The sequence below is a fragment of the Lacerta agilis genome, chromosome 11 (assembly GCF_009819535.1).
Source record: "Lacerta agilis isolate rLacAgi1 chromosome 11, rLacAgi1.pri, whole genome shotgun sequence".
NCBI lineage: Eukaryota > Metazoa > Chordata > Lepidosauria > Squamata > Lacertidae > Lacerta > Lacerta agilis.
Window position 1 is genome coordinate 15,422,944 of NC_046322.1, and position 144,179 is coordinate 15,567,122.

General features: G+C 41.2%; 3 protein-coding genes and 1 non-coding gene across 8 annotated transcripts; 1 reads left to right on the forward strand and 3 right to left on the reverse strand.

Moving 5' to 3' along the window:
* Positions 1-7,988: 7,988 nt before the first annotated feature.
* MTMR12 (myotubularin related protein 12) lies at positions 7,989-42,395 on the reverse strand. The gene is given in 16 exon segments (XM_033163666.1): positions 7,989-8,995; positions 9,924-10,085; positions 11,120-11,287; positions 11,752-11,924; positions 16,693-16,763; positions 17,925-18,003; positions 18,648-18,772; positions 20,319-20,425; positions 21,074-21,149; positions 22,548-22,671; positions 24,319-24,412; positions 27,177-27,307; positions 27,675-27,747; positions 29,168-29,307; positions 31,660-31,714; positions 42,106-42,395. Coding segments are annotated over 16 exon segments (2,388 nt in total). The 5' UTR covers positions 42,346-42,395; the 3' UTR covers positions 7,989-8,425.
* A 4,913-nt stretch (positions 42,396-47,308) lies between these two features.
* Positions 47,309-84,020, reverse strand: ZFR (zinc finger RNA binding protein). 4 transcript variants are annotated; one of them, XM_033163998.1, is made up of 20 exons: positions 83,882-84,020; positions 83,651-83,735; positions 76,477-76,759; positions 74,254-74,398; positions 72,906-73,124; positions 72,016-72,263; positions 70,758-70,949; positions 69,548-69,830; positions 68,638-68,834; positions 65,544-65,663; positions 64,996-65,141; positions 64,461-64,623; positions 63,219-63,424; positions 62,454-62,604; positions 60,173-60,314; positions 55,551-55,648; positions 54,626-54,721; positions 50,226-50,337; positions 49,966-50,063; positions 47,309-48,734 (listed from the first exon to the last, which is right to left on the reverse strand). In XM_033163998.1, exons 1-20 carry the CDS (start codon positions 83,916-83,918, stop codon positions 48,555-48,557), a joined length of 3,201 nt encoding a protein of 1,066 aa, XP_033019889.1. In that variant the 5' UTR covers positions 83,919-84,020; the 3' UTR covers positions 47,309-48,554. The 4 variants fall into 4 exon arrangements, with proteins under 4 accessions (XP_033019889.1, XP_033019890.1, XP_033019891.1 ...); XM_033163999.1 differs by lacking the exon at positions 83,651-83,735; XM_033164000.1 differs by lacking the exon at positions 76,477-76,759.
* LOC117055359 lies at positions 79,283-79,419 on the reverse strand. The gene has a single exon (XR_004427615.1). It is a non-coding gene; the product is annotated as a small nucleolar RNA SNORA66 (small nucleolar RNA).
* Positions 84,021-87,917: 3,897 nt separating the features above from the next.
* On the forward strand, positions 87,918-98,686 carry SUB1 (SUB1 regulator of transcription). Of its 2 annotated transcripts, none has more exons than XM_033164202.1 (5): positions 87,918-88,025; positions 91,366-91,438; positions 93,911-94,030; positions 96,766-96,874; positions 98,436-98,686. In XM_033164202.1, the coding sequence occupies exons 2-5, from the start codon at positions 91,367-91,369 to the stop codon at positions 98,513-98,515; spliced, it is 381 nt and encodes a 126-aa protein (XP_033020093.1). In that variant the 5' UTR covers positions 87,918-88,025; position 91,366; the 3' UTR covers positions 98,516-98,686. The 2 variants fall into 2 exon arrangements, with proteins under 2 accessions (XP_033020093.1, XP_033020092.1); XM_033164201.1 differs by lacking the exon at positions 87,918-88,025 and adding an exon at positions 88,198-88,249.
* Positions 98,687-144,179: the final 45,493 nt, after the last annotated feature.

The following is a 144,179-nucleotide window of genomic DNA, read 5'->3' on the forward strand; positions in this document are numbered from 1 at the left end:
TTTATTCAAAAAGGTTCCTAGAGCAGCTCATAATCTAAAAACCACAACAAACAAGGAAAATAGGTATTGGCTGAGGAAGGAAAAAAGCAAGCTCAGGTTCTTAAAATTAGTAGTTCTTAAAATTACAGTGTGTTGCCAGATATAAACCCATTATTTTATGTACATATTCATGGACCTTCTAATCTGGCGGCCATTACTGGTGATGATTGCACACCACAGATGTTACTGCAATTGAGTCTTGCTTAATTGGGAAAATTACCCTAAAACTTAAATCAATAATTATCTTGATAATCTTTCTCATGTAGAGGAACCAACAATGTTCACACAAACTGATGTGATTGAAATATTTACACAACATGATAATCCATTGCTGCTAATAGGAATGAGCCTAACAGCAGCATGACATGGTTTTTTGGGTGTGTGCATGTGTGATGTCTGTGTCAGAAACAAAACAATCAACATACCAAGATGGACATAAAAGCAAAATTTAAGTGTGGCCATTAGTATTAACAGGGCACATCCATCATCACATACACCGTCATCACAATGCGTGTTTATGACATACTCAGTGTTCATAGTCCAGACATACAGTCTAATTTCCACTTCTTAAACATATTAGCCAAGCCAATGTTTCCCTTCAAAACAACATTTGAGAGTGGGGAATTCGGAGGGGGGCTGGGGGGGGCTCGCAGTTTATGAAAGGAAAGGAACTCGGCATTATTTTGGCTGAACCATGACAGGAATAAAAGGGCTAAGCTTCCCTGCTGTCCTGATGAAAATTGGGGAAAGGAGATTTGCCTGCTATCAATTTTTACAAAACAAATGCAGTTTGTAACACATGTTTAGCATCCATCACAGTTCAGCTATTAGATGGGATGCCCAACACTTACACAGTCTCCCCCACCTAACATTTTTTTTTTTTTTGAGCATGTGATCCTGAAAACTGTTTACTTGGGAGAAGACACTGAACTCAGCAGGACTGAGTTAAAAAGCATTGTCCTGCCACCCTCCCAGGATACTGAAAACAGGATAAAACCCCTCCAACACTAGATCACACTGACAGGTGCAAGAAAATGCAATATGCAATTCTTGCTGCTTTCAGCTGGAAGGTTTACATGCAGTTTCACATTGGTGATGCGTGCGAAACAGTAATACACTATGATTGCAGTGTGACCTGTTGGGATACAGAACCCAATATTTAATCCCATTTAGAGGGGAGAATTTGCCCTCTAATAGGCTTCAATTCAGTCATACCTATCCATTGGGTAGAGAAGGACAATGTATTTACCCAACATTCCCTTTGAAAAGCAAATCTGAATTTTAAAACCTAGCAGAATTTAATTCAGATTAACATAATCAGATTAACATAATTACCAGCAGTTCCTGGACAAACAGAATTTGCACACTCTTTTATCTACATACTGCATAGATCAAAGTGATTCTCAACTTCAAACACAATTTATCCTTTGAAGTTAGCCAGTGAAGTATGTGCTTATAATATGGATATACCGGTACCTGTTAAGAGATAACTGGTTTCTGCATTGCTGTCTTCCCCCTTCCCCACTGCACCACTGGAACAGAACTTTTAGGGGTCCTGCTTCAACCTCTGCATTCATTTACAGGTAGGTAGCCGTGTTGGTCTGCCATACTCAAAACAAAATATAAAATGAAAAAATCCTTCCAGTAGCACCTTAGAGACCAGCTAAGTTTGTTCTTGGTATGAGCTTTCGTGTGCATGCACACTTCTTCAGATACACTGAAACAGAAGTCACCAGACCCTTATACTGGTATATAGTGAGAGAGTGAAGAGGGGTATTACTCAGAAGGGTGGTGAGAATCACCCATTCCCACCACCCTTCTGAGTAATACCCCTCCTCACTCTCTCACTATATATAAGGGTCTGGTGACTTCTGTTTCAGTGTATCTGAAGAAGTGTGCATGCACACGAAAGCTCATACCAAGAACAAACTTAGTTGGTTTCTAATGTGCCACTGGAAGGATTTTTTGATTTTATATTTTGTTTTGACTCTGCATTCATGAAGGTCTTGGTCTCTCTTTTTCTCTCACCCACACATCTATGAAAATATCCAATATCACAGACAGCAAAACCTAGCACATGAAAGTTTAAAAAGCACCTCCACAAAATTACAACTTGCTGCATAGTTCCCAGGGTATGGTCTGAAAGCACACGAGATGCTACATTGCTGGTGTGGGTCTGGTTATTTATTGCATTTCTATCCAACCTTTTCTCCAAGCTCAATATGGTGTACATTACAAGCTTCTCCCTTTATCCATTTTATTCTCACAACCACACACTGGTGGAGGAAGAGGAGTGTGCGGGGAGCGCACTGTAGCTGCCCCCCCCGCACTAGGTGCCACGGCCCCATAGACGGCACAACCATGCCCCTGGGATGCGTGCCAGCCCCGCCCCCACCTGCTCTCCGGTGCCAGAGCATGAAGCTAAGCCACAGCAATCACCCTGTGTAGTAGGTCAGGGTGTGCGTGTGCAGCAATGTCAGGCCAATGTGGGAGCATGATCTGAAAACTCCCCTTTTAGTTGCCAAATGCATGCACTAAATCATGGGTCGGCAAACTAAGGCACATGGGCCGAATCAGGCCCAACTGTCTTCTAGATCCAGCCCTAGGACAGTCTGGGAATCGCCGTGTAGATCACCAGTGCGCACGTTCTTTCCCTCTCCCTCACATGGTAGCACTTCTCTCCTCAGGGATGGAGCAATCTTGTCCCACGCCGGGCGCCATCAACAGCGGGAGTCGGCTCACCTGCCTGCCCACCACAGCAGGACGGCGCTGTGAAGGGTGTGTGTGACGGCGGCTGTGGCGCCGCCCTTTGCCCAGGTAAAGCAAAGCATCTGCAGGCCTCTTTGCAGGTGGGCAAAAATCGTTCATTTCCCCCCAAAATATATATATAGTCCGGCCCCCCACAAGGTCTGAGGGACAGTTGACCAGCACCCTGCTTAAAAAGTTTGCTGACCCCTGCCCTAAATGCAAGAGATGGGAATAAATATGTAATAAAATAGCTTTGCAAGTAAATCAATAAATTGACTAGGTTTTTAGGCAGTATCCTGGCCTTAAGAGTTCATGCACCCTGGGGTGCTAGGGCACACTTTCCCATTGTGACAGTTGCTGGGAAGTAGCATTGTCAGTAACATCTTCAAAATAAAAAGTTAAAAAGGAGCTTGAGAAGGGAATCTAGCAAGCAATACCAGCGCCATCCCATATGATCTCTCTCCTAAAGAAGGCTGTGTGCTTCCATTGTTATTTGTTGGAAGTACATCAATTATGGGTACACAAAGAGTCTTCTGCAGCCCAGCCAAACAAATCGGTATATTTTCATCACCCTTTTCCATTCCATGAAGGCATTCATGAGATAAGGAAATTCTCAAACAGCATTTCAAACTTTCCCCCATGCACTCCTTTAAAACTGCCCAGGGTCATGGCAGACCACTCAATGATTTTTTTCTGCCTGTTATAGCAACTGTAATGCACTGGCGGCTTGTACATGCTGTTGGTTTTTAATTATATTTCTGTTCCTTTTATTTCCTTTGTTGTATTTTATTGCATTACAGTTTGCATGCCATAGAACTAACATTGGAAGTGTCCTTCACATGGACCACCTCAATGAAGCTTGCAGGCCATTAGTGGTCTGTGGACCACAATTTGGGAACCCCTGCTCTAGCAAATGAACCCTAAAAAGAATGGCATTTTTTTGTACAGCTTATTGCATGGTAAAATCTCTGGAAAGAAGCACCATTTGCTACTTTTCCATAGCAACTGAGATTTGCTTAAAATTCTCCCATCTTTGCGGATATATAATTCTTAAGTTATGAGGTGGCTAATTTTGTATTGGCTTTGTGCCTTCAAGTACACTGGGGAGAAGGTATCCAACAGAATGTGGCTACAAAAAGGCACTGGGTGAGAAAATCCTAGCAAATGCTGACTACAGGCAGGCAGTGTGTCCAAGCCAAGACAAAGCTTCCTGCCCTTAAAATAAGGTCTGCCTTCTGAAGAGCTACTGTTAAAAAGGTTTGCAAGCCTTCAAGTATCCCCCCCTCCCTGCAAATCTTTAAGAGGAAAAGCCACTTCAGGCATGAAACACAACAAGAACAGGAAGCAGAAACACAGCTGGCTTGTGCTTCCTGTTCCCTTTTCCATCTCTATTGCATTTGAGCTTTGTTTCCCCATGCATATGACATGGGAGTAGGCTGTGCAACTCCTTAGGACATAAGCGGAAAACTGCCCTCAAATGGGGCAAGGGAGCAGGAATCACAAGACCAAACATCTTCCAAAGTCCTATCAGTCCAAGAAACCCAAGTACATGTGCCTGCTAATTATACTTCGGCTTGTTGCTGTTGCCAAAAATATTTATTTATTTATACCCCACCTTTCCCCTGTGACAGGACTCAAGGCCGCTTACATATGAAAATGGGAACCACCAAAAACATAGGTAGTTGTTTAGGTTTAGTTTCCTGCCATGTGACAGACTCAGAAGAGGTTACAATAAATATAGTACTGTATATATATATATATTCCAAGCTAAGCTAATCCACCTCAGCTTTTACAAAATCAGCTCTTAATATAACAGGAGTCTAGTGAATTAGGTCTTATAACACTGAGTACTTAAAGTGACCTTTATTTCCAAATCCACATTTCTATTGATATGAGTTGGGGGTGCCTGATTTCCCCTATATTCCTAGATTTAGTAAATGTTAGAATTTAATGAATCTTTGGAGTTAAATGAAGTTAGACTCTTAATACCTGGACCCAGCTTCCTGTGTTCATGAGATCCCCACAGCAGAAAACAAAGACAGGGAGATGATATAAGCAAAGCAGAGACTTGTGTGACAGCCAGCAAATGGGAAGAGCCCTGCCCTGAGCCAGTTACAGACAAAGTAGAGTTTAGAATTTCAGTGGTGGTGCTGTGACCTAGAGAGAAAAAGTGGCTGTCTGTTGAATGCAGCAAGCTACAAAGTCAAAGCCATGGCTGGACAATTGAAAAGTCCTGTTGCTTGGGAGCAAACACCTCAACAGAAAAACCTCACAACACACACTTTTTCATCAGAAAGGGAGGGTACTAGCAGCCCCATTGCTGAGCAGGGGCTGCAGGAGCTTCCCCCCCCCCCCGATGTAAAGAGGTGGGGGACATGCTTCCAGTGGGCCCCCCCCCCACGAGTCTTCCTTCAAATGGTACATCCAGATTGCTGCAAAGGTGCTGGGATGGTCCCCACTCACTTCTGCAGCTTCCAAGTTAGGAGGCTTTGGTCTCATTTTTGCTCATGATCCTGTTGGTGTGGCTAGTAGGACAGTGGCACAAGACACATTGTAAATATTCTGGAGCAAGCTAAAAAAAAAACCCAACTTATTTGTCTAGTCATTTGGTACTTAAAAAGATTTGAAGCAGATGTTTGCTAAGCTGATTACTGTGGCTGTGTTGAAAAGTTCTTTTCAATTGTTGTGGCTTTTAAACATGGTTTCATAGTACTGTGTGCATTAGCTGCTCTGTGCTCCGTTCAGAGGAAAGGTAGAGTACAAAAATGAAATAATAAATCATGGTTGCCTGGCGGCAGGGCCACATGTGACTGTATAGAGTAACTGTTGAGGCCTGTAGATCAGGGGACCTGGCCTGCCAGCATAGATCAAATTGTGGTCCAACATCTGGAAGGCTACAGGCTCCCCATCCCTGCTGTACATGGCAGTGGGTTACATCAGTGTTTTTCAACCTTTTTTGGGCAAGGGCACACTTGTTTTATGAAAAAAATCACGAGGCACACCACCATTAAAAAATGTTAAAAAATGTAACTCTGTGCCTATATTGACTATATATAAAGTAATTCTCTTGAATAGGAATCAAATAAACCCAATTTTTCCCACGGCACACCAGGCAACATCTCACGGCACACTAGTGTGCCGCGGAACAGTGGTTGAAAAACACTGGGTTACATGCATTCAAAGGTATGACTACGTAGAAGGCAAGTTTTGTATGGATCTGCACTTCTGCTGTTAATCAGGAATCCTGAGACCAATGGTAAGGTTACTGCTTCCATTAGTACCGCAAAACACTAGAGCCAGGGTTTCCCCAACTTGTGTCTCTAGCTGTTTCTGAACTACAAGTCCCATCATCTGTAGTTATCAGGACCACTGGGTGAGGGTGATGGGAATTGTAGTCCAAAAACTGCTGGAGACCCAAGTTGGGGAAACCCTGGACTAGACTATGCAAACAGCTTAATCGTTGAGACTGAGAAAGACACTTTTCAAGTTAAAATAGTAAAAGTACACTTTATTAAACAAATACATTTGTCCAAATAGTCCATTAAAGTAAACAGGAAGAGGTTTTTTTCCCTTTAGTACTGTTAACGCTAAGCTTGTATTCAGTGTAAAACTGGGAGGTATAAAACAGAATACCAGAAAATTCAGTATAGTGAATTAAATATGTTTCCATCCACACTGGTGTGTTCTGATCATATCATATCAATACCATACTCGTTCCTATTAGAGTGGAGCAGTTCCATAAGCCATTATAAAAATCCCTCCATATCCATGAGAGTTTCCTATATACACAATACTTGACAGCTTAAATATAAATACATTTCCACGACCAATATATTACAACTGTTTAGCTGTCAAAGGAAATGCTTTTTAAAAAAACAACCTTTCCATCGTTAGTGTTTTTCACCCAAAGTGAACTCAAAATTGTAATCAAGTAGCTATAAAATGTACAGCCTGTACTAATTGGAGAGAAACTCCTGTATAAATGCTAAATAAATTTGAAGAAACAAAAGTGTGCAATGCTAGCTTTCGGAAGGCTCATATACAAATAGAATTATTGTGTTTTAAGAATACTGAAAGCTCAAGGAGCTTACAGTAGCAAAATGCATAAGGCAACATAGATTCTGGGGTTTCCATTTGGCATTCATCTATACTGGGGTAGCTCTAAGTGGCTCTCTAGATGTTGTCTACAACTCCCATCATCCACAGCTCAGGCTGATGAGATTTGGAGTCCAATGACATCTGGAGAGCCACAGGCTAGCTACCCTGATTTATACCAATTCATTATCCACTCTTTTGGAAGTCTAATCTTAGCTCCCAATACAACTTAAAAAACAAGCAGGTATAGCACACTGGGATATACTCCAAGGCAATGCTTTAAAATTGTACCTAGAATCTCATTGGGCCAGTACAATAACCACTTGTGCACTGTCATATCCATGAAGCTCCAGCCCTCCAAGGAGGAAGGGTTATTAAGAGCCAATTCTATTTTGTGGGCTACTTCTGGATTTATGTGTGTATATTAAGACCCTCTTGACTTCTCAAAGCCTCTATTTCAGATTTGAATTAACTGCTTGATACAGGCAGACAAAACTTAATAAGCAGTTTTCATATGGCTTTTATAACTGAGGTACTGTTGTGACAACATCCAGCAATTCAACTGCAATGCATAAACTTTACATTCATAGCTAGCTTTAATGTCACATTTATATAAAATAGTAGTACTGGATGGCAAATCCAGTTTCAAAGCTGAATATAGCTCTTTAGTTGCCTTTCCTAAAGTAAGGACTTGAGATTCAGTGCAAGCTACTGGTGCTAGTGAGGAAGATCAACATGAGCACCCTATGCAATCTGGAAGAAAAAGTCTGGCTTATTGCCATCTTTTTAAGTTCTACCCCATCCTGTACTTGGTAGTGTGTGTTCCAGACGTCACGCACCAGGATAATAACATGATGGAAACAAAAGACTGGCACAAGAGATTGTTATCTTAAGTTACTGAAAACTAAGACACTTATTAAGATACAACAATGAACTATTATTCTGCAGATCATGGATGATCAGAACAAGTAGGATGAATGAGAGAAACACCTAGTATTTCTCTAGTTGGGAGTTTTAAAAAGGCAGGTATGAACCTGTCAAGTTCATTAAAAACAACAAAAACAAACCATGGCACCTGATTCTTCTTAGAAATGCAGGGGGGTGTCTTTCAAACAACACACATTTTTCTATGCTTTAAAAGATGTGCCTGGAAGACACTCTTACCTGGCTAGGACATTTTTAAATTCTGGTGGATATTTCTGAAGCCGCCACCCCTTTATGTTCCAACAAGAAGTTTATTATGATTTTGAGAGTGCTCTAACACCTAACTTTCCATGATTGAGCAACTAATTTGTATTTTACTTTATTTTTCAACTGGGCCCTATGCAACACAGCTATGTATCTCCCATGCTTATGGAAAGAACTAATTAAAATGCTTGATCAAAACTCATGTAGAAAATATTGCGGGTGCTCAAGTGAGGAAATCTTCATATGCTAAAAGCTTCATCGGGCAGAAGGGAAAGCCACTGCCAGGAAACCAATTTTATGTTTGGAGAGAAGTGTGCCAGTACTTTCATTTCTGTTCGTGAGCATAAGCCTCACATCAAACATCCCCTAAATCAACATACTCATCATCTCTCCTAGCCAAGTCCTCACCTTCCAAAACTTTCCAGGTGCTCGTAGGTAAAACTGGCTTGAGGGAATGTCTTTGAAGCCCAGCAAATGGAAATAAAGAAGACAGGCGAGCAGGATTTCTCTGGAAGGGTGACACTGCTGCAGCACCCTCCTCTGAGAGAATCTGGCTGCGTTCATCCATTTTCTTCTGCAAACCTTGCACATCCTCCATCACATCCAAGATTTTCGTTGCAGTGGCAACTGTCCCACCACTAGGCAACTGAGCTTCAGGGATCCATCGCAGATATCTCTGCGCCCACACTTTGATTTCTGGTCCTTCTAAGCGTGGCAGCAGGATTCCATGGAGATCAGCAGGTTTGGAGTGCCAACTCTCATAAAATTCTCTGGAGGTATTATGCAGTTCATCAGATGATGTTATTAGCCTGCTGATCCTTTTGCCAAGGAGGTTTTTAATTAACTGGTCCGTTTCTTCCTTAAAAAACCCTCTTTTGGGAGACGGTTTCGTTTGTGTCAACGGTAAGGAAAGCTGCCGTTGATGCTTTTTGTAAAAAAAAAAAAAAAGACAAATGTAGGCAATAGTTTAGTTTAAGACAGATTTAAGTTACATTTTAACAGCTATCATAGCCTACATCTTACCAGTGTTTTGGTAAAAAAAAATAGCTAAGCAGCTATTATAATACAACACATTACTCAGTCAAGTAAGAAAGTTGCTGAGAATATCAACCATCTCTTCTCAACTGAGTGTTTTGAGAGAGGAGTGAAATTAGAATTAAATTTAGTCAACCAACAAAAACATTTAATGGGTCATTAAGTCAAGACACTGCCACTCCTCAGAAAACAGGATAATTGGCCACATCTTTGAAAGTTTTTACAAGTTATTGAACAACTGCCTAAATCTGCTCAGCAAAACAGTTGCAGATTTCAGATGCATACCAGTCAGGCAACTCACTAAGCCCCCTGTTGCGGTTCAAAAAAGGATTACACCCTTTCCCATCAAATTGTGAAATAATTCACCTAGCATGCTTAAGACTGCAAATCCTTTAGTGGTTCTCAAATGAAAAATTATTTGAGGGCACATACAAAATATACTGATGTACACTTTTTAATTAAATAACTGTTTGCATTTTAAGTTTTTTGTTATGGGTTAATTTCAAAGTTAATTCCAGACCAGAAAATGACATGTGATGCAGTAATCATATGTTAACACTATTTTACTTAGCTTTATATGGTTAACTCATAGCAATCAATTAAGGCAGCAAATCATGGCAATGACTGAAGTATCTGACGCTGAAAATAATGCAGCAAGTTACGCTGTAAACCTTGCTTTTGATATTGGCACTGAGAAAACTATTTGCAGAAATCCACAGGTTCTACCTTAACTGAACAGTGGGTAACAAGTCATCAGCCACTATTTACGCAAGGCAGAAAAATGATAGAGTTTTGAGGATAAGAGTTGGACACCTTACCTTGAATCGTGTAGGTTTTTTCTGACTCTTATCTTGTTTTGGCTTCTCAGCATAAAGAGGATTATTCAGCAAGGCTTGTGCCTCAGGTTCAAACTGCACAGACCAGTCCCAAACTTGAAGATAACTAAGTTTGGTGCCTTTTGTATTAAGGCTTCCTCCATACTATTCAAAGAAAAACAGATGAGAATTAGAATCTCGATGAATATATTTCTAATAAGCATCAGTTCACACTAGCTCTTTACTGCAAGTAACATCTTTACTTCAGCAAGTTTAGCTCCCTCAACCTCCTCTCTGGTCTGCATAGACTTAGCAGGATTTGAACACATTTCTCAACATGGCATTGTATAACTTCACTTGCACCAAGCATATCTATACACCTATTCTAGCCGCACAGAACATCCACTTGATCCAGGGCATGTCTGAAGGCATATGAGATAGTTATGGGTTATGTAAAGTTAAACTGCTCTGGTCAGTCTGGATGGGAGGCTACCTGGGAATCCCATGCTACCTCAAATACTGTGAGGAGGGAAAGGGTGGATACATACAAAATAAATAATTTCTTCAGCCATTACTTTTTAAAGGCTTCAGTGGTAATATTGCACTCCTCAGGTATAACCTTCCTCCAAAGAAGGACCCAGTTAGATCGTAATTCTTTTGAAACCGTGACAGAGGAACAACTTTCAAGGTATCTTGTTCACATCCATCCTTGAGAAGTGACACTCAGGATTCCTACAGCTCATGAAAGCACTGAAGGAGAGAATTGAGGGGGGGGGGTCCTCCTCTCGGTAAGATAGAAGGTAGTATGCTTCAATCATACTGACGTCTGTGCAATACAAGACAGATACTACACCGTGTCTGTACAGACTCCAAAAATTTAGTTCTCTTTTTTATATGAAGAGTAACCTTCATGGCTGCAAAGAGTTGAAAGTATGTGAGCAATGTCTGGCAAGGTATCAGAAGCCAGAGAAGGGGTGAAAAGGTTTCCAGCAGAAAGAGGCAGTGATTCAACATGCTGCACAACTTTAAATACCATTGTTAGAATGTGTTATACACAGAAACAAACACACTAGCATTTGTACGTTATAAAAACAAGGCTTTTATTGACACTTGATTGTACTGTTGTCATAAATCCAAAGAGAATTCAGCTGCACTGAGACAACCCATCTGTAATTTCCCACAGCCCCCAGTGTTCATACCGTGGTAGTGTCTCTTTGATGCGGAGAATTGAAGAAGAAGGTGCTAAATATTGGAATGTACAGACTATCCGACAAGACAGTTAGGTAAGTCTCTGTAAATTCAAAGGCTAGTGAATACTGTTGAACCAACTGCCATACACAATCCAAGAACAACAAGAAAACTGGTGCCTAAAAGGAAAAAAAAAACCAAGACATTATGCGATAGATTACGTGGAGTATTTGATGCATTTTGTTCACTGAGACTGAACCTACCCAAGGGGGTATTCCATTTGATACCTTTTCCTCATTGACCTTTGTCAACTTAAGTATGGTTGGTGGGGATGAGGAGGAGTATTTTTTTTTAAATTGTGGGTCTTTGCTTGGCCCAGTCTCATACCCATTTCTGAAGGGTTTCTAAAGGCCATCTTACATAGGCAGGCTCCTTATTTAGGGCTCTTAAGGCACAGAGTTCCACTATACTGTACTATCATTTTGCTAAAGTCCAAATTAAGTTACTTCAAAAACATACTAAGTTGTTACAGTTGAATAGCTGAATGCAGTATTTCCATTATGGTTCTCAGCCTTCCCCCTTTAATACCATCCTAGAGGATATGGTTTTGCTCAAAGACTTCAAGAATTTCATTTTGTCATACCTCCTCTCTATCAGTTTGCCACAGATGGTTACACCGATCCAGGAAAGCATGTCCTCCCATGATCCATTCTTTCTGAATAAGACTCTGAAATCCCAGCTTAGTTCTGCAGTGTGCATCCATCATAACTTGAACCAGGCAGGAGATTACACAACACAGGTCAGAAGCATTCTCTTCTGAAGAGTAAAAAGAAATGGAAGCATTTGAGACATGACAAATCCATTTATAAACACTTGAAGGAACTATATAAATTGCATAAATTAACAGTTCCTACTTAAAACTTGGTGCCTACAATAAAGGATTGGCCACTTCAGGATTCTTGACAAACGGGGTGTACTGAAACCCCCCAACTCTGCACCTTTCTATTAAGAGACCTTTTACAACAAACTGACCAAGAATAGCATAGCGTAGCATAGTGTGACTAGATGTAGTAGTAGTGACCAAAGTACAGGCGCCCCACACACATATGTGAAAATCATGTAAGTGGGGAGCACTCTGTGTCCTGTCTGCTGTTCTCTTCTCCAATCCAAATAAAAAGTACGGTACCCAAAATATCCACAACTGGTACTGAAACTCTGGGGATGACTGGAGGCTGGAAGACATGCGGAAAAGTGGTGCTGCACTACCCCACACATCAGCTGTTAGGCGAGGAGGCTGAGCAGCGTAAACAAAGCCCCGCTGGATCTCCAATCTCTTTTCCACCTTCACTGAAGTCCAATTATGGCTCCGGGAAGGGTCTCCTTACAAGCCACATGGACTCTCCAGCTCTCTCCATCCATTTCCCGGTATGAATTAAATTATTTATTCCCCATCACTGCCCATATACATGGTTGCACACGAGTTGATCGTGCATAAGTGGAAGGATGCCTATATTGCTTTCTCAGAAACACAATACTTTGGCTATTTTTACTTCATAGTCCTTTGGGTGAAATTTCATATTCACTAGTAGAACAAATTTCAGATGTTTCCCTTTCATTCTTGACTATGTCAACCAGGGATATAGATTCCCAAAGTAGTGCACAGAAACTATATCACAGTGGTCAAGGCAAACCCCAGCACCACAAATCACAGTAAGATTTCATAACACAAAGCTGAAGAACCTTGTACAATGTACTAAATTCTGCATGTGGAAAGAACACGACTCTGTGCAGGATGCATGATTGAAGAAGCAAGTTTGGAAAGATTGCATAATGTTTTCACCAAAGAGAAAGCTACTTAAAAGTAGCCAGTTTTGAGCTTGCTGAGTGCAGGAGTGGGTGAATCAGTCCATTTCTGGCCTTTGTCAGTTTTCCATGTGCCTGTTTGTGCAATAATCCAATTTTTAAGTGTGCCAAATATATATTTAAATACATATTTTATCTCAATGCATGCATTTCTAAACATGTTTTATCCCAAAGTGGGCATTTTACTGCAATCTTTAAGCCAATAACTTGCAAAATTCAGAGAAGAGTGATAATTATGTCGATGCACTTAATTGCTGGGGAGTTGGTTTGCTTAAAAATGCAGACAGGATGAATGTTCCCAGCTCTAGCTGAATAGCACAATTACCAATTAGCCATAGTGCTAAATGCCAGCCTCCCTAATCTACCCATCTGTAGGCTAGCCAACAGTACTCTACTCACAGGTGGAGAAAAATGGGACAGCAGAAAACAGGGTCTTCACTGAAAGAAGGAAAATAAGGAGATGAGACAGAAGGAAGATTCAGGTGTCCAGCCAAAATAAATAAAAGTAATATGCTAAAGTGATTTCCAACTAAGCCCACATTTCAGGATGTAAGGAGGTTACTTAGTAAAAAGTCAAAGTAAAGACTCCATAGGCATGCATACATCTATCCAAGATTTACAGACCCAACTTCTGCAAGGGTGCTTATTCTGTTTCCTCTAAAACTAGTTACACCAATGATTTTCAACCAGTGTACCATGGCACCCTAGGGTGTCTTGAATGATTGTCAGGGGTGCTGTGGGCAACACTGGCCTCTGTCCCTCTTTCCTTTCCTCCGTCCTCTGGTGCCCTCTAGCATCTCTGCCTCCCAAAGGCTTGTGTCGCTGTTTGTTGCAGCAGCCCTGGCTACAAGCTTCCCAGGTGAATGGTGCCTTTGGGAGGCAACTCTCTTTGGGGCAGGGAGGGCAGCTCAGAGACCAGGAGCAAGAGCAGTAGCAGGAGCTGCCCAGAGGACTTCCATGGAGAGGGAAGAGGAGAGAAGGATGAAGAAACACTTCACTAGGGAGGGTGTTTGAATAAGGGTGAGAGACTGCCAATTCTGTAGGCAAGGAATGACATAAATGGGCTCCTGAGCCCCACAGGAGAAAGAGTGTAGTTGGTCAAGGAAGCCATGGACTCAAAAAGGTTGAAAACCTCTGAGTTACACTATCAGGAAATGAAGCAGCAACCCATTGAAAGAGTCCTGTGACCACTTACAGAGAGGACTTGTCCCATTTCTTCAGGGAATGACATAAACCTCAAATTCTGGGTACAAAAATCTAGGGAAGAACTGATAAAATATGAGGAAACTAAGGCAAATAGTGTTTCCCCATAAAACATAATTTCACTCAACATGGTTTGTAGAGCTAGAGCAAACTTGGATCCCTAAGAAGCACCATTTTACTTATCCAGGGGCTGCAGGTGGGCTTTCAGTGGAAAGGACTGGTCAGTAACAGTGAGGAAGCACTGCTCACCTGCCTCCCAAATACTGAGCATCACTGCTGGTTCCTGAAATGGAGAGGAGAAAAAAGCTCAGCACAGTTGAGGAGGCAATCCAATACTCCTGCCACCACACTGTGCTGAGTTCCTTCACCTTGCAGCTCTCCCTCTCAGGAACTGGCAGCAACACTATGTTCAGGAGGCAGTGCAGCAATGTTGCTCTGCCTGCACAGCTCTCGCCACCTGCCATGAGGCTGAAAACTGCACTCTGTAGAACAATGGGACCCTGATCTCACAAACTATACTACATGGAAAACCACCTTTGAAACTGAAAAGTAAAAATTCCTACAGGGATTTATGCATGCAAGCTCTTTAGTACAGTTCAAGGAGTGCTTAATTCTGTTTTATATGTTACACTTTAATGTAAATGAGCTGGTGAGAAATAGTAAGACCTACAGCTCAATCCTACGCATGTTTAGTCAAAACATAAATCTTACTGAGTTGAATGGTAACTCCAACACAAATGATTATAGCATTGCACTAAGGCATTTAGTGAATCAAAGCTTGCTCTTTGAAATCTTGGCTGCTTAATAAATGAGACCCATTCTAGCAAGACTCTAGGAAAGGAGTTGGCAAAGACCATGAATGGTAGATACGTGCTAGTGAAAAACACTTCTGCATGTGTGACCTTAGGCACTCAAATTTTCAGACTTTTCTACCTAGTGCAGCCCCTCCCACACCCCTTAAAATGCACCTTTGGGGGTTATGGCGCAAAAGATATAGGGGTATCAGTGAGAATCTACCACCTTGCCTCACAATGCAAAAGCACTTTTCAATAGCCTAAGCCATCTCTGAAAACAACCAATGACCTCTTGGTCACTTACCAGTTTCTATCACACCATGGAAGCATACATTTCCTCCCTACCATTAATTCTTCCCTTTTGTCTAAACTAGACGAGATGTACTGACACAGACATTATGCACAGTCAATATTAATAGGAGTTAGGGTTGTGGTTTGAATTATTCGTCACGAGACCTATGAATTGGCAGATTGTTCCACCTGGTTGCAGCAAAGGGGAGGAAAGGCAGCAGGCCGTCTACAATCCCTTGGCTTTGAGTAACTGCCAAAGCCCTTCCTTACACAGAACCATCTCCTTCAGTAGCCATCCCATCTGGCCAGACATTTAATGCAACTAAGAAATACTGCCAGAGTTTGTTCTCCATTTTTATCCCATCTCTTTTGTATCAAGTATATTGTAAGCCAGCAGGCACGGACTGTTTTCTTAACCTTGCACAATATCCAGAAATCCTAGGAGTTTAATATATACTCTAACCGTCAAAACGACTGAACCAACTTCTAGAAATATTACCAAACATATACGGTAAGCAAACTTGTAATGCACTGTGTTGTAAAGCTTTATGCAAAGAGTATCATCCCAAGTGTGAAATGCACTCTTCTCCCACAAGGTTCTGCAAAATCAGCATTTGCATTGTGAAAGTTATTTTGCATGCTCATTTGACAGCCCATGCTGTGTATGGCAAATTAATGCCCAAGCACCTACAGCACAGCTTCAGGAGAAGACCTGCAAATAAATCTGGGTGTCATCCAAAGCTAAGGTCTTTGTTTTATTAATTTCAGCAAGAAACCATCTACCACTGAAGTTAGTGGTCCTTCAGTTCTCTGCAGTATGCTTGGAGCACAATCAAGCCAAAGCAGAGTAAGGCTCAAAAGCCCTCACAATCTTCTGAATACGTTTAACATATGAAGTGTATTTAGCTGTAGACCTTAAATTATTCAACTCTTCCTCTTTGAATAATCCCCCTGCCAGCCAAGGCTATGTGTCAAGTGTCAACTAGAGAAGGGATTGTAACAGCAGCATAGCTACTGTCCAACCCTACAACTTGTAATAAATCCAGGGAAACTCTAAATATAGAATGCAGTTAATGAAACTCAACTCCTTTCTTCACATATATTTTAGAACTATGGTCATACCTCATGTTGCGAACGCTGTGGGTTACGGTTTTTTGGGTTGCGCTCACGCCGAACCCGGAAGTACCAGAACGGGTTACTTCGGGTTTCGGCGTTCGCACATGCGCAGAAACACTAAATTGTGCTTCGCCCATGCACAGAAGCACCGTATCGCAACCTGCGTGTGCACAAAAGTGGTGCTGTGGGTTGCAAACGTGCCTCCCGCACGGATCACGTTCGCAAACCAAGCGTCCATTGTACTCTACAATTCAGACACTTAGAAGCAGAGCAGCTATGTGGAAGGCACACTGGAAAGAAAAATGTACACAACTTACCTATAAGGAGAACATTTGTATTCTCTGCTTCTAGCAAATCAATAATCTCTACTGCTTTTCCCAGACATCTCCTAGAACATGAATACAATGCTTTAGCACAACTGACAAGCATCTCCCACTTCTGCACCCATTTTGGCTGATTCCAAACACTATAAACAGGCCCTATAGCTGATTTTTCTCACCACAATGGAACAAAATTAAACTTTATAAAAAATAAATGACATTTTTCTATTTTGCTAACATCCTTCTAAAATGGGCCACAGACTTACATACCAGACTGGTATATCAGTACCCCTTATTTCATACACTAAACCAGTAACCTCATGTCTCCCATTGAATAGGCCTGACTTAAATCAATCCTCTTTTATAGCTTAGTGAAACAAGCTGTGTTCACAACAAAAGCTATTTTTAACATTGATACAGTTAGTATTTTAGCCAAACACTCCTGTATTATTTAGATTTTGGCAATATATGTGTAAATTCTATCCAGATACGCTTTCCAAAAATAACAATTCTTTATATTTGATGTAGTTTTATTAGATGTTACTAACATGATTTTGTTTGCTAATAGTAAACATATTACTAACTATTAAAGAAGATGCAATGCATTTGGTGCATATGAGTTATCAAACCTTTTCATTAAGTTGGCTATTTTGTGGAATGTAGTCTTGTTTTTCTTTGATAATGGAGGGAAAAAATTCTAACCTGTCTCCTTCAAAGGAAACATTGGGTATAAATCCTTCCTTTGAGCACCCCTCACTCTTTCATATGGGAAGCTCACATCTCTTTGCTGCCCAATTCTAGCCTTGCTGATTCAGACGATAATGATTTAATTAGAGTTTCTCAGCTCTGCCTCAATAATATTTTAGATTTGAAATGCTAGTATTTTACAAGGAAATGTGTTTGTTATGTGCCTAAAGACTCATCCTTGAAAACTAAAATTATGTGTTCTAATATGAAAGGGGACCAACTTTGACCCTGAATGCTGCTGTAGAGGGAATTGAGATGGAAAAATTAACTGTCAGACTCATCATCTGCTACATGAGTGGAACAAAATTGTCACATTAACTTAAATGGAAGGCCTTCATTATGATATGAAGTCCATAAAGCCATGGTGTTATTGTTTGATCTTATACAGGTGATTTGCTAATTCAGATTAAGTTTGGCATTGCTAGCTTATTACGGCATTAACTTTTTAAGATGCACTACAGTTGAAGCAGGGTTTCACCAACCTTACGATTTCTAGCCAATTTGTACTCTCCAATAATGAAAACCATTTTACATCAGTATCCCAGAAGTCTGCACTGTTATCTGTAAAAAGAGAAATTGTTTTTAGTTATTTCTAGTGGCAACTCAAGTACTTTACATCAATAGAACAGATGATTTCAAAAGGCACAATGATATTTGAGATATGTATTGACTGTTACGTTTGCACCCACTGGAAAAAACATGAAGCAGAGCAGTAAGTCATCAGTAAGAGAGCAGCTCAAACGAATAGGTAGTAGAGCACTGGAACCAAATGTCCGACACTGACAGCAAGTGGAAAGTTATCACAGAAACTCCTTGAACTCAAAGGGATAGGATTGAACAAGGCAAGAACAGAATGAAAAAACACATGGTGGTCAGTAGTATCAGAAGCAGAGATAGGTCTACAAGTAGTGAAGTTAGACGTGGCTCTCTTTTGTAAAGTGCTATTTTGCTATGGTTCTTAGTGCTGTAGAACTGTTGATCCCTGGCTTTAGACATACATCATGAGTTCACACATTTGCAAACAGCTAACTCCTCTCAGCACTTCCTTCATGTATCAGAAAAGAACATACAAGTTTAGTTACAAATTTCAAATGGGGACTTCTTCAGCCAGTGTGGTGGTTACTGGAGAAAAAGCATATTTTTTTGCTTTAGCAAGTCTAGATAGAATATTCTCCTATAGTGCCCTCAATATAGTTTCCACTTACCTATTAGAAACAGCTGTTTAAATCTGGTATATGCAATTTGGATCTCTTGCAGAGATGGAAGACTACTTGACAGGACATCAACTTTCATGGCTTCATAAGGAGGGTTATCAAGTGTCTTATACATTCTGAAGAACACATTAAAACTTATGATTAAAATGGGCTTAATAGTGACTATTTTAAAATTAAAAAGCAAGGAAGTTTACAATCCAATTTCTTACATGTCAATATGCATGTCAATTTCCTAGGGTTCAGAGTTTAAGATCAGCTATGGCAGGGGTCACCAAACTTACCTGGCCTTGGGTCAGTTCCACCAGCGCCGATCACAAGGCAGGCCGGAGGGCGGGGGAGTGGGTGCCCACACGCTATTTCCGGCGCACTTTTAGGTCGACAGAGTGCCAGAAATAGCTTGTGTGCATGCGCAGTTGCGCACGGGCCTCCGCAGACCTGGAAGTGCACCGGAAATGAGGCTTGCGCATGCGCACACCCTATTTCCAGCACTCCGTCGACCCAAAAGTGGGCAGCCGCACCGCGCCGGTAAGAGCAGGCGGCGGCAGCGGGGGGTGGGGGTGGATAACTGAGTCCCTCAGGCCGCATCCGGCCCATGGGCCTTAGTTTGGGGAAGCCTGAGCTATGGCATGAGTGGCAAAGAAAGTCAGCAAGAACACAGTTTTTATGCAATTACTTTGGTAAAAAACAACAACACGGTCTTCTGGATTGGGTTTTTTCACTCTAGAACTGGAGTTAAGAACCTGTGGCCCTCAATAAGATGTTGTGCTACAACTTCCCATCTCCCCTGACCATCAGCCGTGCTGGCTGGGGCTGATGGGTGGTTGTACTCCAACAGCACCTGGAGGGCCACAAGTTACCTATTTCAGTTCTAGATAGGAGGAACAATGCTAGATTTACTTGAGCTCTTGGAGCCTTTGCTGTATCTCCCAGTTTTACTGTTAAAACTGTACCTCTAATTTTTATAATAGCACTGGTGTTTTGTATGTTTATGATCTTCCTCCTCCAAAAGCTCCAGGGATGCTTACAGAACCAATGGTGAAGACAAAGTGATACAGGCTTTATTTAGACCAGGGGTGAGCAACCTTTTTCAGCCGTGGGCCGGTCCACCGCCTCTCAGACCATGTGGTGGGCCGGACTATATTTTGAAAATAATAATGAATTCCTATGCCCCACAAATAACCCAGAGATGCATTTTAAATAAAAGCACACATTCTACTCTTGTTAAAACACGCTGATTCCAGAACCGTCTGCGGGCCAGTTTGAGAAGGCGATTGGGCCGCACCTGTTCCACGGGCCTTAGGTTGCCTACCCCTGATTTAGATCTGCTCTTCCAGACAAGCCCTATAGCTGCTGGCAGTCAGATGCTCCCTGCTCTTTGGGAATTTCATCACTGTGCTTTAGGTTAGCAACTGTTTTTTTGTCCAGGATGCATAGAAGAATGTATAAACAACAACATTAACAGTCATCTATGGCAAGCAATCACTTGTATTGCGAAAGTCAGTCAACATTAGGGGAAAAAACCTGCAGTTCACATCACCCGTGTTAATAGCACAATGAACATACTCATAGCCAAATGTTTGTAACATGCATATAAAGTAGGAGTGAAATAAAGCCTGATGAGAAAATCCTCACTGACACTTAAAAATGGAAGAAGCTACTGACCCCTCTAAGAAGATTTTCTGTGTTTGTAGAGCGTTGTCATCTTGATCTTTGGGCAGAGTATACATCTTGAGGAGAGCAGCAGCATTGTGGCAAGACCAACACCAAATCTGCAACACACATTTATTCTCATCAGTAAGTATTACCCAAGGGGCATTCATTTGTTATAAAGTAATTGCATCATACAACAGCATGTCAAGAATGAATATTAGATCACTACAGCATTTCTGTATTACATTTAGTTTTCTTAAGGACTGCCAATAATAAACTGCAATCATTTTTAAACATCATGAGTTAGTTAGATGATCATATGATAACCTCTAGCTCACGTACTTTCTGCCTACTCATTTTCATGTTTGTACAAGACATCGGTTCAATCAGTCTCCAAGTCTGGCTTGAGGGAAGCCACTTTTTTTACATTACTCAAATAGGAGTGTGCAAAGCCTGAGGCTCCACTTCCAGTTCTCCAAACCATGGAAGATTCTCTGACTTCACTCACAGAATGTACAGAAATTTCATTCTGAATTCTGTGATGCCAACATTTATCCTTATTTGTATAGATAGAATTTAAGATCACACAAATTACATGTCCCAAAGTTCAGGAGTACAAAACTGCCTCCTTTCTTTAAACTGTACTCATTTGATATATTACTCAGATTCTTCAGCTGTGCCACAACAAGTCCTAAACACACCCTGTGTAAAGTTCACTTCACTCCCATACATGTCTTCCATTAATTCTTGAATACAAATATACTCACTGGAATTCCTCTTCCTTGATATTGCAAAAGGTCATCTTCAGAGACAGCCATGGGAACAACGAAGTATGCTGGCAACCTGAAACCATTAATTATAAGTCAACAGCAATTTGCACTTATAATGTGGAACACTACAGGAACTGTACCGTTTTTTAAAAGTTCTCAAAATAGGAACCAGAGGCAAACAATATTTGGAGGGCACCATGTTGCACACTTCACTATAGAGTTTATATCCAGAGACAAGCTATATAATGGCTCTCCTCTTTCCTCCAGGTGATAACCCCCTGTATGTATGTCATCCTTTAAAACAACATGCTCCAGCTTGCCTCCTAGGTTTCTAGCATTAGAATATAAACGTTTATACACCTTCTCTCCCCAAATGTCATCTGCACTTACTTACGGAACTTTGGTCTATATAAATTACTATCACCTCTCCCTGCACTTCCAATGCCTACTGCAACCCCTCTCCCTATCGGACAAACATTCTCATCCCTGAGATTTAGGCTGAACCTGACACTCCTCAACTCCCTTTTGACTTTCCCTCATGAATCAGTTTGCAATCTATTCTGCAACTTTTTTTTAATTTTAGGTACCAACCAGTCTGGTTCCATTCTGACTCAAGTGGATTATCAGCTCTTTTGTGCACGTCTATCTTGTCCAAAACGTCCCTCAGTCCAAACACTTCCTACAAACACTATTGCCTAATCCACACATTGAGGGCACTTAGCTGTGTCTGTCTTGCTAGCCCTGTGTATAGAATAAGTAGTTAAAAAAAAAAGCTATCTTGCAGGTTCTAGCTTTCAAGCTTCTACTTATGAACCTGACTTTTGCTTCTAGGACTGCATAACTACATTGCTAACTATTCGCCCAAAGCATGATGGATAACAGCAACAACCGGGGGAAAGGAAGACATAACATCTTACAAAGACAGGAAGAAACACCAGACAGAATAACTGCTACACACAGGAAGAACAAGGATATAGTTTGAGTTTCTCACTTGTAGTTTTATAAATCATTTAACGTGTCAACACAAATACAAGTTATTAATATTCCAATTGTTGTATATGGGTTATTATGACCAGAATGTAATGGGGTAAGATTTTGGAATGCAGAAATAAAGCAAATAATCAAGCCGTCAATTCTAGCAATGTGGGGGGCCACCTTACCTAAATTATATAATTCAGCATTGAACTACTGGTATTAATAATTGTATTATAAATTGGTATTGTTATAATGAGGCGATTATTGGATTGTAATTGAAAACTAATAAAAATTACCATTAAAAAGGAAATGCTATATTTATGGGAACCTGTTTGAATCATTGTTAACAACTGCAAACACCTTAAGAGAATAAATTCCCAAAGACTGCTATTCAAATTAACCTGTTCACAGCTTTAGAGAACAGAAATAAAAGAAATCAGTTTACCAGTACATTTGTTAATTTGTTCGATAGCAATAGTATGTTACCTATACTTACTTTTTAGAAACATTGTACTCTTCATTGGCACTCACTGCTTTGAATTTCAGGTTTCCTTTGGTCCGTTCCAGTTCCTGACGCCAGTCTTTAATACAATCAAACATCACTGTTTGATTCTTTTTTCCTGTAAAAATATAATTTGTTAGTTCTAACCAATCTAACATAAGAACATACATTTGGGGTGTTTTTTAGCAAGAAACTAGAAAGTTTAGCTACAGGACTGGTGAATTTAGTTTTATGATTTCAATGTAGAAATTAGCATTTCAACAAAGCTATTGATTCGACCTAGACTACACCCGTAACCCAAAGCGAGAAACTTTCACACAAACTTGGCAGTTTAAAGTGAAATTGCTGTTTCTACATGCTCAACCCTTTTCCCTCTTTGAATTGCTTTCTCTATCCTCAAACTGCTTTTTGAACTCAGGTCAGCTTCAGGAATAGCTTGGAGTGCCACAAAAGAAGCATCCTAAAAAGGAAACTAGCCAAAAATTCTGGTGCAAATGTGCCCCTTTTGCGACATGGTCTGTAAAAGCATCACAACCATCAGTACTCCCTCAATAACCTAACATTTTCAGAAATGCAAGTTTAAAAAGGAAGGATTTTAAGCACATACAAAATATGCTATTTCTGTTCTTATCCTGAAGCAAAGTTCTTAACCTGAAGCGTTATTTCTGGGTTAGTGGAGTATGTAACCTGAAGTGTATGTAACCTGAGGTACCACTGTATCATGGAATCCACTCTGGTTAGGAAGAAAACTGGCACCAGAGCTACATCTTAAGAAATACAGAATGTTTTAAGAAATACAGAATATTTTAAAGGTAAATAAAGGTAGGTATGGAGTATGTTTTCAATTCCAATATATTCATTCTTCAGTCTTGGAAAAACTGTGGACAAAGACTTAACATAGTGCCAAGAATAATGTTTTGGTATAGTTTTCACTTGCGTTGCAGTTACATACAACTTAGGGAGTGCTTACTGTGCACTGGTACAGAGTAGTGTATGGATGACCTAGTACTTTCCTGGATTTTACCTCAAGGTGTTTGGATATGAAATTGAAGAAGATCTTTGTTGCCATTTATCATTATCCCCTGGTTAGTCTCACTCAATACAGTGAAGTTACACTGCTACTACCATTTAATTAAAATTAACTCTCTCTCTCTCTCTCTCTCTCTCTCTCTCTCTCTCTCTTTCTCCATTTATATCATTTCAGCAGCTAGAAGTAGCAGAAAAGTTTTTCCCAGTTATTATCAGGCTAAACACAGCTGCTTTTGGTTTTAGTTTTATTTACCAGATAAGGAATCCAAGCATAAAGAAATGAAGCCTTCCGATTTCCTTCTCATAAGTTCGAAATACTTTGACAAAAATTCAGACATGCAGCCTTCCTACCAAATCCTTTTTGCAGCAAGAGAGAGAATTCAGCACAAAGTGTTGAAGAGACTTACACAGATATCTACTGAAGTTCCTCTCTTTGATTCCATACAGATGGGCATTTTATCACATCTCATGATTAATAGTAAAATCACTTACTACTTAGATGACCAAGCTACTGCCATTGAAATGAATGGGAAATGAAACCACCAAACACCTAAACAAGTTGGGGGTGGTTTTATCTCCATTAACTTCTCAAATTTATTAAAGGAAATAATTTGACATTTGCCAGTACCATTAATTCCACTTCTGCAGGAGTAGTTATACCACCTGAAGAACAAACTTGCTTCAACAGATAATCCCCAATTATACTGAGAATCAAACCAAGTAGATATATGCTTACCTGCATTACTTGGTGCAGCTGATGCATAAGAGAACAGAAATAAGCGTTTAAATAGCTTAGGAGTCTGTGTTTGATGAACTATGCCACATACGATCTAAAAGGATCAACAAATCAACACATTTATAAACCAGAACAAGGATTAGCCAGAAAGGAAGTTTCTTACCAAGAAGTTCCATCCTTGTTTGGGACAAATGAGGCATCCAGAAAGGAATAGTGTGTTTAAGTTACCCTGATCCTAGGAAGGGAGAACAGACTGGCTGGTTTGTCAGATCAAGACGAGGGCAGAACATGCTGAAGCAACCATCTGACACCTTTGGAAGGTGAAGAAATGAGAGTGAAGGATACCAAGAGGGAATCTGAGTATCAGAATGACTGCATATGTTTTATGTATTTTCTTAGGGTCTAGCTTATGCCTAGTCCTGAGCTGATGAAAGCACAAATTAACCTTCAAGATGAAAGTTGGTCTGTGCCCAGGAAGACCCTAATCTTATGGAAAATGTTTAGATAGCTTTTTTACTGACAAGGCTCCCAGTTTGGAGAACCTGCAGACTTAATATATCACAGCTAGATTAACCATCTCTTTAGGCTTAAAATTAATACTTAAGGTTACAATGCTGAGCTCTAAGTGGTTGAAAAGAGACTCTGTTGGGTGAAGGCAAAAAACAAACAAACTGGGGATAAGCCTAAAGAACGGGATATAGCAAAAAGGACTAGGGACCCTCCAGCCCACAAACCAGATTTGACCAAGACTCCCCATTTCGCTCACCAGACCATTTCCCCCAAACCACATTAATCTGCCCTACACCTGATGTCATATGAAACATTAGGTGTGGTGCAGCTAGAGACGTGTCCAGTACAACGGCATAAAAGCAAAACATTAACAACCCCACGCATCAGCTGGTGACAGGAAACTTCAATCCTCCTTGGCTTGACTATGCATGCAAATTCCCAGTGGGCAACTTGCTAGCACAGCTAATACCTGCAGAAAGCAGGATAGAATTTAGGGTGGTTAATCCTGCTTAGTTACTACCTCCCCCTACCTCCATGGGCCAACATTGACAGTTGAGTGGAACCACCCACTTGTCAATCACCCTATGTCATTATGACAATGACTGACAGGAGGGTGTGAGAAATTTTTAAAAGGGCAAGTCACATGTTCTTCACATTCCTGCGTAACGAGAGGTCTGAACCCATTCCTTTCAAGATGTATCCTTCATTCCAAAGAGAGAAAAGTTGTGAGAAGTTAAATGTTCAAACTCCCACACATTTTTAAGCTATATTAAGGTCACTTTTTAAACTTAAAGGCAGTGCAGTCTACACCCTTATACTATTGCAATGTTCTCCATACACCCATGAGTATGGACAACTCCCTGCAGGGGACCAACTCCATAAACAATGTACCAAATATAGAACTATATGATGTGACATAGGCCGAGGCTATATTATCTTGGATGGGTGGACAAATGAAGCCAATATCAATTTGTGTGCCATTACTAAGGGTATTCACTTCTGCAATGTTCAGCACTAGATGTAAAAAGGACGTAAGTAATTCTAGCTTCTGCACTCAATGTATAAACAGAGCCACAGCCAAACTATGGCCTCACCTCTGAAGAGGTGCTACATGCATGAACACTAACTCCTCTTCATTCTATTTCCTGGTTTGCCGGAAGGCCATCCAAAAAAAGCAAGCTATGTTCACCATGAACCAGGAGCTGGGGGAAAGAAATGGAGCAAGCATGCAGCTCTTTATCCCGTCATCTGAACAATGGCTAGGCTGTGATGTCAAAGCAGTTCAGACAAAGTGAAGGAAAGAAGCTTCACTATTATGTAGACTGCACTTTTAATGCTACTGGGAACTGTACATATTATAGATACAACCAGTCACCTGAGGGCTTTTGTGTGATTACAGAACATGCAAACACTGCATGCCGTTTTCTTGTGATTTCTAAATCCCCAGTGGCAATTCTGAAGTATTAAGTTTTTAAGTTTTACGGAGTGAATAATTTGGGATGCTCCCGCTTTCTCTAAATGTGTCAATTTTTCATTCAAATACATAAAAGAAGCTTACTGCTGCCATTAGAAGCAAGACTGCCCGTATGTCCACACAGAGTATCTGTCAGTGTGTGATGAATGTATCATTGCTGGATTGGTATAAAAGCACTAGCTGAATATTCCTTTTACTGTTTTTCTTTATATTTACATATTTCTTTTAATAGTATTTTAATATTTCTATTCATTTCTGGCTGCAAAGGATAAAATCTTTGAGCAATTCCAGCCACTGGGTTGGTTCATACATCACATTAAACTGTAGTTAAAATACAGGTGGGTAGCCGTGTTGGTCTGCCATAGTCAAAACAAAATAAATTCTTTCTAGTAGCACCTTAGAGACCAACTATGTTTGTTCTTAGTTGGTCTCTAAGGTGCTACTAGAAAGAATTTTTTATTTTGTAGTTAAAATAGTTGAACATGAAAACTTCTCTCTGTGCTCCTTTCCCCAATTCTCCTGTGCCACTGGAAAACAAGCCAGAATCTGGCTTGCTCCAACATCTGAACCCAGATTCATGCTTTTCTTTATTACAAACCATCTACAAGCAGTAAACAAAGAACAAACCTTGGGTACTTGCTCATTGTTTGAAAACCACAAACTCAGCTTTCAAATGTCACAACTCTGACTTGCTTCCAGGTTTCATGAAAGCAACAGGAGAGAAATTTTCAGAAGGGTGTATTAAGATGCTGCACATCCACATTATAACTTTAAGCTTTTCTGTCGGGCATTTACAGTCACTATTCATGAAAGTTTTGTCATAGCTACTCCCAAATGCTTTTGTTCTAAAAAAGGGAATTGAGGCTACAGTTACCCGTTTTACTTCTTCCTCCTTGGTGTATCGCAAGCAGAAGTGAAACACTCTGAGATCTTTGCAGTAGATTATCATCGTCTCTGGGTATTTTCTCAGTTGACCATTCAGGGGTTTCTTTCTCTCATCATAAACTTTAAGGGAGGAAAATAGTTTTAACATTTCTCTATGCAGTGAGTTAGAACAGGGAACAAGGAAATCTACCCCTTCTCTATTGTGAACAATTCTAGCAATAATTCTAGATTAGTGACCATAACAGGAGCTGAAAAGAAACACATTCATCCTGATATAAGGAATGGAAAACTATCTTGCTAACAAGCCTATTTGAAGGTTAAATATGTTGGAACACATGCCTCATAGCACGTGATCTTGACATATTATATAAGACTTACAAATTAAAACTCAAACAAGTGGCAACAAAACTGAACTTTAGATTAGGATCACCAAGTGAAATAAGTTGTTTAGTTGACACCAAATAGTCACAAGAAGTTGTCAGCCTACCTCCATAAAGCTGGTCCACACACTGAAGAGTGATGTCATTTTCCCCAATGATTTTATTATTAAATTGATGTTCCTGAAAAAAGAAAAATGTTTGTGTGTTCCTTAACAAGTCTTTTCATTTACTCTGTATTGTAAGTATAAGGTATGTTCATAATAACAGGACTGGAAGACTAGGGTTCACTCTCAACCATGAAGCTCAGTGTGTGACCTTGGGGCAGTCACTATCACTCAGTCTAATCAACTCACTTGTGGCTACGAGTCTTGAAGTTTCTTTTCCTATTTCAAAGCCTCAGTCTTCCGAGAGTGCCAACAAACCTCCATTACTCTCCACTGATGCTTAAAAATGCCTAATTTTAATGTCACATCCCTGTCAATGTACTATCTAATCTTACCTAAAAACAAATCACTTTACTACAGAGACTGCTTTGACATTGCTACAGATTTGAAGCTGTGGATAATTGATTGTTCACCAGCAACTTGTCCATCCTAAAGAACTAGATACACATTTAATATTTGAAAACAATTGTTAAGCCTCATTTTTACCTCCAGTATTCTAAAAGCTACATGTTTAGGGAAACCTCTACCTTAAGACTCCAACCTAAATGGGCCAGAGTGGTGTTTCGCGAAATATTCAAATATAGCATGCAGAGCCAGGCAGCCAGCCATCCCTGGTCACTGTTGGATGAAGCAAATATCTAACTCCTGTCTCATTTCAGGTCTCTCTAATTCTGAGGTATAGCTTTGGGCCTCTCTGGAGAACAATCTTTGCTAGGAGAAAGACAGGGAGTATTGCTCTTGATCCTCTTGGACATCTCAGTGGCTTTCAACATCAGCCACTACAGTATCCTCTTGGACTTTCTTGCAAGATTCAGGACACTATTTGTAATAGCTCTGTTTACTGGAAGGTAGGCTTGAGAAGGTGGTACTGGAAGACTATTCCTTCTCAAGCAAGTTATTCTGTAGGATTCCTTGGGATTCAATATTCTCCACCCCACTGGTATTTGGCATTTACATTAAACTGCTGGGAGAGGTGCCAGGTGATATCAGAGTAAGTCAACATATTCCAATTACAGCATGCTCCATTCCTCGTTTTCCAGTGAACAAGGTCAAGTCCATGAACCTGTGCCTACAATCAGTGACTGAATGAGAGTGAGAATGCTTAAACTGTTTTATATGGATTATGATTTTTTTATTTTTTAGGTGAGGGAGCAGCTCAACAGACTCATTCCGGATCTGATCACCCTTATTAGGTCAGATTGTCTTGGGGCACTGCTAAAATCAACTATTCCTGGATTCTCAGGTTGCAGTTGTAGCCCAGAGTGTCCTTATCATTTCAACTAGTACATCACTACTGGAAACTAGAGATCTGCTATTATCATTCTTGCTTCAGCAGTTTCTAGACTGGACTCTAAATGCACTCTATAGCAGTCTGCCGCCATAAAGTGAAGAGGATACACTCACTAGATAGCTTAAGGTTAACTGAGATTCCTTACATCATCCTCCAAAGCAGATTCTCATCCAAGGAATGAAATCTTGAAATTCGTGCATATAAGTTTCCCATAGGTGCCACGGTTTGATCCATCATCTTGTGTGTACTCAAAACCATATTGGCCCTCGCAAAGCAGCAGTTCACCTGATGGAAATAAACATGTTAGCACAGTGTAGTGAACTACTCAGGTTCTTTAATACAAAGCTTCTCTAACAAATTACAAATGAAGTTGTCACATGTAACTTCACTGCAGGAAAGAGAACTTGAAGAATTACAGATGCGAAATATTTAAATCAACGACTGCTGTAGTATTATTGGTCTAAATTACAGAGCTCCTACTGTTCATTAAATCCACTTTCAATATTCTAAGTATGCTCTGTATTACATGACTAGGAAATGCAGGTTACCTGCACTGCAGAAACAGAAGGATGCTAAAGCCCATTAACACCTGGAGCCTATAAAGCAAACTTGTTCTACATATAGCCATTTCCCACTACCTTCCCATACTCATTTACCTGTAGCCCTCCAGATGAGGAACCTGTGGCCCTGACCACAGGGTGCTGGGAGTTGTAGTCTAACTTCTGGAGGACCACAAGTTACCCATATCTACCCTTAGCTGAATGGCCAGGCAGAGTCTTCAACTTCCTTCACATTTGGGACCCACCTTCAACCCCACTAAACTTTTTACCCACAAGGGTGGCCAGATGCCAGAAAACAGGGTTCCTACACCTAATAGCTCCATAGAGGGGAATATTGGCAGATGCAACTCACCATACAGGAACAAGACAGTAGTCTTCATTCTATACATCTTTGAGAGATAAAGTTGCTATTCCTTCTCCCCCACCCTTGTTTACTTTCTCCTACAATATCAAAGTAGCAATTGTGCTCAGATGCTGCAATCATTTCCTATAGCAGCCATGTGGGGGTTCTTTTGGACATTGCAGTAATGTGGTGACCATGTGCAATAACCTTCCAGCACACACAAGGCCTCCTCCTTCTCCACCTTTTTCTCTCTTCTGAAGTAGGAAGGGAATAATCACAACCTTGAGAAGTACTCAGAGATGGGGAAGTGAGAAGGGTGTCACACTCTTGCTTGTTGAACTATGAACTTCTCCAGGCTGAGAGCTGGACCACACCTGCCTACCTCAGCCTTGAAAAGCAGAGAGGAGTGAAAGTGCACAGTGTGCTGCTCCTTCCCACGTTCTTTCTCAGTTCTATGAGCATTAGCCACTCAGGTGCTTGCTTCAGTCCACTTCAAGCAGGGAGAAGGAAAAGCACCTTGTAAAAACACTGAAGATGACAAAAAAGTGGGAGTAGCAGCCAGACCCAATGCAAGGAGGTGGTGGGGAGGAGAGTGAAGCAACCCAAGAGAGAAAAATGAAAAGGTAGGTCACATCTGCATTTTCTCTGATTGTGTGCACCTCTTCAGCAGAGTTTCTGCTCGCTCTCGCTCTCTCTGGGTTTGTATCTTGCCAAAATAAATAAATAAATAAATTCCTTCCAGTAGCACCTTAGAGACCAACTAAGTTTGTTCTTGGTATGAGCTTTCGTGTGTATGCACACTTCTTCAGATTTTTTAATTTTTAATTTTGTTTTGACTATGGCAGACCAACACAGCTACCTACCTGTATCTTGCCAAAGAGACTTTGCCTTATATGAAACAAGAATGTTTGGTACTGCAGGACTTTTCTTTGATCTGTCTAGACAGAGGATGGCAATATGAGAGCTGTTTCTCTCGTACATGTTTGTTATGTTCTTTTGTTTAATCAGTAGAAATAAATTAGGTATGCTACAAAACCTCCACAGCTTTGTTTCTGTTACTCTGCTGCATTTGAGGTGCTCACATGAGCAAATGTGAGTCCACAGCACCAGGACCTATTCCTTGGAAATGCTGTGTTGCTGTTCCTGCATTGCTGTGATCGGAAGGTCGGAGAAGGTGCTCCCGTCACCCAGCCCATGCTGGCGCAGCTGAAGACACAGGCTGAACATGGGTGTATGGGAAATGGCCATGTCTACCATGGCAGTCATTTTATGACAACGCCCAAGGCACTTTCTCACAATTCCAAATATGTCCATGGGTCCAAAAACAGTGGCAACCTCTGTTGTAGACTACCAACCATTCTGCAAAGCTTCCAGACTGTTCTTTATTGGCAACAGTTTGCATTGGCACAGGAGTTTTCTCAGCCACAAAGCTTTAAACTTTCCCAGCCATGACATCATTCATCAAAGGCTCACAGCTCCTCTTAGAAGCAAAGTAAACACTGATCCAGTCTTCCTCATCCCTTAAGAAGGGAAGGTTTTTGAGAGAGACAGTACTGCTGTGAACTTAATAGTTACTGTCAACTTTCACCATCTGGTATAGAAATTGTGGAGGCATTCTACAAAAGAATTAAAATGCAGTCGGACAAATCTTGACGCGTGTCCTTTATCTCAGGTCTTCTAGGCAGGTTATGTCTATAACATTGTTAAGATTCTACAGTATTGTCTATATGTTACCTGGCAACAAATTTGGCTGTACTTCCTTTCCTGTGGCTTCCCTCACATATACCTCCTAGAAGAAAAGACATTGCATTAGTCCAAATCAGAAGTAAAAAAGCTCTGTTTCAAATGCTTTCCAACATATATTGCTTTAGGAGGGTTCAAAGTACCATACTGTTTGGCAAATAAAGTTATACTGTAACTAGAGATTGGCCAAGCAAGCAGCTAGTCCAGCAAAGGGTTCACAGATTTTCTTTACATACATTTTCTTTACACACAAACACAAGAAAGCAACTGTATAAGTTGCTATTATAAGATAACAAAAAAACTATTATTCTCTTGTTGATTGCAATGTCACTTAAACTATGCAGGAATTTGAGTTCCTATTTTGCCAGACAAAAGTAGCTGTTTAATTTTTGTTGGGATATTCTAACTAAAACTGAAACTCTAGCTGAAAGACAACTTCAATGTCTGCCCCCATTTGGTTCCAAGGCTGTAGAATTCAATGCAACACACTGTCCTCCTGCCCTTGTCCTAAGTTACACAAGCTACTCAAAAAGGAATACCATTACCACATTGCCTCTTCCCAACTCCTGGCCACACCTACCATCTACAAGAATGTTGTACTTTGAGGGCTCAAATACATTGCTATTCATAATTAACAGTATCTTTACTTTTCTGGTTCAAACAGCAAAATACATTGTGTTATTTTTATATCAATATACCGTATACATGTAACTGTTATTTTAGGATCTGTGTCAGCTAGCCAGCATTCTCTCTTTTCCTAATGGCTTAAAAAACAACTTAGCACTTTAATTAGTCTGCCCTTTACTTCTCCAGGTACCTATCTGTGCTTTCTCCTCCACTGGGGAAAAATCAGCTATGATTGCTTCCTTTCACATTAGTTACATCAGTGTTTTTCACTAGTGTGCCGCGAGATGTTGCCTGGTGTGCCGTGGGAAAAATTGAAAAGTAATTATAAAATACTTTCTTTGTGTTTATTTGATTCCTATTCAAGAGAATTACTTTATATATAGTCAATATAGGCACAGAGTTAAATTTTTTAACATTTTCTAATGGTGGTGTGCCTCGTGATTTTTTTCATGAAACAAGTGTGCCTTTGCCCAAAAGAGGTTGAAAAACACTGAGTTACATCATGGAGCACTATTCCCAGCTGCTGCTTCACTAGTAACAAATAAGCCAGGAGTGTCCAGATCTTGTTCCACAACCTGTTTCAGCTAGGAGAATATCACAATCCATGTTTGTTGCATAAACAAACTAGCGCCAAGATAAAAAATTGACCGTTAACACTCAACAGTGTTCTTTACTTCCTAGCAAGTAAGGCAAATGTCAAGAACATAGCAGCTCCAGTATTTATTAATTTTTTAACATAGCTTTTATTCATTTTCATATTTGAACTGTTTGACATGGTTGCATTGAAATATATCTTTGTTTATATTAGTGCTTATGGCATGCAATGATTACATAAATTTACTGAAAAATAACACTCACACACAACTTTGTTAATATATTCAGAAATGTTCATCTAAGTATACATATACCAAAATTAGTACAGTTATGACAGATATGAAATGTATAGTAGCACTTACTGCTTCGATTGCTGACCATAAGTGAATGTATTTTGTATCAACAACAATTAGAAATTATAGGAAGCAGGAGAAGGAAAAAATTAAAATATGATATTGTGTGTGTTATCAATAAAGTCACATCAGACTGCATAAAATTTCACACAATCTTAAGAGTTGGAAGGGACCCCAACCCCCAGCAATGCAAGAATCTCAGCTAAAGCATCCATGACAGATGGCCATCCAACTTCCGTTTATAACCTGTTTAAAAACCTCCAAGGTTTGGCATCTTGCTACTTTTTAATTTGTGTCAGTTTTTTCAATAATGCCATTTGCCAAATTGCATTGTAGCATTGGCCCAGTTGATTGTAATGATTTCCATGTCCTGGCAATAGTTTTTCTTGCAGCAGTTAATAGATGTGCTATACAAATATTATGACTAAATACCGGAAGCTTTTCCTAGCTATTGGAATTTATAATATTTTCGAGAAAGTTGCCTGAAGTTGTTGGGGAGTATTAAAGAAGATTACTTTCTTTTTTAATAGCTCCATCAATAAGGACAACTGCATTACCAATTGCTTCCTTAAAGGAAGCAAATAATCTAATAAATAATCTAAAATTTCAGAGGGTTTTAAATTAGTTCAGCTAATATACTGCCTCAGTATTAGTTGCTTAGGCAAAAGGAGGGGAAAACAACGAGCTAAGGCCACTGACTTAATGACCTACTTGAGCCTCTCCCAAAAGTACTATGCTGGATTCTCTATCGGAAACATGATGCATGATAACATTGGTCCAAGCTGGACTCATGTCCTTATTGCTAGTGGCAATCCATTAAAGTGTGACCCATTTCTAGTATCTTACCTAAAAGAAAAGGTAAATATTGATTTTTCACTAGCAATTCACCTTGTTTTACTAAGATGAAAACTATCTTGATACTGAAAAAAAGCCAACATTAACATCAGTCTACTGTTGAACCTAAAACAGTAGACTGATGTGGAAAATCTTATTTCCTTCTTGGCCAAATGCAACACTTAACTACTTCACAGAAAATTAGCTTGGACAAGATAAAAAAAAGTAGGGAAGGGCAAGGAACTAGGATGTAACAACCCTTAAATATGATTTCTCATTTACCTTCTGAAATCATGGGGCTATTACTCTGAATGTTACCTATATACAGTAGTTAATATATTTTAATATTTTGGAAACTGTTTTCCTTATTATTTTGTTTAATGGTTCTGCAGTATTCAAAGCTTCTTGTCAAATTCCAAGTCTCACACTGACCAAGGACATCTGCATCATGTGCACTAAGCAGCAAGTTGGCACAATACCAATAAACATTAAATGAACAGAATAGCCACTGAAACAGCACTCCCCACCTGAATATTTTGGCTGCCAAAATCTCACTCAAACGTTACAGTAATCCCAGCTAAACTCTGGGAGCAAAAAGTTGTGTAGGGTCAGCTAGAGTATTGTTTCATCTGTTTGAAGAGCTGCAGCTGTACCAGAAAAGTATAGCTAGAAGTTTACTAGTGTCAATTTACGCATGTCATGTTAAAAGCATATACTGTATAAGCTAGTAAGATTAGAGGCAAGGACTTGAGTAATGTAACCGAACAGCCTAAGCTCAAGAACGGGGCAAAAATATTTTAGACACTCTTCAGGTATGAAATGTAGCATGAAAATTAAACATGCAATTTGAAAACACTTAAATCTTTTAACATATTCTCAATCCCTGAACTAAAAGGTGCATTGGTAAAAGCTTCAAAGAAAAACAGGATGCAGGTTGCTAAGACTGAAATGATTCAGAGTTGGACAGCTTAAACAATAAGTTGCACAATATTGAGATGTGCAGCTGCATAAAGAGCGAGTGTGCAGTCTCTAGATGTTCGTAAGTCAGCTTTGCACACTGTGGAGTTATTCATCCCAATAGTCAGGAGCTGATTAAAAAAGCCAGGCAACAAAAAGACAATAACTCTGAATGCATATTCTATTAGGCAACAGAATATTTGATCAGATAACTGTAATCCATTTTTGGAAGTGCATAAATTCTTTAAATATATAAATATACACCTGGATTCCAAGTTCCCTTTTCTGAAAACAGCTGCTATTCCAAGTGCATTTAACAATTGACTAGCAAATCCAATTTACCCATCTTCTGGGCTGTACCAAACAGACAACAAATAGAGGCAGAAAGAAATGTATTGCAGATTTAAAGGTTCACCATTTACCAATCCTTACAAAGATATACTGCAGGGTTGTTGTAAAGCACTCTCCCCTATCCAAAGCTTCTTCAAACCCGTAATATAAAAAACTTTATATGCTTTGAAATTTATAGTAGTAGGATTTTATTTTAAAGGGTTTCATTCTAATTAAGAAGAAAGAGAAGGAACAGAGCTCTTTGTGGCTACCTCTTGCAGAGTTATTTTGGTTGGGGTGAACTCACTGGTAACAAATCCCAAAGCTACTTTAAAATCTTGGATTTTTCCATTATTTTTATGGGCAGCTCTCACCTCTGCCCCTGGATACATTTTAAAATAGCTTCAGTATGAAGCAGGAAGTGGCCTATGCAGACAGATTTTTTCTTGATACTTCATAGTTAGAGTCTCTTCCTTCTTTTCCATGCACTAATTTGTATCCCCCTCCAACCTGGTTTTCTGTGTCCCCTTCCCTCCTGCCCCTCAAGAGCCTTCGCATTCTGTACTCATAGAATTTGCATATTCCTTATTAGGATGTTTGGAGCATTCATATCCTTTAAGAGTTTTTGCTGAGGATGCTTAGTTCTTCGGCAAACCTTGGAGTTGCCTGGAGTCTATAATTCCTGGGGGAGGGGGTGCTACTGCTTTGTCTACATAAATATAGACATTCTCCTTGGAGATCATAAATAGAATACAAGACAAACCATGACAGGCAGTACATGGAGAAAGAAGAAGAAGAAGAAGAAGAAGAGAAGAAGAAGAAGAAGAAGAAGAAAATCCTTGACATTATCCAAGCTGCAAAGCAGCAGGAAATCAGCCAAATATAGATGCAGCAAAGACTAAACTATGCATAGCAGTGAACTGTTTATTGTGGGAAAATGTGAGAGTTTACAGTTAATAGTATCTACTCCAGGGGATGTGCAATTCCCTAAACTTAGTTTATCTTTCATAGATGAAAAAACACTCCTTCACAAGTAGCTGAGATTCAACACACAACACTAAGTTCAAAACCACTGTACTTTTATCATAAGCTTAACTGGTCTTTCTGCAACTAGAATTATAAAACACCAGAAATGCAAAACTGATGAAACATATCCTTTCACCCACCATTTCACTTGGTTAATGCCAACCAGGTGTTTAGTTAATAATGGAAACTATCTTGAATATATAACCTGGCTATCAGTAATCCCTGGTAATGTCATTGTTTTTAACTATGATTAATGTTGTGGGGGGAGCAAACTGAAGCTGTACAGAGTGGAATCGTGTGATCCCATCACACATCCATGTTTCCTTAGCCGTAGTAATGAGACAGGCCAAGTTTATATCCATACTATCCAATGAGTTATCCCTACCAAGACAATGAAATAAAGAAGCTTAAACCCAATTTTAAGCACTGAAAACTGAAACTTAAGACAGGTTGAGAACACAGTTAAGAGAAGCAATGCAAATTTCCTTTGAAAGGTTGTACAGACATTTCACAAAACAAGTTACACTGTATTTGGCTTAGAACAAGGAGCTCTGGGTTGAGTAGTCTGCTCAACCATAAAGCTCACTGGATGGCCTTGGGCTAGGATCGCTCTCTCAGCCTAAAAAATGGTATCAATATTGTAGAGAAAATAAAATGAGAGCAGGAGGTATGTGCCTTCATGGAAGTAGTATGTAATCTTAAAATGTACCCAAGGTCAATGGAGCTGCCATATTGCTTGCAGTGCTCCACAGTTAACTCCATTAGAAACTAACACAAAATGTGTCCTGACAAGAGTTGTCTGACAACATACTGGTACTTATCCCAGGGATTTCCCCCAAGCACCACCTTGCTCCCATTTAATGAATGCAACTTAACCTTGGAATTTTTCCTGCAGTACATACAAAACTGAAAATCAAAGTTTTTCCCCAAGGTAACTTTGAGCTCATCTGAGGCTTAGGATACTTTTGTGCAAATTATCTCTGAAGGACCTGACCCCCAAAAAAGACAATATACTAGATAATAGGCAACTTTATCCTAATTTGTTTCCTATTTAGTCTTTGTTCCAGTATAAATTAACATGGAGATAACTTTAACCAACAAATCAAACACCAAATGTTAGTAGTGCTGCACAATGATAATTGTATTTTTATAACAATTTGGGATATACAAATCATTTTTAATGTCATTCAGTTAACGCCAAAGCAGAATGAAACTATAAACAAGTAGAACCAGTATGGAACCGGCCTGAAGGGCAAGTTCAAGTATCTGCTTTCATTACTTTGGCAAGTAAAGAAAGCATTGTTTCTGCTTTCTTCCCCCTGTCAAACTTGAAGCATGGCACCATTTCTTTTAAAAGTAGCTTCTTACAAGATCTTCCATAACTGTAGACTCTGCAATCATGCTGTTCAGAAGTCATGCTTCTTTACCGATGAAGCAAAGTTATTTCTGTTGAATAATTTACACCCTAATTTTCAATGTATTCTGGCAAGAAACAAGGGATATTTTCCTGACCATTACTGTATTCAGCTTCACCACACTTGGTACACAACAACACCATATGGAACTTTACATACCTGTTACAAGTCATTCTTAGCTGTTAAATTGGAATACAAGATAACTGGCACCTGCTTAATGTGGGAAGATTATCAGCCAAACCTAACAAATGAGAAGGGGCTAATACCACAGAGCTGTAGGCAATACTTAGACCATAGAAATACAATGGTAGAGAGGGCTCTGTAGAGAGGAAGGGGGTACCGGTATTTCCTCTCTCTTCTCTCTATTCCTTTGACCAGCATTGGATGCAGTCATGCCTCAGCTTGCTCCAGCTTTAGGTACATGCCTGAGGCTGGTTATACTGTAAATATAATTATTTTGCCTGCATACTTTTTTCCGTTGCCTTTGCATGATTACAAATCTTATTCTTACACTTACTTTACAAGTTGTTGTCTGATTCTTTTTTAAGTGGGGTAATAAAGGGAGAACCAGCTTCATGGCTAGACTTACTCAAAACAAGGTTTTACAGCCCAATTCCCACATGCTTCAATTTCGCTGCTAAGGATGGGACTTTTAAAAACTCTTCAACCCATACATATGGGGGCCTGGAGGGATAAATTGTAATGAATATATCCTCCCCTACCTATTAAAACCCACCTCACGCTTAACACTCTCTCACCCAGAAAATGTGCAAATGTTTTCCTATGCATAGAGTCAAACCAGTTGGCTCACTGCCTGCCTAATCAGGAAGCAGCAATATGCACAAAACTCCCAATTCTCCCTTCACAAAGGTAATCTAGAAGATGTACAAGTCTCAGGCTTGCAGTTACCACACATTGCACCTAAATTTGTATCATATCCTTGCCATGAGTCTTTGAGCAAACACATACAGCCTCTGTCTGAGATGGAAAATCCTACAGTGCACTTACATCAGCAGGCATTATCTGAAACTATCTATTCCCCTATTACTCTTTGATTTCATATGCTTTAGTTAATAGTTTGCTGCAGGATATGTATGAACAGGAGATGTGGGGGATGTGAAGCAGCACCTCTTCCATCACAGCATTCCCACAAGACAAACTGCCCTCCAATACCCAAGCCAAAGACAACCACCTCTTCTCAATCCACTAAACTCCCTCAGCCCACCTGTCTGCCTCATGATAAGCTCCTCAGGCATTTAAAAGAAAGCAGGAATGCCGTACTTCAACACTCCACACTCACACCATTCTTCATTGGCTCTGTCATACACTTCCAAATATCAGCTTTTGGGGGTAATGGGCACATTTGGGAACCTGAGAAATCCTCAAGGGCATTGCAACAACAGGAAGAGCATCTCCCTTCAATAATGGGGGTGGGACTGGGACTTCTTTTGAATTTTAAAGCCTAATTGCAACAGGGGAAGAACATTGTAGCCAACAGAAGGCTTTTTTAAAGCCAAGTTGTAGCATAGGTGACATTTTTGGCAGAAGGAACACACCTCCCTACCCCCAAAAAAGCCCCCTTTGCCACAATTAGGCTTGAAAAATGCCTACAAAGCTTCTTTCAAGCCTAATTGTAACCAGGCAATTCTCAGAGGGGGTCCACAGAATTACACCTGCCTTACAGAAGTGTGCATGCACACGAAAGCTCACACCAAGAACAAACTTAGTTGGTCTCTAAGGTGCTACTGGAAGGAATTTTTTTATTTATTTTGTTTTGACTATGGCAGACCAACAAGGCTACCTACCTGTAACTGCCTTACACCTAGTGATGTGAGGTGAGGTGAAAATATTCAGAAATCCTATCCCTCTAACCACACCTACTTAGCACCACCTCCTTCCATCTCTGACCAAGCTACTGTTTAAAAGGGGAAGGGGGGTTGCATGTGGGTTTTTTGTCCCACATGCAATCATACTTTAGTACAGAATGCAGTTACGCAGATAGATTTGATTTGTAATGGCAGAGGTCACCACAGGCAGAGAGCAGATTTAACTCCCATCAGAGGTGCACACCTTTTCTATATATTCCCCTTACAGTAATCAATGGCTGCTATTAACTCTTATGCAAAAAGAAAATAGATATTTTTACAATGATGGCAAAGCCTGGCCGACTTCCTCTCGACAGCGGAAATAGAAAGCCCACTGAGTGCTTTGCATTATACAAGGCTTCCTTCCCCAACTTTTGTCACAGCAACAGGTGCTTTACTGTAACTACAAATCAATATACCGGGACAACACGCATATAGAGATCCTTTCCTCACAATGCTACTTTAGCCTGCACCAAACTCAAATTTAAGGAGCTTGGAGGGAGCAAGGCAGGAAACATTCATTAAGGAACAAATGCAAGACTATCCCATGCAGGCTTTAGTCACACCACTTCACAAAAGTTATACTGTTCTGACATACTTTGGCAGCATTCAGAAAATACAAACTTAAAATTGACCTTCTTTCATTTCAAGTATATAAAGGCTGATATCTTTTAAAACTAAACATTACAGGGACTCTATAGCCTCTATGTATCAGCAAAGCAAAATTCTTTGGACAGTAAGGCAACAACCCTTTAAGCAGCCTTACCTGGAAGTAGGTTCCAGTGACCTCAGTGGAGCTTGGTACTCAGGGCCATCTTAAGTAAATCCGGCGCCCTGCCGGGCAGCGCCAGACACAGCAGGCAACCAAAGGGCGCAGAGGGGCAGGTGAGGACGCTGCCAGCTGTGCTCCGCCTCCGCCTGCTTGGCTGAAGCGGCGGCGCGGTGCTGCTGTCCAGGGAGCCCTGGCTGCAGCGCCAACAGGAGGCTCGCTGACGGCCTCCCTGCATCCGCAGCCCGAGAAGAGATGGGCGAGAGCAGCACTACCGGCGGGGCTGGAGGGCGCAGGCACCCTCCTCAAGCCGTGGCGCCTTGCGCCAGTAGCCTCAATGGCTAAGACGTCCCTGTTGGTACTGAGTAAACACCTAGCTAGGGAGGGCCTTACTTTGACCACAGTAGGAAAGCTGGTATCAGGCTAATGGTTAAATGTGAAGCTTCAACAGGGGCACTTCACCAACCCAGTGTATTTTTTAACCCATTATTATTCGATGAATACACTTGTTTTTGTTGGAAACACACCAACATGAGTATAGACATGACCAGCTACATCAAGATGTAATTATGTCACTGTTTCAATGCTTTTGGTTTTGTGCAGTGCTTGGAAAAAAATATATATATATCAAAACCTCCAGTAACTTGATTAACATTATCAAAAACTAAATTTATCCTCATTCTTCTCTTTCCCTGTTTTCTCCTCCTCCCACGGCTGTTAACCTTCTCCCCCCACTCCTCATAAAATAAGCTCTTAAGCTCCTGCGGCAGGGACTTTCACTGTATGAAGCACCGCACCGCTGACGCCAGACAAGCGACAAATTGTCCTCCTTGCACACTTGGTGACTACCCCACCCTTCCCCCCTCAACGCAAAACAGTGGGGGGGGGGTGAGAGAGTGAAAGCGCACACTGACCGAACTTCACAGCAGGCACACTAACCTACAACAGGAAAAAGCAATATATTGTTAACCTAAAAGCAAAAAATCTTGCGGCCTCACGAAAACAAGGTTTACCATGGTTACACTTCTGCGGAAACCACGTCCTCCTTGCTAATAACGCCACGGTCGCGGGTTCGATCCCCCAATGGGCCACGTGCCTATTCCTGCGTTGCAGGGGGTTGGGCTAAATGACCCTTGGGGGGGGAGGGGAACCCGTCCAACGCTATCGTTCTACGGCTGTTTGTTGTTTTTTTAACTTCACTTGTGAGGAGGAGAAGATACTCCCCAAATAAAGCGGGGACCACCGACCCAACTTCGCAGCGCACGGAGGAAGCACTCTTCTCTAAGAGACCTGAAGATTAATCTACTATAGTTTCGAGACCCAAGTTTGAGAAACAAACGCTGGTCTAAGCTTTTGTGGAATAAATAAGGAGGCCTATTGAAAATAATAATAACGGAAAATAAGCATTAAAAATAGTAATAGTGTTATTAAAAGTGCACTTTGTCAGGAGCAGACACCCCCAAGGTGTGTGTAGGTGTGTGTGTGTGTGTGTGTGTGTGTGTAGGTAGATAGCCGGCCCACCTCGCCCCCTTCTCCCCCCGAGTCCCAACTCCCTCCTCCTCGTCCCGCGCGCCGCCAGCCAGCAGCCAGCCCCACCCGCGCGCGCGCGCGCCCTCCCTTCCTGTTCAGACCAACCGCCTCGCTGGTCCCCTCAGTACCCGACCTACCTCCGGGCTGATATAGGAGACGAAGGAGGGTTTGGCCGGCCTGGCCCCCGCGCCGCCCCCCGCGCCCAACATGTCTGGCCCCCGCGAACTCCCGGCGGCGCTGCCAGGGCTCCGGCCGGTGCCGGCGGGCGGGGGCGGCGTCTGCGGCGGCGTCGGCAGCTCCTCCCAGGAGGACACCGCGTTGTCGTCGTCGTCCTCCAGCGCCGCCCTGCTTCGCCTCACGTAGTTAATCCCTCCCATCGCAGCGAGCGGCAGGAGCCCACAGTCCCGGCGGCGCACGTGAGCCTCTCTCCCCCTCACCCCGCCCTATTAATGCACGGGCGCCTCCCAGCCATCTGCGCCGCCATTGGGCCGGCAGGAGGTCGATCCCAGGCAGAGGTCCCGCCTACCCGCCCGCCCTTTCTCTCTCGCTTTGCAGGGAATGGTCGTTCCCGTAAAAAGGGGTGGGGAAAGGTGTCATGGGACCAATCACAACATTTATTAGGTAAATAAAAAAATCCGAGGGCTGAACGACAGATACGTTACCCAATCAGCAAATGACTCACGGAACAGGTTAAAAGGAGAGGTGATTTCCTCGTCCCGTCCCCTTGCCTGGAACTCTGAGCGTTTGGCTGTATTAACTGTGGTGCTGTCGCACCAGAATCTAGTTTTTCATAATGCAAATTTAAGTTGCATGGTTGATAAAGTTATGTCCAACGGTATAAAATTTTCAGGAACCCCCCCCCCCCCAAAAAAAAATCAGATGCAACGTGTTAGTTTTAAATTGTAATGGGAAATGATTGGATCCTTCTGCCTTGGTCAGACCACACTGGAGTACTGTGACCAGTTCTGGACGCTACAAATTATGAAGGATATTGACAAGAAAAACGTGTGCAGAAGAAGGCAGCCAAATGATCGAGGGTCTGGAAACCAAGCCTTATGAGCAATGTTTGAAGGAGTCTGGGCATGCTTAGCTTGGAAAAGTGGAGACTGAGAGGAGATATGATAGCCATCTTCAAATATCTGAAGAGCTATCCACAGAGGATGGGGCAAACTTCAGTTGAGATTTCTGCATCGCAAAGGGGTTGGATAGATGACCCCTCGCGGAGATTCCAATTTCCCCTTTTCAGGCTGGCCAAACAATGTCTATGGGAAACCCACTAATCATAATGTGAGTGCAAAAGCATTCTCTCCACTTGTGAACCCCAGCAGGGGAGGGTAGAACAGCCTTATGTTGCCCTTCAGGGTGCAATAAGGATGCAAATCAAAGCAATAAGAACAAAACCCCACACACAAACCAACACCTACGTTTTATTTAATATCTGTACTGCTCTTCCCTACAAGTATTGCAATAACTAATAAACACTTTACAATAATAATAAATCAGTTTAAAAAAGCACAGCAGAAATTTTAGACTAGGTTTATAAATGCTGAGGAAATAATCATGTTCCCACCACCCCACCCCACCCCACTAGCTGCTGTAAAGTGCCAGTTGAAAAAGTGATGTAAAGCACTCAGAAGGGCCTCTAAGATTGTAAGGCTGTATGTGGGCAGGTTGATAATGGCAGGTGCTCTCATTCAACGACCCAGGTTGTAAGGCTGCAACTGCCATCAGCTGAGCTTCCAGCTAGTATGGCCAATGATTATGGGAAGTTGTAGTTCAACAATACCTCAAAGGTCAAGTTTCTCCATCCCTAATCTAGGGGGTTAATGGTAAATCAATTCTGCTTGGAATAAGAGTCTTCTAGCCCAGGTGAGATGTGTTTCCAACAGCTAGGTCCCAATTAATAGCTCAGCAGCTGATTAATTTGAATTAATTGCCCCCAGCTGTTTAGAAGTTGTTTGGGAGACTTTCAGCTGTTTGCAAGAGGATAGGATGTGTAAGATGTTTTCACTTTTAATTAGAAATACAAAGATTGAATGACACCCTGTTGGCAAAGAGCCTTTGTAAAACAAATTATCAATTTATGCAAAAGAACAAGTTTGCTACTACAACCTTCTCTCTCTTTCTTTTTCTCTCTCCTTACTTCTCTTCTTCCCCAACCTTATGCAGTCTATAACAGTGTCTCTCATTGATGGCCAGATGATGGGAATTGTTGTTCAACAACATCTGGAGGAACAAAGGTTTTCCAAACTTGCTTTATATACTTACTGTAGCAGGGATTTTGTATGCTAGACATTGGAAGAGTAAAAAAGAAACCAACCAAGAAAGAGCCAATTAGGAAGTTATGGGAACAGGAAGGAATAATTAAAGTAAGAGCAATCATGGGGGGAAACAGAAGACATATAACAAAAGTTTTAAATAATTTGGTCCCTTGAGTGATTTCATGATGCCCAATATATTAAGGAAAAGCTACGTGTTTCAGGTAGTTTATTAAATGGTATTATCAAACATGATACTGCCTGTCTCTGCTGGGTTTTTTATGTTGTTCTGGCAGTACAAACAGTGGTACAGGATTTGTTGGGAGGTGACAATTGTGTTGGATACTATCTGACCCTAAATAGCACTAGGAAGAATAACAGAACCATAAATCTTAAACTGCGTCATGAGTACCAAGAGCTCAGTCCCGGAATGTGTGCAGTAATACACCCGATTGTATGCAAATGTCTTTTTCCCCAACAGGGTAAAGCTTTTACATCACAGAACATGACCACCTGATAAGACATGCACCATAGTGCCTCTTATCAAGCAGTAAATAATAGCATTGTAGTATTATCAGATGTGCAGCCTTGTTTCCTGACAAAGCAGCCATATGTCTGAAATTGACTTATACATTAAACTGGCAAGTAAGGCAATCAAAGTTTTACTCAGGTAGGATTACTTAAAACAGATGAGGTCTTCGTTACTGGAGAAATTTATCCAGCAATTTAAAAATATTTATTAGCTTGAAAATTTTGTTCTCATTCTATTGGAATTTGGAAACAGTTGTACTTAAGAATAGGCTACAATCCTGTACCCTACCAGGTGAACCCTGTAATGTGGGCGAGTATACCAGAGAGCATCTCCTCTAGAATGTTATACAGGGCACAGAATAGTCTCCATTTGGCAGGAAGATGCAAGTACCGGTAGTTAACACCTTGATAGTCACCACCCCAACCTCCAAAGGTTTCAGTCTCCCCACATGGATCAGAAATAATTTCAACGATCACTGTCAGACTGTCCTTTGTCCCACCAAAGTCCCTCAGCTGACCATCTATTCCGCAACACGAGACCAGAAGTGTTTATAAGCAGATGCAACAGTATAGGTTCTTTGCATTTTCTTGAAGCAACGTTTGGCCTCTTCTGTCTGTTTCGTCTCTTTCATCATGAACTAGGCTGTTGCGGTCTTAGGTGCGTTTCCTCAGTTGACGCCCCCCCATGCCTAAAATGACTTGGTTCATGCTATTGGAGGGGAGTTGACAGAGTAAAAACAAGCTACATTGGGCTCAGGGGACAGCCAAGGTAGGCTGGGTGCTTTCAGTCTCCCCTCATATTTGCCTCGGATTCCCAAAAATGCTCCCATCTGGGGATAGAGGGAGCCCAAGCTGGTGTGGTGACAACCTACTTAAGTGTCTCTGGCACAACTGGCCTAACCAGACTGATAGTCATGGGAAGGAATACAAGGCCCATTAAGCACAATGGGACTTCCCCCCAAATGGTCACGTAGAAGATTGTACTGTTAATTATTGCTCAGGTTATCAATGCTCTTTTAAATGATGGGCCAATGTTTAGCATACTCTGTTAAAAATAAACAGAACTTTGGCCTAAAATCCAAATGCTGTGCATAAAAAACACTACAACCTGCATGTATTATTATAGTGCACAAATGTTGGGGGGGGGGAATCATTTAAAAATGTTCCTCCACTGTCACAATGCTGAAGCAGCAGCACAGGATAATGTGAAGGCCTGTAAGAGAAATGCGACGACATGGAAATATGTGACCAGTTTTTTTGGGGGGGGGGGAGGAGAGTAGCAACATGCTATGTGGCCTAAGAAAGCAAAATTCCCCATGACTGGAAAAGGTGTGCTTTTCTAAAAACATCCCAGTCCCCTTACACTCAGATCACAACCAGCAGCATTTGAAGTCTCTATGCTACCAAAACTGACTATGTCCAGGTAGTCTCACAACAATCTTAGAATCATAGAATCAGAGTTGGAAGAGACCACAAGGGCAATCCAGTCCAACCCCCTGCCAAGCAGGAAACACCATCAAAGCATTCCTGACAGATGGCTGTCAAGCCTCCGCTTAAAGACCCCCAAAGAGGTCTTTTGCTAGCCAATATGATGCATCAAATCTTAAATGAGAATAAAATTTAATAATTTAGGTATAGTCATAATGGTTCAAAAGATTCAGCTTTGATACTTCCCCCTTTGTACAATATACAGTGATACCCCGGGTTACGAACGCGATCCGTTCCGGGTCGCGTTCGTAACGCGGGGGTGCATATCACGAATGCACAAAAATCCCCGGAAGTAGCGCAATTTGACCGCTTCTGTGCATCCGGGGGTCACGCACGCTCCGGAAACACTTCTGGGTTGCAGGCATTCGCAACTCGAACGTCCGCAACACAGGGTGTATGTAACCCGGGGTACTACTGTACTGCACTTACGTGTCTGTTAATGAACGTTAAGAATTTAGAACAAATACAGCATGAAGGATTTGCAACTATCAAAAACTAAAGAGCGCCAGAATATGGCACTTAACCATTTACAGTTCAGTTAACCATTTACAATTTCCTATTTCTCAAGAAGTTTTAGGAACACCGAGCAACATACCGGTAAATATCACATGGGCTTCTACTTAGTGCAACCTCCCCTACTGTCTGGTCTGGAGGGTCCCCCACACCTACAGAATCATATTTTGTAAGTTGGAAGGGACCTCAAGGGCCATCTAGTTCAACCCCCTGCAATGCAGGAATCTCAACGAAAGCAACCATTACAGACGGCCATCCAACCTCTGCTAAAAAACCTCCAAAGAAGGCAAGTCTACCACCTCACGAGGGAGTCTGTTCCACTGTTGAATACCGGTAGCGCCTACTGCCAAAGTTCTTCCTGATGTTTAGTCAGAATCTCCTTTCTTGTAACTGGTTTGGATGGATGAATCTGGAGCAGATTTACGGGGGAGGAAGGGAGGAAATCTTTTCTATTGGCGCATGGACACTGCTGGTTGCCAGTGTTAAATCTATGTGCTGAAAACTAGCATAATCCACTCAGAAAGACAAAGAAAAGTGTATGTTCCCAGTGTATAATGAACGTTAAGTCATTTAATAGATTTTAGTTTTATTTGCAGATTCCACTGTAGTGTTGTAACAAATCACATCTGTGTACCAGAGCATACATCAACAGCCAGATGTAGACCTGAATTACAGCACTGCTATAATATTTAGTTGTTTGAAGGAGACATAAGCATACACTATGGCCACAAATAATTTTCTGCTATTTTCTTTTACAACCTTCAAATTTCCAGAAATATTTGTATCTACGTTCAGGTTGTTGACTTAAAATGAAAGTTACTGAATAATTTGGTAAGGAAATAGCAAAAGGAGCAATCTCACAGGCACTGATATAGCAAACAATTAGTTTAATTCAGAGCTACCATACTGATAAGCTCTCTAAAAACAAGTAGCCAACTCTTTCCCAAAGGGAAAAATGCCCTCTTAATGTTTTCAGCAAAATTTCAGAAATTTATTTTTTGGCCTTGCTATATCAAAGTCAATCATACAAAGACCTAGGCATGAAACCTAAATTGATACTTTTTTAAAGCCCTTCTATTAAAAACAAAGTCATGCAATTTTAAAAATCAATTATGCAGTTGCTAAAATTGCAGCAAATCCAAACTGTGTATGTTCAGCATTTATACTGCTAATGCATAACTAACAACAAACCTGATTAGAGTAACACAAATCTGTCTTAAGTACACCATTATATCACTAAAGAGACAAATGCCATGGATTTGGCAGAAACATTTAATTGAAAGCACTTAAATAGCAGGATAAATTTGTGTTAACGCTTCACATTTAGGAGAAATAATATTGCAGACCCACTTTACAAAAAGTGTTCTTCTATAAAATATTAAGTGAAGGACTGTATTTACCATTTTCTAATTCAAAGCAACTTACAGCTTGTGTCAATGGTAACTTAAAATTCTAAATAAAAGAGCAAAATACACAAAGCAACTGAAGCACAAAACACTGTATTAAATACAGTGGAATTTAAGTATACACTGTACTACTTAACGTAAAGAAGAGAAAACAAGAATCATACATTAGAAGTTAGAAACTAAACAATGAGGGGTCCGCTAGAAGTCAGAATAGTTTCCATTTGTGATCTCTTTCTACCATAATTAGTCTGTACATCCTAAAAAAATGGTGTGAATGCCACACAAAAAGTAATTTTTCTAACTTTTTTGGATGTATTTAACAGACATTGAGAAAAAAATCTGAGAACAAATGGCCTCTGTTAACTGCAAACACAGTTTTCTTTTCTTTTTTTAAAAGTTATCATAATCTTTCTTGTCTTTCTTCCCTTCAGCTTCAAAGCCATCAACTCCATCACTGTCCCTTCTCCTTTTACGATTGTTGTGAATATTGAAGCGCTGGTTCATCTGGGGCAAGGGATCCATTCCTAAAACTTTGTGTATTTGACGGAATGCAAGGAGTCTCAATGCAAACTGTGGAGGAGGAAAAAGGTTATCAGAATTATTTAAACTTCTAAAAATAGATGCATGTTCATTTTAGCAAGACACTTTCAAGACAATATATATGAGTATTTAAAACTCTTCTATATATACCATACAGCTTTACCAATTTTTAGTTAATGATATAGCTTCTGAAAGTTCTTTGAAAACAAAATGCTGTATTTCCTCTGCCTTCAGAAGTGAAACTATCTAGAAGAGTGATGGGAACTTCTGCCCCATGGGCCAAACATGGCCTATCAAACCATTTTCATCCACCTGCCCCACAGGTGGCTCACATGTGACATTGGTTGTTGGGCAGGTAAAAACATGGCTGCATACTGCAGCTGGAAAGGACTGAAGCACAGAGTTCAATCCTGCTTGGTTTGTGTGTGTAAAGCAGATCAGGTGTGCTGGTGCACTGAAATTCTACAGGAAGCAGGAATGTATTTGTTGTGCATGAGCTGATGCATAGGGAGTTCAATCCTGCTTGATAACTATCTCCCCCAACCAACCACCTGTCAATGTTGGTCTGCAGGGTACGGAGAGATAGATCTGTCCACTGGCCAAAAAGGTTCCCCAACCCTGGTCTATAACATGGGTTGGGCTCTTTCCATATGTCACCCTGAATTGGAACTCCCTGACTAGCCACTATCAATATTGATCCTGATTTTTATCATTTGTGCATTTGGTATTATTTTTTGACATAGCATTTCCTTTTTCTTCACATCCTTTAAGATGAAAAGCAGTAATTTGTAAACTTGGTAAAAGACCCTAGTAACTCTTCCTCCGCTCAAACAGGTGCATCAACAGGGATTAGGGAGGTGGGCTGTGCTGGTTATTGGGTGGGAGTAGAATTTTTGTTTCTGTTACTGTGCTGCCAGCCTTGTTATTACTGCTATGGTGGAGGGACACACACACACACACACACACACAGAGAGAGAGAGAGAGAGAGAGAGAGAGAGAGAGAGAGAGAAATGTTAATATGATTCCCCCTCCCCCTTTTCTATTTCATGATGTATTTTTGTATATGTTCTTCAATGTAAGTTGCCTGGAGACCTTTTAAGTGCCTAGTACGTTCAATACAAAATTAAAATTGAAAATTGAAATTAAAACTACAGCATATAGGAAGCAAATTAATTTTTCAGATCAGGTCCTTTTTTCTTTTTTGAAGTTTGTGTATCAGATATTCACTATATTTAACTATTTAATGAGAACTTTTAATTACCTGTGCACTTGAAGTAATGTCTTCTCGTTGCTGATCTGTCATTAAAGCAAGTGTATCAAAAGGATCTTTTTCACAGGGATCCAAAAGGCCAGGACCACCTATAAACAAAAAAGTAAACTTTATTTTCTTTTTTATTATTATTAATTTCATGAGGATAGTATTATTTCATTCTTCCTATACTGTAACAAAATAATGTGTAAAGTAGACAAACCAATCAGTTTTACACAGGATTTCAAGTGTGGACTATGACTGCTACTTGCCTTTAAGGATAATTCCTGAAGATATACACTCAAACACTCTTCTTAAGGCATCTCCCGGGCTTTGTGGTCCAGTAGCGCTGCTAATTGCCTTCTCTACTAATAATTCCATTGCCTAAATAAAACAAAGAGATGTAACGATAAGCCACTATCCACACTTTAATTTAAAACATGAAATGTAGAATGCCATCAGCTGGTAAGTAGCACATGATAACTTTATGAGCAATGGCTGTGTGTTAACACAGTCTTAAAACTCTGCAGCTCAGAAAATATAAGCAAGTTTAAACCAATACGGCAACTGTTGACACCTGCAGAAAGTCTTTTAATAAAAGAGAGTTCCCTATATCAATTCATGCTGCCATGTTTCTCTCAGTGGAGGCCACGATAGAGTCTAGTGTTGTTGTTTTTTCATTAAAAATGTGCTTAACCTATAAATGAACCAAGGAAATGAATGCAGGCTGGAATCAGATGCAATCTTGGCATGAAAATGGGGTCCTGCTGCATAAAACACTGAAGAGTTGTGCCACAAAAATATGAAGAAGGCTTGGATGGTGAGTTGCCCCTCTGCAGATTTTCACTAATTTCCCCTTTCCCATGTATTATCCAATGCCCCATGCCATTCCAGAAAGCCCCCTGATCCTCCATAACAGATGTCGGGGGCAAGGTGCTGGAGGGGGAATTGGTGAACATCGCCTCCCTTCTGCCAACAGGAGCATCAACAAAGTTCCATTCACAAGAAATTAGAATCCAAGCCAAAGGCAACACACACAAATGTTTGCATACAGTTTCAATAGTCAGGGGTGTATATATGTGATTATCAGACACCACCACCTATCCTTGGTAATACAAAACAAAACTACAAATCTGCACGCTGCAGAGAAATCAGAGGAGTCTCTTACTCCATTGTAAGGCTTTCAGCGGCTGCTCATGAGTAACCAGGCTGACGCAGAAACTTCTAAACTAAGCTTCTTTATTGTGCAATAAATATATACAGTGCAGCTACAGAAAAGACGTCCAGATCATCCTTCGGCAGAGTCCAGGAATGGCCCCTTCCGGTTCTTACCCCAGCATAACAGGCACGGGACGCGGAACTCCCGCCTTCCCCCTCTGCGTCTTTCCCCCCTGCGTAAGTGGGGAGACAGAAGCGGTGCTTCCTTTCCCGCCTCTGCCTGATGCAAGGGCTCTGCTACCTTGTCAGAGCCCTGACCCCTACTTTCCACTCCCATCTCCCCCTCCCCACTGGAAGAACTGCTGACCTCTTCACTGGAAGAGGAGGCAACGGAGGTGGGGGCTGGCGATACTGAAAAAGCCCCGTCAACGGCAGCCCCCTGACACCCATACTGGGTGCATATGCAAAGAGCTTGGGGGGAGAGAAATGACTGTCTCTCACTTCATTCCAAACTTTGAAGATGCTCAGAAAAAACAAGCAAGAAACTCACAGCTTCAGAGGATCTCTGAAGCCTACTGGGAAATAAGAGGCTCACCCTCCCTGCTCTCCTAAGACTTCTGCACATACCAGGGGTCTTGGGAGTAGCTCAGTGGTTACCAAAAATAATGATCATATCCAAGGCTTCCAAGAATCTGTGGAGCCCTATCTGTAACATGGGCTGGATTCAACTACCCCAGTGTGCTAGTGGAAGCCAGCACAGGGGATCCCATTAGTACAAGAGTGCTTTCCCTCCATAATCTGCTCTGCAGGGTCAAGAGAACCCCCAGAAGAGCAAATGGCTGTGGAGAAGGAGATCATTCCATCTGGACAGCTGAAATGCTTGTTGCTGACAGAATGGTTGTCATAGCACAACACTGAATTCCACAGATGATGGGCCTGTGTTTTGCATTAGATGCAGAGCTTACTCAAAACATGGTCCAAGAACTGATGAAGAATATAAACAATATTAAAATAGAAAAGTATAAAGAATTAAGTAGAACATTTTTATTAAAATGGTATAGAACTCCGGCACAAATGGTGTATATAGCAAAAGGGCTTAGTCCCAGATGCTGGCATTGTGGTCAGGAAAAGGGACTATATTCACACATGTGGTGGGAATGTAATCTGGTTAAGGAATATTGGCAAAAGGTTATAAAGGTAATTTCCAGATTATTTCAAATAAACATAGAAGTTAATAGGGATTTGCCATTTTTGGGAATACTGAGAAATAACAAAGTAATAAGTAATAAGCAAGAGTTGTATAAGATTATGATTCTAGCCGGAATGGCAGTTATTGCTCTGGGATGGAAAGATAACGCCAAATGGAATATGGAAAAATGGAATGATTATGTTTTTGAATACATACAATCAGAAATATTTGTAGAGATAGTGGCAGAGGATAGATGGTAAAATAAATGCCAAAGAAGCACAAACAAATGGGCATTTTACAGGAATTGGATAGAAAGGGGGGGGGAGCCAACCCTAACATACAAGCTCGAATGAACAGACTGTGTACATGGATAAAGTTCTGAAGAAGGAAGGTCTGCCCAGGGGGGAGGGGGGAGGACTAAAAAAAAAAAAAGATGCAGAGCTTACAGGGACAACTTCTGTGGGGCCCACACTCGTTGCAAATTTCCATAAATAAAAGGAATGCAAGAGTCATTAGAAAGATCTGGCTCCCTTCAAATTCTTCAAAATAAATACTTATTTTGTGTACTGTTTTGTAATTGCCCCTGAATGACAGCATTGGGAATTTAAAATATGTGGGCTATATCCAACAGTTGTGTAAGCAAAGGGAAGCTTGCTTAACCAACTTGTTTAATAACTTGCATGCATTTCTATACTGCCAACATTAAGAACAAAATATGAAATATTATGTTGTTGTTGTTACAAGTGCAAAATCAATACAGCTATTTACCCAGGAAATCCTGGGTGAACATATAAGTTTTAAGCAGGCACCTAAATGACAATACTGTAGGCACCTGCCTGATGTTCATTGGGAGCGCATTCAAAAAATGCAGATACTGCCATACTGAAGATTGACAGATGATGAACTACAGGAACATATAACAGTGCTAAGAGTGTCTCTTGTGGAAATCCAAGTGACTAGGCTTGGGGTACCCAAGGTATCATATTTCCCCCCCCCCTCTTGCTGAATGTCCCAAAAACTGCATCTAGAGGGTCAAGGACTCTTCATGAAAAGTGGGGGCACAGAGGAGGGAGGAATCACCCTAAATCAGGCAGAAATATTTTGTGTCAGTGGGATTTCTGCATAAAAAAGAGAAATATGCTTCTTTAGCCCAAATGCCTTTAAAAGACAGAATCAAAATTAATGCAAATACAGATTTATGTAATCAACATGTGTCTTGCACAAGGAGCTCTTTGGATTGAAGTTATGAGGCATCACAACGACCAGCAAATAAATGCAGCTGCTTAAGTGAAGTATAAAATTCCAAAGTTGCAAGGATATTCAAAGGAATTTCATGCATAATTCTGAGAACACAGAGAATCGGCAATTAAATGTTTATTTGTTTTTAAATCATTTTTATTGATAATTTAATATTTCTTGTAAATCACTTATAAGTTTCACAACAATGAAATGGTATGTAAATCTTGTTTTAAAAATGAGAATGAGACCTTCTGGTTCAGAAGCTCTCTCTCACACGTTAGCCCTATATCATGGTTTAGAGGGAAATGTATTTCAAAATGTTTTGCTTTGTTGTGATGTTATGGATACCCTCACTTCTGAAACAAATGAATGCCTTCAAATAAATTAAATATGGAGCATTTGAAGGAAATGAGCACCAGAAATCTCTATTGTCATTTTGGTGTCTGTTGAATATTTCCCTCTTTCAACAAACCTACTAAACAGATTATTGTCCTAGTCCAGTGTTTTTCAACCACTGTTCCGTGGCACACTAGTGTGCCGCAAGATGTTGCCTGGTGTGCCGTGGGAAATTACTTTATATATAGTCAATATAGGCACAGAGTTAATTTTTTTAACATTTTCTAATGGTGGTGTGCCTCGTGATTTTTTTCATGAAACAAGTGTGCCTTTGCCCAAAAAAGGTTGAAAAACACTGTCCTAGTCAGTATCTGTACTGGTTTTGCAACAGTTTTAAGTATGCAATTGTTTTACAGTGGTACCCCGCAAGACGAATGCCTCGCACAACGAAAAACTCGCACAACGAAAGGCATTCACTAACGAAAGGGTGACTCGCAAGACGAATTTTTCTATGGTCATGCTTCGCAAGACGAAAATTTCAATGCATTCCTATGGGAATTAAATTCCTATGCATTCCTATGCATTCCTATGGCCGTGCTTCGCAAGACGAATTTTTCGCAATACGAAGCGACTCGCGGAACGAATTAATTTCGTCTTGCGAGGTACCACTGTATTGCATTGTGAAATAACTTAAGAGATGCTTCATAGGAAACTATTCATAAATGTAATAAACAAAAAGAAAGTACTTACCCAGCTTGGAAAGTCAGACCAAGTGGGAACTCTCTGACAGAGATCACGAAGAATACGTATGATAATGACACACGACTGCAGACCATTAGCTCTAGCCTTGAGGGCAATACAAAATCAAGTTAATCAATCCCAGCACCAACAGAAAATAGGCCTCTTAGAGAAGCTAAAACACCACTGTTCAATGGAAGCTCAGACACAGAAAAGAAACAAGCCACATAAAACATTCCAGGAGCTGCCATTTACAGAAGCATTTTATGCCAAGGTTAGTAATTGAGAAGTCAAGGTGCACAGGTTATACAAGACTAATATCCCTTGAATTCCTGCACACTTTGGTTCAGTTGTACAGAAAATACAATTACCTTCCTATAATAGAAATACAGGAGTAAAGAGCTAACAAGTAGAGAGACTGAAAGGCTATGGGAATCTGTTTGGTTTCTCTGTCGTACCTTTGCTGGAGTGCAAAGTCACCGAACCAAATAGTTTCTCACCTTTCATTCCCTACACTTAATAAGCTTCAAGAAATAAAGGGTAAAAGTCTTACATCTAACACACAAAGCTTTAAACACACATTCTGTTATTTAAAGCAAAGTTACTCTGCAGCCTTATGGAAAACATTACCAATACAAAACATACGATTTCCCCAAGCGAGTCAAGCTTTCAACTTCGCTATCTCGGTGGCCAAAAAAACAAGTTGACATCAAATTGGCAAGAACGGCATAAAGCGGTTCTTCTATACAGATCTTCCAAGATGAATTAATTTCCCCCGTGTCATTTAATTTTATATATGAGTACACATAATAGATATATATACACATATTTACTATGGGCAACCTTTAGTTTTTCCGCATAGTTTAACATCCAACCGAACAACTGAACTACTCTCTCTCATAAGGCTACAAGAAGAAAGTAAAATGATGTTCCGAACCTGGAACCACTTAGCGTGGCGTAGAGCAGCCAGAGCGTCAAGGCATTTTTGCCTGTCCAAGACGTCCGGTGGGTCTTTCACCATACCCGAGGTTACATCTAAAATGGATTGAATTGGCAAAATGCAGTGAGGAATGGGTGTTTGACCAGGTGAGCAAGACACTTCCTTAAATTAGCTTCCATGTCACACGTGCCATTTATATTGCAATCCCTATCTCCAATGTATTCATATTCAGTAATAATAATCCCTTAATCTGTATGTGGTCATTAAGCCCAATATGAAAGGTATCAAGAGCATAATACAAGGTTAGCTCTCAATCTTATTTTTTATGTCCATCTATTTGTGAAAAATAAATCCTCTGGAAAAATAAATTTCTCCTAAAATTAAAATGTTGAAGGAAGAATGGTTGGACACAGTGCACCAGCACAGGAAACACAAGACAGAAGGAACACAAAAATCCACTTGAATGAAGCAAAAGTTACAACAAACTGTGAGCAAAATCTATTGTGAAGTTCTTCTCTGTGGGCCCCACTGAATTGAATGGGCATTTCTGTTAAGTTCCCATCCATTTTAATGGCGCTTGTGCAGAATAACTTCCCAGTGGATTGTGCCCTGTGTTTGTTGAGACAACTTAAAATGGCCGCATGCTACCTTAGACTTAGTCCTAGTTAATGGGTCAAAATTCTTCCTGAGCAGTCAAGACCCATGATGTACTAGGATACCTCACATTAAGGTAAGGTAAAACTATACTTATAGAAACAATCCATTTTTTTTGGTTTTATGGAGTCTGAAGGAAAGTGAAATACTTTGTAAAATTCAAGTCAAGAGCACCTGTACATTTTTGTATTTCTTAAACCCTCTAGGCTCCTATTGCACCAAGGTGCATGTTGTGTATATCCATCCCAATTTCATCTAGGGGTATACCAGAAGAAAACAAGAGGCCTTAAGAGAAGGAAGTAGAGGAAAAATCAAAACCAGGAAAAGCAGAAGCAACAGCAGTGTGATAGAAAGAACAACACTGCATCTGGTAAATTCCTATTTTCTAAACAAGGGTTTTGTGTCAGTTATAATTACAGTTTCTAAATATAACTGCCTGCTGAGCAGCCAAGAGTATTTCTAGTTACTTTTTAATTTTCTGCCAATACAAAATTGCTGTTAAAATAAATGTTGAATGCAACCAGACTTTGCCTGGATTATTCAGCAGATGGAACATTAAAATGTAGTCTAATTTAAGCAAACATACTCATAACAGCAAATCAAAGACTCATGGAACACACCAACTAGGAAAAGAACGTAAACCAAGATATTAACAGATTTGGCTTGAAGGTCAGCCATCAATGAAGAGAAACAGGTCAGGAGAATGCAAGCCAGAATTTATATAAATGACGCTTCCGCTGTGCACAGAATTATTTCAGTTTCATTTAGTATGCTATGCCTGAATTGTACACCTCTCATAGGCAATTCATTTGTTTATGCTTATATGAATATTTTACCAGTGGGATATACAAGTCTTAAACATTTTAACAATGGGATTTATGCCATATTTACATGGTGAATTTTATGGGCTATACAGATACAGTGAAGTGAAGAATGAGTCACATTAGTGAGAGATTTCAAAGCAAATGAAAGAAGACATTAGGATTATAGATGTATCAAGTGAAAGGACAGAAAATTTAAGGGAAAAGAGTCATCTGAGGCCAAAGTCAGCAGTATGGTTTGATAATTGACACATTTAAAGTTCAGTTCATAGTTCTGACAAAATAGGGAGAGTTTATTCTATTTTATATAGCTTGTGGGAGCAAGCTGTTTCATAAAAACTACTGTATTTATACTCTCCTAAAAATACTTGCAAGAAAATAGCATTAATGACTCAGTTTAATTATCACTGAAGTCCTGGATTATTATTATTTAAATAATGGTATTAAAACACTTGTAATTCAAAGCACTACTTTTTAAAAAATAATAATGGTGCAATGATCCAGAGACCCATATATCATTGACAGGCAAGATTATGGGTGATCCAGCTCTATTAAGATTGAGATTTGTCATTGACCTCAGTGGGAGATAGAGTGTACCCATTGTGAATCAACCTTGAAGCCATCAGAAGATGCTGAAGCAGCTATAGAAATTGAGAACATATCTGGGCTGGATATCCATTAAAAAGAATTTCCTATATGTGGATTTTTGCATAAAGACTCCAAGTGGATTAACCCCTTAAAAACTAGTCCTGGAATTAAATGAATCAGAATTCAAGTGTGCCCTGTTAGCTTCAACCATAGCTTTTTTTCAAAGTGCAGGTTATTTTTCTTGTATTCTAAAAATAAGGGGTTAATCTTCAATAAGACATGCTGTGTCCACACTATTTCGTTATTAAAAAGTTAACAGGTATGACATGCGCTTTCAACTCCAGGTGTGAATTAAGTATTACCCAGTCAACTGTTTCAAAGCTAGTGTGAACACTGCTTAATTCTAGAGAAGAGATAGACAAAGACAAGAAGAGAAAAAAAGACAAAACACAAAAGTAACAGTTAATGCTAGGACTATGCAACCAAACCCCCTCAAAAATATGGCAGGTGTGACATTGAGCTTTAGAAAACCTTGGTCAAAAATCCTTCCGATGTCTTGGCAGCAATCCCTGACAGGATTCAATTGTCTCTGCTAGAAGGCTTTGGACCGGGGCTAATAAGCTAAGGATAAAAAACATAAACATATACACTTTGCTGAAGAAACACATTCCGCAGCATGGGTTACAGAATCTTTATATCCGGAGTAAATTCTGTAAATTTAACTGTTAAGTGCACAAAACTGTAAAGAAAAAAATCCTACATGGTTAACAGTTTTGTGTTAACCTTCTCCTTCCCCTTCAGTTTGCAACTGAATAGGATTACATAAGATGTTATTCAACCAGCAAATGAAATACATCTACTTAAAATTGGGTTCTTCCAGCAAAGCCTTCCTTGCCACCTGAATTCAACTCCCAAAAGCCAGCTAGATTCCATCAACCAAGTTAAGACACCGAGCATTAAGAGCTGCAGTTAAGAGTATACCATTTTTTTTTTGCAGCACATAAACAATGATCTTTACAAAAGTCTTGTTTACTGCAATTTGCAGTTAAACCACATATTTCAGAGGTAAACTTTTTCACATATTCATTTTAAGCTGCTCAGTGTCTTGAAGAAATGATTCAAAAATTTTAAAAGCTTTGCTTTCCTCTATTAATATTATCAAACTTAGTATTATCAAACTTAGAATGGCAACTCTAATTAATGTTTGGGTCAGACAAAAAAATGGAGCTTTATTTTCTTTTGAAGTCAGATCATGAAATTAACTGGCACAGTGAAATGGCATCAAGGTCATGTTCAAAAGTTTCTATCCGTGTTTTCCTTTCTTTTGCCAGATCTTTACTGGTTGCATATAACCAAATATGATGTCTGACATTCATTCTGTTGTTTGGTAAGGATGAATAAATAAACTGAACTCAGGGCAATCAAGCAAAGTTATCTGTGATTATTTCAGAATTTAAAAGCCAATGGTATTATGTAAATTTAAGCAGTGTTTTAAAAACAAGGAAGAAAAATCCTATGTACATTAATATTCAAGCTTTGTTTTCTTTAAAATAAGCTTTTTGAGAAAGCTTGCTTCTAGAATACTTATACTTTTTTAAAAAACATAAGCAATTATTCAAATATTGAAAGCATAATGTTAAGAATTCATTCCACAGCTGTATGTACACAAGCACACTCACTCTACGCTAACAAGAACTTAAGTAGAGCCTTACTTCCTATGCTTATGGATTCTTAGCCAGCAATACCACTGTGCCTGCAAAAAGTTTATTTTGACCAACACAAGACAAAAGAAAACAAAGTTCATTTTATCTGACCTCTAAACAGAGCCAACATATTGCAGACATTAAATTATCATGCTTGCTGGCTTAAAAACATTTGTAGCTTTCAAAGAATTATAGAAGAGACCCTAAAGCAACACTGCTGGCACCAGTAGGATTGCATAGGTCATAAATACATATTGAGTTTTAAAGTTCCAACATCTACTTAACTGAACTCAGCTATCACTCTTTACTATAAACACACTGCATATGTACTGCTCAATTAAGACACTCCAACCTCAATATTAGGAGCTCTTTGTCTTGCACTCCAGTCCAGAAACCAACCTCAAAAAACTGGAAAAAATACACATCTTGCTCCAAGCAAAGCCAGAATCACATTGAACTTAAAGATTAACTATGTATAAGTGCCATATAAGTGAAGGCTAAGACTGATCCAGTTTTAAACATACAATATAATTTCCTGGTGTAGTTTCTCCCTTAGGGAGGAAGCCTTCTTGATTATCAACTTGCAGGTATTTGAGTCATAGAACATTTATTTTTTCCAAAGAAAGACAGGTTTGCACGTTTAAAAAAACCTACATTTTCCAGAAATCTGAGGTTGTTGGTTGCTGTGAATAAGTATAAAATAGGTTTTGGAAAAACACACAAGACTGCTTGATTTATGAATTGCCATTAAATGTGTATCACATGCCAGCATGTTGCCTTCCAGGATTTAATGCCGTTTATGACAGAATGAATAAGCCAATTAAAATAGAGCATTTTTTAACAGATTCCGAACCTCCATCCCTCATGTTCTCTTCCCGAATCACTGGCGATGTCAACGTGATGGTCACTTGCATTTTAGGTTCCACACAGGAATTCAAAATGATGGATGCTTCTTGTCCTGCACACTTTATTTCATATTTCTCAGGACTTATTACCTAAAGAATGCAAATAAGAAGCTAAATGTTTTCACACAAAAAAGGACTAGTCCACAATACCTGGAGGTTCATCACAAGTTGCTTGGGAGTTTCGTCAAGGTACCTTGTACCGTACCTTGACTAAATGATGAATTCATACATTAAAGGAAAGTAAGGTGTGAGAGAGAATTGGCTTACTTGAGTCTGTAACAAATTTACAGTATCCTGGAGGAAAGGAGCAGGTGGCTATTATGACGTTAAGGCCTTCCCACTGTATATTGGAAGGTTTTAGGACGGAGGAGAAAGAAAAAATAAAGTTCTGCTTCCCCACTTTGCAGAATCCACCCTGCCCCCTGGATGAATATAGCAAAAGTGGGCTAACATTCCTTTCTAGGTAACCTGGGGGTGTGCCCATTCCAGTGGTGAGAGGACCCAGAGAGAAAAATGGGTTGAGTAACAGGTGAATTTTTTACCTAACTAGCAGGCTAGTTTCTAAATGTACTTTCACACCACTCTCCATCCTCCTTCCAGGCAAGCAAGAAGCACTAGCAGAGTTCAAAGGCACATTCCAACTAATTCAGAATGCAGCAGCTAGACTGGTGACTGGCCGCCGAGACCATATAACACCGGTCCTGAAACACCTACATTGGTTCCCAGTACATTCCCCGAGTGTAATTCAAAGTATTGGTGCTGACCTTTAAAGCCCTCGGCCCAAGATACCTGAAGGAGCGTCTCCACCCCCATTGTTCAGCCCAGACACTGAGGTCCAGCGCTGAGGGCCTTCTGGTGGTTCCCTCACTGCGAGAAGTGAGGTTACAGGGAACCAGGCAGAGGGCCTTCTCGGTAGTGGTGCCCGCCCTATGGAACACCCTCCCACCAGATGTAAAGGAAATAAACAACTATCTGGCTTTTAGAAGACATCTGAAGGCAACCCTGTTTAGGGAAGTTTTTAATGTTTGATGTTTCATTGTGTTTTTAATACAGTGGTGCCCCGCTAGACGAAAATAATTCGTCCCGCGAAAATTTTCGTCTAGCGGGGTTTTCGTCTTGCGGAGCGGCAATGGGAGCCGCGCTCCGCAAAACGAAAAAAAAAAAGACGAAATTTTTTCGTCTTGCGAGGCAGCCCCATAGACTTTTTCGTCTAGCGGGGCAGCCTCCCGCTAGACGAATGCTTTCGTCTAGCGAGTTTTTCGTCTAGCGAAGCATTCGTCTAGCGGGGTACCACTGTATTCTCTTGGGAGCCACCCAGAGTGGCTGGGAAAACCCAGCCAGAGGGGTAGAGTGTAAATAATAAATTGTTGTTGTTGTTGTTGTTGTTGTTGTTGTTGTTGTTGTTGTTATCCTCAAGGGGTGTGAGAAGTAGGGCTAGTGAGGCATGTGGCCCAGGGGAGAGTCGTCAGAGCCAGAGAGGCTGGAGAGCTTCCTTCAGCCCCCAGGCCTGAGGTCCCTGCACCTGCTAAAGGTAAAGGTAAAAGTACCCCTGACAGTTAAGTCCAGTTGCAGAAGACTCTGGGGTTGCGGTGCTCATACCAATGGAGCCGGCGTTTGTCCGCAGACAGGATCCAGGTCATGTGGCCAGCATAACTAAGCCATTTCTGGCGAACCAGAGCAGCGCACGGAAACACCGTTTACCTTCCCGCCGGAGCAGTACCTATTTATCTACTTGCACTTTGACGTGCTTTCAAACTGCTAGGTTGGCAGGAGCTGGGACTGAACAACAGGAGTTTACCCTGTTGTGGGGATTCGAACCACTGACCTTCTGATCAGCAAGCCCTAAGCTCAGTGGTTTAGACCAAAGAGCCACCTGTTTGGGGTTGGCAGTCAATCTCCTACCAGTTCTTTAGCACTACATAACACAATGTGGAGTTTTAAGGAGACTGGGAAGGGAGGTGTTCTTTTCTTTCCGTCTTCCCCATCCTCAAGGAGTACAAGGCTCTTATTCCAGCCTGTCTACAGCCTTGAAGAGGATAGGAGCACTCCTATTACAGGATGGCAGTGCAGCTATGTATTGCAGGCTGAGCACCTATACCTGTATTTAGAAAATAGCTCATTACTAGTCCACCTACTTCAAAGTAAATTAGGATGTAGAGGAAATTTGACTGGCAGAGCCCCAGTTCAATCTTTTATGAAAAATACAAAATTTTTCAAGACCATACATACGGCAAGTTGCTTGGGCAGATTTTCAGCAATGCGACTCAGCAATGTCTTAGTAGGTTTCTCAGCACACAGCAAGACAAGGTTGACATTTCGGTCTCCTCGGAGCAGCAAACCCTTAGCCAACACTCCCACACGCAAGACTCCTTTCAAAGCCCTGCACAAAAATGAAGTCTTGGTGAGAAGCAGGTGTTTTGAGGGCCAAAGCACTCAAAGAAAACAAGTCTAATGCAGGGAGAGCGTTTCATGTGCAACATACTACCCTAGACCCCCGTGAGGGCGGTGTGCATTCTGTCATTCTATACATACATTATAGTGTACATTTTAACTCTATGCGGAAAGCACTAAGTTTTTTTGGGGGGGGGGGAATCCAGACAGCAAAGAGGTGCAATGAAAAGATTGGCATTTCTCACACTGGGTGGAGTTCTGGGCTAGTCCTTCTCTACCATCAGCAAGAGGATAAAAGCCTCAGCCAAGGAAAAGTAGTCTGAAGTGCTGCTAAGAATCTATTGCACAGCTGAAGGACTTTTTCATATGAACAAAGTGCAGTTGCTACTGAAGGAATGCAGTTCCTAGTTGCTTCTGGAGAATGCCTGCTAAGCAAACAACTTTCATTGGCAAAAATGAGGGACCCATTATTCTGTTAACAGAATCCAGTATTTCTGGGCGCAGAAGTTTAAGAAGTTGGCATGAAGTAAGGCAAATGCTCCATTTTGTCTTAAACCCTCTCCAAGCACAATGATTGCAAGCAACAATGGCAATAAAACATACCTGTCTTTACCGCCCTCTTTTTTATCATCTCCTTCCTTGCTCTTATTTTTTTCATTGTCAGTCATATTATCAGATACAAGTTTCAGTGCACGCTCAGTGATAGAAACTATTTTCTGTACTGCCTGGAGTTCCTCTTCAGTTGGATAGATAGCAGCATGTTTGGTCATTACGTAACGGTCATCTGAAGAATCTGGTCGACGAAGAGGCTGCATACAGAAAGTGGATTTTAAAAATCAGATACATTTTATGTTTTCCTTTTTGTTCTTTGCTATTTTATTAAAATTATCACATTTTCCGCCTCAAAGTGCATTAAGAGATCTCACAAAGAAAATAAGATCTTTTAAAAATGTAAATTAAGAATTGGTTGGCATCAAAACCACCCACCAGGGTTAAAGGCTGTCCCTGCTCAGGAAAATAAATGGGGTGATACAGACCAAGACTTAGGAAGGCTTTCAAGTTTTACTATTATTTGTTACAGATGACATCAAATTCAAAAGATATGTAACAATACAGGAATACTGTAAGACATGGGTAGGCAACCTAAGGACCAGGGGCCAGATCCAGCCAAATTGCCTTCTAAATCTGGCCTGCGGACGGTCCGGGAATCAGCATGTTTTTACATGGGTAGAATGTGTGTTTTTATTTAAAATGCATCTGGGTTATTTGTGAGGCATAGGAATTCGTTCATATATATTTTTCCCAAAATATAGTCCGGCCCCCCACATAGTCGGAGGGACAGTGGACTGGTCCCCTGCTGAAAAAGTTTGCTGACCCCTGCTGTAAGAGAATCCTTATTCAGTTATCTTGTCTGAGTTTAAAAACTAAGATGGGGCGAATAAAAGCAAGAGTTTGATTCTCTTTTTAGGTCTGAAACTCCTTGTAATCATTAAAGGGGGGGCGCTTTTTGACACTGTAAACTATGGTCCTGAACTGCAAGGGACCAAATACCATAAATAAAGAAATGGAAATGGAAACTAAAGAATGCAGTCACATATGTTATTCCTTCCTTTTTTGATGGGGCTCAGATTAAGACTTGATGGTGGAATAAGTGTCCTGATAATGCATGTAATATGATGGTCCCATCATGATGGCTCTACATTTCAGTTGGTTAACAGAAGCCAATGCTTAGCTAATAAGGCTAGGAATAATTTGCAGACCCGATATGACTTACTAGGTCCCCTCCCCCTCAGTCTGTGGCACCAAATACATCAGGAGGAAAGAGACAACGCGAACATTACTCACAGCTGGTCCCTGGGGCTGTGGTGGCATTCCTGGTCTAACACCAAGTAGTCCAAGAGGTCCTGGAGGTCCATGAGGATATCCTCCATCAGGTATTCTATGGCGGTCATCCCAATGGTGCTGCTCTTCTTCCATCCTCCTCCAGTACATGTCCTCCTCATAGCGTCTAAGTATATGAATTAAACCACATGTGCTTTCAATTGATGCAGAAATACCTTTTATTGACGATATGTTCAATAATTCAGGTCCCGCCAAAATTAATTTTTGGAACTTCAAATGTTAAAAAAGATATTGGATGCTGGAGGTTCAATAATTCTGTATTCACTACAGAATTCAGAGTAGGATCTGGATTACACCCATAAAAGGCCATTCTTACTCTTTATAAATATTTTCTATGCCTGCTGTCAATTATTTATTTAAAGTTAAATTTAATCCAGTTTTTCCAAAGCAAGCATTCACAGGAATATAGTTACACAGAATGGAAACTAATTCAGGTTTACAAAACGTACACTGGTCGCTATTAAAGTCTACATGTTACCTCATTTCCATTCTCCACCGTTCCTCCTCTTCACGTCTTCTCCAGTATTCTTCTTTCTGCATCTGCTTCCTCATCTTTTCTTCCTGGATCTTCCTTGCCCGGATGCTTGGCTTCACTTCTACTTGCAAGTCTGGGTTTACTTTTTTCTGTTGTAGAGAAGGAGGATTTTCATTTTATTTTATTGTAAGATTTATTCTCTGTGGTCAGATCCAATTATTTTCACCAAAACAAAGCAAAAACTGCAATGCAGTCACAGACACAATCCTTCATATTAAAAAAAACATTATGAGGAGCAAACAGTAAGCTATAGTATCATACCTCCTCATATAATGCTTTCACTTGCAATACATATAAGTAGCTTAATATGTTAAGCAAACACTATATGGCTACCATAGTTCAGCTGGGGGAGGGAACAGCTGGTGCTCAAAATAGATGTACTACCTGCTTAGGTTTCATACTAGAAGAGACCAAGTAAATCTCAATCACCATCAAATTTACTGAAAGAGACAATCAGAACTAGACCATTTACGCTGCTACAATCAACTTACCTTATATTGTAATCTATGCCGCCTTCCTTTTAAATGCATCTCCTTGGCATTAGGATCATTAAAACTGCATTCACAAAGTTTGCAATGGAAACGAATAACCTTCCCTTCATCATTCCGTACCTTAAAAATAAAGAAAAAGCAGTATAAAAATGGTCATTTAAAACAACTTGGTTTTATAAATAAACTGAACTAATTTTTGTCAAATTTTCACACAAAGACATGTTCTGGCATAAGATCTATGTAATGGTGGCAACAGAGAGGTTAAAAAAAACCACACATTTGACCCAAATATCTATTCTTACCTTTGCTATTGTCTGATATCAAAGTTGAATTACCTATTTTCGAAGTTAATTATTGTGTTCCAGATCAAGTGTAAAGCTTTGTTTCTCATAGCCAACGAAGCACCTCTTTCAGAAATCTAGATCTATCCTGCGCCCCTGAACTAGTTCATATAGCAAATGCCTCTGCTAGAGCCACAGCAGCTAAAACACCTCCTTAAATAAGGTACCTTGTCACTCCAACCCCCCCTTGGATTTTTCTGGAGCAAGTTTGCAATAGTTCTACTTTGGAACACTATGTAGAGGCACTATTCTTGATCACTGAAGAACACTCTTTTACTCCAAGACACCGTTCTGGAGATGTCCCTTCACTGTTAAAATCTTTTCTAAACACCAGAGCAAGCACAGTAACTACTAATGTGTTTTGAATCAGGCTGCCTTTGAAGGCAGTTTGGAAGCTACAGTCCAGAGCAAGCGTCGGCAAGGCTTAACTTGCCTGGGCTGGATCGGTCCTGCGGAGATCCCTTCTTGGCCTGGATTGTGCACATGCCCGCAATTTCCAGCATCTGCGTGTGTGCAGATGCGATTTCCGGCGTGGCGGAAACAATTCCCCACCCTGTGCCAGTTTAGCACAGCACACGAGTGGGCAGCTCAGTTCAGGGGCGGCTCATGGGCCGGTCAAACGACCTCCGCAGGCTGCTTCCGGCCCATGGGCCTTAGGTTGCTGACCCTGGGTCCAGAGCATAGTGACTAGAATTTTGAACAGAGCAAACTGTGTAGGATATTGAACCTCAAAGATCTACACCCTGCATGGAATGCTTGTCCTGAATGATCTACAGGGGTTATCTATGCATTTCTAGGCTCACTTCAAAATGGTGATTATGACCTTGAAAACCCTACACTGCGGTTGGAGAACTAGATCCCGGATGGGGAACTTCCTAGTGGAACTCACTGTAAGCAAGCCCTGCTTGCAAAGGAACAATTGGGAACTCAAGGCAAATAAACACTGTACTTTTAAAGCAAATACAATGCACACTTAAACCACATGACTTCTCCCAAAGAATCCTGAGAACTGTAGTTCCCCTCTACTGAGACAGAATTCCCAGTACCCATAACAAACCAGCTTCCAGGATTTATTGGGGCACATCACGTACTTCAAATATGCATTTGATGTGCTTTGAATTTATGGTGTGGATTTGCCCCTGACTTTAAGCTCCTGATTGTTCCTTTGGAGTCATGTCCTTACCTGCCTCTCATCCGCTGTCACATATGTAACACATGTGGCAGCTGGCCATGGACTGGGGAAAAGGGTTTCAGAGGCCTAATCAGAACCTGTGCCAGACCCTTCAACGCAATATGGGACCTGGAAGAATGTCCTGGAAGAATGTCCATATATCCTGCCCTGAGCTTCAGATCTTCTGAGGAAGGTCACTTGTGAGTGTCTCTGCCATTTAAGGTCACTAGCTATTAAATTTACAATGTTCTCAAATGTTGCCCCATCTGCGGAGCTCCCCAGCAGAGGCGTTTAACTCCTTTTCTTTCCTGATGGCTTTCATGAAACATACGAAAACCACTTTATTTCAGAATGCTTACATCTGAATTCATCAAAAAAATAAGTTGGAGAACTGTTGGTTTAATTCTTAACTGTCTGAATTTTGATGAAGTATTCCAAGGTGCTATCTCAGATTTGTTTAAAATGCTATTTATTGTAAATCATTCAGAACTATGCTATCAAGCAACACACCATTCCCTAATACTACATTTGTTCTGAGCACATTTTCAGAGCAGCAAGCAGAAAAAAACAATAGTAAGGAAAGTTAAGAATCCTCACTAAGTGGAAGGCTACTGCATGTTCATCTCTTCTCTTTCCTTTTACTGAGTGAAAGCTAATGTAACCACTGTTCCGGATTTCAGAATCAGTGTCAATGCTTGATTCTAATATGCTGGGGTGCCCAAACTTTTTTCAAAGAGGGCCAGATTTGATGGAGTGAACATGCATGAGGGCTGACCAAAGTTGTTGAAGTTTTTTTAGCATTGAAGTTGCTGAGCTTTTTTTTTATTTTTTTTATTTTACCCCAGGACATACACTGCCACAGGGGCTGGATTAAATCAAACGGATTAGGCCTCCAAAACAGACTTTGGACATGCCTGTAATATGCCATATCACTTTCCTGCTTTTCAAGACACAGCCATCTTACTACATGTCCCAATGATTGCCATCTTACTATACATCCTACTACCTGTTCCTTTGGAGTTGGAACTCTGAACAGTCAATTTTGAAGGACACTCCATGTCCTCAGTGATCAGAATTGTTAAGACCAGGGGTCAGCCAACTTTTTCAGCAGGGGGCTGGTCCACTGTCCTTCAGACCTTGTGGGGGGCCAGACTATATTTTTGAAAAAAAATTGAACGAATTCCTAAGCCCCACAAATAACCCAGAGATGCATTTTAAATAAAAGCACACATTCTACTCATGTAAAAAGACGCTGATTCCCGGACTGTCCGCATTTAGAAGGCGATTGGGCCACATCCAGCCCCCGGGCCTTAGTTTGGGGACCCCTGATTAAGACAGCCTCAGTATTCACACTCTAGTTTACCTGAAGACAAAGGCTGTGAAGTCAGCAGCAATGCTATTAGTGCTCCACTGCAAATTCTTTCATAGACAAAATAGCCAAGTAACTACCTCACACAGAGACATAAAGCTAATTTAATTATCAGCATGATTTCACATTTCTGAGCCATATAAATTAATCTAATACATTAATTCAGCAGTTTTGTTTAATTGTATTTAATGAACATAGTTTTTAAATGAATACCTCTTCGACATAGTCATGACCCACTGGTTGGACCTCACTTTGCAAAGCAGCAAGAGCTGTAGATGTTACCGATTCAGCAGACATATCTGTCTTAATTTCCTGTGTTTGCACTGCAGCAATAGAAGGAGTAGTTTTGATATTTTCTACTGCTTTTAATTCATCCACTTTGCTTCCTGTTGTCTGTAGCTTGTTACCACCTAATATGAAACATTTCACAAGTGAACATTAATTTTCATTACATTTTCAAGTTACATTTCTTGCCACAACCAAGGGGAAGCTAGCCTACACAGTTTAAAAACCTGGGTATTCTGTAAATAATAAACAAGCAAGCAAGCAAACCATAGCACAATATGCTAAGAACAGGTAACATAAATGTAAATATGTAAAATAAATAAAATACAAGTTCAAATAAACTGTATGGTTTGTTTTAATAATAACAGCACGGCCCGGTGCATTCAAGAGGACAGGATAAATGGGTGCAAGACATGAATATGCTGAGCACTGACCAAAGAAGGGCCAATCAACAAAACATCTATGACAGCTATTGAAAATGCACTGTTCAGACAACATTAGGAGTTGTGTTCCATGGTAACCCCATGTTCAGTATTCTTATCTCTAATAAAAGGTGTGTTGGAGCAGAGTAAGTGTTGATATAATACTTTCCTAAACTATCTGAGTAGCAATTTGTGTGCATGAGACCACCATTGCCATGGGAGAAACAGTGCTTAGAACTGTAAACAGATGCTTGGTTTGATGGGCTTCATGTTAAAACAATGCAGCCAAGCAGAGAGAAAATTAGAATTTCCAGTGGTTGTCAAAATCATAGCAGACACTTATTTTAAACCTGTTCTTGAATAAGTTTATTTAGTGTACCTTGTTGAACTTCCCACTAAAATACTTCAGTACTTACCAACGAAGTTAATTTTGGGTGTGGATATTTTCTTTACAGCAACATTAGTTGGAACTATTGTTGTTTTGTTGTTGGATGTTGTGCTAAGTAACACATTGGCAGAAGGAGTCAGAATTTTCACTGCCAAAGATGAAACAGAAGAATTCACAGTGCTGCTGTTGGTTGCAATGTTTGAAGAGACAGCAGTTGGTTTGGAAGCAGATGTTGCTGACGTAGCCTGGGTCACGACGTTTGGTTCAGTTGAAGGAATGGGTTTGCCAAGTTTAGTATGAAGCTTAACCACCTAGAACCACCAATGAAGAAAGTTAAAAAAAGAATCTAACAAAATTGTTCAACGTCTATTTAGAATCCTGTCTGTACTTCTAAGAGCATGAAGGTATAAGTTTAAAGGAACCTTCAAAAGAATTCACAATAAACATTACTTTTCATGAGGGGAAACTTAATGGAGTCTAATACACACATGAAATACTGCATGAAACTGCACCCCGGCCACACCTACCTGCCCCACAACTCATATACTTCCAACTGTTCCTCTGCAAGAGGTACTAACATTCAGTGCCTTTTACATTTGGCACCATTCCAACACTGGCTCTGTTGTCACCTTCAGAGACACCAAAAAGAGGCTCTAGTGCATAAAGATCTGATTGTGTTCATGTTGGTAGCTAACACTATGTAGAGATGTGTGTTTGCAGATTCTTTAATATGTTGTAGCTCAGTTGGTAGAGTGGTGTTGATAATGCCAAGGTTGCAGGTTTTGATCCCTGTAAGGGACAGCTGCATATTCCCACATTGTTGGGGGTTGGACTAGTTGATCCTCAAGGTCTTCTCCAACTCTGATTCAGATCAGAGAGACTTATCATTCTCTCACTCGCTCCAAATGCAAGTCTTATTCCGATAGGCTCAATTCAGGAGCTCCAAGTGGAACCAATCCCTGCCTAAGGTGGGGCTCACGTTTACTGCTAAATAAAGCCCTGGCTTTAATTAAAGCCGTATCTGTAAAGGACAAATTGAGAGCACAATTCATTCGAGGCTGAATTACCTAAAGGAATACTGTGTCAGGTAATTGAAAGGTGGGCAGTCCCACCCTCCTATCAAATGTGATGATCTTGCCTGCCTGTCAGATCATTCATTTTGTCCAGGGTGGGACACTGACTGAGGTCCAGGGGTGTAAAACCTGAGAAATGGGAGGACAGAGGAAGGAGAGTCTTACTTTTTGATGTTTCGCTCCACGAATATGAGCAGCATAGGCATCAGCTCCTGTGCAAGACACATCACAGAGTTCACAACGCAGCTGGTTCTGAGTCCCACGAGCAGATGAACTGTTGCTGGTTGTGTTCTGTGATGCTTTCAATGCTGCTTCTTTCTTTTTATGTTTCTGTCCCTCCAAATGTTCTTTGTAAGTCTGTTTAGATCACCACATGAACAACAAGGCACATTAGTTCATTTATCATATTATTCTGTTCATTAAAAAGCAAAGTGCAAGAGATAACCAACATGAAGTTGATTTGCTGCTGAAATGTATCCAGAAAATACTTTCCTCCACATAATTATACAGTCGTACCTTGGAAGTCGAATGGAATCCGTTCCAGTAGTCGGTTCGACTTCCAAAACGTTCGAAAACCAAAGTGCAGCTTCCGATTGGCAGCCAACTGGAAGCAGTGGAAGCCCCATCGGACATTTGGCTTCCACACAAACCGGAACAGTCACTTCCGGGTTTGCGATGTTCAGGAGCCAAAACATTTGGGAACTAAGCTGTTTGACTTCCAAGTTACGACTGTAGCTGGCAACAGAGTTTGGCTTGGCAATTTAGAAAACCCAAGTAATGTATCATAAAAGATGCATCTAGATTTACAATTCATTAAACAAGGGCATACCATTTAATTCTGTTCTGCTGAAGAGATGGTGATCTTTCTCTAAATGTCCTTTCTATTACATTCAACTATTTCCATCACAGGCAAACAGCAAAATCACAAATGCTTTACGAAGAAAAACTTTTAAGCGTTAGAACTCAAATTGTTAATAATGTATTTGGTCTCAGGAAGGAGCAAGTCCCAGAATGTTAGACGTTACATAAAACAAAGAATATCCTCCCCAAACCCATGAAACTAGTTCCGTGTGCCGCAAGATTTTTTTGGACAAATGCTTCCTAGAGTATCTGCATTGTGAAACACTTTTGAAACCATGAGGAGTTGCAAAACGTCATTTGTTATATTACTATGTTGGGTGTGTAAACTGAGCATGAGCTCAAGCCACGGTGCAAGCACAAAGTAGCTCTTCAGAGCCTAGCCAGTGTTTTGAAGGCAAACACTGTTTGTACTTAACAAAACTAACTTCAGTCACATAAATATATTTTAAACTGAAATAACCCTGAAGCCAAAAAACTTATTGGCCCTTCCCTGAATATTTGGCATACACTAATTGTTTCATTTTACTAAGCAATTAAGTTCATAATCAGAAAGCAGCAATACCTGTGGTCCAGCACAGCTGATCTTACAAACATCACAATAGTGGATCTGGGGTGGTTTGGGAGGCTGTTTTGGTTTCAACTGTTTATTTTGGAATGGTGCCTTTTTAGTGAAGGTGGTCCCTGTCCAGGCGGCTGTCGCAGCAGCAGCAGCAGCTGCCGCCGCCGCCTGTTTCTGCTGCTGCTGCTGCTGTTGATAGTAAGATGATGCAGCTGAATATACTGCAGCCTCATAGCCAGAATACGATGTACCTTAAAATGTTCAAAAAAAGTTGTAAGTTATAAGCACATCCAAGTTTGAAAAGCTAAATGTATTAAATGCACAGTGCACACCAGAGTATCCCTTAATTAAGGAGGATTTCAGCATTAAAATAGATGCACAAAACTGGTACTTATAAGTAAAACCAATATTCTCAATCTGTATATCCAAGCAGTGCTACAAAGCCAGAAAAGAGGAGTTTATTTCAAGTTACAAAAGCAATTTCTTTTCTAGTGGAGCAATGCCAACACCCACAGACATACAGCAAACTGTAAAATCAGTCCAACATAAATATGTAAGGCATCACCTTGTGCCTGAAAAGGTTTAAGATGCCTGCTCTACACCAACAGTCTGCCATCAACACTCTTTTTCACCCGTTCTAAAGAGTCTGAATTTATAATCCTACAATTACCTCAGAGTAAGTCCAAATGGCCATAGTTGACTTACTTCTGAGTAAACCTGCACATAATCAGCACATTTGACAAAGCAAAAGTTCCCAAGAAGTAATTTTAGTACAGAACTTGTATTTGAAAAATCTAGACATGTTCAGCACAGTATTTCTACCTTAGATCTTACAAAGGCATCTAAATAGGTCATTTCTAGCCTCCAATACCCTTTCTTCAAGCAATACTCACCAGAATAAGTAACTGCTGTTGTACTGTATGTAGCACTTTGAGTATACGAGGGAACAACGGTAGCTGCTGCTGCAACTGGTTGCACAGTGGAAGATACAGGATATATGGAGAAAGTAGTAGTAGCTGGGCTTGGAGTGGCTGGTTTTATGGCTGTCACTTGTCGAGTTTGCTGGGCTTGGGTATACTGAGTTGCTCCTTGGCTATAGCCAGCTTTTGGAGCTAATTAAGACAAAAGAGCAAAATTACGTGAAGATTTCAATGATCATATAAACAACTGCAATTTAAAAATCAATTTCATTTTTCACTTTATCTTATTATTGAATAAGGCAGACAATATGGGAATAAATCTCACCCTACAGTTTAAGCTCTGCACTTGGAACTTCTATTATAAAATTACTATCACTATACTAATGGGATCAGCACCGTTTCTTAAAGCTTGTGTTTTTACTTTCAGTGCAACAACGCTTAAACTAACATGTTTACCTCCACATTCTTTGAGCACACATAATAGTGACTAAACCAAAGACAGTGATCAAAACACTAATTGAAATGTATGCTTATTCCACATTCTTATCTAATATTTTATCCACCGATAAGAACTTGGTGCAACCACAAGACTGATTTATATGAAAAAAAATCCCACCAACATCTGGTTTAATGCAAAGAGGTGATTAGCTCCCAGTTTGGATGGGGCTCCAATATAAAACGCACCTTACAGATATGTCCCAGAAAATAAACTAATTTGAGTTATATTAAAAAAACACTTTATAGATAAAAGCAGTTAACCCCCCCCCCATTACTCTGCAAGAATTTAAAGCATCTGACTATGCTCCTTTCCTATTTCCTTCACACATAGCTGTTTGCTCCCCATCTGAGTAGACTAGAGGTAAAACAGAGTCAAACCACGTGAGGCTACATATGCACAGCAGCATACATTAGAGTGACACAGTCAAAAGCTTTGACCTTTATTTGTGGCAGTCACAGAAAAGGTTGCTCTCCAATGACTTAAAAGTTCAGAATAGCCAAATGTTGTACCTAGCAAGCAGACCCTCCAAATCCTAAGAAGATAAAACATGGCATGCACTCTGTGATGCAGTCATGTTAGAATCTTTCTTTCAATAAAGTAGTTAAAAATGAGCATTTAGAAGCTAGAGGATTGTAAGATTCGCATATCTGGGCCCTAACTGCTTTACAAATACTAAGTTAACCACCGAACAGTTAACCATTGAAAACCAAGCTACTAACAAACTATTTTATTTACTAGATTCTGAGCATCTGCAGATGGTAACACATTTGTGACTATCTCACAACAAAAAAGCTGGAATTCTCTTTAAAGTATGCTACTCACCTGTTTGGTAATACGATTCAGCCACAGAAGGCTGTGGCTGGGCAGCAGCTGCCACTGCAGCTGCAGTGGCTGTGGGTTGTTGATAGTATTGCTTGCTGTCATAAGCTACAGCTGGGGCTGTAGATCTAACATATGAATAGGTGTCCTTAAGAAACATGGGAGTGGGGGAGAAAACACATGGACATTAGTTTTTCCATTAAATATATGGACTATTACTGAATTATTTTGATTATTCTAATTAATCAGACTTTAAAATAGTAGAAACATTCAACAGAATTGACAAGCTACATTTTTGAGGATCAAACTATGTATTTTTGCCAAAGATTGCTACATTAAACAATGCTAATACTGGACATCTTGCATTAAAGAAACAAATGCCAAGGTCCTGTTAAGCAGCCTTTCCCCCTACATTTTTAAAAAATGCTAGATCACCATCACTTTACCCACAAGACACCAAGCACAAACCTCTACATTAGGTTGGAGAACCTCCAGTGTTGCAGGCCAAATTTATCTCATAAAGAGTGTTCCCCAGACTGCACCCACCTTTCCCATACCAGTTGCCATATGTGACATCAGGTGTGGAGCAGGTAGAGATGCTGATAGATTGTTGTGAAACTGAGCTCTCTTAGGGGGATTCACTTACGCAGCTGACCCCTGCAGAAAGCAGTTTTGTCAGCCCTATACTTGGTGCTGGGGCTGCAGTTCCCAAGCACCTGGCAACCAGCTGGCTATCAGGTGCTTAGAAAGCACTGCACAAACCCACCTGTCCATCATCTGACAGCATAATTCCATTTGGTGACTGAAGGGTCAAATTCGGCTTGCAGGGGTGTGGACAGAAAGCAATCTGGCCCACTTGAACAAAAAGATTCTCTGCTCCTGTTCTACATTAAGAAGGGTTTTCAGTCTTCAAAAATACAGTATTTTGTGCTCCATTGGGAAATGAAAAGTTTGCTAACACAGCCATACGTATTTCCACACAGGTGACTTCACACACCCTGTTGCAGGAATGGTGATACTGAGACCTCAGGGTAGCATTCAGTTAAATAAACTTGTGGGCTCAAGCCTCCCTCATTACTCAACAATTTGGAAAAGGTACTCTATATGCCTACTCAAAGGCACTCCTATTTTATACATTCTATGGTATGGCTAAGCACTGGAATTCAAACAAGGATTTGCAGTTGATATCCACTGCCCTCATCATATGGTTTAATTTTGAGAAATCCTTGGTTTAACTTTTTTTTAAAAGTTTGTAATCCTCACTTTTGGAGAAGGGTAAAAAAAAAATCTTACAGTATTGCTTAGACATACATACACTGCCTTTCCCTTGTACAGTAAATAACATTAAATAATTGACAAGTATTATTCTCATAGCTGCACATTTTTCCAGACATAACCATATGCCGATACAACAAATAACAGCAATGTTCAAATACCAAAAATAAAGTACCGGTAACTTACAACTGCCTTTTATCTCAGGTTGTGTATAATAATCTACCGATATCTCACATATGTTGTAGCCTGCAGGCATATACAGTACAGTGCTAAATAATTAAAAGTTCTGCAGCATGCTGATGAGGTGGTTATGCTACAGTTAATAATTTGCTAGGAATGTTCAGTGGCTAATAATTACTAAAATTATTGTTACTTTCCACATTAAGTAATGTTTTACATATTTCTTCCCCTGGGTGTTAATAGTGCTATCCTCAGGTTTTTAAACATATATTTGACTATGCGATGATCAAGCTAAAGAAGAAAAAAAAGAGCTTCCTGTACTGTTTTATCAAACATATGGGTGCATGGAAGTACCACTGAAGGCATCTACAACAGCAGTAGCACAGGAAGTCCCCCAATAGGCCATTCCAGGGGCAGATGGAGCTGAGCCAGCCAGTCCAGGATGTGCTGGATCTTAACCCAGTCCCACTGCTGTCACTAGATTGATTTGTGCTTGATCACTGCACCAACTTCAGGCTGGCACAGTGATTTGCCTGTCCCCTAGCCTCCTGCCAGCATGAGTGACAGGGCTGAAGATGTGACGGTAGATCTGCTACCCTATTACATTTCACCACTATTCAGTCAGGGTCTGTTCTGTGAATTACTGACCTAAACTATGTAACAGTTATACATGCACATTCTATATTTAACATATTCTATCGCCCCTCATGTTTTAAAAGGTAAAAGACTCAATTTCACAAGTATAATGGTCTATCCATTAAGCACACTTACCTGGTAATTTTGTGTAGTGACTGGAGGTGGCGGCGGGGGAGCTTCTTGCTGTCTCTGTGTATAACCATAGTCTGTTGCTGTATGTGCCGTTGGGTAACCTCCATAGGCTGCCGCTGTTGCAGCAGCTGCAACGGCCACTGGAGCAGGCCTTGCTACTGCAACCGTTGCTGCTGCTGGGGCATAGGCAGCAGTAACTGTGTGTGCAGCTACAGGAGCCTGATGGACAGTGTAGCTTGCAACTGTAGTTGGATGGGAATAGGCTACACCTGAAGCTGGCTGCTGGCTGTAATAGAAAGACAAACACAAGAAGTATGATGATGTAATGAAGTCAGGTGCCTAACAGCAAAGCTGCTTTAATTGTCCAAGTTTAAGGGTAGCTAAAAAAAGGCTAAACTAAGTCTGAAACACAAGCACAGTGATCAAGAGTTTAAATAAGCCTTAGAATTCCCATTTCTCAAAACCTTTCAATGGGGCCTTTCACCTTTACGGTCTTGGAAAAGCTCTGTTGGGCATACTAAATTCCTGGCAAACTTCACAAGGTTAGCGAAATCGGCACTGAACATTAATGTTACTCTAAAGCAAAATAATTTAGAGCACAATCCTATGCATGTATACTCATCAGATGTAAATCTCATTGGGAGTTAATTGCCAGGAAAGTGCACAGGATTGCATCCTTAACCAATGAACCATTTTTAACAAAATATAATTTTGAGAGGATGTTTTTTGATGTAAAACAAACTTACATAAACCTCCAACCCACAGGCCAAACCTGCCCTACCAGGGCTCCCCATTTGGTTCCGATGTAGTTTTGGGCAAGCCACACGTTTGAAATCCTTTTGCAAGCAACCTTACAGTGCTCTTTGAACCCCTGGTGTTTGAAAGTGTAGAGAGGGCTGTTTGCAAAAGGGCTTTCAAATTGCCCACACTGTGCTTTAAAGTCCTAAAACCAGGGCTTCAAACTAGCATAACCTAATGACAGTGTGACATCAGTTGATCTGACAGGTAGGGAGATACTGGCTAGAAATGCTTACCCGCACCTGCTTTAAAAATATGTATAGATCAGAGTCAGTTACTTGGTTTTATTAGCTACAGTACATCTATGAAAAGTACGATTTCACATCCCCATAAAGAACTACTGTAGAGTAAATGCTTCCAAACACTCTGTAGTACTATAGAACCAAAGAAACAGAGTCAGACATGGATTCCTAGAATGCTCCCAGGAAATGGAAAGCCTCAAAAAAAGCACACCTGAAAATGTATTTTAAGCTAATTTCCTGCATGGGAAAGTGTTTTCATCTCCTACACTAACACATACAGAGAAAAGTCATGTAAGCACCATATTCATGTAATTATAAACATTTAGATCGCTGATAAGCAATCTTGCTAACTGTGTGGGCCACATTTGGTTCAGGGCCACAGATAAGAGGGTGAGGAAGGATGATACATGATGCAAAGAGATCCTGTCATGTGTCCCCTATGCTCCCCAGCCGACTGGCACTTAAAATCATGCTTCCTCCACCCACAATCCCTGGCTTTGAATGACAATCATAACCATTTGATCGATCTTTTATCCACTATTGTTTTTTAACTGTACATTGTGTATCTTTTGTTGCAATGGCTGCTGGCTATGCGAATAAAGTTTATTATTATTATTATATGCATAATAAAATGACATTTTAAATGACGCCCAGCCCATCAAACAGCTGTTTAACATGCTGTGGGAAGAACAACTGCAAGTGAAGGAAGACCCACTGGGAGTCATCCCTGTGCATCTTCTTATCCATGTAAACTGGGTTCCCTGCAGCCTGACAAACAGCTCTTTGACAGGCTGAAAAGAACATGTGGCAGGAGCTGAATCCCAGGACAGAAGGCTAGGAATTTTTTAACAGGCCACATTAAAGCAGTGCATTGTCAACTTGCCAGCAGGGACCACTTTCATTCTTGTACAGCATTTAGTAATTTTAGGTGCACTATTTTGTATTACAAGCATAGCAATGTTGAGTGCATTTCAATTCCTTCCCACTCACATTTCTGACCATCCCATTATCCAGCATCCTGGGTCCACCAAACATCTTATTTTAATTGGGCTGTTCAGAGGTGAGGGGCAGAATGGGGTGAGCACTCTAGTGTCAAAGCCAGCTACTTTAAAAAATTGTTTTTCTCCACTGGTTTCTAGAGGCAGCTCTTACTTCTGTTCTGATGACATTTAAATAGGCTGTTTGGGGGGAGCATTACCCCCGTTAGGTAATCCTTTTTTGTAGTTTTGGGGTTAATCAGAGACATGTGTTTGGTTACTCCTACCTCATGCATGTGTGGAGCAATTGCAACTACATAACCTCAAACATTCAAAAACAAACTGGTATAAGTGTATATATGATATGATAGTATAATTAGAAAAAAGGAAGATTCAGCTGAATCTACAGAGAAAGTAAGAAAATAATAATAAACAACACACCTTTCATGGAAACAACCGTTCTAGCAACCTTCAATGACAACTCTTATCTTGCAAGAATTGTCCAAGAAAATACCCCAAAAGGAAAGTTCTTTTGAAAATGACATCTTTGAAGGAATGCTTCAAAGTAGCAACATAATTATGCATACAGCCTCCCCACAAAATGCTTAAATATAATGCAAAATGTAAGTAGGCTCATAGAATGCTTAAAAAGTGTTGTTAGGCAAATGAAGCCAACATTTTCATTATTTTGAGAAGGCAGGGAAATGTCATTCATTATAATGATTAAGCAGCAAATCAAAAGTATATATACCATTTAGAAATATTTGAAATGTTTCATGTGAAGAAAATGTATTTTGTTATGGCACAGAATGAACAGCCTTAACATTATTCATTCTAAGGCTGGTATAGTTCTGTTACCACATTTACTTTAGCAAACCTGTTCCCCTTGCGTCTGCCACAACCCGCAGAGCCAGTGATCGAGTTTGCAAGATTTTACAAATTGTAGGATTTGACCTCCTACCTCCTGGGTAGAGAAGCCTCCCTCAACCTTGTATTCTGAGGCACATTGGCAAGAACTAGTAACTTCTGCTAATCCCCTTTAAGCAGAAACTGTGTGCAAAAGCAGACAGTGTTAAAATAGTGTCTCAAATAAACAGCCAATTCTTCCCTTCTCTTTGGTCTGAATAATTTCTCATGACAACAGATCTATGCATAGCCTGTTCCTTGTTGACGCCATTCTTCTCCTAATCCCCACACACATACATAATTTAGTACTGAATCAACATTTTTAGAGATTCTTTTCATCTGTGATCATGCCTAGGAAGTTCCCCCCCCCTTTTCTAATGGGAATCAGTGGTTCTATCATTTTTATTAGCAATAAGCTATCACTGTCACAGAAACATTTTGTATCACTATAAAACCATGGTAATTCATAGTTTGTACAATAATTTCTGATGCTCTTCTTTATAGCTGTATTAAAGCATGCCTAAACTCTAAGGAAGTTTTGACAGAATGGAGGCAACTGTTCTGTTCTAATCACTATTTCCATCCTCTACCTAAAACTTTGTTGTATCTTTGTTGTATTTGAAGCTCTTCCAAAGAAGTATTCTAATTAATTGTGATGAAGTTAAGTAATTTTATATTCCTTCATTTTCAAATAAAAAGTAATGTCCTTTACATAAAATACAGAGAATGTTGGACATATAGTAAAATCTGGATAGGAAATATAAAAGCCCAGATTTTTTATTTTGCCAGTGAATAAAAACAAAGTCCCAACAGATAGGATTTGCTTTTAAAATGTATCAGAGTCATTCAAAGTTTTAATCTACAAAGCCCTATACAGCTCAGGACCTCAATATCGTAATGAAATACTTCTAACTTGATCAGGCTAGAAGAACCTTTCACCAGTTTCATTTGGAATGCCATTACAGTCATCTTGGGGTCAAGATAACCTGGCCATTGTAGTACATGCCCTGGTAACATTGAGACTGGATTACTATAATACGCTCTTTGTGGGGCTTCCCGTGGCCCTGATCCAGAAACTTAACCTGGAGCAGAATGGAATGGCAATAATGCTGATGCGGGAGGACAGCCGACAGCATGCGACAGCCTTGCTATAAAAAATTCTACACCGGCTGCTTGTATGCCATAGGGCCAGGTTCAGAGTTCTTGTATTAATCATTATTGAGATAATTTTGTATTGTTTTTGCAGTATATTATGTTTTATTGTAATCACATATATATTGTTCACTGACTTAGTATTTTATTTGAGTGGACAATATATAAATAAATATAAAATACATTCTGTATTGTTGTTTTATTGTTAAAGGTGAGGGGGACTTTTTGTTATATATGCCACCTAAATAAGTTTTGTATGAGCCACTAACTGTTTTCCATAGGCTACAGAGCAGGGGTCAGCAAGGTTTACCTTGCCTGGGCCGGTTCACTCCAGCAGAGATCCCTCCATGGGCCGGATCGCGTGCATGCATGCTTGATTGCCAGCGATTTCCGGCACCACGGAAGCAAGTCCCCGTGCTGTGCTGGTTTAGCACAGCACGCGGGGACTCACCAAGTGAGTAGCTCGGTTCCAGGGCGGCTCGTGGGCCGGTTAAACGACCCCTGTGGGCCGCTTGTTGCCCACAGGCCTTAGGTTGCCGACCCCTGCTATAGAGTCAACAAAATGCAAGAAATGACTAGGGAATTTCTGAGAAGTGGCAACATTATTATTTCCAGTAATTATAGAACTGGAAAATCTATTTGGGCTTTCGACAATTCAGAGTAGTACTTCTTCAAATGGAACACTGGAAAGGCAGATTTGTCAAGTCTGCAAGCACAACTGTTACACTGTGGCTATGAAGAATCCCATCACGTTAGAAATCTTACACAGGGAACAGAATACCCATGCATTATTATTAAGACTCAAGACCAAATAATGGAGAAGTCTATAAAATATATTTCTGCTGTACTATGCAAAAGGCCAAATCAAGAGAAATAAACTGAAGGTTGGCTACATACCTTTCAAAAATGTTATTTCCAACAATATGGACAAGATCTCAACCACCATGCAGAATACATGCACATGCACATTTCCCCATTTCCAAAAGCCATTCTAATTTCAGGAAACCACTTCACAAGGAGGAAGCGTCCCTAGCCCTCTCCCCATATTTGAATAGCTTCGCACATGCAGTTCTTTGGATCTCAGCCTCTGTTTATTTCAGGAATATACACTTTTAAGTCTGAGTGCCATGAAATATGCAAGTGTTTACCGTGAAATAAGCAACTGACTTAAGTTAATAAAATACAGTTCCAATTGTTAAAACCTAAGAGGTGTAGCAATTTCATTTCACATATGACATAGCAGCTGTAAATAAGCCTGAAACAATAAAAACATTCTATGTGGATATTCATTTGAAGCAAGAGAATGATTAGACCAGGCACCCCCAACCTGTGGCCCTCCAGATGTTTTTGACTACAATTCCCATCATCCCTGACCACTGGTCCTGTTAGCTAGGGATCATGGGAGTTGTAAGCCAAAACATCTGAAGGGCCACAGGTTGGGGGTGCCTGGATTAGACAATTGCCATCAACACACAAGTTTTCAAGTTCAAAGTTTACCTCTAAGAGATACTAATTATACAAGAGGTCACAAAGTTGGTGAAGTAAATTCATATATAAAGCAGTGCTGTCATTAGAGTTATCTCCACTATGCCAAAATCTGACAAAAATACAAATTATTTTAAATTGGAGTTATTTCCACAGTAAACAAAACAATTTAACAAAATAGCCCAATTCTTACAGAGGAGATAGACTTTCAGATGTACTAAATATTCCTTTCACTGTGGATAATTTCAGCTAAGCAAGGCACTGTATGTGCATGTTATTTTGAAGTTATATAATTTAGAAGTTATGAAATTTATAATCTCTTTCAAAATCATTCCATTTCAAGTTTCATTTGGTAACACCTGTTCCTGAAATTATGAAAAATAATTGCACAACCACACCATACTGAACACTAAGTTAGTTTAAGAGTTTCCCCAAAATAGTGTACATCTTTATAGTTTTTAGAGCTAAGTCATCACAAAGCAACATACATCTTTTACAAAAATGTAAAATACGGTACACGAGGCACATAATATACTATGAGAAAGCTGCTCTGAATCACACAAGCCATGAATTCTCAAAGTCTGCACTGAGGGGGCCTAAATGAAACACTGTCAGTTCAAAATAATGAGTATGTCTGACTACAGCCTTTGTCTTTTTAAACTTTATACAGTATTGTAAACCACCCTATGATCTTTGGATGGAGGGTGGCATAGAAATTTAATAAATAATAACAAACTTCCATTTTTTGCAGCCCTGGATGATAAGCCATCAGTCCTTACAGCCTGCCTATATTTTATACTTTATCTTTTTTATTTTTAATATTAAAAATTAATCTAAGATACCACAGAACTAGGTTTTGGAAGCCAAATATTTAAGGGAGGCAGGTGCAATAACCAATCCGTTTAGAGGATACTGAATGCATACAGAACACAAAAGTCTGTATGTAGTGGGAGAAATATAGTTGGAAAATACAGGTTTTCCAAGGCCTGGCTGGGGAGAGTAAGGGGAGTGTGGTTGCGGAACCAAAAGAAATAAAACGCGTTTAAAGATGCAACCCTGTGCCTGTTTGCTGGAAAGCAAGTCTCACTGAACAGTCTGGGGATACCTAAATACTGTATAGAATTGTAGAGCTGCGAGGGATTCCGAGGGTCATCTAGTCCGACCCCCTGCAATGCAGGAACCTCAACTAGATGATCCACGACAGATGGCCCCCCAACCTCTGCTTAAGAGCCTCCAAGGAAGGCGAATGAATCCTTCCAGCAGAGTCTGTTCCACTGGCGTACAGCTCTCGCTACCAGAGTCTTCTTCATTAGCATGCGCAGGATGGGGCTGAAAGGGCGGAGAGGAGAGGCGGCGGCAGAATAACCAGGCTGGAAGGGAGGAGGCGGACCCAGCCCTAGGGTAGGACGGGGAGCCTTATTCCAATGCAAGACCCGAAGCAGGCCTGACGCCGTCGGCTCCGCCCCCCGTCGCGGCACACAACACGCATCAACACCTCCGCACAAGCATGCACACGCGCCGACGTTTGCGCGCATCTCCTCTCCAAGGTCTTCCCGGACGGCGCCGGGGAAACACCTCCCCCGCCTGCCCGCCCCGCGGCCCCAGCCTCCCCTTTACCTGTACTGGGCAGCAGCCCCGGTGTGAGTGAACCCGAAGTAGTTGCCGGTGGCCATTTTGGCATCTTCCCCCAGCCGGCTGGGCACTGCAGCAGCGACATGGAGGGGAGGGGAGAGAGAAAAAGAGAGGGGGGGCATTGTCAAAAACCAGCACACCTGAGGCGATAGGCCGCCTCGCCGCCGCCCCTCCTTCCCGCCCTCCGACCGGCTCGCCAAAGCGGCCGTTACTCACCATAGGTGAAAGAGACTACCGGGCATATGGGAATCATGAGTCCGGGCTGACAGAAATGGCGGCGGTGGAAACACACTGTCTACCTCCGGCGCTCGCCCCGCTCCGAGGACGACGCCGCTACTGCTGCTGCTGCTGCTGCTGCTGCAGCTGCTGCTCCGGGTTCGCTGATTCCGACGCCGCCACCACCGTCGTAGGCAGGCAAGCGCGCAGATCCCTGGCTCGTCAGGCTCTCCCCTCCCACACGCCGCCCGCCGACCGACTGACTGACCGACCTACGAAGATTCAACGGGCGAACTGAGGAGCCAGGCCTCTCCGTGGCGCATGCGCGACACTTGCTAGGTTGTAAAACAGGGAAAGGGACTGCGGGAAATGTAGTTCTTCTCCTCCCTCCCCCCCCCCCCCCTAGTCTTTCTTGGTCGCCGCGAGGCAGGAACGTGAAGCGGGCGGAGACTTTCGGCGCGTGCGCACGGGGCGTACGGAGGCTGTCGGGAAACGTAGTTTTCTGGCCAGGGCGCGGTTTCTTCTCCATTCCAGTGTGTTTTCCTTACCCGGCCTTTTACGAAGTGGAGTGTTTTTCACCAAGGAGTACTGTTAGTAAAATCACATGGAGACACTCCAGACTTGTTTGCGGCTCCTCTGCACAAAAGAAACTTGACCCAAAAGTGCTCATGATGAGATGCCCACAATCCAGTGCAGAATTATTGTTGTTTAAAGCCATTGATATCAGCAGGTTAAGTGAGCATTTTTGCAATTCAGTGCTCTAATAAAGATATGATCAGTAGGACTAAAATTGTGTTTCTCAGATACATTGCATATGATTCATAAATTTAATTTTTATTGGTAGATCTCATATTATTATGGCTATTACACTGTTATTGCATGGCACTATCCAAGTCCCCACTTCAGTTGCACATCAGTATTCCTTTCAAGCTTCTCCAGGGATAATAATTGTGCCATTGTTACCAAACTGCTGTGTGAGATTCAAGGACCTTTCTTCAAGCTAACAGTTCTATTCTTTTTTTAGCTTTCAAATCATAATGCGGTTTCTCCTTACGCCCCCACTGCTGAGTCATTTGTGGTGTACAACAACAATCTGCCATCCTCTAGTCAGCACCAGCCTGGAGCCAGAACACTGTAGGGCAGGGGAACCCCATTACCAGGCCCATTACAGGGAGCAAGGAGAGTTTGTGGAGCTTGGTAAACATTCTGAGACTAAACCCTGGAAGATGGTTAATGTGATATGACTACAGATTCAGACATTTCCATGTTTTAACTGGTTCATATAAGCTCCAGAAATTCCACACTTAACCCACAAAGTAGAGAGAGACAGTGGTGATTTAGAGCCGAAGTCTAGATCAGGATGATCTGTGCATGTCTGATATCACAAAGCCTCCAACCCTGTACCTACTTGGGAGAAGGAAACAAACTAGTGTGTGCTCTGGATTTTGTTGTTTGGTCATTTAGTCATGTCCGACTCTTCGTGACCCCATGAACCAGAGCACGCCAGGCACTCCTGTCTTCCACTGCTTTCCGCAGTTTGGTCAAACTCATGTTAGTAGAAGCAAAATAAAAAATAAATAAATCCTTCCAGTAGCACCTTAGAGACCAACTAAGTTTGTTCTTGGTATGAGCTTTCGTGTGCATGCACACTTCTTCAGATAGTAGCTTCGAGAACACTGTCTAACCATCTCGTCCTCTGTCGTCCCCTTCTTCTTCTGCCCTCAATCTTTCCCAACATCAGGGTAGGGTGCAATAAAAGGAAGCAGGTGGTTGAACAGCAAAGGCAGCTATAAAACTGCTCAATTTGGCACTTAATATTGCAACACCTCATTTTACTCAGTTCCATGTGACTTTCTCTGAAGATGATTTCCTAGCAATTGCATCTTGTCAAAATGCTGCTGGACAGCTCTTTGGCCCTGCTTCTAAGATGGGAAATCCAAACACACATCAAGGGTGGAAATTAACAGTACTGGCACCTAGGCGACATTCTCTATTGCATTGCTGGCAATGAATGACCCAATTCCTCTCCTAACTTTTGAACATTTTACAAGCTGAATTTTGTTGCCTTTGCAATTCTCTAGAAGTCAACATCTCAGGTGTGCTGTTCCTCAGGTACTCCCACAGACCTTAATTTTAAAAGTTGCAGAAAATGAAACATTAATACCAGGGCTTTTTTCCAGGGGGTACTCAATGGTATACAGTACCAGCACCTGTTTTTCTTCTTGTTAAAAAGTGTGGCACTTACCGAGTGCAGCAAAAACAAGGGAGTCTTGCAGCACCTCAAAAGACGAACAACTTTTTATACCAGGAACTAATAGATTTTTTAAAAAACAGTTTTAATTATAACAATGTTTAATTAGTTTTTTAATGGTTGCATTCCCAAGTTTTTAGCTGTTCTTACTTTAAATATAGAATGATGATGATAACATACAGGTGCCACATAATACCCACTACACATCTATATATATAAAACGCAAGTGTCTCTGCGTCCAGTCCGTGTGTCTCTGGGTTTGCGCTACTGAGCATGTGCCCCACGGACACAGGGATTGGAGCAGAGAGATCGGGCCGGGAGCAGCAGCGGCAGTTGAAGCGGCGGTTGAAATGGAACGCTGGCGCTCCAGAGGCTGAAGGGAGGCCACGCTGCCACTCTCGCCGCTGGGCAGAAGGAGGAGGAGAACTGGGGGGGGGTGAAGCCTCCCGGGAGATGATGCCGCCGCCGCCACCGCCTCACCCCCCTCTCTTCCCCACCCACCGCCCCATACTCCAAAAGGGGCTGGGAGCCCCACACATCCGGAAGGAAACCTGCTCTATTGTCCCCCAGCCCCACACCACTCCAGGGAAAAAAAGCCCCCTCCTGTCGCCGCTCTCCCCCGGCCGCCCCTTCCCCCGGCCAGAAGACCTCACCACAACGGCGGTGGGAGCTCTGCAGGAACCTACCATCATGGCTGCTCCCAGCCCTTAACTCCATTCCCTCAGCAGCAAGTGCAGGCCTAGCCCGCCAGGCAGCCCAGACCCGAGTGACGGGTTTAAGGCGGGGTTCTGCTGAGCTCGAGCTCGGCGTCGGCCGTGGGTGTCTGCGGCAGCGTGTTATTTCTGGGCGAGTGACAGGCATGTGGAGAGCATCGCGTGCGCGGAAAGTAAGGGGAGGAGGAGGAGGCAGCAAGCCATGCTTCGTGCAGTAAGTATGTTTAGGACAGGAACAACAAAAGGAAACACGCCGTCATTTCTCCCTCAGGAATCTTAACGCCGTGTAGGGAGCACATGGTTTGCCCTGCTCCCTGCACTTCAGGACCTTGGGTTTTGTGTCAGAAATGTTCTAGCGCCCGTTATTTTAACGGGTTTAAACCACTAGTTTGTAATAACTTTCAATGTGGCAGCACCTGCTCTTTGGAATTCCCTATTGTATTATGATGAAGCTGGCGCTATACTCCTTTCTATGCCTGCTGGAAACATTTTAGACAAGCCTCCCCGCGACGGGGTGAGCTCCTGTTGCTCGGTCCCAGCTCCTGTCCACCTGGCAGTTTGAAAGCACGTCAAAGTGCAAGTAGATAAATAGGTACCGCTCCGGCGGGAAGGTAAACGCCGTTTCCGTGCGCTGCTCTGGTTCACCACAAGCGGCTTAGTAATGCTGACCACATTACGCGGAAGCTGTATGCCGGCTCCCTCGGCCAGTACCACGAGATGAGCACCGCAACTCCAGTCGGACACGACTAAACCTAATGGTCAGGGCCCAGGGTCCCTTTACCTTTACCCAGAAGCTAAAAAGTTCAAGCGACCTAAACCAGTTTTAATGTTTTAACAGTTGTATGGTATAAATCAGTGCTGTGATTTTTTTTCTGAGTTTTATCGTGTTCTTTCTTGAGGGCTTTTAAAATGAATTTAATAAATTAAATCTTCGATTTTTATATTTTGTTATTTAAGGTGGTTGATGCCGCACGCATTTCTACGTCCCACGCGTCACCCACACGCTTAATACGCGCCTCGCCGCGCTAACTTCACTCCGGTGTGTGCGCGCCCTCACTCGGTCTTTTGGAGTGGGCGGGCCGCTGAAGTCACGTCACTTCCGCTTTTGTAGCGGCGTGGGGCGGGGATAAAAAGGCAATCCGAGAGGAAGGCAGTGAGAGCAGCGGGCTCCGAGTGGAACGTGAGTGCTGCTTTTTCCGTTACTCCTCGCGCGCGCTCTCCATCCATCTTCTCGTGGCTCTTTCTGCAGGTGGGGGGGGGGTCACGTTCGAATGGAACTGTCGGCCCTTGCTGTCGCCTGCGCGCGCGGCGCGGCGGTTTGAGCCGCCATGTTGGGCTCCTCGGGACCCGAGTCCCTGAAATGAGAAGCGAGGGAGCCATGGGGCAAATAACGGCTCCCTATCGGTGCGGGTCGTGTTGGGACTCCCCATTCCCTAATTCTCAAGGGGTGGGGGGAAACATGAGGGAGGAGGCGGAGGCGGCGCAGCAGCCCAGAGGCTGCCATGTTGGGGAAGGGAGGGGGCAGAGAAAGCATCCGAGGGAGGGAGAAAATGGCGGCTGGGAACCGCCCCCCATCTCTGCTGGGCCTGGGGGGATTTTAACCTCACCGCCTAGGCCCAGGTCCCCCTTCCCCCCCCCCCCAGCTTCATCTACAGGGCTGTCTTAAAGGCGCCGACTGTGGTGCTCCATCTGTGGTATCGTCTTCGTGGTCTCGTCTGTCTCTCCCCGTCTTCATCTTGGCTGGTCACGGGTCCTCGGTCGGCAGAGCACGATACGGCCGTGGGTTCGTGTCCGACGCTGGTCAAAAGGGTTCCTGCATTGCAGGGGGTTGGACTAGATGACCCCCGGAGTGCCTTGCGACCAAACGGTTCTCTGATTTTATGGCAACCTGCTTCCCTTCCGCATTTCCTCCCCATGGGTGTTACTGGGGCCTCGCGCTGCATTTTTTCTCTCCATTGGCTCAAATGAAGGAACCCCTCCAGAACAAAACCATGGCGCCTTCTAGGATACCGTGGCCCCAACAGTGACGCGCTCTCTGCATTTTGAGTGACCCGCCACCTGCTTTTTCCTGTGTTGAAGCCTCACCTTCCTGTTCAATCCTCCGCCTCCTGAGTGGCCATTTTGTCCCTTGGTTGTCCCATGTGGCACAGGACTTTAGGCACCATTGGGTGGCAGCAAGAAGCTCAGCAAGTAAATTGCAGAGCCAAGCCTGCCCCCTGGTCTGTTGCCCCCCCCCCATTTGGAGCAGTACCAGAGCATGGGGTGTGGGATGGCACACTACATGTATTGCTTTAACCATGGGCTTAGTCACATTTTAGCCTATTCCAAGTTCATTTTCCTTCTACATTTACACATGCAGCTGCACTACATCATCTGTTAGCGCTCTCTCCTCTTTATTCTGTAGACTTATATGCACACAGGTCTGTATGCTCATCACCTCTCTCCTCCCAATTTCCCTTTCCCTTTGCTCTCTTGAAAATCTAGGTTCTTGGTGAATTAACTGGTAATAGCACATAAAATTTTCACTGGAGCTTCACAGTTCATACAGTGAGAGAATCTCAGATACAGTATGGCTGTACCACATGCCTCCGAATCCAGAAAGACGAGATGTAACACAGGCGTGGTAGTTACACAGACATTCTGTTGTCATGTGGGTGGGCCTCAGGTGTTCCCGCAAAGAAATTGAGGCCACAAATACGGGGATTTTTATTTTCTCTAGGAGGATTGAAGTAGGGAGGAGTTGCAGTGGGTAAGCTAGTGTGAAAACCTGTAGTTGTGCAACATAGGTGGGCAGACTTCTTCCTAAACCAGAGGTATTTATGAATGATAGGGCTGTGCTATCCCAGACATTGGTGGTAGCCCTATGCTCTGCATCTGCTCCCCCCTCCCAAGAATACTAGTTTCATTTCTCAATATGCCTATCCCGTTAATCTTCCTGCCCCCAGGCAGTGGCGGAGCTTCCTGCTCTGGCACGGGGGGGGGGGGCGCCGAGAGCAGGCGGTGACGAGGCTGGCGTGCATCCTGGGGGCATGGCACACCACTTGCGGAGATGTGGCACCCAGCCTGGGTGGGTGGGCAGGCAACCGTGATGGCACCCCACTGGGAGTGGGGAGGGGTATTACTCAGAAGGGTGGTTGGAATGGGTGATTGGCTGATAGGTGTGGAAAATCTGTTGACTGCTGTTAACGACTGCAATTGGTCTTACAGAAAAAGCAAGGAGTGAGATGGCTAAAGGGTTAAGTGGGAAGAATTCCTGATAACCAATATATGTAGAGGAACATAAGATGATGTCTGCTGGATCAGACTAAAGGCTCATCCAGCCCAGTATCCTGTTATCCCAGTGGACAACCAGATGCCTGTGGGAAAACTGCAAGCAGCACCTGATGCACTTGTGATGAATTTCCTAGCAGTTTATATTCAGAGGCATATTGCCTCCAGCAGTAGAGTTAGAACACAGCCATCTTGTTTCATTCTGAAACTGGAATAGCAAATTGGTATCTCACAGAACATATCCATTGGTTCTGTCAAGCCACTTGCAAATTATCATTTATATTTTGTAGAACATTTTTTCAGCTTCACTCATTTTGTAGAACATTTTTTCAGCTTCACTCATAAGGAAAAGCATTTATTCCAAGGTGTGATACATTCTGTAGTGTAGTCTGCCACATCTTGTTAGGATTTGTACTGTTCCTTCATGCAAGTCCTATCCATCTCTGCCTTTGCTCTAACAGAAGAATAATTTCAGCTCTATCAGACTATAACAATATATATGCTTCAAACAACAGTTGGATAGGATTGTAATGTGTAAATAGTATTGATTTAAGAAAAAGTACCATCCTATATAGGGACATGGGTGCCGCTGTGGGTTTAACCACAGAGCCTAGGGCTTGCCAATCAGAAGGTCGGCTGTTCGAATCCCTGTGACAGGGTGAGCTCCCGTTGCTTGGTTCCTGCTCCTGCCCACCTAGCAGTTCGAAAGCACGTCAAAGTGCAAGTAGATAAATAGGTACTGCTCCGGCCTGAAGGTAAACGGCCTTTCCATATGCTGGTCTGGTTCGCCAGAAGCGGCTTTGTCATGCTGGCCACATGGCCCGGAAGCTGTGCGCTGGCTCCCTCGGCCAGTAAAGTGAGCTGAGCATCGCAACCCCAGAGTCCGCGACTGGACCTAACATCCTTATATGGGTCTCATTCACTGTCTCATAAGTGAAGAGGACATCAGTTAACCCTATTTAAAATCAAAGCTACCTTACAACCAAGCATTTTGTTTCTCTCCATAGTCACTTATTTACAGTATTATGTATCCCTACCACCACTTTTCCCCAGTGGTAAACCCAATGCCAAGATATGGCTCGTATCCCAATTCTTAAATATTACTTTGAAGCCCATTTAATTTCAGTGGAACTTCAGAGCAGTTGTGTGTGAAATGACAATGATGGAGGAGATTGCTTGATGGGAAGGGGTGTGAAATGTAACAATCACTTAGTATTTTTTTAAAAAATATACATTTCTTTCTTTCTTAGAATGCCGAAATCAAAAGAACTTGTGTCTTCAAGCTCATCTGCCAGTGATTCGGACAGTGAAGTTGACAAAAAGGTGATTCTCTCTCTCTCTCTCTCTCTCTCTCCCCCCCCCCCTCCACAAAATACTGAGCAAGAATAAAACAGTGGTATAGGCCACCCAGAAACTAATTTTAGCATTTATGCTTTCCACCTATACAGAGAAGTGCATAAATGGCTGAGACTTGCATATATGCCTAAAAAAGCCATAACTGTATAAAATAAATAGATCTTCAGGGGATCCGATTTACATATCTACTTTCCTTGTTCTTAAAAAGATAATTAAAATGCACTTCTCTTTAATTGAGTCAGTCTTTTGGGGGCATACTTGTGCTACTCATTATTTTTTATTTCATTTTTAAGTTATGGAATATTTGGATCAGAATGGCTATCTTGATCAGAACTTGTTCATTTTTTATTTTTTGTTCTGTTTGTATTTTTTAAATATATCAACCTATGATCCTGTAAGACATTTCATTTCAAGTATACCCACAATTCAGGACACATTTCTTTTTCAAGTTCCACTTATACTGGTATTTAGGACCTAGTTAGGCATGTAGAAGATTGCAGATCTCTATTGTAGCTGAATGCTTTTTTTTTAGCAAAGTCGGGGAAGAATGAATCTCTCAGGGAATTTTTTTTGGTACTTAGGGGGTAAGTACTAGTCCAGTTGCAGTTTCTCAAAATGTTGACATTTTAAAGAACTTTACCATCCACATATTTTCCAATTTGTGGTGCTTTACCCACTTGCCGATGAGGGGGAATGGAGAAGCATAACTGGTATAGAAGTGTTTACCACTAAATCTTGGAAAGAATGGATCCCTCTAGCTTGCAGATAAATGTTCTGAACAGCAAACTGTTAACATTCATGTGCTTAATAAAATGTTCAAATGATCAACATCTAGCTTGGTCCTGAAATGTCATCTCTGGGCAGGATTCCATCCCGCCCATGGCCTGATTCTTTTCTCAGCTTGTTGGCTGTACTTTGAGAATTTCACAAAGGTGTTTTTGTTGAACTAGTAGAATGTAAGTGCACCAGGCTATGCATTCAAAACCCCTCGCTCCGCCCCAGGCCACAGAATTTTGCAATAAGGTGAATTTGGCTTTTCATCTAAATCAGGGGTCAGCAAACTTTTTCAGCAGGGGGCCGGTCAGACCTTGTGGGGTGCTGGACTATATATATATAGATATTTTTTTTAAAAAAAATGATCAGATTCCTATGCCCCACAAGTAACCCAGAGATGCATTTTAAATAAAAGCACACATTCTACTTACGTAAAAACACACTGATTCCTGGACCGTCCGTGGGCCGGATTTAGAAGGTGATTGGGCCTGATCTGGCTTCCGGGCCTTCATTTGCCTACCCATGATCTAAATATTTTTAAAGCTCTTCCCTAAGTACCTGTAACTAATATTGTTTGGTTAGTGGCCCTTTTTTTTGGCCTTGACATGTTCAGGATTGGCAGCATAGATCAGGGCGGGGTCAAAATAGTTTGGGGAGCTTTTGAGCACAAATGAATTGGGATCTTGGTTTGGCCTAAAGTTCTCACAGATCAGACAGAAAGGGCAACATATTTGAGCTGTGATTTCAAGTGTGTTAAGTCTTTTATTGCCTGCCCTCAGTCTTTATACATTATGTTGTAGAAAGTTGCATACATTATTTTGCATGTCTTTGATCCAGTTAATCATAAGGGAGTTACATTTTCATTTGTATGTTTATATCCTAGCTGCTGGTACAAACAACACTTCTATTGAGGGGAAGTGCCTATTATTTACCAACACAGTTTGCGAACATTCGGGAATTCCTCGATTTACATAGTTTCTGGTGGAGATGGAAAGATCTAGAGTGAGATACTGGAGTAAACAAACTCAGGAAGTTCCTCAATACAAAGCAAAGCCAGTTGACCCCATTCATGGCTGTTCTGAGAGTTTGCTGCAGTTTCACATTGATTTTATCTGGCCTTCTGTAGACGCAACTTTAATGTGGTTATTTTACCTTTTAAGGCCTGCATTGAACCTTGATTAAAAAAAGGTTTAGTTTCCCACAATGAGAAAAATGCAGCTTTTACTTAGTAAAGTTGCTCCTTGTAAGTATTCTGTCTTCCCTGTGAACATGGGTACTTTTTTGTTAAATGGTTTTCTGGGGCTTTCTCTGATCAAATATTGAGTACATTTGAACACTCTTCCTACACTGTTGTGGGGGAGGGAGGAGAGACATATTGGTGTAAACTTGAAACTACAGTGGTACCTCAGTTTACATACGCTTCAGGTTACATACTCCGCTAACCCAGAAATAACTCTTCAGGTTAAGAACTTTGCTTCAGGATAAGAACAGAAATTGTGCTCTGGCGGCGCAGCGGGAGGTCCCATTAGCTAAAGTGGTGCTTCACATTAAGAACAGTTTCAGGTTAAGAACGGACCTTCAGAATTAATTAAGTATGTAACCAGAGGTACCACTGTACTACTTCTCCAGTAGGTTCTTAATTCACTTTGATTTTTAAATGTCAAGGTGAAAAGGAAAAAACAAGCAGTGCCTGAAAAGCCTGTGAAGAAACAGAAGACTGGTGAAAGCTCCAAAGGTGCTGCCTCCTCCAAGCAAAGTAGCAACAGAGATGAGAATATGTTTCAGGTAAATGGTAGCTCTTACTTTGAGTAGTTGGTGGGATCCCCAGTTCTTGTGTTGTGGGTTGTACTTGAGTTTTACAAAGTGGAAGACCTGTCATCATCAGGAAAATAAGCCAGTGTTCTGTTTTCATAACTTTGCAAGATTGGAATCCTTAAGACGACAGTGAGCTAAACCCATTTACAAGCATCTAGAACGCAAGCACTGGCAAACAGATTTAGTTGTAGCTTTCCTAAACCGCTATTTTTATTTATTTATTTATTTATTTATTTATTATATTTGTATAATCACCTTCATCCAAATAAAAGCTATATGGAATCAGAAGCTTTATGTTCTTGTAGAAACAGTTTTCCCACTACTAGTCAGTGTCAGCAACACAAAAGGAGTGGTGTGAAGTAGGAGAGCTGGAGAAGTAAATTTGATTTTGTTTAGGATCAGTCAGCAGTGGGTAGGGTCAGAAAGGAAACTGAACTTCCCCAAGCAACAGTATTTTGCTATCTGGGGGTTTGGTGGCCTTTCTTGCTGGGAGCTACTGGACTAAAAGATGGGAGCAATTTTAATTTGACTGGCACAGATATGTCAAATCATCTTAGTTTGTCTATGAATGACATGAGTAGAAAGCACATTAAATTCTGCTTCACTGAGGAACTAGTCCATGCCCGTGGAATGCTCACACAAAGAAAAACTATATTGAACTTTAATCCGAAAGGAAGTATTGTTCAAGTGGCTGAAAAATTGTACTTGAATGGTACTTCTGATTTGCTGGCAAATAAATGAAGATTACTGGAGCCCAGATGGTCTGTGTTATGTTTAACAGTTTGTATATCTGTCGTATGATCCGATATTGGCTTATGCAGCAAGCGTGAAGGGTTGAGGAGTGTTCTTAATTGAAGGTATGCAGATTAGAAAGCTTGATTTTGTAATTAGCAATTTAATTACCCATTCTTGTACTACTTTGGACAGCTAATTGGTAAGCAGTATCATGGTTAAGAGCATGAGCTAGGAAGTTTTTCTTCAAATTACAGTAGAAGTAGGAACTTGTTGGGTGACCTTAACCAAATTACTTTTATAATACTTTGCATGGAGTTTTTTCCATTGGTTCTACATGTTTACTCTGAGAGTAGAAAGTGTTTGGAGGTGCTGGTGAAGATGGCAAATAAGGAGCAGAGATGGGGGGGCTAGAGAAGTGGAGTAGTGGGCTTGGTGTAGGAAATTTTGCCTATGGGCAGGAACTGTGTGTTTCAAAGTCCTGTTCAGTGGCCATGAGCCATTTGCATGGGATTGGGATGTTGCTGCATGCAGAAAAGGGAAGATTATAACAAGTGAGGAGGCCTGAGCTAGTGGAACTTACAGTTGTGTATGTTGAAACTCTTAAGAACATAGGAGTAAACATTTAAAAACATTTCAGATGTTACTCCTCGAATTGCAAAATATATTAAGATTATGCTATTGAGAGCCAAGGCACACCCAAGATGTTCTTGACATCTTCAGTGGTAGAGATTTTGGTAATCCTTTGAAATACAACAGATACAGAAGCTATTCAATCCTGCAAATACGTGTGGCATTTTTGGGGCTCTTCAGACAGTTTAGTAATTTTAGAATTATAGGAAGGTGCTTTTACATCTCGGTGCACTTAGTGTAATATCCTTGACCAAAACTGTTGCATCATAATCCACCATATTTTTAAAAAATACATGGTTCACTGTACTTCTTTTTGAGCTAGGCTTCTGAGAGTATCAGCTGCTATCAATTTTTCCAACTAGCATTCTGCAGGCTGCAGTTTCCTGCTTTAATGCTTTCAGAATGTGTTTTTCTCTTGATGGTGCAACATGAACACTAATCTTGAAACTGCTTGCGTATGGGTTTGGTGCCCTTAACTAAATATAGGCCTCTAGTTGGAGCCTAGCACATTTTCACTGTACAGTCGTACCTCGTTTTGAGTCCATCCCGTTTAGGGTCCATTTCGTCAAACGTCTGTGGCAAACCCGGAAGTACCAGAATGGGTTACTTCCAGGTGTGCCGCATGTGCAGAAGCGCTAAATTGCGCTTCGCGCATGCGCAGAGTGGCGCTTTTGTCAAGCATCCCTTTCGTTGAGCGTCCAGGGCTCTGGAACGGATCCCAGACGCAAAAGGATGTACGACTGTACTTTGTTTACAATAGCATATTCTAATAATGTAATGTATATGTTTTTCCTTTTTTCATACCTTGCTGTTCTTGGTGAAATGGAAATCAACTTGGTTGTCTTTCATTTAAGGTTACTTCCAGATGCTAATCATAATCTCAGTCTATATGCATAAGTTTGAAGACCAAAATTTACTGAACTTGGGCATATCTACCCTATTTCTGAATTTGAATGTGAATTCATATTTCTGAAAGCCCGAGGCTAGGATGTTGATTCTGTCCTCATTAGTGAAGGGCTGAAGGTGACTGAGTAGATTACCCTTGGTTTTTTTATATTCCTTGACAATATTTCTATAAAAAGCACACTTCTGAGAAAAAGGAAATAAATCAGTTTGGTTTAGAAATAATTTCTGCAGAAAGATTTGGCTTCTCCTGTCTCTTCAAGCTGTCATTACTTGTTAGTTGTAAGAGATTTCACTAAGAAAAACACTTGATCCCATAATCTCTAAAATAAACTCTAGTCTTAATTTGTATCATACACAAGATCTTAATAGTGCTTGAAGAGCTGTATCACATGTGTTTGGGGAGATAATGATTTAGTTCTCTAATTTGTTGGCAGATTGGTAAAATGAGATATGTCAGTGTTCGTGATTTTAAAGGTAAAGTCCTAATTGATATTAGAGAATACTGGATGGATCAAGAAGGTGAAATGAAACCTGGCAGAAAAGGTAATTCTTCTGTTGTCTGCATGGTGACTACAGTTTTTGATAATACTTTATGCACTATAATGGGTTCTTGGGCCCCATACCTAAACATCTAAGTCAGAGTAACTAGGTGTAGTAGCAACAACAACAACAACAACAACACATTTATACCCCGCACATCTGACTGGGTTTCCCCAGCCACTCTGGGCGGCTCCCAACAGAATAATAAAGGATTAAGAATACAGTCGATTCTTCCACATCATCAATACTACTTAGATATACCAGACACAACATAGCAAGACACATCTACCAAAATTCCCTGTTCTACACAGCTACAAAGACATGCCATACGGATTCTGTCCTTTTTCACATTCAGTCACACTATATTTAACTAGTTTGTGTGAAGTGGCCATTCTGAATGCAACCAAACATTCCTTTGTTTCCCTGCTCTTGGTTTGCCTACCCTCAAAGTAGATACAGACAGATTGGACATAGACCTATTTGGAGGTTGCTGTTTCTCTGGCCCCAGCAGTTCTAGAGCCCATTCAGGGTTGTTAGGTTATTGGCTTAACTAAAATCACCACCTGCCTCTCAGTTTGCACACATTCCCTTCCATCTCCACCCTTTGAGGTTTGGCATTGCATATAACTTGAAGTTCTCAAAGTGAATTTTGAGCTACATTCAGTTTTGTTTTGTTTTGATCCTGTTAACAGAAATCCTAGGTGATGCCAGGCCTGAGCAGGTGAGGCAGAAAAGAACATCATGCAGTCTTGTAGATCCTTAAACTTTCAGCTGATCTGTGCTCTAGCTATGCCTACTGAAATACAAAAAGAAATAAATGATTCTGTTCATAGAATGCAAATAAATGGTAGGCTGACTTACATAGTCTGTCCTGTATGCCCTTCCTGGTCATACTGTTTGCACTCTGTGTGGTTTCCATTCAAAGAGCAGGAAACAAGTAGGTCAAAAGGAGACAAAGTTCCTTGAATAACTATAGCTGTTTGCTTGGATTGTGCTGTCAGTGCTGGTCCTACTAATCTTTCAGTCTGTTATTTGGATGGTACAGTACTTGTGTGCTGAATCAGCATGTCAGAACCCCTCCAGCTTTTAAGGCCTTTGAGGCTTAGGTATGTATCTGCTTTAATATTCTGTGGCTGTTAATATCTAGGCACTTTTAAACTTGGCTGAGAAACGGCAAGTAACATTTTGATGAGTGTTTGAAGTCTTAACTACAACAAGCTCTGCTGTGTATAATGTTACAAGTGAGCCATGTCAAGAGTGACTTTCAGGTAACTTGTTTCTCTGGTCTTGAGTAAATACTTGGTAGAATTCCTGAAGAGGGATTATCTACTTTGTACTGCATAAATTTTGGCTTGGATCATAGAGGCGCTGATTGCCCTTGACCCCCCAACTCTTCTGAGATCATACCTTTCAAGTTTCTGGTCCTCAAATCTGCATTTTTTTAAATACAAAAGTTGAGGTTCTCTTGAAGCATCTCTGCATTGTGAATTCTGCAGTTCTGTGTGTTTATAGCATAAGTGTGAATCTATAATAACCTCCAAGGATTTGTTTTGGTTTACTTTAGGTATCTCTCTAAATCCAGAACAGTGGAGCCAGTTGAAGGAACAGATTACTGATATTGATGAAGCAGTAAGAAAACTGTAAAGATGAGCCATGCAGAAACTCTACTGTTATAGGTTTAAGTAGTCTTTTTACATTGGCATTCATTTTCTAAACTATTTGTTTTCCAAGCTATTGTATATTTGGATTGCAAAACAATTTGTAAGATGAGCGCTTTTTTTAATGTGCATTAAAAGTGTATTCTGGGTGAAGTTACAAATGTGTATACTTTTATTAAACAGGTGTTATGTTCTCACATCATGGTGTAAAATAAAACACATTCAATTAATACTCTGAGTAAGTTACAGTTGTCAGTGGCCTTCTTGACTGAAATATTCTAACATGAGGGAGATTCCTTGTTTGCTTTGATAACAAGAAACAAAAGTAACCCACTGTAAGCTTAAACTTTTTTGAGTTTACTTTCCCAGTTAATTTAATCTACTGTGTTGCTTTGAAGTTATAATCAATTCCTCTACTTCTAGTGTACTTTAGGAATTCAGCCCATGTTTCCAGAAATCAGTTTTCTTTTGCAGTGGTCTGGCTATTCACGCTTGTTCTTTAGTTTCTCTGTAACAGTGGTGTCCCCTATCTTTTGTGGCCATGGTAAAACTTTCAGTTTGTATTTATTTTAACATGAGGCAGTGCAGAATTTAACTTTAAAGTTTGTTTTTCCATGCTCTCTCTGTGGAGAGGACTAGTTTAAGCAGTGGCTAGATGGCCATTTATCATGGATGCTTTAGTTAAGATTTCTGCATTGCAGGGGGTTGAACTAGATGACCCTCAGGGTCCCTTCCAACTCTACAATTCTGTGATTCTATATTAACACAGAAATGCTATATTTTCTTCTGTGCCATTGATATGTGGCTGCAGTGTTAGAAACTCAAGATATAAAAGCTAAGTGCCAAATGGGTCCTGAAACCAAGGCTTCAGTTGCCAAAACGGAATATCTAGTAGTCATTTGGGGGCAAAACGGTTCCAAAGTCTTAATCAGCCAGTCCATCAAACAAACAGGTAATTAATCAGTAGGGACATGGGTGGTGCTGTGATCTAAACCACTAAGTCTCTTGGGCTTGCCGATCAGATGGTTGACAGTTCGAATCCGTACAACGGGATGAGCACCTGTCACTGTCCCAGCTCTTGCCAACCTAGCAGTTCAAAAGCAAACCAGTGCAAATAGATAAATAGGTACCACTGCAGCAGGAAGGTAAAGGTCGTTTCCATGCACTCTGGTTTCCATCATGGTGTTCTGTCGAGCCAGAAGTGGTTTAGTCATGCTGGCCACATGACTGTCTGTGGACAGACGCCAACTCCCTTGGCCTGAAGCGAGATGAGCAGCGCACCCCATAGTCACCTTTGACAAGACTTTAAAAAAAAAAGTCCATGGGTCCTTAACCTTTACCCTTTTACCTAATTATCAGTTAAACATCTGGCTAGTTCATGAGCTAGGTTAAGAGCTTTAAGAACTTAAAGAGAAGACATTTTATCCAGGGGCAGTCCACATGTATATTGGCCTATTCCTGCCCCTTTTTCTTAATGGCGACACACACCATTCATAATGTAAGACGACTTCACAACTGAGCAGGGCAGTGGGGTGGGGTAAGTGAAGACAAGCTACAACCATTAACTATAACATTGTTTACTGTCTCCTCACGCTGCCCAGAAAAAGCATTTTGGTTCCTGAAATTCATTCTGATTGTGCAGATAAAATATAGCCAATAGAATTCTACAGGATGTGGTATTAGTGTGTGGAAACAGTCAAGTTGCAATGATCCCCAGGCATGCACCTCCAGACAGTGGAGATGTCAGGCGCTCTCCTGGCACCCGCACATCTTCACTTGGTGCCTTGCTAATTTCAAACACTCTGTGGCTGGTGTATTAGGACTCTTAATGCTTTAACTGCCTTTTTGTCCTCTGAGAAGGAAGAGGACCCCTCACTCCTTTCTAACATGAAAACTGAGCACATGTTGCTGGTGCACTGTTTCTCAGCCCCCTCTTGCCCTGAAAGAAGAATAGCAAGTGGATTATAGCAATTTTATTTCTTTTTTTAAAATCTAAACAGGTATACAACTGCTAGTGTGCCCAGAATTAGAGTGTGATGTAGCAATCTTTTCAGCCAAAAAGGTTGCTTTCTGTCCTTAGTCAAAGACTGAACCTCACCTGGACCCTGCAAAGCTTTGCTCTTTTTTTTTTTTTTTTGCTGCCACCAACCAGGATCCCCTCCCTGGTAATAACTTCCACAGTCAGGGTGCAATTTTAAACAAAATAATAAGTGTTTATTTAAAAACTTCAACAACTTAAGATATTGGTTACAACCCTGCCTACGCTCACCACTATACCTCACCACCAACCCTCACAATCAACCACCACCCACCAACTGTCATGCCAGTTTCTTTGGTTCCGTGTCTACACTCCCTAAGTTCCCAACTCTTGATGAGCTGAATACTGTTCTATACAGAAAAAACAGTTCCTGGCATTCTGTCATGCCTTAGGGCAGGCACCCCCAAACGGCCCTCCAGATTTTTTGGGACTACAACACCCATCACCCCTAGCTAACAGGACCAGTGGTCAGGGATGATGGGAATTGTGGACTGAAAACATCTGGAGGGCAGAGTTTGGGGGTGCCTACCCTAGGGTGACCAAGAAACAATTAATATATGCCTATTATAGTAGGGGCAGGCTTGGATCTTAATAGCTGAGATCAACAGGAAGAACTAAGCTGTTCCAATATAGCTAACCTGTCCCAGGATTTTTCTTTTAATACATTCATTTTCTGTGATAGATCGCTCCTTTAGGAGATAATAAAGTGCCACACTTGGGAACAAGATAGTGGTAAGGTCTTCCACAAACAACTGGATGGCATGCTGTTTTTTTTAGGGAGGGGAGTAGCCCTGCAATTTTATCACATCACTCAGTCACAAAGCTCACAATATGTGCATATTTAAATGTTTATATTTATTAAAGGTTTGAAATGAGGCTTTACAGTGGGAAATTCCTGAAGTCTTTGACAACGGGGCCAAACTGACAAAATTGATCCAAGGTTTCATGGGCAAAATTTCATTCCGCATATAGCACATTATCTTTCAACGCGCATAGCAGAGGCTGCACTAAGGCAGCAGTCCTATGATTGCCACCAAACACATCTTATTAAATTCAGTGCAGCTCACTTGCAAGCCTTTACACATAGAGTTGGGCTATCAATTGTGTGACACTTGTGACAATGTATTTTGTTTGTGTAAAGATTAAGATTTTCAATACAGAACTTTGATTTGCAGAGTTGTATATGCCAATAGCTGGAGCTCGTCATGGCAGCTTCCACAGCGAGCACAACTGGTGCCAGGCTTTGAGAGACCCTTAGCATGGTGCTTATCATGCACCAGCCCTTCCCCCAAACCAGGCAGGGCCTATCTGCTGGTGGCTGCCAACACATGCTTTCTTTGTTGCTGCTTTGGTGGTTGGCAACATTGCCACTAACTTCCCTCCACTCAGGCCCCCGACACTGAAATTTGCAGACTTTATAGTCTTACCAAGTGCTTTTTTCAGGGGGTAGCCAAGGGTATGCAGTACCGGCACCTCTCTTCCCCCCCCCCAAGTGTGGCACTTACTGTAACAACCTCATGGTGAGCAGCAGCACATCTTTGTCTAGAAAAAAGCACTGGTCCTACCTGGACTTTAGCTCTATAGATTGGTAAATTTCATAGATCTATGGGCTGGGACATGACATTTTGGAAATGAAAAAAAGAAAAGGAATATATGTTTAGCCTAATTATTTTCCACATTTGGTGACTGCTAATTTGGCAAAGAAACTTGAAATCCTCATGATTGCTCCAAGCTAATGGCATCATTGCTCCTGTTCTGAAAAAAGTTATGGAGATGTGCTTCCTTGCATTCCTTTTGCAAGTTTAATAAGTTTTGTTGGATACAGCTTCTGTCACATCCCTACAGTGACAATAGTGACACATGCAGCATCAGAATAATGTCTGAACTGAGGACTCCAGGTGACTTATCTGTGTGACATTTCTGTGGTTGGATTTGTTTGTTCTTTCTTGGTTACTTATCCTTTGTTCATCACTTCTCAAATGAGGTAGGCTGCTTTAGAGGGGTGTAAATAACCAGACTGGCCACTAGATGGTACACTTGCTCTTCACACTAATTCTTAATGTAGCAGCAGTTGTGGAACACAACTAAGCTCCATGTTCCTTAGTGAAAGCCCGTCCTTAATTTCCTGGCCCTTGTCCCCCCCACCTTTTTAAAAGAACTTTGTAGTGATACAGAAGCACAGTTTTGTAAGGGGAATTACCTAAAATTTGGCACTGTTTCAGTTCTGGCCTTGTGGGAGACATGATGATGCTTGGAGAGGAAGGGGGGCAGGAAAATACATCAGGGCTCACCATCTTTTTATGTTAGCCATGCTGGCTCCAGGATTTGGGCATGACATACTCATTCTGCCTCCTGGAAGAGACAGGACATGCAAAGAGAATCCTTTCACATGGCTCCTGGCCTCTGAGTTCATTGTGTAATGAGAATGATGGCATTGTTTGGATGCTTTGCTAGTTTAGGTGCTTAGTAAAACATGATCTGGAGATGATCCTGAACAAAATGCCAAATGTCATTCAATATAAATTAAATAAATGATAATATTAATATGCAGCAATGTGCAAGGGCTTTTGGCTGCACAACAGAACTTCTCTCCCCACCCCCAAACATGTTCTTGGTTTTTTCCAACCTTCAGGAGCAGATTTTTTTTTGGGGGGGGGGTGCAGGGGGTTTGTGCAAGGAGAGAGAGAAGTTCCATTGCACAAGCAGAAATCCTTGTGCCGGTGGAAGTTGGCTACTGCCCCATGTCTGTTCAACTCAGAACTTACATCACCTCTATTGAAAAAAAAATCAATTCTGCCAGAAATGATTGACCCTCTCCACCATAGCCTCTACAATGAAGAATTAATTTTGTTCACTTAATTATATTCCTAAGGCAATGTTCTGAGTGTAGTCAGGAATGTTTTGAAATTATATATAATGATTAAGCTTTCTTTTCTTTCCTTCCCTTGCAGCTTAGGTGGAGATTAGAGGGTCATAAGGTTAAACATATGGAATGGATTGTGGTAATATTAAAGTGCATAGCTTTGCTGAAGGGCACAGATTAAGAATACTGAGACTGTTAGTGATGGGAAAGTACAATAAGTTCCTCCACTTTGATTTGGATATGGCTGAATATCATCAGGGTCAAAGTTTCCAATGACCTGTTTCCTGAACCTGATTAGTTGTGACTTCTGCTTAAAATCAACACACCAGCCTTAATGCATACAGGAACATAAGACAAGCTGTCCTGCTACAACACACCAGAAACCTATTTAAGCATCCTGCTTCTCACAGCAGCCAACCAAATGTCTCGGCCACAACCCAGGGCAGATGGGAGCAAAACCCTCCCTGGGTGGTGTTTCCCAGCAGCTGATATTGAGACACATATGCTGCCTCTAATCCCAGAGGTAGCATGTAACCATTGTGACCAGTAGCCTTATCTGCTATGAAATGTTTTAAAGCTGTTTCAGTTGCTAGTCATCAACACTACATCTTGGTGGAATCTGCACACATATAAAAAGTGCGGTGAAAATGCTTTTTTAAAAAACGTTTTGAAAAATACATTGAATTTTGCATAGCTCACTTTTGTCATCTAGTGTCACATTTGTATATTGCATTTACAACCAATTTAAAACATTGTAGCTGTATAGCTGAGTCCCTTGTTACAGCATGAGCCAGTAAATCTAGAATGAACCAAATTCAGTCTTGCAAAGTCTGCTGAATATTTCCAGCAGACCCTTTAATCGCTGGGATTTCTAAGTGGTGTATGTAAGAATTTTCAAAAAGCATACAATGGATAAAATCAAATAAAATCAATCTTTGTTATTGCTGCTGCTGGAATTCACATTGTCCACCAACACATGTTGAACTTGCAAAGCAAATGTGGATGTTCAGAATCGGAACAGTTGAGTCACACTGTTACATGCACATAGAGCAGCTGCTGATGAGGAGGAAGGGCCCCGGTCGAAGGCATTGTGACCCACACATTCTTTCAATATGTGTGTGGGGTGTCATTCAGCCCCTCCTTGTGTTTCCAAAGCATTTGCTAGATTACACTTATTTGGGAATTAAATCTGGAATGTGCAACAGCTAGAATGTGTAAGAATAAAAATTACCTGCCCTCAGAGGAGCCCAGTACACGTTTGTGCATGAGTCACTAAAGTAAGCATTCATCCTGGTTGGAAAGAAAAGCTCAGAGCACTTACTCATGCATAAATGCAATGGAAAACCTCCTGCAACAGTGGGCAAACTTGTTGGGTCCCTGCATAAGGAGTGACTGGGCGTTGATTGGAAGGAGGTGAGGCCAGAGCAGGGAATTATTCAGAGATGCAGCCAGTGGTTAATTCCACAGCCAGTGGTTAATTCCACACATCCATTGCAGATGTGAGACTGAGTGATCCATTCTTACCCAGCACAAAGCTGTGAAACAACAGCTTACCAGCGGCAATTGCAGAGTGTAAATTGGCAGGGGCAGAATTACAAATCATGCAGAGTTGCATCCGACAGCCTCTTCAGCAGTAAGGGTGCTATTATAGGTTATTCTTCTTGGCCAAATAGTTGTCTTATAGGAGGCTATTTTATACCATGTCAGACAATTCATCCATCCAGTTAGCACAGTATTCTCTGCTCTGATTGGTTGCAGCTTCCCCAGAGTCTCAGGGAAAGAAAGGTCTTTCACACACAAGAGAGGATCCAAAACAGCTGTATGAAAAATATATTTGCCATCACCTGCTGCTTGGTTTGCTTTCAAATGGCGATACCAGAGACAGAACCAGTGATCAATGGGCCCTGCTTTGATGATATCCCATAACGTACCCCAACACAAAGTTTGGAGAATTTACTATGGTGTGTGCTGAATGTAACTAAATTGCTTCCAAGGACAGCCTGAGGCATGTTAACATCCTAAATGTTGAAACATGTTTTCCTTGCATATAGAGGGGAATAATCCCAAGCAGCTGTTTTGCTAGCAAGCAATGCTGACATCCCATTGCAAGAGCTTGTTGCCCCTGCAATGATTGCTCTGTTGAGAAATGTAATTATTTTTATTTTAAGGTTTCCAGACTGTGAAAGCTGATGCTATCTGAGCTGCTTTCTCTGTCATCAAGGGGTGAGCCTTCCAGCCCTCGACCTCCTGTTGTTAATACGATGAATTCAGTTTAAAAACAAAATAATCCACAAATTCAGCACACGGGGCTATTTTGATATTTTGAAAATGAACCCCCCCCCCTGTGCGGTCACTTGATTATTTTCCAGCCACCACTTTTTTTTTCTTCCAAAGGATTGGTTTTTTGTTTTTAGGCTTTCACTCTGGTGGCCAAAACCATTGTTTGTTCATCTTTTGGCAGCCGCAGGTGCTATGCTGAATGCCTTGAAAATGACTGCAATTACTGAGCATTGTTTAAGTAAAATCAGATAAAATCCGCATTGGATCTAGGCTGTAGGATTATCTGCCAGATTTTTTTTTCCTTTTTGACCCAGGAACATGAATCATGTGAACTTGTTTCCTCAATCGCATCAGCATGTAATTATATATAATCTCCACGAAGAATTCCTGACTGGGTCCTGGGGTCTTCTAAGGGCTGGGAAAGCATTTGTGAAAGGTTTCTCGTGTCATTAGTGAATGAATTTCTCACTTGGATGGCTTAACTATGAAGTCTCAGCAGACCCCAGTGTTGTTTGTGATCCAGTAAATCATGCACCTTTTGGAGCATCTCGGCAAGTTGCGCGCCTGGTTGACGCTGTCTGCCTGTCTCTTGATTCCTATTTTTACCCAGGGTCAAAGGGGTTTTTCATCTGTGCCAATCGCTATGTTGACTTATGCTTTTCGCAGTGGGATATCTGAAGATTAGCCTTCAAATCTGGAGTCTCCCACTCAGAACGAGACAGCAGAGACAAGACCTATAAGCCGGCAGAATATGGAACAAATCTCCTGACTGAACAGAGGGGAAGGGGGGGGGAAGCTGCCCTCACAAAGTCTTTCTAACCTGTCAAATGGGTGTTGAAGGAGAGGCATGTGGGGTCTGCATGGGGGATCAATAAAGCAAAAGGTGATGATAAGAAAGATGGGGGAGCAGACCTTACTTGAGTGCAGATGTGGGGAGTGCATGGTCCTGCCAAATGGTGCTGGATTACAACTCCCATCAGGGGACAGTTCCCCCTTCACCTCTGAAAACATGACCTTTAAAGCAACAATTTTAAGGAGAACAGTCTGTGGGGATGATAAGTTAAATTTTGTCTGACAAAATATCTGATTCTAAATAATTATTTTAGCTGTGTAATGTATTTTATTCTGCTTTATATATTTTATCTTTTGTAACGGCTTCAGCTAAACAAATAAATAATATTTGTTGTGTGTAATTCCCTTTATCCTTGATCACTGACCATGCTGACGGGGGTTGATGGGAGCCCAAGAATGTCTGGGTTGCCACAGGCACCCCATTCCTGCTTTATAGTGTTTATAAAATTTTAAATCCCAAATCATTTCCTGTTTCAGCCAGATCCAAAACACCCACATTTTGACATTCAGTCTCTTGTTTCCGACTGTGGCCTTGCGTGAAAAGCCCACGAAGAAGGAGAGTTGTTCCCCAGCAGGGTGTCATGGCGCTGTCAGGAAAAGAATGTCCAGAGTGAGGAATTAACTTGTTATTTCCAAAGGTACACTTACAATACAGGAAAAGGCATGTCCATCAGTCTTGCTCCTGGGCATGCACCCAATCAGGCAGTTCCATGCAACAGAGAGGCCCCACCCCCAACCTTGGCTTATGTATATTTCCCACCCAAACTGCATGCAAGCAGCTGAAGACTATGCCTGCGTGTACCCTGCTTCTGCTCCTCCCGCTTCAGTCCTCTTCTGGTCCTGGAAGACTGTGAAGGAGGAGAGGTGGGAGCAGGAGGAGGAGGAGTGCAAGCCCTTGACTCTACCCCAGCCTGACATATCTCTCCTTCCTCTTGCACCTGTTCTTTACTTTCCAATCCTGCAGCTTCTCCTGCCTCTGAATCTTGTCTCCCAGTTCCCCCAGTTCACTGATCTCTTTTTCTAAGCTAGTCTCCAGCTCCTCAGTGTCCAGCCAGTTGCTGACACAGTGGGAATTGAGGGGCAAACTACCTATGGCTATTTAAACAAGGGATTTATTTCAAGTTCACATTAGCAGGGCCGGTGCATTACATTGCCTCTGATGCAGAGTGACTCTGCAGCTTGCACCCTCTATGTGATGGAGGTATCCCACTTTTCTGGCTGGCACCCTTCCTCCTCCTCCTTCTCTTCCTCCTCCCTGATTACTAGCAGTTTCTGTGTCACCCCTCCTCCTCCTTCTTAGTGCCTTCCTCTGAGGACCCCAAGGAGGTCCTTCCTCGGAGTGATAGTTTCTGGATGCAACAGCTGAAAGGAAAGCTGTTTAGCTGTAGTTGGGGGAGGAGAATAAGTTACTTTAACCTTGAGAAGAGCAGCCTGGCTCCAATTGCATATATAGCCCCAGCTGCAGCACACAACCTCATTTTGGCCTCAAAGATCTGCCTTTTGCCCAACTCCGCATCTTTTGAATTTGCAAGCCACGCTGCATTGGTGTGAGCCACTTTGGGAAGCAATCATTGCCTGAAAAGCCAGATAAAATGATTGCAAAACAAAGGAAAATAGACAAAGTTACTTGTTTACAAATCTTCTCTACCTCTTAACATTTTAATTTTTGCTTGACTCCGAGTACTGGAGGATGCTTCGTTTTTCCTTCCTTACTGGGAAATGCCTCCTCTAAGACTTAAGTTGACTTAGGAAGGTGGAATCATAGAAGCAGTGTTGGAAGTAACCACAAGGGTCATCTAGTTCAACTCCCTGCAATACAGGAATCTCAATTTAAGCATCCATGACAGATGGCCACCCAACCTCTGCTTAAAAACCTCCAAGGAAGGAGAGTCCACCACCTCTTGAGGGACTCCATTCCACTGTCAAACAGCTCTTAATGTCAGAAAGTTATTCCTGATGTTTAGTCGGAATCCCCTTCCTTGTAGCTTGAAGCCATTGGTTTGGGTCCTACCCTCTGGAACAAGAGAAAACAATCTTGCTCCATTTTCCATGTGGAGCTAACATTTAGTGAAAAAAGATAAAGGGGGAAGGAGCATCTTTTCTTCCCAGCAGGCATTCTTTGCATGATATGTTTGCAACAGGCTGCCTTGTCATCTCTCATTCTGCACCTGCATCTGCAGCCTTCTCTTTGTTGTGGCTGTTCCTAAGTGCAGAGCGATTTCCAGTGTCCCCTAACAGGGATGCAATAGCCTGGGGGATTCTCCAGGTGCAGCTCAGCCCTGAACAGCAATGCCGGCTGCCTGCATCCGAGCAGAACGTGGCTCACAGAGAAGGCAAGACTCTCCCAAAAATGCCATTACTATACGTTTTTAGTATCGTGGACTTCTTCCCCTGTCCCCTTGTCCAGAGAAGCCGGCCCCAATTCCTTGGTTGTTTTGGTTTTGGTGGCCTTTTGTCAAAAACAGATTTGCCAGGGAGCCAAGGATATGTAACGTGTTTATTACTACAACATAAAAAGGGGCCAAACAGATGGAAAGCTGAATTCTGGCTACCGCAGACAATGCGACCTGGGAGACGATAGCTGAAACACAGCTAAAGACAGGATTGCTCTGAACTGTTCCAAATCCACTTGTTCTGGCCCATTATTCTGTCTGCTTGTGGAATCATCTTCTCTGGGTTTGTAGATGTTGGCAGGGCTGTGTATTGCTACATTTCTCAGTAGTAGTACTTCATGGCAGAACGCTTCATTCCTCCACTGCAGAGTTCCAGCTGTTTTCACTGCCAGTTTGCAGCGTTTGGATTCAGTCAGCAGCATCCAGACTAAGTGAGTTGCACGTAGTTCCATTTTGAAATTAAGTGAAGTCATGACTAACATGTCCCATCAATTTCAAATGACCTACGTTCAGCTAAGCGGACTGAAGCTAATCCAGTAATATTAGCCCTGCGATGAGGATTGCCAAAGCTTGAAGTTCAAGTGACCATTGGGGGAGAGAATTCAGGGCTTCCAAATGGTGTGTGTTCACTTTTTTTAAAAAAGGGTACATGTTGCACTTGGGGGGCCCTTAGCTTTAGCAGTGGTGGTGGCTGCTTCTGGTTTTTATTTGTAACCTTCAAGTTTGTTTTGCTGCAGCAGCAACAGAATTCTACTCTTAGCAGCCATTAATAACTCCAAAATGAGGCAGGTGCAATGTCAATTTTAGGGGATCTTGGTGGTAGTAGCAGTGACATTCTTATCTCCTAGGTAAGACCTAGGATTCGTGGTTTTCAGCTACCTAGAGGGCAGGTTCTGACGCCATTGCATCCTCAAGCAACCATCCAGCAGAGCTGTTCCAACTTGCAAATAAGCTTATTGCAGCAGACCAGTGGGCAGCCTTGAGTCATTAGAAGCCTGCTGTGATACTTTCATGAAGCACTTTGAGGATAAAGTGGTTGGATTTGCATAGAATTAGATACCGCAGTTATACAAAATCCTCATATATCTCCAGAGCACAGTCTGGTCTGGTTGCTTGGGTTCAGTTGCAGTTATTACAGTTTGAGGATGTGGACAAGTTGCTTGCAGGAGTTTGGGCAACCACCTGTTTTTCCACTAATCATCCATCCAAGGGGGGTTGACTGGTCAGCCCAGGGAGTGGTTAATGCCTATTTGTCTTGGCCCTTAAAAAGACAATGGTACACCCTCTTCTTAAGAGGACCTCTCTGAAGCCAGAAGAGTTAAATAACTACCACCCAGTCACAAATATTCCCTTTTGGGGCAAGATGCTTAAGAGGGTGCTGGTGCTCCAACTGCAGGTGTGCCTGGAAGAAAAAGGATTGTCTAAATTTATTTTAATCTGGCTTCATTCCCATGTTTGTAAGTGGAATGACCCTGGTTGCTTTGGTTAATTAGCTTTATCAGGCAAGAGACAGGGGGATGCTACCCTCCTCAGTCTCCTTGACGTCTCAGCAGCTGATAGCGGCATCTACAGATATTAGTGTATTGAAGCCTTTCAGAAGAAGCAAGTTGTTACCATATGGCTGAAAGCAGAAGAGGATGAAGCCAGGCAGTCCTCCTGCAGAGATCATTCCACAACTGAAGTACCAGCAATGGCCTGTAAAATGGATTAAAGCTTCAACTTTAAGGGGACAGATTTGAGCTTAATTATTCCTGGTCAATGTTACTAATTCTATGCAAGCGGTTGTTGTGGGTGTTTCTGATTTTCAGGATCTGAAGCATGTGCCTGAATTGCACTGCACTGTATTCTTTCCAAAGCTAGCCTGCCTCCAGGAAGAGGAATAGGTTGGAGGTTCTTATGGGATGGGGAGAATGAACTGTACAAATCTTAAATATTGCAGTACAGTGTAGCTACCCTTTTTACTTGCAGCAAACACTAACTCCCTCCACATTTTGAATTCAGCTCATCAACTCATCTTTGTCTCAAGTCACATAATAGCCTACAAATACTTCTCTCTAACACACCAACCTCCGGGAAAACATTTGGATGAATGTTATTAATCCCTCTGGTGCCCAAGATGTCTAGGAGATGTCTACAAAACAGCATGCAAATAGCACTTGGAATGGGTAGAATGAGACGTTTTCGTCCAAATAACAACGGAAGCCTGTCACGCACCTAAATAAACAGGCATGCATGCCAATGAACACACTCATTTACGGGGATGGGTGGGGGGGGAGGGATGAGTGTTAGTGGTAGAGGTTGGAGGCATGCTCTACCAGGATTTGGGGGATAAAATCTTCTTTGGCTCATAAGCCGAAAACATTGCTTTGCTAGATTCACATGTCAGATGTGGGGCATTTTTATATGTACCCAGTAAAATAAAAAAATGAAATAAAAAGATGGTGACATGAGGTCAAATTGTTCCAGAATCCAGACACTGGAGAAGAGGAAAAGGGGATGGGGATCAACAGCCTATACTGATACCGATCAAGATCATTTTCAGTTCATCCAGAAGGGAATATGTTTCCAAGCATATTGCTTAAAGGCAGCTTGCTTCGCCACCTGAGGCGAAACAGGAATTGGCTGCTGCTGCCTGGCTGTTGCATCCTGCCCATCCCACTTCCACCACAGCTGGAACGCCTCCCTCTCGCTGAACTCGGCGAGAGAGGGGCATTCCAGTGGCAGTGCTGCCTCTTGTGCTTCTGCTGCCTGAGGCAGCTTCTTCACCCTGCCACATGGGTGAGCTGGCTCAGGTGTTGCTCTTCCATCACTTTGGAAATCAGCAGAAACACCTGTGGTCATAAGGGTGAATAAATTGCTGAGAGAGCCCTTCATGACAAAACTCCCCAATCTCACAGCCTCAGGCTGAAATGTCGGTAGCATTGGCCATGTTGATGCAGGTTGCCATAGATTAGGCTGAGTAAGTGTGAAGGTCTCTTAGGCTGCAGTCACACAACAACCTGAAAGCTATTGTTGCCAATGAGCACCCACATTCATCTCCTATCTCACAATTATTCTCTTGGTCAAGCAGGGTGTGCACATTTCTGTAGTGTTTAAGAAACTTGACTGACCAGAGACCACAACAAAACATAAAGAACAAATGCAAAATCATGGTTTAATACTTGTGAACAAAATGGAATTTCAGCAGGTTGTAGATTGCAAGCTACATCTGCTGGCATCTCTTCTTCTGCACAACCATTCAAGGTGCAGGAGCCCTGTCCACTGTTGCATCTGGCCACCCTGATCAGAAAGCTAGGGCTCCCATATGTCTGGAAAATCCCAGACATCGCCACTGTTTGGCATCTGAAAATGGCGTCCAGGCAGCTTTTTGGCAGCTTTGAATCTCTGAATCATAGCTTCCTCTGTGCTTCCTCCTAGGACTGTTTCTCTACCTGAAGAAGTCAACCTCAACATAACAAATAAGCTGAAAATGGACATCTTCAGTTAATCACTAAATCTGTGAATGCAGTTCATATGAATTCTACACTCTTAGAAGGTCTCTAGATAATGCTGCTGGGAGTGATACAATTTCCCAACTGCATATGATGCAGTTGTACTGATTTAATTTTCACACTCTTGGTGATAGGGAGAGAAAGATCTGTCACTTTCTGTTCTCTCTGTCTCTCATTTTTGCAGCCTTAAATTCACTTCTCCGCATTTTGTGGCAATATGAATTTTTTAAAAAAAATCGTTATGAAAATGCACCAACATTTTATTAACACATTTTATATGCAGGTTTGACTAATTTTTGCAAGCAACTTTCCCCAATTTTGTATGCTATTTTCATTAGTATCTTAATATGTGCACGTCTGTAAACATTGTTTAGAGAACTTCACCACAAAATTCAGGTAAGTGTGGATTTTGAGTGTAGCCATGTTTTGGTGAGCATATTGCTTTTGAAAGTGTGAATTTGATAGCTTTGGCTTTAAACATGCATTGTGCACTGAAATGAATTTCTCATCCAGCCCTAGTTGACAACATATGCAAACACTCTTAATCTCACTGATTTCAGAAACTTCTAAATTGTGTAGGATAAAGAGCTACGTCCACACATAGAACACATACTATGAACTAATCACTGTTTGCTGTACTGAACTTCATATATAATGTTCAACACCCAACCGGTTAATCTTGACTACCATAATATTACAGCCAAGCAAACAGATTGAACTCTGGTAGGGCTGCCTGCATGAGGTATTAGGGGAGTTAAAATCCCTTGGAGACAAATTTAAAAATCATCAATTATGTTAAGCACTCTCCCATTTTTAGGCATACGTGCAAGGAAGTGTGATCCATTCAAGCAGCTGTGGCCTGAGTTAAGGACTCCCCCGCCCCCCCCAATCACTCACTATGTAGCACCTGCACTTTAAAGACTTTCCCCCTCCTGTGGATCTTACTTCCAGACTTATAGTCCCCTAGTTGGATGTTCTGGACTGCATTTGCTAGCTGCTACTGACTCTATATGCTCCAAATCCTTTTAAGTCTGACTGCAGCTTTGCTGAAATCTTGCAGAGCCTAAATTGAAAACTTGGAAGCTTTACTCTGCAAGCTGGATATTTCACTGCAGAAATCAAACACAGGGGGCTTTTGCCCTGATTCATATCATACTAATCTTGAAATATGTTTTCTTAGGCTTGCTTTCCTTGAGCAGGGGTTTTTCACTTTTGAACTGACCTCTGTATTTGTCTCTTTAATAAACATTTCTCCTGTACTAATAGCTCCATGCAATGAACATCTTCACTTGTTGGATTTCTGCATATCAAACCTCTGTTAAAGGCTCAGAGGTGCAGGTCAGGCAATTCCTACACACACACACCCCAATCTACTGCCGTTTGGCAACTCAGACTTCAATCAGATATCATTAAATAGAGCACTGGTTTTAACTTCCTTGTATGAACTCTGGTGGTCTTCTATAAATAGTGTATAAATGAAATTGTGACTTCATATCAGTCACATAGCTTGGTAGGATGATAGTCTTTTACATTTTCAGCTACCCCTGCTGTCAGAACCCAGAACATGAAATGACCTTAGTTTTGAAATGGGCCAGCAATGCTAGATAATTCTTCAACAAGATTTTTAATTGTGCATCTGAAATATTCACAATGAATTTTGCTGAGAAATAAAAAAAGAAAAAATAAGGTGCAATATGAGATCCTTGGAACTATCCCCACTCGACCATGAAGCTCACTGGGTGACTGTCACTGCTTCTGCGCCAAACTTTGCTTTAAAAAAATGGGTCTAGTAGACCCAATTTGAGTTGCACGACTAAAATTGATTTAAAAAAAAATAATGTTGCAAAGGTTTTTGTAAGCAATGCCATTGAAGAAGATAACAGTGGTAACCCAGACATCATTTCTGGTTGTGAAGGAGCCCTCACAACAGTTCAGGCTTCAGGGCCCCCATAAAGTAGGTCCGTCATTGTATGCCACCTTGAGCTCCTTGGAGAAAAAGGTGGGATACAAATGCAACAAACAAACATACCGCTAGATTTTGCAGCAGAAAATCAAGATTGCACTAGTTCTGTGAGAAACCGTGTTGCATTTAGCATGTTAAAATCCCATTCAACTTTGAAGATCACAAGCCAACCTTAGGCCAGTCATTACCTTGTGGCCTATCCTACATCACAAGACACTTGTGAGGTAGATAAGATGGAGGGTGGGAAACCCTCTATATCAATGTTATCAAAGTTATAAATGTTCTGTTGTGAGCCAAAATGTGAAATGAGGTGACCATGTGCTATCAGAAAGATTAAAATCCCACATGAATCATGTACTAGTCGTCTCCTCCTTGCATTATATCTTATCTGAATAAACATTTCCTGTTCTGCTGGAGTTCTCAGACTTTTCGGGAGGTCTCTAACAATTCATTCTGGATAGTGTACACAGAAGGGGAGATTTATGATTATTGTGGATGCAAGGTTGGAGATCACTTTAACCTCAATTAAACAATAGGTACAGTAAATAGCATAACAAGAGGGGAAGACCTCCAAATAATATTTGGAACCAGGAAAGAATGAAATGAATTGCAGTTCTGCATACATACGTACAATGAAATGATAAGATGTGAGGCTGCCTTGAGGGTGTTTGGTATGTTTTTTTCTTCCAAATTTTCTTTATAATTTTCTTTATAACTGATAGTTTCTGAGGGTAACTAGCAACTAGGTGATTCCTAGAAAAGGATTTGAGACTCACACATTTATTAATGATTTGAGAAGCTTGTTGTATGGGAATGGAGGAAACAGTGGGGAAATATGCTTATTTTCTCCACCTCTATAAAAAGCCAGCAGGATACCCAACAAAGTAATGTGGGGCCCTGAAATACCAATAATCCTTATTGTTTCTTCTTTGAAAGGAATGCCAAGCACCCAAATTTGGAGGCCCCAGACATGTCTTGCACAGATATTAGACTAAGCAAATATTTCCCCTCTTGCTTGGTTGGAAACAGACAATAGTTTTTAGGAGAGTTAAAAGTAGGGCTTTTTTCAGCCGGAACTCAGTGGAACTCAGTTCCAGCACCTCTCAGGAGGGCACCATTGCCATTCTAAGAGAACAAGGGAGCTGTTCATGGTGCGTTCCTGAACCTCTGTTTTCTAGAAAAATAGCACTGGTTAAAACTGGTTGTCTGTGTTGTTCGCATGCATTTATTTAGAAGCATCGTAAAAGATACGAAAGACAGAAATGACGGTTCTATCATACCACTTTCAACTTTCTGACAACATTTGGTTTGCCTACAGCTAGCCCTAGCTAGCAAGCGAAAACAGATGTGATCAGTGGTGTCTGTTCTATTAGAAGCTTCAACCAGCTTCTACCTGCCTGCCTTATTATAGCTAATCTAGTGAACAGCGCTGCTTATTAGTTTAATAATAATATTCCTCCTTAGTCTCAATGTTGCCCTTGTAATACTCAGTGGGGAGGAGGATGGGGACAAACTTGAATTAGATGATTTTGTGGGCCATTTGCTCTGGTTCCAACTATTGTTGGAAGATAAAGAAGGAGGCAGTTTCTAGTTTAGTATGGAACGCCAGCCAAGGCCATTTACTATGTAGAGATATCCAGAGCCAGGCTTCTTGGGAGTCATCTCAGGACAGAGACAATATTCCTATTTAATCTGAGCTTGGAGCTACCCCTCATTAATTTTCTTTTTGTGCAGACCTTAAGGAGCAAGAGAAGTAGTCTTTTCTTGTGTACACTTCTAGGAACATATGTTGCAATGTTCCTTTGAAGCCCATGTGGTAATGGGCCGCAACCACAGGAGAAAAAATGTCACTATTCATCCCTGATAGACCCATTCTTTAGCTGATTGGTGTTGCTGGAATCTCTCTCAGAACAAAGTTTAATAGATGCTTCACGGCACAGTGGGAAACACCTTTAGTCTTGTTGACAGCGATCTGAAGAAGAGGCTGCAATGAAAATGCCAGTGCAATTTTAAACAGTAGTGATGTGAAACAGCTTCTTGGTAACGCAAACCAATGAAAAACACATTAGGCTGATGTGAGCCGTTTCCAAAGGGCAAACCTGGACAATCCACCCATCGCAGGGAAAGCATTTAATATGAAACTTGACAAGAATAGATAGCCAACTGCATATCCTACACTTCAAAAAGAAAGATTGCCATTTGAAACCAGGGGAGAGTGGCTTGGAATGCAGGCTGAGCTTCTCTCTCTCTCTCTCCTCTTATCTCTAAATAGCTTTGAACCCACATGGAAGTCACTTGAGGATACCCTTTTAAGGAATAATTGTTGGCTTAGGCTTTATGAATATGTTAAACTGAATAATTTATTTAAAGGGAATAGCAGCAAAGGCAGTGACTCATCCGAAGATGTTCTTTGCTGCCAAATGGATTGTCGAAGCAACACTAAAAATAGTTAATACTTAATTCTGTCTTAGGCCACTAACTTGAAATCTCCATTATTAATTAAAAGATGCACAAGGATGCAGGAGACAAGAGGTTCCTGGCAAATGAAATGAAATGAAATGAAATGTTCCTTCAGTGCCATGCTTGTTCAGCTTGTAGTCCACATTATCTCTTATATGGGTATGTTTTAATTTTAGGGTCTGATTATAAGGCCATCACTCATATGGTAGCTATGGAGAAAGCAGCCAATCAGAGCTTGCTGTACACTGGCCAGAGAATGTAATCAGGGCACATTTTCAGTTTCTGATAGGTTTGTTAAAGCAAAAGAGGACTAAAAACCTGGAAAATTAATGGATGCCATCTTGAATTCCATGGAAGAAAGGTGAGATATTAATGTACTAAGTCAACTGAGTAATATTTGAGAGTTGTAAGCCTAAACTCTACAAAAATGAGCCATCATCCTACCATGTTTCGTGACGGCTAGTCCTATAGTTCTGGAGATATTACCAGCTTTATTGAGATATTATTGTCCCATTGGAACTATGGAACTCCACAATAAACATACAGACTTGGAAGTGTCTCCTATTGATTCTCGTGGCTCTTGCTGCCAACCCAAATGTACTTTGGATCAAAGCCTTAATGATTCAAGTGCTACCTGTGTCTGCACTAATGATACCTTTCCACTGTCCAGGCCTCAGATGCGGTGGCAACTAAGACAGGATTGCCTTGTGGTCGTCTGGTAATAAGGAAAGGAAATGCGAGTAATGTGGAATCCTGCTCCCATAAAATATTCTGCCCAGTTTTATAAATCCAGGAGGTTTGGCTACTTCAAGTAAGTTTTGGAGAAGCACCAGTCAGGCTGTGAATGCCCAAAGTGAACCCAGAGTCCAGACTGTGGTGTGTGCAACTTGTTATAACTTGCTTTCTGTCACTTCCTGCACTTTGACATTCCCCCCCCCCCAGCTTTGAAATCCATTTCTGACTCTGCCACAAGGAAGGAAGTAAAGCCATTTATTGCTTCTCTGCAGCTATTTCTACTGAACAAATAAGGTTGCCACCGGGTTGGTGTTTTCTCTCTCTCTCTTTTAATTAAGCATGGTCTTTTCTGGGTTGGAGCCTTTTATTCTTTATCTCCGCTGCCATTTATTTATGTCCTTGCTCCATTGCTGTTTCAACCCCTGTGGGTTCAATATATTCCTACCTCTTCTTATGTATTACATTTCATTCCTATCCTGCTCCATGCCAGAGATTCTGAGCAACATGCAAAAATATTTACAATATTACATGTTATTAAAAAATAACTAAAGACTGGGACTTTTCTATTCACAGTGTTCTTTTTGGGAGGGTGTGCCATCTCTTCCACAGGGCTGACCCAAGATATCTCACTGCCTGAAGTGAAGCTGCCTGCATCCCCATTTCACATATGGAAGGAGAGTTGCATACCCCTCAATTGTCCCAATTTGAGTGGGGCATCCTGGAATCACAGAAGCTATCCCAGCTTCTGACTGGATCCTGGAATGCCCTGGTTTTTTCGTCCGCTGGCTCATCCCAAGCACCAAACCAAAAGACACTCATTTCTTGGTCTTATGCTCTCATGCAACTCTCATGCTAGCTCCTGCAAGAGCTTGGGACCAAAAAATGAGCATCCCAATTTTGATCACTGGGATGTTGGAGGGTACTGGTGACTGGTGGGGAACATCCGCTACACCTGAGGGTAGCAGGTTAGTTTAGGGGGCACAGTTCTGCCTTGCAACAGAGGTGGAATGATCAGGAAGCTGTTGCCACTCCCCCCACCTAGCTTCCACTCCATCACTGGCTACCTCACTCTGCCAAATGGTAGGGCCAGTCCTCCCCCAGATGTTTTTCATCTGGCTAGTACAGTAGCTGTTACTATTGTGTTTGCTTTTGCCCCTGCAACCATAGAGTAGAGGCCAATGCTGTAGAGAAGAATCAGAGGCATACTCTTCTGTCTCTCAAAACAGAAGAATGAGACCAACAACTTCGCTGGAGAACTGCACTGCAAAATTCAGAGAAGTATGGCTGTGTTTCAATTCACATATTGTTTTCGAAGATGCAGATTAGGTTCACCTTTAAATATGAACTGAATTGAATTTCTCTTCATTCTCTACTATGTTCTACCTATATATTTATACATAAACAGATATTACAGAATGCTCTCGGTCCCAATCTAGTACAGAGCGAAGGGTGCTCTTAAGGCTACTTATGCGAATGGGGTTAAGCACATTTAATGTTGTGCTGCATTGTGGCTAGGGCTCACTGAACCCCCCCCTTCTCCATGCTATTTGTAAGTGGCAAATTTGGGGAGAGAAAGAATTTGCCAAATATTCTCTGTGGAGAGGTGGAATTCTGACAGGTGAGGGCAAAAAAAGAGAAAATCCTCTGAAAACAGATACTCACTTACCCACATTGAATGAAACTCTATAGTTGACTTATATTGTTGGATGAAGAGAGGAAGAGTGGAAGGCATAGGGGCCAAGCCAATTGTTTCTTTTAACAATATATTTGATGGGAATCCACAGTTGGACTCAGCATTCTTGACTCCACATGTGGGTGATGAAGTTGGGAGATACATTCTTCCAAATATTATCCAGGGGAGCTTGGAATTCTCCAACAGTTTGGTGGGGTAGGGAGCCTTAACAAGGAAATTACTAGATAATTTATCCAAATACTATTTTCTGAGACATTGTTGCTCAGCCCTGATAGTGGCCTGTAATTAACAATATCCGTTTACTTATTAGTGATTATTAGTAATCTATTTCTCACTTTTATTCACTTAAGTGTAGTTGAGGTGGCATACAATAACTACAGTACACAAAATACAAAATCATAAATGAGGCTGTAATCTTAACCCCATTTATTTGGGAATAACTTACACTGAATTCAGTGGGATTTACTTCTGAGTAATTGCAGCCTGTGTCCAGTTGCTCTCTCCAGAGAAAAGTGACCCTGAAAAGCATTTTTCACTGCTTGTGGAGGCATACAAAACAATGCATTCATTGAGAACTTTTCCTTAATATATCTGCTGAATCCAAAACAGTGTTACTGATCTCTACTCTGGGAATCCCAACCCTGACCCTTCTGGATAAGCCAAAAGTCAAACACTTTTAACAGGGCTTCTTCTCACATCTCTCTGTTTTCTGACACATTTCTAAGCCTTGCCTTGGCCAGTCTGCATTCTGGTGTTAGGTATGGAGACAGATATGAATGTCAGCAATGCCTGGAATTTTCAGACATTCCTATGCTAATTTTCCGCCCACTCTGCTGAGCCACATTGTCCACCTGGGAGTTACTGGTAAATGCTGTGCTGTGCTTTAAACATGTGCTGCATATACTGCATGGTGGTGGGCTTCAAAGACATCTGAACAAGATCAGACAAGAAAAGCCATCACACTGTTATTGACATGTTGGGCTTAGAACTCATGAACAGGATGAAAAAATGACTAAAGATGACACTGAGATCAAATAGTGAAAGAATAGAGCCTGCATAATTGTTGCCAGCAGCCAGTCTAATTTCTTCCTGGTATTTTGGCCCCTTGTAAATTCCAGCTTTGTCAATGCGGACCTTTTAGTTGCGAATTTGTAATATAATACAATACCGGTACTTTGGCATTCTCACCTTCTCCTTATAATTCAGGGTCTGAACCATGCAAATGTAATCCCTTGTAGTTTCATCATTCACTGTCTCCAGGCTTGCATGTGTACTTCCATTCAGTCAATGGCACAGAGTCTTACATGTTTCTTTGTCCCATTCTGGTAGACACCCCCATCACATTCACTCAGGTCCATCATTATGCAAACCTATTACCTACTTGGTCCCATTGCTTCAATCAACACACCGATTCTTGGCCTTATCAATGTTCCAATGATTCTAATCCGGGACCAGAGGGAGGAGAAGGTGTCACAGGACTGGAAGAAATTTAAAGACTATTTAGTTAAATCAGTAAAATTGAATATTTGAGCAGAATTAAATAGAAGATCGGCTTTAGTAGGTTTATGTTAGATAAAATTGTTAGGAAGACATTTTTGTGTGAAAGATTTATTTGTTAGAAAATATGTTAAGATTTGGTGTTTAAGTTAAGATTTATATGCGATTAGGTATTTGATTAAGTAAAGTTAAGCATATCAAAAATGGGGCAAATGTTAATAGAATAAGATACAAAGCTACCTAGAAGATATATATGATTCTGAAGACAGTGGAGGGAATGGGGGAAGTCCCCAAAAACAGAGAAGATAGTACCAAGAAAAGTAAGAGGATAAGTGTTAGTTTAAAGGTTTGTATATGTTCCTTTTTATTGTAATTGTTTGATTGTGCTTATGTATTGTGTTTTTGTATTGTTAATGTTGATGTTTATGTTATGTTTTTCTTTTGTTTTAATGGAAAATAATAAAAATCTTATAAAAAAAAAAATCAATGTTCCAATGATTCTTGGCCTTGAGAACTTTCTAAGTCTTAACCTGTCCATACTACCTACATGTCAACACAGCTCCTCCACTCTATACATCCTGTCTTTGCCCAGCCAAACTGGCTGTTCACTTCTGTCAAAGAAGATGGCCCATTTGTGAACATTCTGTTATTTTGAGCTTCAGTCTTTCAGCAGTTAGCATGACATCATGACATCGCAGCCGCTTACTTGCAGAGCCTGTACCATGGCCATCTTCATTACAAACCTCCTTAGCATATTACAATATGCATTTCTGTATCTAAGAAGACTTTTACTATATTTCTGTCACAATCTTTATCTGCTTAAATATAACCAGTTGCTTACATGGCAGCTAGATGGCACCACTTGCTATAATACTTTCTTTTTAATTTTTGTTTTAATCAGTGCTTGTTTGGAGAGCTTTCCTGCTCATCTTTCTCAGCTATTCCTTTCGCCCAAGGCAATAGCTTTAGAGTGAAATGAAGACCATGAGTTTGAGATTATTACTCAGAAACTTAAAGGAAATTTGTTTTCTTATCAGTTTATCACCGATGCAGGATGAATTATAACTGAAAAAGAAAAGTGAAAGACTATCGTCATTTTGTTTTTAAAAATGAACATTTCCAGCTGTGGTATCTGTCATGGCTTGACTGTTCCAGCTTCAACAGATGGTGAATAAAAACCTATGAACATATTTTAATAGCTCATTTTATAGTATTTTATGAAGCAATCTTATGCTCCTTGGAAAGGTAGTGGAGGGGCTGTGAGATGCCATGGGGCTCCCTTTCTGTGGTCATAGACCTCATCACTACAGCTGTAGAATTTTTATGTTGTGAACTGCCCTGAGATCTATGGATGAGGGGTGGTATACAAATGCATGTAATAATGATGATAATGTAAATATATGAGTTCCCATTACTCTTCTGCCATGAGCTGCAATGGTGAAAGGGGCTGAAAAGGGAGATGTTGGGGATATGGTGGGATAATAGAATCATGGAATTTTAATGCAGGAAGGGGCCACAAGGGACACTATTCAACCCCCTGCAATGCAGGAATCTCAACTAAAGCACTTATGACAAGTGGCGATCCAACCTCTGCTTAAAAACCTTCAGTGAAGGAGAGTCCACAGCCTCTCAAGGGAGTCCATCCTACTGTGGATCAAATGGATCTTGGATTGGTAGGATCCAAAGCCCTCCTGTTCCCCTCATAAGCTCTCACGCCAACTGGAAAAAATATTCTTGGAGCTGGCATTGAAGAAGAAGAAGAAAAAGAAGAGTTTGGATTTGATATCCCGCTTTATCACTACCCGAAAGAGTCCCAAAGCGGCTAACATTCTCCTTTCCCTTTCTCCCCCACAACAAACACTCTGTGAGGTGAGTGGGGCTGAGAGACTTCAGAGAAGTGTGACTAGCCCAAGGTCACCCAGAAGCTGCATGTAGAGGAGCAGAGTCGTGAACTCGGTTCCCCAGATTACCAGTCTATCGCTCTTAACCACTACACCACACTGGCTCTAAAAAAAAATGTTGCAGTTATGGTTCAGGGGATATATATCTTTTAAACATACCAGTTCCAAATACATTGAAGTTGATGGGAGGAAAATTAGGAAGCACCCATCCCCTGCAGGGAAAAAGGAACAAGCTGCTGCCATCCTTCTATCGTGGCTGGTGCAAACTGGTAAGGATTAGAAATTGATGGTTTCTCTGCCAAGGAACAACCTCCACCCCAATCTCATTAAGATTGCTCTGCCCTTGTATCTTCTAGCTGAGTGTTTTGGTAAGTTGGTTGCAACAGTGGCTAATAAAATCACTAAAACAAAAAAAAAAAGTTGCAGTTATGGTTCAGGGGATATATTTCTTTTAAACATACTAGTTCCAAATACAAGGGGTGATATTTGAACTATGTTTTACTCAGTGAAGATGCATTGAAACTAACAGTCTCTACTCTAAGTAAAACTTATATCACTCCATATAATTATGCAAGTGTTTCCAGGGTGTAGCTGCAGGGGAGGGGCATAACTTCTGATTATGAAGATGAATTTGAAAGTGTTTGGTTGATGGCTGGTAACATTCAAGATCAAAGCTTTCTCTAAGTTCTCCTAGCCTCTCCTCACCATTAGAATAAATTGTGCAAAATAAACAAATGTCCATTTTTTCAGTTTCTGCGGGTGGCAGACTTCAGCTTTGTTTGAGATCAAAGTTGCTGGATATTTCCTCCCCTTTACACAGAGTGTGTAGCCCTGACTGTAGACATCTGTCAACAAAAGCATCCACCAAGTTGGGCCTCCTAGCTGAGCACATGCTATTTATTTATTACATTTGTGTTTCCACACCACCTTCCTCCAAGAAGTTCAGGGTGGCATTTGAGCCTGATGAATGTGAAGTAGCTTCAGCTGAGAGAGAGAAACCCAGTGATTTGCCCAAGGCCACCCAGTGAGCTTCTTAGCTGCGTTTCCCAGGTCCAAGCTCAACACTTAACCATCATACCACACTAGAAGAAGCTAGATCTACAATTAATTTTTAATTGGCCTCTTCAGCATCTGGTGACATCACATGGAAAATTTAAACATAAGCAAAACCCACAGAGAAGAACAATAGTTTCAGGAATGTGAAAAGGCATTCTCTTGTCTATGAAGAGATGTTTTCCGTTTCTAAAGCTCCTCTACCTGACTTTTATTTTCACCTAGTTTGTAACAAATGGAGCAGAACATCCCTTCCTGAACACTTCAGGAGCAAAAACAAATGGGCCAACTTGAAAAAGTCAGAAAGAAAGGTGGTTATTCAGCCCTGACTACCTCTCAAGAAAGCCCAGGAGACACACAGTAAAGCTGTACAGCTAGTTGCACAGAGCAGAGCTTTGGAGCTCAAGCATGAAATTGCACCCTCCAGTTGCCAAGCCTCATTTACTTTTCTCTTTGGTTTCCAGCAAGGGTTTCTCTGAATAACCAACCACTATACTGCTTCAGCTAAAAGAGGGAGATAAAGAAAGGGGTGGTAGAAGCAATGAATTTACTCACTTATAAATTGATGCACAATCTAGTTCAGGGATTGGGACCCTCTGGCTCACCAGATGACTCACAGCCTGACCATTGGCATGATGGGAGCTGGAGTCCAGCAACGTCTGCAGGGCCACCGGGTCCCCAACCCTCATCTAATGAATACTAGAGTGGTTTGCTGGAACCTATTTAGTGCCTGGTGAAACAGGGTAGCCATGGGTGGAATCCAGCATACCACTTCTCAATCACACCTCCATCTTCTTTCATTGGCCAACAGGCAGAAACGTCTAGGCTGCAATTAGAAGGATATCTCCCCAAAACTTTATGCTTCATAACTTTCTTTCTAGAAGGTCTAGAGTTTAGTTTAGTTTTTAAATGAAAGCTCAGAGTCACTCCTGAAAAACTGTTCCAGATGCCCACTGAAATGCCATGGGAGGGGGCATGGAGGCTTCTTAGGGAGGGTCAATTCTCCAAAATCAGAGAAGCACCTTATGTGAATTGCTTTTCAGGGGACTGGAGTGGGGAGGAAGCAGCAAGAGAGTTCTATTTTGTCAGCTTCTTTCAGCTCATCGTTTGTTGGAATCCAATTCAAAGAAAATCATAAATATATATTTTTTTAAATCACTACTATAAAAACTACCAATATTTGAAATCCAGCCTAAATAAGAGACTTACAATGTTTCTTTTCATCCTGATGATGGTGCACAGCAGGGCCACAACCAATAATGCCCCATGTTGTGTACCAAATAGATTTTACTTCACCAAAGAAGGGCCTTGAACAGAGCCTCACTGTACAACAAATTGAAAACTTGAAAACAAGTACATTTAAGACTTAGAAATTAAGTTGCATACTTCACATTGTCTCCTTTTAAACAAAAATAAGTTGCATGGGCATGCAACCTCTTTTGTGTGTAAAGTACTTTAATTTGGAAATTTTAAGGGTTTAATGCTGTCCGTTATGGAAAAGAAAACAATTAATAATGCGGAGGTGGCATGGAATGCTTATTTCTCACACATGTGGGTCAGGGTTTGTGTTGAGTAATTCTTCGCCAAGTTGGTTAATCACTGTGTTATGCAAGGAATTTCTGTATCCTAACCAAAACAAGCCAGGGATTCTCTTTAGCCGCATCATAAAATTGTTATGACGTCTCTTGGAGTAGAAAAAGGATACACACATATATACAGTCTTTGTCCGTAAAAGATTCCTGTCTCTCATTTGGTTTTTTTATGTTATTGGCAAATGCGGCTGGAGCAGTGGAACAAAAGCAAATACTGTCTTTGTATTTTCAACACAGACAAAGGGTGGATTCTTCAATTTTGAAACATGTCACAACAGGCTACTTTGAGTTGTTCTTGAGCCTTGACCAAGGCTTTTGTTGCTTCCCTTCAGTGGTTGAAACTACCAGACAAAAATGGTAGTGATTATTTAAAATAAGGGGGCGGTGGTGGAAGAAGCTTGGGTCTTGCTCTGTTGTGTTTCCTTCCCTTCAAAACTCAGATTGGTCCCATTTAGTTGGATTCTAGCAGTTTGAAGCGTCACAATCCTAGAGAAATTGCTCCATCTGATGTTTGCTTAGAGAACATTGGGGGGGGGGAGTGCATGTGGGGATGTATTCACAAGAAATATTCAGTGAAATTGACAAGACAAAATAATTTCATTTAAAAATTGTGATCTCCACCTAGAACAATCTTAAATAGCTAGGCTAAGAAAGAACTACAGCTGTGTCTGGCCCAAGACAAGTCAGGGCACATAGTAGTATCTGGGTACCCTAGGCCAGCCATGTTATTTTGGCACCCGCGACAGAAAATCTGGCCCGCCTGGCAGAAAAATTACAACACAATTAGTTTAAATATACAATAATAAGTTTCAAGGTCTAAGTTCTTTCAAGGTGTCCAAAATCAGCTGCCTACTCTGCTGAAAACCTTCTATGCTGCCAAGCTTATGCAGGCAATTAAGATAGGTATCTTTCTGTTAAAGTTAGTTGATCTCTGATTTTAATTTTTTTACATGGTTGCTGTAAACCACTTTGTTTGTTTGTTTAAAAAATAGTAGTATACACATATTTTAATAAACAATTTAAAAAAACAGTGAGTTCGGTACTGTGTAAAAAAAATGTTACCTACCCCTGCTGAGGTAAGGTCACACTGCACCCACAAATTTAGAGGTTTACTGTGATACATTCCCTGCCTTTCTGTTTGACTGAGAGCTATAAACACAACAATAATTTCCTTTAAGAAATGCTATGGCAATGTCACATGTAAAGCATTTTATTTTTCATACTCTAGAGGTTTAAAGGTCAAGGGACTCCTGACTGTTAGGTCCAGCCATGAACGACTCCGGGGTTGCGGCGTTCATCTCGCTTTACTGGCTGAGGGAGCCGGTGTACAGCTTCCGGGTCATGTGGCCAGCATGACTAAGCCGCTTCTGGCAAACCAGAGCAGAGCACGAAAACGGCGTTTACCTTCCCGCTGGAGTGGTACCTATTTATCTACTTGCACTTTGACGTGCTTTCAAACTGCTAGGTTGGCAGGAGCTGGGACCAAGCAACAGGAGCTCACCCTGTTGCGGGGATTCGAACCGCCAACCTTCTGATCGGCAAGCCCTAGGCTTTGTGGTTTAACCCACAGCAGCACCTTCATCTAGAGGTTTATGTAGAAAGGCTGTTGCATGAAAAGATTGTCTATTGTGATGCCATCTCCTTTTTGTTCAGATTACATTAAGATTTATGAATAAAGCAACTGCAAAAAACCCCTTTAAACTAGCGTCTCATCAAAATAATTAGATTTATTGTTCATGAATGACGCTGAACTGGAATTCGATTTAAAACAAACTCCTGTTACCCTTTCCACAGATATACCTATGTTCTATTATTCATGGGCCTGGTCTGACTCTTCAAATCTATTTATCATTTATTTTAAAAATTGGACACTGCCATTTCTTTTAACTCCTCATAGTCTCTTGACATATGTGGACACTTTATATCAGCACATCAATTAGGTAAACCTCATTTCTTCCAGACAATGCGAAGCAAATAAGACTTGGTGTAGCTGCAAACTTTTGTTCTGCATCAATTTATCATGATTTGTGGTGTTCAGATAATGATCTGAACAAGTCTGCATCCTGCACCGTAAAGAATGCGTTTCCTGTATATGTCAGTAAACAGTATGATACTCTTTAGTACTATTCAATATGATATCAAGGAAGATATGTTCTGCTTTCAGACAGATGCAATAGTTAATTACCGGTAGAAGCTTTGTGCTCCTATAGTCTGGATATTGTTGCCTGCTTGAGCAAACTCTTTAAAAATCCTCTAATTCTTTCTTTCTGAGTTATATCATACCTGTACTGGAAAATATTGACACTTAGTGGCTGAGAGAAAAGTGTCTGCATGGTGAGGGCAAAGACACCTACTGTCTGTGCACATTTGAATGTGCAGTTGTGCATGCACAGACTAGGTTAAAAAAAAAAAGACATTTTGAACATTGGGTAGATCCTCCCACTTTTGTTGTGCTTCCCAGTGGCATGCAGCCATATTATGTGCTCCATGAGCAGCAATGTGTTTGAATATAGCAACCCCAAACCAAAACACCATTCAGTACAGTGCTGCCTTGCAAATATAAGGGGCTGTGATGTGGATCCAGCCTTAGTTCTCTGAGAGAAGTTATATTTTAAGAAATAGGTGGTTGGGGTTGGGGGTTGGGTTGGAATTACATTTACAAAAGTCAATTTGCTGGAGATTTACCAGGCTTCAATAAGCTGGCGGTGGGGAAAGTCTAAGAGAAGAAGGGATAAGCAGATTTAGCATGTGCACTAAAAGGAAACAGTACTTCCTCAAAGTGATTCTCAGTACTGTTTTGAAGCTGTTTACTTCCTATTTTGATACCTACAGCAACAAGCGTCCAGCCTAGTCTCTGATTGGCCTTGGGCTCTGTTTTGTTTATACCAGCTTCCCATCAGGAAGCAATCATGATAAACTCTGTGACTCTGTGCTGGATGGTTTTTCCACACTGTGTTATTGCTTTTAACTGATAATGATGGGAACACGGTGCTCTATTCTTGTACTGATTTATTAGGAAGGCTAGGCTGAGCTACCGTTTTTCTGCACTGTAAGTGCTTTTTTCCGCTAGAAGAATAAAATACAGCAAAACACTAAACATTTTGCAGCTGGAAGCTATCTCGTGATCCATGTGCCCTCCTGCTTCAAAATGCTGCTATGCCTGAGGTTCTTTTTCCTCTGAAGCACACACCGATAAAATGTGGCATATTGAGCAACACAGAAAGTTCAGTCTAGCTCAAGTAAAATGAGCCAAGCCGCCCTATGAATGCACTAATATTTCAGTGACGGACAGCACCGGGTCTGCCATTGGACTGACTGGACATTACTGGTTTGATTGAGGTCTTTCTTTCAGAGGCCAGTTCTAGCTTTTGCAGAAATCTCTTGCAACTTGGTTTAGAAGGGCCATGCAACTGGTGAGGTAAAGTGAAGGCATGGCCAGTAAGAAGCAGGGTGAATGGAAACTGCAGAACACTCTCGAGTCACTACACGATTACCACATGACAGTCTGGTGGGGATTCCCAGGCTGCTTTTGGAGGTGGAGTTTCATTACAATAGTTTTACTGGTTATAATGCTAGCACATCTGTTGTCATTTCCTTATACACTATGTACCTTATACACTGCAGTACCTGCTGCTTGATGGAGTTATGGAACTGTGGCGTTTTGATGGATCTACTGCCATGTCTTGCTAAATTTTGAAGGGGGGGGGGACTGCATGGTGGGGTGCCACCTCAAATGTTGTCATGTGAAACTACAATGCAAAATTCCTTTGATTTTCTGAGTTAAAGGGGTGAGAAACAGCCCCCCCCCCGAAAACAACACTGAAGTGCCCCAAACTTCCACTAGATTTTCAGAAGTGACTTTTAAATTGTGTGAAAGGTCACACAAAAAAGAGACAGGTAAGAAAATGTAAGGAAAAACATAATAAAGTGCTGTCTGAAATGAAGCCTCACTTGGCACAGCAGATGAGATGATGAGGAAAGAGGCAGCAGAAAGTGTCTCCCAGCAAGCTGGAATACATACTGAGTGAGAACAAATGTGGCAATACCTGTGTTTGATCCATTGAAATGGGCAGGGCAACCTGTGGCCCATGGCCTAATTTCAAAAGCCTTCTGCAAGTGGTTGGTAAGTGCAGACTTCTGACAAGCAATTCTGACTCTGGCAACCTGCAAGACAGGGAGAGGTGGCGGGAGAGACTTTGGTCCCACCCACCAGCACTTTCCTTCTTTTTATCTGTCTGGGGGCAGGGGCTGATTCAGGGGAGTGGGGAGAACTGTTATGAGAGGGGTTTGCACCCGTGGCACTCACTCAAAAACTGAAATGTGCCCACATTGCTGAAATGGTTGCTGACATCGGCTATTGAAAATCACAAAGTCCCTTAAAACACACACAAAAAAAACCTAATAAGCACACCTGCATATATTAACCCCATGGAAACCTGCTGGAGAACATTGCCAAATTATCATTATACAACATCCCTACTTGCAACCCCTGAATCTGCCCTCCCTTTAGTTGCCATGTGGTGGTGGCAGCTGGTAAATGCGTAAGCCCAGTTCCTCCCTACCTCCTCAGCTGTTCCCTAGTATTGGCAGCGAGATATGCTGCTCAATGGACCAAAGTTGTGAGTTTTCTGCCCTACTGACGATCAGTTTCCCCAGAATATCTCAATAAATTGGGACATGACTCAAATTAAAGACAATTTTGGAACAATGTCTGGTTATATTGCTTGTTTTCAAGCTTGTATAACAGGCCAGTGGTCGAATCAGAAGCCTTAAAAAAATATGTCATGATGCACCCAATTGAGCAGAATTGGTTGTAGCAACAGTGGTAAATTTTAAGGAGAGAGGTCTGGTGCAGATGTAACTTTCTGTGGCGTTAGATTGTGCTTTGTGGAAACAGACTTTTTACTGCTGCTGTGAGTCACTGTGGAGGAAACAGCTGTGGAACACCTGATCTAACAAGCAAAATTTCAAAGATGCTGAACCACCTGACTGTGGAATAAAGACTGATTGTACAATAACTGTTGGCGAACCCTTGCATTCCCCAAAAGAGCAATTCAGTGGTGTTAAATGTTTCTAGTACTTTAAGACGATAGGGTTTTTGGTGTGTCTGTGTGTGTTATCTGAAAGGAGTTATTTGATTTGTTAGATTGTATTTATGTCCTAATTTGGAATCTTTCAAACACCCTTGTGTTTTAAGAGCCTGGAAATAACCGCATTGACTATATTTGGTCCAGGATTTGTTACTTTATTAAAGCATTCATTGGTGATTTACAGGAAATTATGTCACCTTGCTCATACTTGCCCTTAGAGAATCAAGTCTCTAGGGACCTGAATGTGCTTTTAAGCACACCATCAGATGTGCTGAAGCAGCTATTGGAAGTCAGTGGAGGCTAGAAGAGTCACTCAGGGCAGGGAGTGAATTCTGCCTCCTAAACACCTTGGCTATAGGGGAGGTGTCATGGGGGTGTCCAGCTGCTGTGCTGCTGGCTATATAAGAAGAGTTAGGGCTTTTAAACAGATGATATTTTCTTTCCAAGCAATAACTTTTCAGTTATTCCACAGGCCCCTCTAGTAATTCTTCCACCGGTCCTGTGCTCACTCTCCAGTCCCTGCTGCTGCCCTCTTCCGGGTCTCCCACATCTGCCTCATTCTGACAACTCGGCATAGGGCACTCTTCACCCTTGCTGTCACTCCCCGCTCCCCAAGAAAGCCTCTTCCAGTTAATCCTCGCCCTCAGTGCCAGTCTCCTTCTCCTGTGAGGCATCTCAGCATTCCCTGCCTGCTCTGGCACCCTCTGCTGTGCCCTCTGTGTTTGGCTGATCCATGACACAACTCAACCAGTTCTATGATTCTATGAAATGTGGTTAATTAATTTTACTTGAATTTGCAGGTATGTGACAAAATCATACCTGAAAATGACAACTGTCTGAAAGCACCCTTGGCTTACAGATTTTATAGCAGTGGCAACTTGAAGTCTGACTGGGTGGTAAAACAATTGATGGCAGCTTTGCCACTCACTCATCCACTCCATGCACCATCTGAAAAACAACACCACAGTTGTTATCAGGCTGACTGTGGCAGATGAGAATGTGCTTTTAGTGGATGTCTGAAGGCAACTTGGATGCTTACATGCCCATAAGGAAAAATGGAATCCCTTACCACTGAAAAATATTTGATCATGTTGTTTGGGCTAAAATGACCACCCAGATATTGCTGCAGACCCACAAAAAGCCAGATTAGACAGATACAGCTAGTATTATGTCGTAAAACTGCCAGATTTGGATTCTGGTGGACCACAAAAGCATTCCACATAAACCAACCAATATTCAGCTTCTTTTAAGTCTGACTGTTTCAAAGCTATTCAGGATATGAAGCCATAAAGGATAACCAGCACTATGTAAATAAAGACGTGTGTGGTCATTGTATTTAGAGGTACTTTCAAACATAAGATAATCGGCCTCAGCACAAGAGCTTGGGTTTATTTGATGTATTTATTTATTTGCATTTCTATCCTGCCCTATTCTGAAGGCTCAGGGTGGGTGCAAGCAACTATAAAAGATTAGGAGGATAAAAATAACATTCTAAATGTATAGCCCATAACATTGCAAAAATGTTAAAATTCTGGCTAAATAAATAAATCCCTTAGCAACAGCATAACCCTGGACACAAAACAATTTGCCCTGGCAAAGAGGTCTTGTGAAGTATGGGGACCCTGTGGCCTTCCATATATTGTTAGACGCTCCAGCCACCATGGTCAGAGAAAATGTAAGCTGTAGTCCAACAACATCTGGAATGCCACAGGTTCCACAACTCTGCCTTACAGCAATGATCAAGTCCCTCAGGCTTGGACTTTAGTAGGTCTCCAAGGGAACATCTTCTACGGATACCCCTGTCTAAGAGCTTAGATAGTTGGTCACCAGGAAGAACGCCATTTCAGTGGTGGCAATCCATCTGTGCAACCTGTCCCAGGCAGATCCATAAGGCTCCAACATTGTTATCGTTTAGACACCAGGCTTAAGAGAGCTTGATATTCTCTAAGGATGACTGTGGATGACCTGTTGTTCAGCAACTTTTATCTAAATGGATTTTTACAGGACTTTATTCATTTGTTTATTTAAGGAATTTAGACCCTGCTGTTCACTATATTCCTCAGTTCTTAGAATGGTTTAGCAGTCAATCCCCTCTTACTCAATACTTCAGCCCAAACAGGCTCCCCAATGAAGACAATTTTCTTCTGGCAGGCTTTTTATTAGCATCAGTATTTTAAGCTAAATTTTGATGTTTAAATTATCTGCTATACTGCTCTTTTTAAAATTTAATTGTATATTTATTGAAGGTTGGCTAATTTGTTGTGTTGAGTTTCTTTCCTTTTTTTCTAAGACTGCTAGTTTTAGTATTGGAATGGTATTTCATTATACTGTTTTGTTTCAATGTTTTATACATTTAAAAAAATGCAAGGGTGCTTTGAAAGGTGGGAATGAAATGCATTAAATAAATAAATAAATAAATTTTGTTAGCTCTGTGAAGTAGATAGATGGGTTATGAATTATACAAATGAACAAATATATTATTTGATTTAGTGTAAGACAGTTTCCCATGTTCCTGTGAATAATATAGCTCTCCTCTCCTCTGCTAGTTAATAATTACTAGTACTTGGCTTACCACAGGAATGTCTGCTATTTTTACAAGACAGTAAGATTAACTCACACAATCCTTACCAGTATGCCACAAGCAAGTAACAAAAGGAAAGGAGGTACAGCACAGTCCTAGCAAGCAGATAGTGCCAGATGTCTCATACTGCCAAGCCTCATGCTGTAAGAGAAGAAGAGGAAACCAGAGAAGAACATCAGACAGACTGCGGGTAGAAGTAATTCTACATCTAAGCAAGACCAACAGAGTGAAATAAAACCAATATAGGGATGGGTTCACACATGCATGTTCATCATATGATAGTGGTTTCCATTAGCTGATCTGATTTGCTTGCACAAAACTTATGTGGGGATTAGGCTATATCCTGTTTTTACTGATCATTCATTCTTATTTGTTTGTGGGGATGTTATGAAACAATGAGCATTCATTCATCCTGATTTTCTTATGTGGTGTTTATAACAGGATAGTTCAGTCGGGAGAACATGAGACTTTTAATCTCACGGTCGTGGGTTTGAGCCCCACATTGGGTGCAAGATTCCTGCATTGCAGGGGGTTGGGCTAGATGACCCTTGTGGTTCTTTCCAACTCTACAGTTCTGATTCTCTGATCTTCCCATTAATCATTCAGTCCATTAATCATTCAGTCACCCCACATTTCCTATGCATTTTCTGTCACCTTCCTAACAGCAATAATATTTTTAAAATAAAAAGTGGATCTGTTGTGGTAGGACAACAGCAATCTTTAAACTATTGTGCAAACCTAAATTTCTGGTATATGACTGATTCCCTCCCACAAAATACTGACAGACATAACCAGTATGCATGTGCAAATTAGTCATTAGAATCTTCTAGCACCACAGGCACAACTTTCATATCCTCTCATGCTCAATGCTTTACAATAGTGTGGGTGGGGTCAGTGCATACTTTGATCTGCTGTCAATCAAATGCAGAGAAATCATATGAAATAAAACATTCCATTGCTTGCCCTTTAGTACAACATGGCCATATCAAGATACATCTAGGGGAAAATGTGATCCAAATGTTTTACAGACTTAATTTCAGATCATGCAAAGAGTCACTTCTTCCTTCATCTTACTCAGACTAAACATTTTAATAACAAGCCACATAAAAATCCAATTACAGATTTTCAGCAAAGGAAGGGCAGTTTACAATGTCATACTCACACCTTATAAAGACACGTATTAGATTTTCTTAGCTTGCTTGCACTGTGGCTCATATATTTATTCAGCCGCAAACAAGCGAACAAATGTTTGTCCTTTTTTTAAAAAAAAAAAGCTGACAAAAGTGAATGACTTTAAATGTATTTCTCTGTTAGCAGTTTTCGGCATCATTTTATATCTTCTTAATCGGGCAAAGATCATTTGAAAACTTAAGGCAGCTGAGAGAACAGTTTTGCAACTGAAAGAACTGAAGATTAGACTGTAATTCCTGTGCAGTTTGGGGCACAATTTTCTGCAAAAATAATAAAATAATAATAATATATACCTCACTTTTCACTGTGTAGGTCTTGAAGCAAATGAACACGAACATACCCTCCAACATTTCTCTGATGAAAATAGGGACGTCCCATTCCATACTGTTAATTATACTATTTATACCCCACACATCTTATTGGGTTGCCCCAGCCACTCTGGGCAGCTTCCAACATATGTAAAAACACAACCAAACATTAAATATTTAAAAAACCTTCCCTATACAGGATTGTTTTCAGACAGCTCAGGGGTCAGACAACTCCATACCCGCCAACATTTCTCCAATGAAAATAGGGACATCCTAAGGAAAAGCAGGACATTCCAGGATCAAATCAGAAACCAGGGTAGCTTCCCTAAATCAGGGACATCCCTGAAAAATAGGGACACTTAGAGGGTCTGCAAGAACTGTATCGAGCATGCTCAAGAGTGCCCAAGAAATGGAATGGAGTTATGATGATGAAAGGGTGTGGTGATGCTAGTCAGAGTAGGTTCAAATCTCAGTGGCTCCCATTATGTTCAATATAAGACTAAGTAAATGGTCTGTATTTAGCATGACGGGGGGGGGGGAGCTGCCTTCTCTCAGAAAAAACAGGAGCCCACAAATGCAGAGTTTTAACTGTTCCAACCCCCTCCCAAAGTTATCTCATTTAAGTACACTTCACTATGTAAGTAAAGGATATTAATTCCTGTAGGAAGCATTAAAGTGATATGCTTGGTACTGTATTGCCAATGCACTGAGTGCAAACCCTCAGGATTGATGTGCTGCCATCACCACCGTGAATAACCACATACCACATGGTGTGTAGAGCCGGCACACTGCATGTTCTCCCCTTCCGGCGAAAGACTTTCTAATGAAAAAGTCTTATTTCTATTACTACCTGCTGATAATAATTCTGAGCATTTTCCTTGCTACTAGAGCGACTTTGACACATGTATAAGGCACCTTTCCAATCTGACCAAGGGCAGTATTCAAGTAAATAATTGCGTAAGTAGAAAGTATTCCGTTCAGTCCTGTGCCGAGCTTGTCTGAGGCCCAGAGCGGGAGTCTTGTTAGAATGAAGTTCTAAACTCAACGTAGCTGGTTCCTAGTGTGGTGCCTCGGCTGGCTTAGCTCTCCAAGGTCCAGGGCAAGTGTACCTGGCTGCCCCCACCCCCAACCATGGGCCTGCTTCTGCTTCCACAACAAGACTTCTACCTCCCTTTTCTCCGCTTGCCTTTCCCTAGATGTGTTTTGGAGGGTTGGGGGGACCCCATAACAGATGTAGTGAGTGTGCAGGGGGGAGGGAGGAAGTCCCACTCTGCCAGTGGAAATTGTTCTGTCCATGCAACACTGCCTCAAGCAATTGCAGCTTGCTTCCAGATATGTGAGATTCCAAACATCTGAAAAAACAGCAGGTCTTTGTGAGTCACTAACGTTTGGTATGCTTTCCCCCAACAATGACTGGCCTTTCTTCTTATTGCTTGCCCTCATACCCTGAACACTCTACTTTTAATTCTGCTGCTGTTTGTTATTGTGAATCACTTCATACAGCAAAACAGTGATTCTGTTTCTCTGAAAAAGGTAGTTATTGGGGAAATCATTTGCAAGTCATACTGTAGACTTGGCAACTTGCCAGCCATCCATTATGAAGTGATCACCGTCTGTTTAATGGGAAATCCCAGTTCTTATTCCCTATGGGGTTTTTGGTAGGTCTGAAGTATATCTTTGTGGTTAGGGGGAAAAGACGTTTACTAAGGAAGCAACGTGTTATGACCTCAGGCAGTGTGCCAAGTGCAATAAAAACTCACTTTTACATGTCATTTACGCATTCAGAAAGATTTAGAGAGACTCTGCTGCATATCTCTTCATACAGTTGCCAAACTTCTGTAGGCTCTTATCCTCAAATATAACGAGGCAACATTTAACACTTCTCTGTGGACCAAGAGTCAGGGTTTTTTCCCATCTAAGTTTTCCATTGTGTATTTTCCCTTAAAACTCTGCTGCTCTTTGGTATCTTAGAGTTAGCAGAAGGAAAACCCCTCCTAAACTGATTACAGTATGTATAACTGTTGACTGCAATAGTACTGTATATGGAACAGTTTAATCCACCAGCAGTAATATCCACAGCAAGCAGAAAAGCAGGTACTTTTGTATCCTCCATGCTACCAACTCATGGGGACAGTGAATTAATTTACAAATGTGGCAAACTACTGCTGCAGATGCTGTTTCATAAAACCTCTTACATTAACTACACCTGTGAGGAGCCTGAGTTGAGTAACTGGCTACACCCCATACATTTAAAGCACATGACTTCTTCCAAAGAATCCTGGGAACTGTGGTTTGTTAAGGGTGTTGGGAATTGTAGTTCTGTGAAGGGTGAACTACAGTTCTGACTATTTTGGGGGGGGGCAGGTGGGTCTTGTCCTTTAAATGTACTTTAAACATATACTGTACGTAGTTTGTACTCAGCCAAAGTAGCAAGGAACCCATGTCTCCAAATGGAAAAGACCACAGGAAAAGGAAAAAGGAGTTGCCCAGGGTTATAGGGAGGGGTTTGGGTTGCAGAGCAGGAGAATAGGGGAGCAGAAAAAGCAAATACATGTAGCAAGGAAAGGGCTGCTCTGGAAAGTGGAAGCAACAAACAGGTATAGCTTCGCTAAACAAAGGGGAATGGTATTAAGAAGAGGCACCAAAACATAGTTAGGAAAGAGGGAGGAAGTCTGACTTGGTTGATATCCTGAGGGTAAATATCTTTGGTCATATAAATGCATAACTACTTTTAACTTGGATTTTGTTATTTCTCTTATACATACTGTGATGTATGAATTCAGATAAATGTATGAATGCCTGTTCTGGGTGAGTTGAAGTGAGTTGAAGGAACATTTCAGACTCTTGTTTCTGGACTATCAAATTAACATTGGAATAGGACCCTTAAATAAAAAATGGATATAAATGCTCTGGAATTAACAAGGCAGCAGGGTTGCAGCCTTGTTGCTGAGATCAAAATAAGACATTTAAAAGCACACACAGCAGGAAAGAGAAAGCATGGCTCCTCCTCCCCCAGGCCTCTCATTGCACAACAAATGAGGTATGAACAGGTGACAGCAGCAGGTTGGAAAAGAACAATCCTGACTTTCTGCTAGAATTGCAGATTTAAAAGTTGTTCATATTGGAGCTGTACAGCGGCAACCCTGCAATCTAGGGAGTGAGGTTTTCTGCTAGGCCTCTAATGCAAGCTTTTGATAACCAGGAAGCAGCTCCACAAGGCCCAGCCTCCATATTCTGAGGAGAAATTAGTAATGAATAAATTAGTAATAAATAAATAAATTCTGAGGAGAAAATTAGAAGTAAATAAGTAAAGTAAGTAAGTAAATAAGTATGAGGGAGGTTTGCCTTGATCTTTAGACAGGAGTCGCTCCAAAGCTTCATGAACTGGATTGTAAACCTGTGATTTTTAAAAGGGGCTGGGTCAGTTATTGGACCTAGGGCACTTGTTAACTGTTCAGTTTGTGAAGTAGGATGGATTCTTATCAGTTTGAGGACGGAGCCAGGATAATTTTGGTCAGAGGATCAAAGTGGGTTATAAGGCTTCGTGCAATAAAATTACACCACACCACCCTCCTCAGATCTGAAGGTATGTGGTATATTCAGCAAGTTACCTGATGCCAAGCTGGAGACAAACTATCAAACGGGAAGCCAACATCTTTGACAGTTGGTAACCCAGTTCTTGACACAGATTATGAACCAGGGGTTGGGGTTTGTTTGGTTTTTTCCTTCCAAGAGAAACAGAGAAGCTCCTTTGATAGCGAAGGACCATGAAAAGCAGCACTGCTGAATTCAACTTCCCAGTGTTTCTAAGAGCAAAGAAACACCTCAGTCTCAGGCCTGCTGCAGCAGACGTCTTCTCCCCCTCTTTCTTTCTTTCGGTAGGTATGTCTTAATTCAATGTGTTTCTAAGAGTGAAGAAACACCTCAGGCCTGTTGCTGCAGACGTCTTTCCCTCCTTTTCTTCTTTCCTCCCTTTTGGTATGTCTTAATTCAGTTTTGTGACATCTGTTTTTCCTTAGCTTCCTCTTTTCCATCAGACTTCCGTAAATTAGTTTTCTGAGAAAGTTCTGGGGGTAGGGTGTGTGGGTTTCTAGATTTTTAATGGTTCTCATTTTTATATGTAGACCGCCTTGAGTTCTGTCAGGGAAAAAGGTGGAGCATAAGTAAAAAAAAAAAAAATCAATGATGATGATGATAATAATAATGATGATGATGATAATAATAATGATAATAATAATAATAATAATAATAATAATTGTGTTGATAAACCAGAGTGTTAGGACTCTTCTTCTCAAGGCTTTCCAGTTTTAGAGGATTTCATGCTGAGGAACTGCACTTGTTTATAGAACTGAAGCTCTCTTCTCTTTATCCATTCCCCACGTGTCTGAGGGGGACAGAGAACAGGAGCTCTCATTATGGTGACAATAACATTTTGTTGTGATTATTTGTATGCTTTTAATAGAGCATATTTAGATAGTTTTAATTCTATAATTAATTGTTTTTAATTACTCCATTTTCTATGTTGTCAGTGGTTCTTACTTTTATCTGTAAGCTGCCTTGAATCCTGTCAGGAAAAAAGGTGGGGTATAAATAAATAAATAAATAAATAATAATAACATTATGGTAATATAGAGAAAAAACAAAAGTACAGTGCTATTTAAACAGGTTGTAGTATAGCACAACTGCAATGAAAAGTGTTATTGTGTAGCAGTAATTGTAGTAAATTACGGTAGCACCCAACTCATAAATATGCTTTTTTTTAAATGACAGAGGTTTTCTGTTGATTAAGTAGTATGTGAATTCTGTTAACTAAATAAAAGAAACACCTTTCTTTTAGTGTTCGCAGTCACTGAAATATTGCCTCATAAATTGCTCCCATTGTTTATTTAGGAAAGAGAAAATTCTGCTAAGCGATATGCAAAGAATGATACAAAATCAAATAGATACAACTTAAATGGAAAAAACGGATTGGAGAAGATAGAGGTGGGCCAGGCAGGGTAGAGAACATGCAGAGTTTATGTATATTCACTTGATATAATAACCATGCAGAAGAGCCACGGAGGAGACTCGGGGAGAGAAGCTGAATGAAAGTTTATTCCAGTCACTGCAGCAGAGAGGGGACTTCTCTGCCATTCTGTCACTGATAGCTGCCAGGTGGAACAACAAAATTTGGGAACTGGTTTTGGGGAAGGAGGAGCACGCCAGGGAACTACACATTTTGGCTTGTCCAACTAACTAGCCATTATTTATGCCAACCTGCCAACCTTTATCAATTCCTCTCCAGATGGTGGGTCTCTCTTAGGGTGCATCCAGACGTGTTTATTGTGGGATTGGTGCTCTTCGTACATGGTAGGGGTTTTTCCCCAGTGTTGAAATGGCATCATCATTGAAATGCCAACCATATCCTCTCTCCCCACGATTTAATTAGGATTTATTCTTTCCAGCAAAAATCAATATCTTTGTTGCCCTGGGTTTCAGAGCTGACTGAAAATTATTCTCTGATGGGTGACAGATCATCAAGTAGACCATAGCATTTAGAAATACCACCTGTATGATATACCCACACCACATTCCCCATTGTAGCTGCTGCTGGTGGGTTGCAGATTTGCAACATGATGGTGGTGATCAGTTCTAGATCCATCACAATGGCAATGTTCTTGACAGCATCTCCATGACAGGACTATGTAATGTGTTGTGGCTCTCGGTCAATGAGAGCTGTTTCAAATAACATTTCATGCTGAATTATACTTTCCCTGATTATCATGACTTTTCTTTGCATGCATGGAAAATACTCCGCTTAACAGTGTAGGATTTTAATGACCATCTGTTGTTTTTTTAATGTGTGTATTTTAGTGTTACATTTGGCACATGAAGTTCTAAAATGGCTGGGAGGAGGTGTTTGGAAAAGTTCAGTCCATATTTGTACAACTGCCACTGTTTAACGAACATCTCTAGCAACAGGGCAGTTTCAGAGTCTGAGGTGGTATACTATTGTAAAAACAGTACAAATCCATTAAAAACTGTCCAGTGGTGAAATTCTAGCAATATACAGTTGTTTGGGTGCTTTTATGTCTAGCTAATTTCATTAATATTGGTAAAATGGCCAATAGTTCTGAAGATTTACCCTTTGTCTTTTTGCAGAACAAGCACAACACAACAGTTAATGTACAGTATTGGTCTTGATGCTAGTGCAGCTTCCAGCTTGCCATGCCTCTTTGAATGCCATGTGGCAGTTATTTTAAATAAATAAACTATCAACCCCCAGAGCAAATCTGTAAAACAGCCCTCCGCATTTCTCTCTCTCCCTCAGCACTGCCTGAAATGGCTTGAGAAATGGGGGAAATAATTATAGGCAGAAATACTGAGCAGTGACAAGGAATTAAAAAGAGATGTTAGAACAAGGACTTCAGCTGGGATTCCTTAGGCCCAATTTAAACATTTGCATAGTGGCATAGTTGCTGCTGAAAATCATTTCTTTGTGGTCAGAGCTCCATGCAACTGAAGAATGTTTGAATCCACTTCCTGTGCAGGACGACTGATCACATGGGAGGTAGACCCACAACCATCTGGAGCCCTGAGCATGGGTGAGTGATATTTAGCAGCAACTATGCTGTTGCACAAAAGTTTGAACCGGGTCTGAATTTTCTGCTGCTGCTTCCAACTCAGGGTTGGCTTGGGGTTGGGAATAGATATTTTGATGTTGCCAAGCGTGTAGTAGCCACCTTGGAACTTCTTTTTTTGAAGGACAGAATATGAATCTTAATTGGTTAATTAATACAGTGCAACACTGAGATTTTAAGATAGCAGTAGCAAGGCTTAGTAGAACTTCACAGATATGTAGGATTGCCAGTTTGCATTCCAGAGATTGAGGATACACAGAACAATTGTACTAATGAAATGACACAACTGTCTCATGGGATTTTTTTTTTTTGGTATGGCTGCTAGCTTGCCACTTGTCCTTGTGCAGTACCAAGGGCAAAGTGTGGCATGCAGCAGGCGGAGAAGAGAGATCCAAGAACTGAGCTTCACCTCTCATTTCACTGGTACAAATGCATTAATCTCTGGGTTGCAAACTATGTATGCGGGAGGCAACTGTGGGTGCTTCTAATCATAGGTTGAATAGAGCCTCTCGGAATCTGGCAAATAACGCTTTGGACATGACAGTCTATAATATCTGAAACACAACTCAAGCATTTCCCATAACTATATTAGAGGGAGACATGCAAAACTCCCCATGCCAGCACATCTCTTAGAAGGTGGAGATGTGTGTTTTAATAATATGGGGATGTGGGAGAACAGAAACACATGAACTTTCTGTTCCTTCCTGCAAGAGAATGAAGCTGCATTTGACAGTAAATCACAGAGGGACTGTCAAGTTAGCCATTGATAAAGGGCTTACTTGGTCCAGCATGGTTGTCCTGAGATTCTGATTGAGTTCTTGCTGAGGATGTAGGAGACTGTACATACTAGGTGAGTTCTCAGACATGGACACCTCCTCTTGCTTGTCAAAACAAAATAAAAAACAAAAAAATTCCTTCCAGTAGCACCTTAGAGACCAACTAAGTTTGTTCTTGGTATGGTGCTACTGGAAGGAATTTTTTAATTTTTTATTTTGTTTTGACTACGGCAGACCAACACGGCTACCTACCTGTAACTGATCCTCTTGCTTGTGTTTTCCTCTTTCTATCCGTCCTTTGAGTCTCTTACATGAAACTGTAAGGGGTGAGGGAATGGTTGGAACATCTGACTGTGAACATAAACCCATAGTCATTTCCTCCTGCTGAAGCCCACCATTGACTCTTTTCTGGAAAACATGGTTGCTATGATCTAGATTGTCATAGAACAGCCAAGGCTTTTGGTTGATTGCTGTTGCCATGATTCATAGTAATAGCCTGAAGGAGAATGACACTCTGTCCATTACGAAAACTCTGAATGAATTGCCAGCTACCCATAAAGTGCTTGAGCCAGGGGTTCATAATTACTTTCATTAGTGAATATATAATTTGTTATAATTTTTGTGTAATCATGTTCCAGAGCCATATTTGCCAAACCTACATCTTATAAAATGTGTATTAATATAAACATTAATGTAGAGGTGCGGGGATTCGGTGCTGGAGCTTCCCGTGCGTGAGTCTAAGCTACCCACGCACGAGATACCAGTTGCCGGGGATAAGCGGCCAGCGTTCCGCGTGCGTATGGGCACGGGCGCCGGCCAAGCCTCAATATCTGAAGGTTCGTGAGTAAGACGGAAATGACTCTGAAGGTGCGTGAGTAAGTGGATGCCTCGAAACTAAATGGATGCCTCGAAAATGAATGGATGCCTCGAATCTATACTTGAAACTACTTGTGACCTCCTGCACTATCACTTAAAGTAAAGGAAACTAAACCAAGGGCAAAGTTAAAGCATTAAATGAAAAACCCCTGTCGTTTTCTAAAATTAAATAAAAAACCTTTTCCCCAGAAAAGACAGACACCGACGTTTCTTTTATGGCTTTGGCTGACCCGCATAGGCTCTTACATTTTGCTGTTCCTAGCCCTATGCTAAGTTTTCCCTAAACTCTCAGTCCCTACACCGCCAAATCTTCCGTGATGCTAAACTAAATAAAACTACACCGATAAATCTTCCGCAATCTAACCCTATGCTAGGTCTAAAAGCCTAACTAAGCCTTAACCGAAAGATCTTCCGCGAGCTAAACCCTAACTAAAATAAAACCATCCAACCCAGCCAGCCCGCTCCCAAAAACCCTTAAACTAAAACTAACTGAACTGAGATCCAACTGAACAAAACGGACTAACAATAATCTGAGATCTAACTGAACGGCTGTTCAATACTTTCTATCTGCCTAAAGCGGGGAGCCTCAGCCTTTTATTGAGAACCAGGTATGACATCACGATCAATATATTAACCAATAAAACCACTGTTGCTGCCCCCCAAAAAGGCGGGAAGCAGAATAAACGTCCATTGATAACTTTGAAAACCTCTGGAACTACAATTTTAGGCGGAGTAATCCCAGTGGCAAAATGCCTCCGCTCAAAAGTGAAAGTGAAAGCAAGAGTCAGTGGCAAGGTGCTCACTGACTCCAAAACGGAAGGATACGAAAAGTAGTGCATAATAACCATTAAAATAAACAAATAACCGCGGATCATTGACGGATCCACGAAGTGTATTCCCACATAGAGGTTTGTCTCAAACTATCACATTTTCCCTTTTGTGAAGCACAAACACCTCTCTTTTATTTGAAATTATATATATATATATATATATATATATATATATATATATATATATACTTTCTTATTAAAGTAAATAATTGACCAGCACAAAGTATAAGGTCATACTCAAATTCAAACTCAGATGGGCGAATATGCTAATTTTCTTTCTCTTTCTTTCTCATTTCTCCAATCTTCAATTCAAATCTCCACATTTCCACGTCAGTTTGCATTTTTTAAAAAGTGCATGAAAATTCATCAACATTTTAGTATAAATTCTAATATACACATTTTTGTATGCAATTTTGTCTAATATACATTTTTCCAAAGCAGTTAAAAAAGTTCCCTATTGTAATGGATTTTTTGTATGTTATTTTTATATGCACTATTTAGTATACAGTATGCACGTCTCCTATGGTGCTGGAGGAGACTCTTGAGAGTCCCGTGGACTGCAAGAAG

What these genes read in the sequence shown, in the direction of transcription:
- SUB1 (XM_033164201.1), top strand. Translation starts at nt 88,206, where the DNA reads ATGAGAAGCGAGGGAGCCATGGGGCAAATAACGGCTCCCTATCG. An exon ending in GAGATGAGAATATGTTTCAG is followed by an intron (nt 94,031 to 96,765) that starts GTAAATGGTAGC and finishes ATTTGTTGGCAG; the next exon opens with ATTGGTAAAATGAGATATGT. An exon ending in AATGAAACCTGGCAGAAAAG is followed by an intron (nt 96,875 to 98,435) that starts GTAATTCTTCTG and finishes GGTTTACTTTAG; the next exon opens with GTATCTCTCTAAATCCAGAA.
- ZFR (XM_033163998.1), bottom strand. Translation starts at nt 83,918, where the DNA reads ATGATTCCCATATGCCCGGTAGTCTCTTTCACCTATG. An exon ending in GGCATAGATTACAATATAAG is followed by an intron (nt 65,142 to 65,543) that starts GTAAGTTGATTG and finishes TCTCTACAACAG; the next exon opens with AAAAAAGTAAACCCAGACTT. An exon ending in CGGTGGAGAATGGAAATGAG is followed by an intron (nt 64,624 to 64,995) that starts GTAACATGTAGA and finishes TCATATACTTAG; the next exon opens with ACGCTATGAGGAGGACATGT.